The sequence below is a fragment of the Tenrec ecaudatus genome, chromosome 4, assembly GCF_050624435.1.
Source record: "Tenrec ecaudatus isolate mTenEca1 chromosome 4, mTenEca1.hap1, whole genome shotgun sequence".
NCBI classification, from domain to species: domain Eukaryota; kingdom Metazoa; phylum Chordata; class Mammalia; order Afrosoricida; family Tenrecidae; genus Tenrec; species Tenrec ecaudatus.
Genome location: NC_134533.1, coordinates 153,760,919 through 153,875,615, shown reverse-complemented (window position 1 = coordinate 153,875,615; position 114,697 = coordinate 153,760,919). Strand labels below are relative to the sequence as shown.

Genomic DNA, 114,697 nt, shown 5'->3' with positions numbered 1-114,697 from the left:
CCCATGGCTGTGACTTTACAACATTCTAAAATACTACAACCAATTCCTGGTGCTCTTTCCATCATAAGGTAACTCCAGTTTCCTACAAAAGACAGCCCATCCATACCTTTATCTTATCTTTCCCCAACTCTTCAGTGGAATGTTGACTTACAGAGAAACTCTGAAAGGCAGAAGCACTTAATTTACATGGTAAACGATGATTGTTTCTAAAAGCTCTTAAAATCTAGCATGGGGTGAAAACTCCCAAACTTCTCTTCATAGAACATCCATAGCAACGGTGGGTCTAACACAGAAAGAACAAATGAGAGAAAGGCAAAAGCAGTATCCAAATGTCTGCGCGTAGGCAATGGTGTTGTGTTTCACCTGTACAAACTCTTCAGTCTTGTTTAATGATCACCAATTTAGCTCCTAAGAATTGATTTTTGTTCCAGTAGAAAACTCACAGATGTGATGAAGCTAACTCTTTTTACAGTACTACATGTCAATACAGGGAACAGTTTCTAATCAATTTAAACTTCACACAGTACTGTAACAGAACAAGAAATTTATTATTCCCACTCAGTAGTTCCTGGGGGCTTTGATGTTAAGTCATACATAATCCGAGAAATACCAGGTATCTTCTTAATCTCAGAGACCATCTTCAACACCACCTGTTATAAAACAAAGATTATAAATAAAAGAGTCAAGAACTAGTGCATGTCAAACAGTCCTAGAGGGCACGCATTTGCAATTTAAAATGAAAATGTGATATACTTTCACTATTGTCCTCTTTTATATGGGATAGTCTCTGATTAAATATGTACAGTGAACCTGTTTTCTCTAAAAAAGCTATTAGTGATTTAAATTCTATGCTACTCAGCATGTGCTCTGCAAACAGGCGCTTTGCCTGTGAAATGTCAATGCATCAGCTTCATTTAAAAAGTGGAAAGGATAAGTGCTTAGAAACTTATAGCAATTTGCCACTGCTGTGTTATTTAAGCATAGGATTTTCTGTGTTTAAAAATCAATGCTTCTTAAATGCTTTGTGATTTAAACATACAACTCGTTATCAGTTATATACTCTCTATATCAACAGACAGTAAATGTTTACAAAATAATGATGGCAACCTATGTACAAATATGCTTGATACAATTGATGTATGGGTTGTTATAAGAGCTGTATAAGTCCCCGATAAAATGGGAAAAACGAAACAATGGATTGGTTAAGCAAATGTTAATATATTCACATGCTAGAGCCCTTCAAAATGTCTCTGAAACAGAAATGGGAGTAGTGAGACCAGAAGGGCAGCGAGAAGGTGGGGACAAAAACAGAAACGTAGGTGAAGGGAGATAGCAGTCGGTGTTAAGGTATGGAAATGATATTAATTTATGACTTATCAAGGGGTCACAAGGGTGGGAGGGAAAAAAGGAGCTGATACCAATGATTCAAATAGAATGTAAATGTTTAGAAAATGATGATGGCAACGTATCTACAAACACCCTTGATATAACTGAAGTATGGATTATTGTTAGATCTGTAAGAGCCCCCAATAAAATTATCTTAAAAACAAACAAACCACAACACACACATATAACTCTGAGGCTCTAATAATTACTGTCAAGTGTATGAAAACCTTACAAAAATTGGTAGAAAATTCCCTATCTTTCACTTTGTTTTCTACAAACTTTCTGAAGGTTGGTAAGTTTCAACAGAAGGAAAGCTGACTCTAAGCAATAATCTCCAGTCCAGCTATAATCAGAGCTTTGCAAAGTTCTAGAAAAGTCCGACTGATCCAGTCGTATTTTGATTACCACATTCCAGGAGCCCTGGTGGTACAGTAAGTTACAACCTGGGTTGTTAACCAGAAGGACAGCAGCTCAAGACAAGGTTTTCGACTCCCATGAAGAGGTAAGTCTTAGAAACCCAGAGGCAGTTCTATTTTATCCTAGTCACTATGAGTCAGAATAGACGGAATGGCAGTGAGTTTTTGTTTCTGATTGATTTCCAATTGGCATTCTATAAAAAGAATAGAAGAGGGTGGGGTAAAAAGTAAAATGGGGAAATAAATGGTGGTCAAAAATGGAGCTGTTCGTAGGTTCTCATTCAGCAGCTTCAGGGTACCTGACCACAATGCCATTGTGGCATTTCTCTACTCGTACCAGTTGCTTCTTTACATAAAGCACAGATTAAAAGGACAGACAAAATTAATAGATGGCAGTGGATTACTCTACACATAGTCATCAGACATGTGGAGGGGAACATTACATCTAAGGCCTTTCCCTGAAACAGTGTATTAAACAGTAAATACATGGGACCTCTGGTGGCATGGTGGGTATGGATTCGGCTGCAAATCAAAAGGTCTGTAATTCAAAACCACCAGCTGCTCCTCAAGAAAAAGATGGGGCTTTTTGACTCCTGTAAATAGTGACGGTCTGGGAAAATAACAGGGGTAGCTCTGCTGTCTTATAGGGTTGCTATGCATTGGCATATAGACTCCACAGCAGTGAATTATTTTTTGCATTTCTATGGAGATAAAATATAAGAACCAACCTCACTAACAGAATATCAACTCCCAAAGTAAAACACCGTCAAAGTCTGGTGCATTCACTCTATTATAAAAAACATGTTTCTTTTTGTAAATGTACATTAACAAGAATCTATGTCAGTTACCTCCACGGGGATCTCACTGCCAGGTGTCGCGGGTATGCCAGTCATGAAGTCACTAGTAATAAAGGTTCGAATAACCACAGATCTCTGGCAAGACGGCTGCTTCTGGAGCGGGTCCCGGTCAAAATGTAATGGTGTCAAAATCACTGGCATCTGGCTGATTTTCCCAGCATAGCCTAGAGAAGAAAGGTTAACATGCAGCACCAGGCAGGTAGAAGCATTTCAACCCCGTTCAGTAACATCTTCTCCCACAGGAACCACTGTTGGGAATGACATCATGCATTATTTGCAGATATTCCTATAGCAGGCTAAAGCTGACTCAATCAAAAACACAAACAGAATCAGAACACTGCAGGTATAGGCTAGTCTTGATATATATATAATCTACCACACCACAGTGATCAATGGCTGACATGGTGCAATGTAGCAACGATGAAAAATAAAACTTTCCCCTGGTTCCTAAATGTTTCCTCCTCCCCACTATCATGATCCTAATTCAACCTGACAAATCTGGCTAGACAAAAAAAAAAAAAAAGCCACTTTTTTTATACACTCTTTCACAGGTATAGGTTGGCTTGCAAGGCATTTTAGTTGGGGTGGTGGAAGAGAGGGGAGTTGAAAGTACAGACAACAAAAGAATACAGATCCAAGAATGTTTACACATATTTTAATATTGTTTTGTGTATATGTGTATACAGTATATTTAGGAGAACCATAACTATGCTTCCCAAATAAAACATTTATGACCTATCTGTGAAACAAGCATCAAGCTCTTCAGAAACATGTTTCATATAGAAGGCAACTTAAAAGAACCTTCACAGAATATGTGAAGTTAACTAAGTTTAAAGGCTGCATAGTTATAATTCCAAGCTTCCAAAACCTAGCTGCCACAAGCAGTAACAAACAAACTGAGCCACTTACCAGACTCCCGGAGAATATTATGGGCCTCAAAATCAGCTTGTCGTAAAGTACTAAGCACACCTGTCGTCAAGAAAGTAGGAGTAACATCTGTGGGAGGTTCTTTAACTGGTGGACCAAATATATAGACAACTCTAAAAGAGAGGAAAGGAAAAATCTTAAAACAGCACATGTTAGCATGAGAAACAAGGTGTACAGAGTAGCAGTTCTTTCCCACTTATTCCTAGGCATTTCTCCAATCCACGCTAACTGACCAAACGGGCAGGAAGATGTGAGGTGACGCTTCCTCAGAGTAGCCTCTGGAATGCGAGACTATCAGAAGATACCGCACACCATATGTCACAGCCTCTTTTCACTAAGCTGGTGGAAACACTGAGTTATATAAATAAGTGTGTTCCTTTATAAGACTTAAGAAATTGAAATATATCAACATGTATTGGAAATCTCCAAAAAGAAAATAAAATGAAGTCCCATGATGCCAAAGAGAGATTTTCATGTCCACTTTACTAAAACTGCCCCTTAAGTAAGATTTGGTATTCTACTGCTTCCTTACAGCGACAGAACTCTCATTTACTGATTGATATAAGCAGATGTCTGAAAGACAGAAGGCATGATGTATGAAATGAGGAGCAGACAATTAAGATAAATCTAAGTTGAGTTATAGTCAATACGGTCCTTCTCGCCATAATTCCATAAGCAATATATTATATACAGTTCTGGATATTTTACACCTGTGGCTGCAGTTTCATGTTGGAGGACACCGCCTGCTAATAGACAGGAGTGAGTTGGGATGAAGAGCGGACCTTAGTAGAGGGTGTGACCCATGGCACACCCTGTGTTTCCTTGAGAGCATCTTTAAGATCCCACCACCACAGCAGTGTATGATCTAAGCCACACCCTTTGTTTCCTTGGGAGGATTTTTACTCCACTTTAATAGATTATGGGGCCCCTGCAGTGCAGTGGTTACACTTCGGGCTGCTCACTGCAAGGTCAATAGCTCAAAACCACCAGCAGCTCTGTGGGAGAAAGATGAGGCTTTCTACTCCTGTAAAATGTTAATAATAAGCATCTTGGAAGAGGTTGAACATTTGTGACATCATCAGTCTCCAACTCCTTGGGACTAATCTGGTATTCGTTCTTCTAAAAGGAATGATCACACTGTAAATCACAGCTTATCACTGGTCTAGAGAGATGTATTCCACAATCCAGCCAGAAAACACAAGGCTGTCTAGACGGAGGTATGAGTGTGACCTAACCATCTCCTTTCCAACTCCAGTCGCAGATAACTGCCCCTTCTAAGTAGTCTGCTTGTCGCAAATAAAAAAAAAAATATCTCAAAATGTTCAGTTGAGTCACATTTTAAAGTTATAAACAAAACAAAGATTATGCATATAAAGCAAGCAACTGTGCAAACACATAATAATGGTATAATAATTTTATCTGTTTCCTAATGTGTACTTGAAAGGTAAAAACACACAAAAGACAACACTATCAGCTCAAAACCATGACTATTGCTACGAGCTAAGTTTTGCTTTCCTCTAAACATTCATTCCATAGAAAGGGAAGGTTTTAATCTCATGCACAGAATTGAAGTCTCACTTCTTAACAATGTATCTCAAACCATCCTTAAGTCACCCACCCCACAAACATGCAGTCATTTCTGACTCATGGCAATCCTATCTAGGGTTTCCAAGGCTGTAATTCGTGATCTCTGAGTGGGTAACGGATGTGAACTGCGGATCTTGTGGCCAGCAGCCCAATGGCCAGCCCACAGTGCCACCAGGGCTCCTTTAAGAAATCCTTACAGGAGAAGGTAATTAATTATTAAGTAAAAGAATGTCATGTATTTGTTCTTTTTGCCTTATTATCTCTTACAGACAAGAGTGATCACTAGTGTACCAATAGTTTCCCTCACTGTAAATATACCAAAACTGAAACAATTGTACCTTGTACAAAGATGCAAATTACAAAAAAAATTACAAACATAAAACATATTGTCAAACACCAATAATTTTCAAAGAGTTCTAGCTAAAACATCAAAAGCCTAAGACTACTTTAAGGGCTTCCTAGCCTCCTATTCTAGAAGCCCTTGTGGCACGGTGAGTTACAAGTTAGGTGGCTCAGTGTAAGATCAATAGTTTGAAACTAACAGCTGACTCTGCAGGGAAAAATGAGGCTTTCTACTCCCATAGAAATTTTCACTCTGGGAAAGTCATAAGGGTAATTCTACTCTCTCCTGTAGGGCAGCTATGAGTCAGAATCAACTCAAAGACGGTTAGTTTGGTTTGGTTTTGGAGGTTCCTATTAAAATATCTAGTTCTCTCTGTTGGCTGTCAAGCTTTTTGTTTTTATTTTCCTTTACTGGAAGAAAGAAAGGATAGATAAGGATAAATGATTATGCAATCAATAGGCAAGAAAGAAATGCAGAATGTAAAATGACAGAGATCAAGTTATACACAGATAAACACCCTTGGCAAAAGAAAGGAAACTGTCCGAATGCTGTGGGATAAAAAGCATGCATGAGCGTAGTGGAGTCAAACCCAGAGAAAGGCCATTTTCTGTATAATCTATAAACTTTATCAGGTACTGACATCCTTCAGAACATGCATTACGAACCACTGCTTTGACAAGACACTTATCTCCAGTCTGTAGAGGGATTCTGTAGTTTGTGACTGTAAGGGCACTGGAGCAAACCCTAATGCGTGTGCTCCCTGCACTGACTACAAAAGTCAACATTTAAAAACCACAGCCCTCCACTACACCTTCCCCCTGGGCCCCCTTGCAAAACACACCTGTTAATGTTGTGACACATTCGAGGTATAAGCCTCGCCAGGAAAATCAAAGACTCCCAGTCAGGCTCTTCTTTACTGGAGATTCCACACACGTAACTGTAGGAACGACAGTCACCCTGAAGTAGAAATACGAGCAATTTTTAATCACCCCTTTTTATTGAAGATAAAAATATGGGCTGGAGAATATCCTGTGCGTACCGACACCATTCAAAGCAATTTTGTCTTTCTGAACAAAAACTAGGCGTTTGAATAAAAATACACGAACTAGGTAACTCCTTATCCAATAACCCCAAATTGAAAATCCAATACCAAATACTATCAGTTCAAACATAAAATATCAAGGCAAACTCAAGAATTTTTAAGCCAGAAGCTCACTGAAGTTTCATTCAGAAGACCTGCCCAACTGTAGACACACAGTACACTGTATGTACTCGAGTATAAGCCGGCCCAAATTATCAGCCGAGGCACATAATTTTACCACAAAACTGCATTAAAAATGTACTGAAAAACTCGACTTATACACAAGTATATACGGTACTTAATTTAGTAAACAAGACCTACCCGTATTTCTTGGTGCAGAGACTGAGAAATAATTTCATACGCATTTACTTACCAAATCGCTGAAAAATTAGAGCAAATCTTAATTTAAAAATAAATAACATTCGTTACCATGTTGTTTAATTCAGCTAATCTGCTTGCATAAATTAAACTTAAAAGCTATTTTTAAAGTAGTAGTCATTACTGGGAATATGGTAATTCAGAGTATTTAATAGCTGTCCTATTTTGTGGAACCCCGGTAGCGCTGTGGGGTAGGCACTGGACTGCCAAAGGTCAGCTCCAGGAAAGTGATGAGGTTATCTGCTAGAGCAAAGATTGCCATGCACGGGGATTCTACAGAGGATCGCTAAGAATTGGAACTGACTCCCAACGGCAGTGGGTTTTGAGGAAGGGCTCATCGTCCTTTAGGTATGCTTGCTCTTTAAGAAGCCGTCTGACAGAAATGCATGCATGACTGCTCAAAGACTAAGGGTGTTTCTTGCTGAAATGCCAATGATGGCTAAAGGCTTAGGAAAGGTGAGATAATGGCATAGCCCTCAGTACTAGAGCTGTCTTGTTATAAGTTAATGTCTTCTATGCAGAAACCAAAAATTGGATTTTTTTTTAATATGAGCTTGGAAGGATCTCGGCTTCAAAACCCAATGGATACAGTAAAATTAGACATCTCACAACAAAAGACTTATTTTGGTGGGAAAATTAATAGAATCTGAATGTAACATATTCAATGAATTATGTTACCTGAAACATAACCTAAGAGCTTTGATACATAATCCTTCTTCACTCAAAAGGTGGGGAACAGCTAATTTCATTCTGTACCTAGAAGTGAGCATGCATCATAGGGTCTCAAACTACAGGCTCCCTCTGGAGACTCTGACTCGTTAGGTTACACATGGAACCCAGGGATCGGTTTCCAATGAGTAGCCAAGTTTGGAGACCTAGAACACACACAGTGGGAAGTTCTACATAATAAATCTAGTTAAGACTAAGAAAACTTTTAAAAACCAAATAAAGCATTTCCATTTTTATATGGTAGGATAATGTCTAAGAGGCTCTGATGACACAAGTTAACTCAATGAACTAAAATGTTGCCAATTTGAGCATACAGTCCCTCCCAAAGTAAAAAATGTGGCAATCTGCTCTGAAAAGGAAATTCTATGGGAGAAGTTCAACTCTGTCCCACAGGTTACTAATATGTCAGAACTGACTCAATATATGCCTATAAATATCATAGTAAATATCAACGTGAATGTAAATGATGAATGAGATTACTCAAATTCACTGAAAAACTAAATATTTCAACAATTCTAACAGTTGTTCAATAGTGATTTTTAAAGCAACTGAGCACATAAAGTTGTAGGCAACCCTTGGGGAAAAGGAGTGGGAGGTCAGTTCTAGAACCAAAATAGCTAGATTTATCATTTTACTTTAATCTCAAAGTAATAATGATTTTTTTATCTTGTAGAAAGAACTACATGAATTCAGGGAAAAGAATTTAAAGTACACAACACTCAGGTACATATATTAAGAATTGTTTTTAAGCTTCTGAAAAAGTGTTCATTTATTTCTACACATTAATTCCACCATAAGAGGACATCAGAAACACATCATTTTGAGTTGAATTATACCTTTTCTATTTTGCAAAAGTTCTAAATAGCAGAAAACAGACATTAGCCTTCTCCGCCCTTCCAAGCTTCTCCCCGACCAGAAACACACGAGAATGAAATGCAGTCAAGTTTATGAACACTATCTTGAAGGTGAGAACTACACTAGTCCCACATGCTTGTACAATTGGAAAGACGGAACCATATATAGAGAAAATGAAGTCTATCGTCACAGCTACAGGAGAGCAGAAAACACTGATGTAGGGAATCTACAAGCTGAGAACAAAACCTAAAAGTATATTCACCTGGGCCTTTCCTGAAAGCTGAAGACTTTCAGAGCCACAGTATATTTCACAGACAGAAGGATCAATGAAGATATGCTTCCTTCCAGGCAGAAGCAAGCCCACTCTACAGTAAACAGTCCTTCTAAGTTTTACTTGTGGTTACATTGGTTGACATGTTTCAAAACGGTAAAATCTCACCCCGACCAGTTATTCCCTAAAATCTCATTTACTTCATAAACATTCTAAAAAATATTTTAATTTTTGTTAGCTCAGCATACATACTTTCATTTATCAGCCACTTCCATACCAGTTATTCAGATGTCATTTTTAGGGGAAAACAAGTCAATGAGCTCAGACAACTCACCTGCACACCTACAGTTTTAATTGGCAGTAAGAAGGCATTCAGTGAATGCAGACTCGTAATTTGCATCAGCTTCTCCTGATCCTCTTCGGTTGTACAGGCTTTGACTCTCTGCAACAGTGTATGTGGCTGAGAAAATCAGAGACATTTCTTCAGGTTTTGAAGACTGGCGTATAAATTCCTTTATTATCTATTCATTACATACCGTACCTAATGTCCCTACACTTACTGGTTTATAGCAGTAGGTCTTTCTATTTAATTTGTATGTCTACACAGTATACCCCTGCAGCCCTGGTGGTGCACTGGACTGAGTTATGCTGCTCACAGATCAGAATTATGAGCATCCCCACAGGACAGAGACGTTGTACTCCTGCAGTAAGTCTTGGCAATTCATAGGCAGCAGAGCAGTTCTCCTCTGGCCTATAGGCTCGCTGTAAGTCAGAATCAACTCGGTGGTAGCAAGTTTGGAGTTTTATGCAGTATTCCAAAGTGCCTTCATGAGGGCAGGGGCTTACGACTGATAAAATCAGGTGAGAATTACAGATTAGACTGATTTACATTAAGGCTTTAATCCTATCCCTTTTTATCATCTCTAATAACACTTGTCATATAGTAAATTTTGTCTGAAATTAACACATCTCCACTAACTCCATTGTTTAGCTTGTTAGTTGCCTAATATGCTTTAGCACTCTTCTACTCTCACTCTCTATCTCTCGGTATTGTTTTCTTTTTGAACTTTGTTTGACAATGTATGTCTTAATTTTGGGGTTAATGACATAGTTGACTTACATTACTCTATTCCTTTCTATATGCCTTTTTTTGGTAATCATTTTGAGTGCTCTTAGTTCTTACTATAATCCATACATCAATTGTATAGATTTGTACATGTTGCCATCATCATTTTCAAAACATTTTCTTTCTACTTGAGTCCTTGGTATCAGCTCTTTTCCCCTCTTCCTCACCTTTCCACCCTCGTAGCCTCTTAATAAACTATAAATATTTTCTTATCTTACCCCGTCTGCTGTCTCCCTTCACCCATGATTCTGTTCTTTGTCCCCCCCCAGGAGGGTGGGGTGTTCATACATCAATCAATCCTTGTGATCAACTCCCCCTTTATCCCCCCCCAATGTCCCCCTACCCTCGTGGTATTGCTACTTCCATTATTGTTCCTGAGGGCTTTCTCTGTCCTGGATTCCGTGTGTTGAGAACACTTATCTGTACCAGTGTACGTGCTCTAGTCTAGCCTTATTTGTAAGGTACAATTTGGGTAATGATAGTGGGGGGTTGGGGTGAGAAAGCATTAAAGAACCAGAGGAGTATTGTGTTTCATCAGTGCTATACTGTACTCTGGTTCGTCCCTTCCTTGTGACCTTTCTGTGAGGGATGTCCTATTGTCTACAGATGGGCTTTGGGGCTCCATTCCAAGCACCCCCCTTACATCAATATTGATTGTCTGTTTTGGGTCCTCTGATGTCTGATCCTGTCGCTACCTCATGATCACACAGCCTGGTATGCTTCTTCCATGTGGGCTTTGTTGCTTCTCTACTAGACGGCCACTTATTTAACTTCAAGCCTTTAAGAGCCCAGACATTATATCTTTTAATAGCCAGGCGCCATCAGCTTTCTTCACCTCATTTGCTTATGCACCCATTTTGACTTCAACAATTGTGTCAGGAAGGTGGGCATCACAGAATGCCAGGTTATTAGAACACAGTGTTCTTGAGTTGAGGGAGGACCTGAATGGAGAAGACCCAGTGTCTGTCTGATTGATACTTACCATATGAATATGTGTACATAGACCTATATCCCTGTTATATATTAAGAAATTTTTTACATACATGCCTATATTTATACCTCTATAAAAGTCTTTTGCCTCCTGGTTCTTTCGTCCGTATGCCTGACTTTTAAGGCTTATTTCTTGTCTTGTTTTGAAATGCTATGTAGATTTGATAATAAATCCTTCGTTCCTATTCTTGTACTAGTTCCCCTAAGTGTTAACCTGCATACTTAACAAGGGAGAATCAGTATCTGTCCTCCCTATAAAAACTTATATGAATATTCTAATTCCAATCAACCACCTTTTTGACAAAGTATAAGGCTGGTAATCCCAAGGTAAACCCACCAGTCATTCCAGGGAGAAGGATGAGGCTGTTTCCACCAGTAAAACTTTAGTCTCAAACTCTCTATATCAGTGGTTCTCAACCTTTCTAATGCCATGACTCATGTTGTGGTGAGCCCGAACCATAAAATTATTTTCATTGCTACTTCATAACTATAATTTTGCTGTTAGGAATCGTAATGTAAATATCTGATATGCAAGATACATTTTCATTGTTACAAATGGAACATCACTAAAGCACAGGGATTAATCACAAAAACAATATGTAATTATATATTGTGAAAGATTTCTAATTACAAATCAATCAAGTTTTGTCTTGAAGCTTGGTGTACCATGAGTAACAGTCTTAATATAACAACAGTAACTACATTGCTACATTTTGCATTTTACAGTATGCATAAAAAGCCAACATCTCAGTTCCTAAGACCATTGGAAATAATGTGTTTTCAGATGGCAGCCCCCATGAAAAGGTTGTTCAACCCCCAGTTTGAGAACTGCTGCTATATAGGGTCACTCAGTCAGAATTCAATCAATGGTGGTGATTTCAGATATATATATTTAAGTAAATACCAAAATATTAAAATTAGAGGTCATTTTCATATGTCAATGTTTGTTTCAATTTTACTCATTTGCCACAAGGCTTCCTGTATCTCAAACTTATTCCTTGGACTTTTTGGCTTCTCCTTAAATCAATCTTTTACAATAGTGGTTTGCAAACCCTAGCTGCATACTCGTTTAGGATACTCAGGTCCTATTCCAGCTAAATTAAGTAAGAATTTCTAAGGAAATGGTATGTAGCTATAGTATACTTCAAAAGATATCCGTATGATTCTAATACACAAGTCGGGTTGAGAACCACTGCTTTTAGCTCCCTAAGGAATTGTTAGTATTAAATTATACTTAACTGAAATTTATTTTGCATAGTTTCTTAAAAGAAATTTTAGTCAAAAGACTAATAACAGTGGTGATTATTTTATCCTGGCACCATAAGGTCTTGTTTTTCCTGTTGCCTTCTAATTTATTGAAACCCAAACTCCAGACCAGTGTAGGACCAGTATAGATAGGTCTTCAAGAATAGCAGTCATCTTTAGCTTCCAATTCATTTCTGGTTCAATGGATTTCCCTTACTTTCTTAAAATATATACGGTAAATGTTTTTAAACATTCTTTACTGAGCATTTTTAAAGAACTCATGATAAATCCAGTCTGTTATGCGGATGGAAACGGACATCTGTATGCAACTATTTCTTTACTACTTTCTTGACAGTCGCTTCAAAACTCAAATTACTATGAATTTTCAAATTCTTAATAAAGTCACGTGAATGTTAGACTAAAATAAGAATCCATCAGTACTTTGGACTGATTAACATGTTGTCTTAACGCTCTAATACCGAATAAGTAAGTTCAATGCAAATTATAACCTTTTTAACACTTGCAGAAAAATCAGCTACGATTTTCAAAATATTGTTGGTTTCAGGATAATCCTTACAAATATAAGGTTCTTCAGCACATATTACTCTGATAGCCAGGCCAGGACCTAGAGGTAAAAATAATAATGGTATTTAATATATTTTTAATATTAAAATGCCACAATTAAAATCCATCTGTCATCATAGTTATTTTTAAAGTGCTCAATTTCAAATGTTTCCCAAAGAGCTCATTTTTTCAGAATGCCTAAATTCTACCAATACCAATGATTTCTACCTCTTGCTTTTAATGTATTAAAAGAATTCTCCAGTCAACATTTGGAACTCACAGTATGTGCCTATCTATTTCAAAGTTTTAATTAATTCCTAAATACAAAGTAAAGATAATACAATTATGTTGACCACCAAGTATGGACTAATTTTATAAAAAGAATGTTGTTTGAAAAATAATTTAAAAGATAAAAGATATGAACTATTTCTATTAAATCAAATGTACAAAAGGATAAAAATACAAAATGTACATGGATCCAAGAAAAATAGCATTCTGTTGCTACAGTAAAACAAAAGACGTGTGTACTTGTAAAATAATATCACTTGAAAAGCCCAGACTATAGGTAGTAAAACCATCGTTTTGTCCATTAATTGGTCAGATAGATCCATCTATGCATCCATCCACCCATCCGTTTGTTTATCCTTATTGTTCCTTTATTGAAGGAGCAAGTACAGTGATGTGTTTACTAAATAGAGAAACCTGTCCAGAAAAATTGCATACTACACAAGTTTTGTTACACTTTATGATGGAATAGTTCCATTTATAAAGTTTTATACAGCAAAAGCTTTTAATTTGCCCAGGCTGGCCATGGATTAACTTTTGGAAGTGGTGTTAACTATGTATTATAGCATTAAAAAGGTTTATGCATTAGGTAGTTTCTCAAAATGCTTTGTTACACGCACAATGGCTGAGTACCACTTGACCTCCCTGTGTTAAATTTTAGGCAACACACATGTTAAGGATTAGTCCTAGATATCTAGATGTGAAGTTTACTGATACAGACAGGTACCAGTATACTGGTGAACTTTAAGGTGAAATAATGAGCTTGAAACTATTTAATTTCTTTGTAAATTAGTCTCTGAGCCCAAGTGTTCTCATCTCTCCAAAAACAAGCCAAACCAAACTCACTGCCATTGAGTTGATTCTGACTTTTCTACAGAAGCAGAAAGCCTCATCTTTCTTTTATAGAGCAGACACTGATTTTGAACTGCTGACCTTGCAGTAACAGCCCAACTCAGAACCCACTATGCTACCAGGGCTCCTTTACTCATTTCAAGCACAAGGTAATAGTTGTTTTCATACTGAAGATAAAATGAGGCAATGTATATAAAATATTTAGCAAAGTACCTAGCTGGTAGAAGAAGTATTCAAGAAATATTAGCTATTTGAGTGGTTAAATTTTTTAATTAGGACATTCTTTCAACTCTCTCATCTAATCACTACAATAGAAAACTTGAAATTAAAGCACTTTACCTACAATAGCATATCTCTGGTTGTTTAAAGTTAGGACCAAGGGTTTGAATCTTGTCATTACAGTTTGAGCCCTTGCTGACAATTTCTGATACTTTGAATCAGAATCTACACCTTAACAAGCTCCCTAGTTAAGACTCACCTCAGGATTTGTTCCAACTTATCTAGGGAGAAGAAACAAATTCATCAGCAGGAAGCCAAAGCCCTTACAAGTAATCCAAGTCCTAACTTTATAAACAAGTATCTCTTCTAATCAATTTTTTCTATGTGATAGTAAATGACTGTCCTGGTTTCTTCACTTGATGGCAGTCTCTCAAGGATGGTGTAGTATTTAATTAAAAATACTAAATAGAGTAATAAACTGTATATATAGTAAGCACTAAAAAAATACATGTAGTCTCCACTAACTGCTTTGTGTTATGCTACGTATTTCCTGAGATGGTAAAAATATTTTAAAATTATGAACATTGATTTTCTTCGATAAGGTCATATGACAAACCAAAGTAATTCAATTATTTTCTCTACCTGGAAATGGATGCCTTGAAACTAATTCTTCTGGAAGTCCAAGTTCTCTGCCTAAAATTCTCACTTCATCTTTATGAAAATCTTTCAGGGGTTCTATAACTTTTCCCTACAAGGAAAAAAATGCCAAACAATACAAATTAGCAGCCAATATGACATAGAAAGCAATGGTAATTAATTACTAACTTTTCCTGTTATCTTTGTCCTTAATCTAAAAACAAGAGATATGACTGGATTGCTTATTATAAAAAATAAAGATCAATACATTGGGAAAATGTAAGTATGGTGATCGTAATCTTAGAGCAACGAAAATTCATAATTCAACAAAATGGTGTTTAGCAAGAAATATGGAAATAGTAAGAACAATTTCCATGATACAGAAAAGTGTAGTACTAAAAAGTACCTTTTAAAGTTTCTCCTATATGGTTATGAGGAATCAGACAAATATCTCAATGTCTTCTTAGTTCTCCTTAAAGCATCATTCATTCACTTACTTTAAGCATCTTTTAAATACACGAGGGGGTACCAAAAATGAAAACCAAAACCCAGATTCCCACACCCCCGCAAAGCTATGTTTAAAAAAGATTTTTAATGAAATAACCTGATCACCTTCAAGATACTCTCCATTACACCTGAAATAGTCTGACCCACTGTGGAACTAATTTCATATGTACTCTGCCCCTCACATCATAAGAAACCAAATGCTCATAGTCTTGATCTTTGATTTCACTTGATGATGGCATCTGCCACTGGCTTAACGGCTGTTTGCTTTTGGAGTCTTAATAGCACCATGTCTCTTTCCTAGTAACGACCTTAAGAAGAAAGTCTGGGTCACTTCGAAGCTGTTCTTTCAAAGCCCAGCATGTTTCCACTCGACGCTCTTTTTCCTGCTCAGTCAGAACCCGAGGCACAATTTCACAGCGACCCTTTTCATTCCCAATCTTCCACTAAAATTCACTGAACTGAGCTCCAAGATAGTCCAGATAACTTCCCCATCTCTTCAATGGTCCACTGTCAATCTTCGAGGACAAGTGCATGAATTTTGTCGACAGTTTCGTCCGCCTGGAAGTTGACGAACGTCCAGAATGAGGTTTGTCATCAATCGACATTTAAACTTTTTTGAAATGAGAATACTCATACACTAGAGTTTTTCCCATAGTGCTGTCCTTGTGTTCAACATCACAACAGTTCCTCTGCCACATTTTCCCATGCAGTAAACAAAATTTCACAGCTGCATGCTTTTCTCTTAAATCGGGTCATCACAAAAAACGTAAACTGCTTTTACGAAAAAATTCACTGTGACCAGAGAGAAACTTCCCAGGTGATGCCACTGGGCACACTAACTCAGAGTGAATTGCTTGATGCTTGCCTAGTGGGCAAAATGCATACTACGACAGCTCTGACCAGAGGAACTATTCTCTGGTTTTTTGGGTTTTTAGTACCTTCTAGTACACAGGTCAAGGGACACTTACCCACTCACTGTCAATGACTGAATTGTTGTTCCACTAAGAGTCACTGGACAGATGTGGACAGACAACAACTCCTTCCATAACTAGCAGACCTTGTTCTGTAGCCAAACCTGACTCTAGCTGCCCTCTCTTATCTACCATAAGAGCCTGCATGAGTTATTTGCAAATCAGGTGCCTTGGCCCCAGATCAGGTATAGGCTGACAGGAACTGCACCTAGGACCAGGTATCCCTTCCCAATCCCTAATCCCACTGTGAGCCCCTTGGTCAGCAGAGTGCTCACCCAGACAGATTACACCCCCATTTTCTCCTTTGTTTTTTCATTTCCCCCCATTTGTTTTTTTATCCTTTCATTTCTTCCATTTCTATTTCTTTTCTCCCTATCCTTCCTTCCTTTTACATTTTATCACTTTCTCTTTTCATTTCCTCCCTCCCGAGTTTTGGTTATTTCCCCCCCTTTCTTATACTCTTGCCTTCTTTTTTCTTTTTGTGCTGTTTGTCTACTTATCCCATCCAATGTGAGATACAGCTGGGTCCATATGGCCCAGCCACACTTGAACTTCCAGTAGCACCTGCTGGACAATGGCCACTACCCAACTCCTATACCATCTTACCATCAACAGCAGCCAAAACGAGCCAAATGGGGCCTCAATTATGATACATGAACAGCAAAGAGAAAACTACATACATAATCACATTCTTTATTACACCCACTAGGAAATAGGTGACAAAAGGCTAAAAACACAATTATCAATTAACAACACTGGCACAAAGTCTCAGAAACAAAAGACTGTATCAGTTTACTTGAAGAACAAGGCAGGGGGGTGGGAGACGGGGAGGGTGAGGCAGCATTGGGGAGCAAATAATGTATGTGGGTAGCACTAGATTGGATGGTGACTACACAACTCATTTTAAAAGCCATTTAACCATGAAAAATAAAAATATTCTAAAACGGACTGTGGTGATGACTGGCTGAAATTGACAATAAAACAGTTAAAAATAAATAAGCAAGGCAGAGTGACTCAAACAAGCAACCATTTCTAATAAAGGATTAGCACTATAACTACCCAGTAAGTAATTCAAAAGAATGATGATATTTGGGTGCTTTCAATGGACTGTGAGAAAGTAACACATAAAATCAAGGAAAAGACTTCAGGAAAATACTACAAGCAGCAATAAGATAAAAGAAAAATTAAAACCCATAAAAAAGCTGCAAATTGATATACAGAATTCTAAAGATTTCAGAACTAGATGATACCTTGAAAGGGGAAAGGAGAACAGTAAATCTCTCAATATTAATCTACTAGATGATCACACGTCGTCATGCTGTATTCTATTTGCATATTATACGCACACCCACATTCCCCTCTGCCACCCTTACCCCCGCCGGGGCCAAAGGAAGCCAAAGAATTACGTGGAACACAATCAAGAGAATTAATTTATGTGTGATCAGAATTCCAGAACAAGAAGAGACAGCAAAAACTATACAGAAAATTGTCAAGAAGTAGTGGAAGGAAAAAAATCCATCTCTGTTCATCATGAAAGATGAGAAGACAGGCATACAACAAAATTGAACAAATCCCAAAGAGGATCAACCTCAAATGAAAATCACCAAGACATATTATAATCGAACCTTCTAAAACCAAAGGAAAATAAAAAAAGACAAAATAAAAATTCTCAGATCAGCAAGCATGAGGGAGGGGGGTACTTACAAAGAACCAGTACAATTATATTCTGATTTCTCAGTAGAAAATACTGACAAAAATGCAACCTGTAATTAACATGCATGATGTTGGGTTTCCCACCTATGATGCCTGGTGGACCTGATCTGGTTTTCAAAATTTTCTGTTTTTAGTTTGTATTGTTTTGTTTGGTGATTGTACACATTAGGGGGCCTCTCAAAGGAGTTTGGTCACTGGAGTCACCCTCTTCAAGTTATGTTATGTTTTTTCATTTATCAGTATATGAAACCTAGGATTGATGAACCTATAGATACTACCATATATACTCGAGTGGAGTATAAGCTGACCCAAATATCAGCCGAAGCAGCACCTAATTTTACCACAAAAACTGCATTAAAAATGTGCTGAAAAAAACTTGGCTTATACACAAGCATATGCCATAAGTAGCATAAGGGATTCAGGGAGACGATGTCAAGAAATCCATGTATATAAGAAATATTTGGAAACTGATTGTGGTAGCAAATGTACAATTCTGGTGGATATGATTGAACTATGGAATGATATGTTTTTTAAAGGACAGTAAAAAATGGTGTAATGGGGGTACTGGAAGGTGTGTAAACATTAAAAGGCAACAGGAGTAAACACTAATATGCATACAATCCTGCAACAATAATCTACAAATAGATGAATGGGAAGATATACAGAGTGAGCAGGTATGGAAGGTAGAGTATACACACATAAATATATATAGCTTTGACAGAGGTTATCTGTGCATGGGAACCTCTGCTGCAATTGTATTCATAGATGTGGGAGAGCATACAAGTGGAAAATTGATGAAAACATCTTGGACATAACCAAGCACCTGGAGAAAAAGAGTCCCTAGGGCTGGGGGTTAAAGGTCAGACCAAGATCAATTGGCATAACTTAGTCCACAAAATCTATATTCTACTTTGAGGATACTGGGAGGAGTATAAAATACCATGAGTGGTCATCTATACAACTATTGATCTCTCCCTATCCAAAGAATGATAAAAATTAAAAATATGTGGAAACAGTTTAATGGACTAATGGACCATAAACATCAGTCCCCATAATCCTGAGACCAGAAATGGTGCCCATCTGTCACTACCAACTATTCTGAAAGAGATTCCAGTAAAAGGCCCTAAAAGAGAAAAAAATGTGGAACAAAACTCAAAATCATTAGAGAGAGTATGTGTACCTGCTGGTTAAGTAAGAGTCTAGTGGAACCCATGGTCCTAGGTCATCCCTTGGGTCTAGAACTGAACTCACTTCTGTGAGTCAATTTTTAGTCAAATGAAACAGGTCTATAAAAGGAAGCAAAAACAAAAAAGAAGCAATAGCACTATTGATATGTGCACACCTTAGAATACACCATTTGGAATCAAAGATAATTTACGTACGGACAAAAAGTTCAGACGGATGATGAAGGGGAAATGGAGACAAGAAACTACACGAGAATATAGGATGGGTGAATACAATAAGAGGTTACAATTAAGGAGATAAAGCACTGTGTGAATCATTATAAAACTGATGTGCTGTCTCACCCAATTCACAATAGGAAGTTTTTTAAAGCTGATAAGTTTTTACCTCTTCTCTCAACTTCCTGATGAGCTCTGTGTCGTTGTGATGGGTTTTGATGAGTTCAGCTTTGCCGCTTGCAACAAGGGATGCGCTTTCAATGAGGTCAGGCCGTAACGTACCTTGAGCAAGGAAAACTTCCTCGGGCTTCAAGTTCATTTCTCCAATTACTTCATTGGCAATCTATTACCAAAGAAAGTACAACAGCCTTTTAACATATTGCTCTTAAAAAGACATACAAAAAGAAGCAATTTATACTTAGCACTAAATTTCTAAGAGTCTTTTTGTAATCCAACTAAGAAATGGTAACGGGCTTTGCAGACGCCGCCGCCTGAACCTGTAGTCTTGTCTGGTCCTGCTGTGCCCAGCCATGGTCAACCCTACTGTGTTTTTCGACATAGCCGCCGACGGCGAGCCCCTCGGCCGCGTTTCTTTCGAGCTGTTTGCAGACAAAGTTCCAAAGACAGCAGAAAACTTCCGCGCTCTGAGCACTGGGGAGAAAGGTTTTGGTTACAAAGGTTCCTGCTTCCACAGAATCATTCCAGGGTTTATGTGCCAGGGTGGTGACTTCACACGCCATAATGGCACTGGTGGCAAGTCCATCTATGGAGAGAAATTTGAAGATGAGAACTTCATCCTGAAGCACACAGGTCCTGGCATCCTGTCTATGGCAAATGCTGGACCCAATACGAACGGTTCCCAGTTTTTTATCTGCACCGCTAAGACTGAATGGTTGGATGGCAAGCACGTGGTCTTTGGTAAGGTGAAAGAAGGCATGAACATTGTGGAAGCCATGGAGCGTTGTGGTTCCAAGAATGGCAAGACCAGCAAGAAGATCACCATTGCTGACTGTGGACAACTCTAATTAAATGTGATCAGAATTTTCTGTTTCATCTTAAGCACCAGACCATTCCTTGTGTAGCTTGGGAAATCACCCTTCTATTCCCAATGTGCTTGCAGTATCGTTTAATCTTGTGCTCTCACTCCAGTTCTTCGAGTTTCCTACTTTCCTTAATCTCCCTGAGTCCAGCTGGAAAGCAGAGTTAAGTTTATGATTATGAAATAAAGGATAAACAATAAAAAAAAAAAAGAAATGGTAACAAACGATGCCCCAAAATAAACTCCTTTAACAACATGTACTTCAACAAGATTGAAGGAGTATGCAAACATTCACTTTAAGTGTTTGAAATCTAGTCACTGAAATATTCAAAGAATTAAAGTCTAAAATCAATTAAAAACATCTATTCTTGAACAATGAAACCGGACTGACCTGCTCAATATTATAACAACATACAAAAGGTCAGGCAATGTTTTGTTCTGTTGCACATAGGATCACTGAGTCAAAATTAGCTAGATGGCAACTATCAACAACACATAATACCCAAAATCCAAAGGGGGGGGGGGAATCAAAATTGGTTATTTGATAAGACAAAGAAAAATGAATACTCAAATTCCCAAATAATATTAGTACTTTAAAGATATTAAAAAGATAGATACCTTAACAAATGTGTCCCCAATAATTTTTCTTTTCTCTTCAGGACTTGCAGTCATATTTAACGTTTTGCTAATCCTTTTTCGTGGGGTTCTATCTTCCTCTGATATTGGCAGAGTAGTTGTTCCATTGTAGAAAGAATGAGCAGCATTTATCACTAGGAAGCAAAACAGATGTTTCAGAATTAAAAATTACAAATAACAGGTCAAGCCATAGAGGAAAAAACCTCTAAATAAATCCTCTGATCTCCACTAAATTTGTCTACATATTCCAGAACTACTAGTACACTATAGCAAACAGATTTCAGATTTGGATATTCGTGAAACTTTGTTTGAGGATCCTTTTTAAAGATAGCATTTAATGACCAATGATATCACAAAGTAAGTCTGCTCCTCCTTTGTTCAGTGTTCTGCAAAAGATCGATAAAAAAGCCACAAGCAACAGAGGGCATCAAAGTCCTGAAAACAGCACACGGACAAGTCCTTTGACGGGTTCTGTTTATAAACATGTACTTAGCAGTCCTGGGCTGTCTTTTTATAAATACTCTGACTCAAATCTCTATTTGGTAGTTAAGACTTAAGAATTTGATGGTGAGTTTCACCATAAGATGCTAAGACCACTGGCTATTTCACTAAAGATCTCCAAAGAATTTATAGGATGTGCTCTTAAACTGGTCAATCACCCCCCAGAGATGGTACTTCCAATCGTCTGCTTTTTGTCTCAGATTTTCAACAAATCTCACTTTAGGCTCATTTATACTCAGGAACCCATGCTTCTAATTACTGGACTTTCCTAGAATTCTGGAGCACAAATCACCTTGTTTGGGGGAACCACCCCACCCCCATGCCAAGGTTTCAGCTTCCTCCATTCTGTCAGTTAGATCCAGAGGTTTTCAATGGCCAATTTTTCAAAAGCAATTTCACCTAAGCTTTCTTTCAAGGTATCTTTGGGTTGACTCAAACCTCTAACCTTAACTACTGACACCACCACTCACCAACTGCAAAGTTTAACATTTGCAGAATCCAAAATCTTCCAACTTTACACTGGGACTCCTTTAGCGCTAACAGTAATTTACATGGTAAAAAAAATTGTTTTCTTAATTTAAAAAATGTTTTCAGCCTTTAGCTTACTATGAAAACTGTAATTGGCTAAAGGCAGTATGTTCAACTAAAGAAGTCCTGATAATGGCAATTCTTTTACTTATTTTGGGGGGGGGGTGTAGGGGGGTTTCAGCAATACCTTTGACGTGAATTCCAAGCTTTTTGAGGGCTTCTTCTACAGACTGGCTTTCTCGCTTTCTCATAAAGCCATTATCAATGTGCACAGCAATAACTTGATCTTGGTTCAAAGCACGATTCAACAAAGCTGTACAAACTGTTGAGTCTACCCCACCACTGAGTAAAACCTACAGATAGGAAAAGAAAATTAAAATGATTAAACTGGTTCCTGAAAGTGTTGGCATCAAAGGTACACAGGTAACTGAAAAAGCACTATGCAACAGTTCGACTCATAAAGCGCCTTGTAGACATCCGAGGCTGTAACAAGGAACTCACCCCTGGGTTCCAATGTGGTTGACATAAATCTGCACACTTCGAGATGATAAATTGCTTACCAAAACTTTTGATGTCCCTACTTTCTCTTTGATCTCTCGAATACATTCCAGTTCTCTGTTCTGCACAGTGAAGGTCCCACTGCACCCAGCTACGTCATAGAGGAAATTCTTCAGTATTACTTTCCCATTTTCTGTAAGGCCAACTTCAGGATGGAACTGTGCGCCATATAGTTTCTTAGTTTCATTCGCTATACCTTTGTAGAGTAAATAATGAGAAATTAGTGTTTTTGAGTGACAGTCTCTTCTCTTTAAGTTCTACCCTATGCTATTAAACTCAAAATTTACAACTCCAGTCCAGCTCTCTAAAGTACACTCAGTCACACAACAGCCTCTATTCCTTGATTTTAATGTCTCCTAAGGAATCACAAACTCGTGTATCTTTCCCAGCAAGTAAAAAGAAACTTCACCCTTTATTGCTTAGCCCAAAATGTCAGTTAAAAACGTGGTTTGACATCCTACCCGAGTCAACTGCAAATCCTTTGTCTCATCCTTCTAAATATATCAGAACCCCACCGTTCCTCAGCCTGTCTACTTCTACCACCCTGGGCCAAGACACTACAGTGCTTCTTCTCATTACTGCATGGGATTCCAAGCTCGTCTGCTTGCTTCTGCCCTTAATGCTGTCTTTCCTCCTCACTACCTACTCTTTTCAAAACCCTACCTCACTACAAGTAAGCCAAAAGTTTTACAATAGCCTTCAATGGCCCTACATATTTTGCTCCCCCACCAATTCCATAGCAGTGGTTCTCCACCCTCCTAAAGCCACGACCCTTTAATTCAGTTCCTCACATTGTGGTGAACCCCCAACAATAAAATTATCTTTGTTGCTACTTCCTAACTAATTTTTCTATTGTTATGAATCGTAACATAAATATCTGATATGCAGGATGTATTTTCATTGCTACAAATTGAGCAAAATTAAACATAATTATAGCACAGTGATTAATCACAAAACAGTTTGTAATTATATATTGTGAAATATTTACGTGTTCTCTGATGGTCTTAGGTGACCCCAGTGAAAAGGGTTGCTCTACCCTCAAGGGGTTTGTGACCCGCAGGTTGAGAACTGCTGCTCTAGAAGCTTGTTTTCTACCAGATTCCCTGGGCTCTTCACTCCTGTTCCAACCACAATAGCCTCATTGCTTTTTCCCTAAATAGGGGGTTCACCCTCAGGAAATCTGGACTTGCTATTTCCTCTAAACTTCTTTCAAACAAATATGACCAGTCACTTATTTCCTTCAAGGCCAGGGTCACCCTGCATGCCTTCTATAAAATAGTAACAACAGCTCAATTCATAAACACATTTCCTAACCAGCCTCTCAACCTCTTCTACTTTTCAACACAATTAAACACCACATGACAATTCCTATTGTCCAAACTCTGTCTGTGAGCACCCAACTAGAAGGTTAAGCAAGGATTTTTACTTATTTTGGGTCATTACTACTGTACCCATGGCACCTAGAACTGTGTTTGGCATATAGCAGGTATTTAAATATTTGGTGAATATATATATATAAAACTTAATCTACCACTGTTGGGATTTTATATGAAAAACATATCAAGAATTCCTATGTAGATAGACTAATGTGTTAAGTAATTACAGGCAAATTATTTCAATTCTGTGAAACTTTTTTTTTTAATAATATTTGTCTGAAATGTCTATAACCTCACCCCAGAGAGGGTACAGAGCGAGGCCTCAAACCGTTTCACAACTGTTCTTGCAAGGCCTGGAGGAATGCACAGGGTCACTCTAGACCCAGGCATGCTGGAGGCTTGCGGGAAACCTTTTTTTAATAATTAAGGTTTGGCATCCTGAAAATACTGAGAAGCCCACTTTCTTCTCCTGACTTCTCAGTTTAATGTTTGCATATACTGTATACACTCATGTATAAACCAAGTTTTCAGCACATTTTTAATGTGGTTTTGTGGTAAAATTAGGAGCCTCGGCTGATATTTGGGTCGGTTTATACTCGAGTATATACGGTATGTATGTATGTCGATTCTTCCTCCTCAAAAATGAAGAAAGCCAAGTCGTTTGCTGTGGGATTATAGAGACTTTCCCCCAGCTTTGTCTCCCCCAAAGACATGTCAAACATTAGAGGCTATTTACTAGCATATGGTGAGGGGCCAAATGCTTAGAGACAACCTCCTTGAAGGCAGTCAGTGGCCAAACCACCACAGGTAGATCCAGCTCCCTGCTGTTAAGGACAATGGGCTACTTCTCCCTAAAGGCTTGCAGTCATATATTTGGTTCCTGTAGGTGGAGTTTACACCCTACTGATAAGTCTATAGTGACTGAGGGAACAGGTCAAAGGGCTCAGTGACATCCAAAGTTAGGCTGCCATCCTGAATCTATGATCCGCCCTTCTTGTCACATGTATACCCCAATCCCTCCTCTTCCTATTGCGTGGATACCCCTCGACTGTCCCCCTTTCATTGCTGTATAACCTATAGTGCAACCCCTTCCTGTGACGTCTGTCTTTACCTGTAATTAGTGGGCTTGCACTCCCCCCAAAGATATATAGACCTGGGTTAACAACAAAGAGCCCTTGGCCACTCCCTCGGCTCTCCTGTTCCCCTTTCCCTTCTCCTCCTTCCCCTCCCCCTCTCTCCATGTGGACCATCATGTAGGGCTGAGGAGCATGCAACCATGAAACGTATCTGAATCCATTATTTCAATCTTTTTATCTCTCATCCTCTTTATGACTTTAATATAATATTTATATATCTCAACCTAACAATTGCACCTATTGAACCTGAGATTAGTGTTGGGGGGCTAGCATTCCCCGCTCCCCAGTTTAGACTAGGGGTTGGATAACTTTTGTAGACAGTAAGGTGGTAGGTAAATTGTTTTAGGCTTTGTGGGCCACATTCCATCTCTGAAGTTTTTAAAATTAAAATAATCTTTTAGTAAATGCAAAAACAACTGGGGGCATAAAGATACAAGATATAGGCAGGATCTGATCCTGATCCACAGCAGGAGTTTGCCAACGCCAGGTTCAGAGAACTGTGCTGAGTGCCTGGTCTACAGGCACAATAGTGCAGATACCTGAGAAAGGTAGAAATCGCAAGCCACCATTAATACACCATGGTAGGAAGATGCTCAAACTTTTTCTGAGTTATAAAAATAGTTTAATGCTTTAAAAACTTGTATTAGGATGAATGTGTCCCAAAAAAAGGATTTCAAAGCCAAATCGTATCTTCTGGATAATCCTTCCACATTAAATTACCCATATTTAGATTATCTTTACATACACACACACACACACACACACACACTGAAAAACTGTGATACCTTGGCTGTCAAATTCCATTCCAAATCCGTGTTCCAACACCGTAAAGTTAAGAGAACAGAATGTACTTTTTCCATTAGAAATAATAGAAAACCAAAATAAATGGTTGGGAGGCCCCAAAATTACACTTATAAATTCATTTTTCCAGGACTTTAACATAAGGTTAACAGCTCTAGGTTGTGGAAATATCCCTTAAAACTTGAAGCACAATAAATACAGTACATTACGCTTCAAAGCACAACACAATAAATTAATTTTTACAATGTGTTTTGTAGTTTAAAAATCTGTGGGTTTTCACAATGATACACCAACATGGGCTTCACTTAAAAATTGCCACCACCAAAGGGGGAACTGATTACAAGGATCTACATGTGACTTCCTCCCTGGGGGACGGACAACAGAAAAGTGGGTGAAGGGAGACGTCGGGCAGGGCAAGATATGACAAAATAATAATTTACAAATTATCGAGGGTTCATGAGGGAGAGGGGAGCGGGGAGGGAGGGGAAAAATGAGGAGTTGATGCCAGGGGCTTAGGTGGAGAACAAATGTTTTGAGAATGATGAGGGCAATGAATGTACAAATGTGCTTTACACAAATGATGTATGTGTGGATTGTGATAAGAGTTGTATGAGCCCCTAATAAAACGATTTAAAAAAAAATTCCCACACAGCAGAGTGAACCTATCTTCCATAGGCCTGTGGCCTGGCAGTGCCTTGTCCTCATTAGTAATAAAGGTCTCATTAGGCATTTTTCTCCCAAAGGCCCCATTTTGTCAGAGCTGAGCACCTGCTAGAGAACAAAGCCTTCAGCCTCCACTCCAGCTGCGCATTTATTAGCTTTGTCTCTGTCTGCATCCCATCCTTCTCCTTGTCTCACTACACTGCGGAAACCTGTTCTCTTTTTAACATTTTCACACAAGCCATGACGACTTTGAACTAGTTGAACACCTCCGGCTGCTCAGCACTCACTTCTGCAACATTTTCATCAAATCCCTATGAAGGCTTTTAGCCTTCTGGCATAGCACTGTGTTGGATACACTTTAGCCAGTGAGCTGTTTCTGACTTATCAAATTAACCCTAACTTTTCAACCTCTTCAAGTCTAAGTTCTTTGTTTCTTGGTTAATATTTCACACCTTTCACTATATTAGCTGTTTAATTACATCCCCCTCCAAAAAAAATGTTGATAATGTCGACTTAGCCATGTTGGATTCAGCTGCCGAATCAGACAAGCATTGACTGGATTCAAATTTTGCAAGGATTTCGTTCATTAACTCTACCATGGTTTTCAGCTGTTCTCTTAGCTTTACTGCTTGGTATCACAAACTTTCTTTGGAGTCATGGTTACAATATTTTATGCAAATAAAGCATAAGTAATAAAACAACACGGACGAATGTTTTCACAAATGTTTAGTTTGTTTCCAAGCGCTCTAGGTTGCCAGAGCAAGGGTAGTGTTTAGACTTAAGCATGAGGCACCCCTTCGTGTCGGAGGCAAGACGCAACTCCCAATTCATCCTCCGCTGTCAGGTCGGAGTTTTCATCAACTATGGAGCAAAGTTATGAACCCCGAGAAGACTGTTAGCGAGAAGACTGTTTTTGAACTCTGCTGTTCAAGCAGTGGAGAGTTCAAGCATGGAGCCTTTGGACAAGCAAGGTTTCACTGTATGTACTTAAAACTTTTCATTAAAGAAAGAAATCCAAAAGACTTCTCACCTGCTACAATGTTCCCAGAACGTGCCACCACCTTGAATCCATCAGCTACTTTGTCCACACTGTCTCCGTGTGTAAGTAAAACAATTTCTTCCTTCTGAAGGCCCCTGAACACATACAATTACAAGGCAACACACAAATAGCTTAATAAAAGCCATTATTATCAATTTCTTCTGCTTTAGAAATGTCTACATCAGAAAAATAGGAAAAATTATAAACAATACAGTTGTTAAAATTTAAATCCATTCTTGTTACAAAAATATTAAATCTCAAGACACAACCTGCAAAAAAAGAAACTGAAATAATTATAAAGTTCATATAATCACGCACAAAAAAAGAAAAGTAGCAAAAAAAACCTTTAAAACAGTAATTTCAATAAGAAATAATTGCTTCCAAAAATGCAGGAAAAACACAAATAAAAAGATAATGGAATTTTTCTACATACATTTTGAACCCCCCTCCCATGTCTCTACTATAATTTAAGAACAGAAAGAATTTCAAAGATCTTACACTGTATTCAGTAGTCACGGTATCATGATAGCAGGAAAACTCACAATTATTTGGGAGCTTTAATATGTACAGTTATAGGTATTTTACTGTTTTGTGTGCCAAGTTGATTTCAACTCATCTCAACCCTGTAGAGCTGCCACATAGTTCCCTAGGTTGTAATTTTGTATACGACTGGCTAAAACAGATAGCAACCAATCAAGAGTTTAAGGACATTCAAAATCAAGAGTTCCAGTATAAATACTAATAATATTTCATTTTACTTTGAAATAGGAAAGTCTTATGATTTTGTTTTCTCTTCCTATGTACTTTCTATCCCACTGAAAAGATCTACTAGTAATGACAACTTAGAAAAGGACAAAGCTCTTAGTGCCTCACAAATAATGGCATTAAGAAAGAGCTTAGGGGACGCTATTATAAATTTTAAAGAGATGTAATATTAAACAAATGCAATGTGCTTTATTGCCAGACTGTGTGTCAAACACAACAACTCTAAGTATTTTTTACATGATGGGGAAATCTGAATGAGGCCCAGATATAAAATCATATTTAAATTTTTCTTGTTGTCACCATTGCTGTTTAGCAATTACTGTATATACTGAGTACCAGAATTTGCGCACTAGAAAAACCGAACAAAATTTCAATTTTAACCAGATTTTTATGTAAAGCTGCATACTGTTTAAAGAGAGTTTAAGGAGATTCGAAATCAAGAGTCATACGCCTTCCTTAACCATCCGCCAGATTCCTGATGACGAGTGCTGGAATTAATACAGCTCTAAGCATGTCAGGTAAGTAGCATCCCTTGTCGTGAAGTAGAACAGACATTGGATTTCAAATGTAGTTAGGTAATGAAGAGCTTAATTGGGGAAATTATTTCAAGAAACTCAGGATGATGATGATACGCCTTTTGGAACATGAGGGTTTTTAAAACAGATCTTGTACTCATTTTCCCTTCTTTATTAAAGGAAGTGGAAGCCTCAACAAGCTACATGTAAAACTGGAATTATATCTCCAACTCAGATAAAATTCAAGCCTTGGGTGTTAAAATTCTGATCTGCCAGATTCACAGTAGAAAAATTCATGAAAATTTATTTGGGTGCAACTCAAGTATGCCTTTACTTTAAGAATATGTCCGTATACACAAGAGCCTGCAATTCTGAGTAATTAACTCAGTTAAAATAACTAATAGGACTCAGTCACTACGTTTGCTCACTAATTGTCAAGAGCTTACATTTTCACAGACTTAATGGAGAGTGAAAAAGATGGTTTTAAAAGAAAGAAAATGAGTCTCTCTCTAGTAATCCACCCTAAAAGGAGAACTCAAGCAACTAAACATGAGTTTTCTGGTCTTTCTGAAAGGCTTTGTTATTTTGCAGCCAGGAAAACGAATGACTATAGAAAAGCCAGGGAATCACTTCTTCGATTTTTAAGGAGACAAGAGCTACAGCACCTTAACACCTAGCATTAAAACACTTTCACTGTATTCAAAAGAATGCACACTGAAGAACAGTCTGCCTCACTAGAGAAACCGAGGCACAGAGAACACAACACGTGGTCCAGCAAAAGACTGGCTTTCTAGCACTCTGCAAAACACCTGGTAGAGAGGAAGAGGCAAGCACATGCACAGAACAGACACAGGACAGTTTAAAACAGAGCCCAGTTGGCCTAGCTGTTATACAAATGTATAAAATCACACTCCACCAAAGAGTTTCTACAAACGCAGGCATAGATTTTGCAATCTCAAATAGGATTCTAAGACTGCACAGGTGCCTTTGAGTTACTTCCTAATGCTTCCTGTAGTCCTAACGAGCATCACTCATCCTCAGAAGGATTGACATCAACTGCAGACAAGCATGATCATTACACTTGTGGTCACTACTGTGGCCACAACTTTGTCTCAAAATTACAAAATCCCCAATTTTAAAGACTAACAGCACCAACTTTTAGTCAATACAGTAGCATTGATATTTAATTTTCAAAGTCTGTAGTACCTGAATAGTGAACATGTGTTATCCACACTGATGTTGAAGACTCCATCTTCTCTAACACTTTTTTTATGCACCGTTCCTCCAAACACTTTATTCATCATCTGTTCAAATGAAAATAAGTTAACGTTGACAGAACATATCCTAAAAACACATCCAGTCATTTTGTTAGGCTAACTAAACAGTTTATACTCTGGTTTCCGGGGTATCCATTTTTTGTGGCCCCAAATCAAAAATAGCTTGATAAACATAAATAAACTGGCATTAATATGAAAACTGGTTGAGAGGTCTGATCTGAAATTAATTTCTGTAAATCATGGATAGATTTTTCCATTGAGTATACTTTAATTAACTCCCATTAATAAGAAATTTCTTTAATGCTTTTATCTGTGTTTAAAATCATTTTAAACAATACTTACAGATATTAAACCCTTAGGAAAGGCTGGAGTGAGTATACAACCAAAAGAGCTATGGTACCAGAACTAGACAGGTATAAATTACTCCCGGCTGCCTAATCTTAGGCTACAAGGGAACTGTCTGAAAGCCTGAAGGAGGCTGTGCAGTACAAACAGGATAACGAAGGAAATCTTGATTTTCAATTAAATTCATTTATTCAAATCCCAGACTTCTATAGGCTTTTCTACTTTGAATGATCTCTTCCCAATGCCCCTCTGTGTCAATCAGCTTTCTTTTTTTTTAATTCATCATTCATTTACTTATGCCCTAAAACTCCAAAACTAAAGAAACTTAAATCCATCGTGATAAACTCCCATCTACTCCACAACACGTCATGAAGTGTCTGCTATCATAAATGTGTAATACAGGCTGACCCAGCACCCACAAAACAGGGCTAGATACATGTTTTTAAAATTAAAATTAACAGAAGCATATGCTTAAAAACCAAAGAACACTGGTGGTGTTACTAACCCAGCAGTAATAACAAGCTCAGCAATTTGAAATCAAGCACTCCTCCGAAGATGAGGTGTTTCTACTCCCACAACAATTTCCAGCCTTGCTAACACAAAGGAGCAGGAGTTCTACTCTGCACTCTGCACTACAGAGGAGCAGTGAAATGGAAATCGACTCAATGGCAGAGTTTGTGTTGCTTTGGGTTTACTTTTTGAAACCAACAACATATACATATAGTCTCTCCTCTCATATATTCACAATAAACATCTTCAAAATAAATATTTAGGGAGTTGGGGCGGGACCGAAAAAAATAAATATTTAGGTAAGTTCAGTAGTAAAAAACAACAACATTGTGATTTTTTTTCTTTTAAATCATTTTATTGAGGGTGTACAGGCCCTTAAAATGTACTTCCCAAACTAAAATTGCGACATGAAACATTTCCAGTGTTGACATACATCTGAGGAAACCCTGCTGTACTCTTCCCAGTCCCTTTGTCTCGTCTTGTTCATCTTCCAGTCAGTATTCTACAGATTTACCAATGTAAGGTACTCAAATGCAAATATGGTTGTGTTCATCCACGATTAAATTCTTTAATGGCTAGTTTCTAGTGTCTACACCAGATGCTGGCAACAGTTTTAACAAGCAAGAGAGAGTAAGTATTTTTACCTTGGCAGGTCTGTCTCTGAATCAACTATTCAACTCTGCCATGTAGCATAAATATGACCAGACACTCCTTTTAAATCTGGGTTCTGCTCCAATAAATCTTTATTTATGGACACTGGAAAGTGAATTTCATTTCCAAGTGACTTGTCATTCTTTCTAATTCTTTTCCAACCACTTATAAATATAAAAAGCCAGTCTCACTTTGTAGGCCATGCAAATACAACCAACAGGCTGGACTTCGTTGATCCCTAGTCTATATAGGATCAAGTCCAAGTCCTTCATCTCAAACACAATACTGTTCACTCCCTGGTTTTCTAATTTTGGTTCCACAGATCACATTCCTGCCCCCTCCAGCAATTCCAAACTAGTGTGACTACCAAACCAGACCATATTGTTGAATAAAACTAGACCACTTGTTGAATAAAAATTAAAGACTTCTATGACTTCAATAAACCTTATATACCTCTACCTCCCATAACGTGTAGCTCTTAATTAGAAGACAGATGAAGGATTAGCATAACCAGTTATTATTATAGCAGGGTTTTAAATCCAGTTTTGTTCCCCAGCTGAGAATTTGCATTTCTATCCTAGATATACTGAATTTCCACTTAGCTGTATTGCACCTACAGTTTAACAATATCCTCAAGTTTATATTTATGTATTGATATGCCTGGAGATCTTGTTTAAATGGAGATGATTCAGTATATCTGGAATGGAAAGGGAAATTCTTAGCAGCTCAACAAGGAACAGGTTCAAAGTCCTGGTCATTGATACTGTATAAAATAAAGAATAAAAAACATCTAACATGAAGATATTCACAAATCGAAGGGACTTGCAATAAAATTTTAAGTTATTCACTTCATCAGATTATTGGAAAAGTAAAGTTTTGGTTTTTCTATTACTCTAGGTTGAAGGTGCAGAGTTAAGCAATCATTTAAGAGCATGCTTGAGAAGAGGCTGATTTTTTAAAATTTTACTGGGGGCTCTTACAGATATTTTTAACAATCCATAAATCAATTATATCAAGTGAATTTGTACATATGTTGCCATCATCATTTTCAAAACAATATCTTTCTATTTTAGCCCTCTAATACGAGTTTTTCCCCTCTCCCACACCTTCCCCTCCTGCCTTCATGAACCCTTATTATATATTATTATTTTTCATTTCTTACACTGTCTGCTGTATCCCTTCACTCACATTTCTGTTATTCGTACCCCCCTTGGAGAGAGGGACTTATACATCCATCATTGCTACCAGAGCCCCCTGTTTTCACCCCCACCCCACCCCTGTACCCTCACAGTACCATTATTGCTGTTACTATTTTTGAGGGGTTAATCTGTTCTGGAATCCATGTGTCAAAAGCACTTATCTGTACCAATGTACATATTCCAGTCTAACAGGATTTGTGAGTTAGAACAGGGGCCATGGTAGTGGGGGAAAGGGGTGGGGGAAGCATTAAAGAACTAGAGTGATGTGTGCTTCGTCCTTGTCATACTGCGTCTTAAATTGTTCTTCCCATATGACCCTTCTGAGAGAGAGTGTACAATTCTCTGCAAATGGGCTCTGGGTTTCCACTGACGCCTTACCTTCACTTTGATAGAATTGTTTTGGATCTTCTGATACCTGATCCCATGACACCTCATGATCACACAGGCTGGTGTGCTTCTTCCATGTGGGCTTTGTTGCTTCTCAGCTAGATGGCTGCTTATTTATCTTCAAACCTTTAAGACCCCAGACACTGTATCTTTTGATAGCCAGTTACCATCAGCTTTCTTCAGCATGTTTGCTTATACAGCCATTTTTGTCTTCAGCAATCATGTTATTAGAACAAAATGTTCTTGTGTTGAGGGAAGAATCCCCCGTGCCTGAGTTTACTGGCTTCCCGCTCCCTCTCCACCTCCTCCACACACCCCCTCCAACCCCTAACCATTAGTCCCCCTAGTGTCTCCTCAGGATTGTTTATCCTGTCATATATAGATAAGGCATTTCCTTTTAAAGGGAGCCTATAAATAGTTCCAGGCCTGTGTGTTAACTTTTATGAATGTTCCCCAACCAGGTCTTTCGGGGAGCCAGTACTGAAGTCTATTTTTGGGGTTCCTCAGGGATGTCATGACTTTGGTCCCCTTGCTGCGCTATTGTGCTCTGTGATTCACCCAGCTGTGTGTGTGCTCACACGCGCATGCGCGTGCACACACCTTTGGGGTGGTGCTGGTGGTGTCGGTGTCAGAACAGACACACTTACAACTCTGTTTCTAGTGTTATCTCCCTCCTTTACTCCCACCTTCTTAGTTTGATCCCTGTTGACCGGGCAGACGAACCACTCTCCCCAGCCTGTATCTTCCGTGCTGCCTGCCCTATGTAGTACATTCTTCTAGGGAGGGGTTCACATAGCCCGGATTGGGACCAGTCTCACAGTTTAAGAGAGGCTAATTTTATTTATTTAAAAAGATAAACTCACTGCCATTGGTCAATGCTGACTCAATGCAACCTCCTGGAGTTTCTAAGACTACAAAAGTGTTTACAGGAATAGAAAGCCCAATCTTTCTCCCTTAGAGCTGCTGCTGGTGGTTTCTAACTGCCGATGACAAGGATTGCATCCCAACAGGGAACCAAAACACTACCAGGGCTCCTGCTATATACTTAAAAAATACACATTAAATTTTTCATTCAATATTTTAATTTGACTTAAGAAAGCAGTTTTCGGATGAATTCTTGATAATCTAAAGTGGCTCAAAGACACCCAGATAGTACTCTAGGTCTATAACCTCAATCAAATCACCGCTTATTTGTCTCATATGCCAACCTTTTACAATAAGACTTAAAATGAGAAATAAGAAAGGGGAGAAAACTGCTAATTCTGCTAATACAATCTGACAAAACATGGTGGGTATATAAAGAAGCCAACTGAGCTCATAGAGAGGAAAGAGACAATCTACAGGGCATCTTTAATATAAATAATTGGCAATGGAAATTAGTAAATTATGGAAATACATTCCATCCCAGAGCAAATGTAACTTAATAGGGTTAGCCAGCTTCCAACATTCAACTCAATTAGGAGACAGAGACAGCCCCTTTCTAAAACTATACATTAGAATACTAAGTTAAAAAAAATCTAAAAATGAGTTGTCACATGAAGTTAATGTCAAAGTTTAATTCATAATCACTACTTAGGCTTTAGGAGCTCCGGTAAAGTAGGTATGCAATGGACTGCCAAGCAAGAGATCAGGAGTTTGAAGAGACCAGCCACAGGAGAAAGACAGGGTTTTCTGTTAGAGTTGTTGTCTAAGGAACTCACAGGGGCAGTTCTACCCTGTCCTACAGAGTCGCTATGAGTCAGCATCAACTCGATAGCATTGAGGATTTTTATTTAGGCTTTTCTTTCTTTTTTTTTAATCACTGCTATTGAACAGACTCACAGTGCCCCTGTAAGTTTCTGAGACTAACTTTTTAGGGGAGTAAGAAGTCCGGTCTTTCGTTCTGAGAGAGGCTGCTGGTTTGAAATTGCTGACCTTGCAATCAGGAACCTGACATATAACCACTGTGCCACCAGGGCTCCTGTATAAAATATTAAAGAGGAAGGAAACTATTATAAAATGCTTGTTGCCACATGTGATCCAAATTGGTGGTGAGGAGGGTGTAGGAGACCTAGTAGGGTGTATGTGATCAAGGGTAACCAAGAGGAATTACTGAAACCCAAATGAAGGCTGAGCATGATAATGGGACAAGAGTAAAGGAAACGGAAATAAAAGTAAGAGGTAGGAGGCAAAGGGCATTTATAGAGGTCTACATAAAGGCATGTACATATGTAAATATATTTATATATGAGGATGGGGAAATAGATCTAAGTGCATATATTTACAGGTTTTGTATTAAAGTAGCTTATGGACATTGGGACTCCACTCAAGTACTCCCTCAATGCAAGGATACTTGGTTCTAAAAAACAGGCATTCCATGATGCTCACCTTCCCGACACAATTACTGAAGAAAAGGTGTGCGCACAAGCAAAAGTGGTAAAGAAAGATGATGGTGCCCAGCTACCCAAAAAAAAGAGTTTCTGGACCCCCAAGAATAATTTATTTCAAAGGACAGCGCACTGAATATGCAGCTCCAGGAGAGGGACATATCTGATCAGAGCACATGGGAGCAGATGAAGGCGGAGAAGTAGAGAGTGGAGCACATCGTGGCCCACCAGGCCTTGAGGATGATGTTCCCAATTAGAGCAGCCAGTCCACAGAGAGGACCACATGACCAACCCCACTATGAAACACAACATCCCTCACTGACCCAAAGCCCTACAGGGAACAACACCAGAGACACAGTGTGGGAACTGTGTTCGATATGATGCTGCCAACCAAGGCAAAACACTAAGGGTGTGCAACAGAACAGCAAGGGAATGGAGCGGCAAGGTCCCCAGGGAATGCTGAAGGTGGAACTTTGGGGCCAGGGCTTGGTGCCCCAACAGACTGGACTGGAAAACACTCCTAAAAGCCAACAAATGATCCTTGAACTAACTACAAATTTTCTTTCTTATCGTGTTTTGTTTGGTGTCATTGGTTTGTTGTTTTGTTGTATACTGTTGCTTGGTTTTGCTGTCTTGTTTTTGTGCATGTTATTATCTCCGCAGGTCTGTCTAAATACGATAGGCTGGATGAACAATCTGGCGGAGTAAACAACGGGACCAACAATTCCGGGGAGAAAGGGGAGAGGGGGAGATGGTGGGAAAGGTAGTGGTGTTAACAAACTCAGGGACAAGGGAACAACAAGTGGCCCAAATCAGTGATGAGGAAGGGTATAGGAGGCCTGGTAGGGCGTGATCAAGGTTAATGTAACCAAGAGGAACTACTGAAACCCAAATGAAGGCTGAGCATTATAGTGACAAGAGGAAAGAGCTAGGAGGCAAAGGGCATTTATAGAGGTCTACATAAAGGCATGCACATATGTAAATATATTTATATATGAGGAGGGAGAAATAGATCTATGTGCATATATCTATAGGTTTAGTATTAAGGTACCAGAAGGACAATGTGCTTCCACTCAAGTAATCCATCAATGTAAGAACACTTTGGTCTATTAAACTGGCATTCTATGATGCCCACCTTCCCGACAAAACCGCTGAAGACTAAGCGGGTGAATAAGCTAATGTGGTAAAGAAAGCTGATGGTGCCTGGCTATCGAAAGATATAGCTTCTGGGGTCTTAAAGGCTTGAAGGTAACAAGGAGCCACCTAGCTCAGAAGCAACAAAGCCCACATGGAAGAAGCACTCCAGCCTGTGTGATCACGAGGTGTCAAAGGGATCAGTTAACAGGCATCATCAGAACAAAAAACCTTATCATAGTGAATGGTGGGGGGGGGGGGGGGGTTGCGGAGTGGAGACCCAAAGCCCATTTGTAGGCCACTGGATATCCCCTTACAGAAGGGTCTCAGGGAGGAATCGAGCCAGTCGGGGTGAAATGTAGCAACGACAAAAAATACAACTTTTCTCTAGTTCCTAAATGCTTCTTCCCCCACCCCCACCCCACTATCATGATCCAAATTCTACCTTGCAAGTCTGGCTAGACCTGAGGATGTACACTGGTATAGATAGGAACTGGAAACACAGGGAATCCAGGGCAGATGATCCTTTCAGAACCGGTGGTGTGAGTGGCCATACTGGGAGGGTAGAGGGAGGATGGGTTGGAAAGGGGGAACCAAACCGATTACAAGGATCTACATGTGACCTCCTCCCTGAGGGATGGACAACAGAAACGTGGGTGATCAGACAGGGCAAGATATGACAAAATTATAAATTATCAAGATTTCATGAGGGAGGGAAGAAGGGAAGGAGGGAGGGAGGTGAAAAAATGAGGACCTGATACCAAGTGGAGAGTAAATATTTTGAGAATGATGAGGGCAATGAATGTACAAATGTGCTTTACACAACTGATGTATGTATGGATTGTTGTAAGAGTGGTAAGAGCCCCTAATAAAATGATTTAAAAATTTTTAAAAAGAGCTTCTGGGGGTCTTAAATGCTTGAAGGTAAACAAGCAGCCATCGAGCTCAGAAGTAACAAAGCCCACATGGAAGCACACCAGTCTGTGTGATCACCAGGTGCCGAAGCGATCAGTTATCAGGCATCAAAGAACAAAAAATCTTATCACTGTGAGTAAGAGGGAGTGTGGAGTGGGATCCAAAGCCCATCTGTAGGCAACTGGATATCACTTACAAAAGGTTCATGGGGAAGAGACAAGCCAGTCAGGGTGCAGTATAGCAAAGATGAAATACAACTTTCCTCTAGTTCCTAAATGCTTCCTGCTCCTCCTCCCCCACTCACACGATCATGATCCCAATCCTACCTACTACCCCCGACCAACCCACCCACCCACACTATCATGATCCCAATTCTACCTTACAAATCTGGCTAGACCAGAGCATGTACAGTGGTACAAAATGGAACTGGAAACACAGGGAATCTAGGACGGATAATCCCTTTAGAACCAGTGGTGAGTGGTGATACTGGGAGGGTGGGGTGAAAGGGGGGAACCGATTATAAGGATCTACATATAACCTCCTCCATTGGGGACAGACAACAAAAAAGTGGGTGAAGGGAGATGTTGGACAGTGTATAATATGACAAAATAATAATTTATCAATTATCAAAGGTTCATAAGGGAGGGGGGAGCAGCAGGGAAGGAGGGGGAAATGAGGAGCTAATACCAGGGGCTTAAGTTGTTGGGGGAGGTCAGATGCTTACATTCATCCTCTCAGAGGGTGATTAGTTGCCAGACTGCAGGGGTCCTGCTCCCTGCTCTTAAGGACTAAGGACAGGCCTGCAGTCATTGATTTGGTTCCTGTAGGTGGGGTTCACACCCTACTGATAATGGTTCCTATGGAGATCCAACTGCCATCCTGACTCTAGGATCCTCAGATCTTTTCACACATCCTGTCACATGTATATCCCCATTCCCTCCTCTTCCTATTGCAGGTATGTCCCTAGACTGTCCCCCTCATTGCTGTATAACCAATGGTGCAATCCCTCCCTGTGATGTATGTCTTTACACCTGTAATTAGTGGGCTTGCACGCCCCCAAAGGTATATAGGTCTTGCCCTCCTTCCCTTCCCCCTCTCTCCATGTGGACCATCAAGCTTGGCTGAGGTGAGCATGCTACCATGAAATGTGTCTGACTCCATTATTGCAATATGTTTTATCTCTCATGCATGACTTTAATATAATATATATCTATCTATCAACCGTACAATTGTGCTTACTGAACCTGAGATTAGTGGTGGGGGGCTGGCAACCCCCCAGCTCATACCACATTAAGTGGAGAGCAAATGTTTTGAGAATGATGAGGGCAACGAATGTACAAATGTGCTTGACACAATTGATGTATGTATGGATTGTGATAAGAGTTATATGAGCCCCCAATGAAATTTTAAAGAAAATTTCTTTAAAAAAAGAAAGAAAGAAAGAAAAATTCTTGTTGCCATCGACTCATTGCTGACTCACAAAATTTTAGACTTTTTAATGGATAATTGACTATCCATTTCATTTAATCATACTTCAGGGATACTTTCCCAGCTACTCAATTTTCAAGTGCCCTTGTTAAATATATCATTTAAAACTACATTATTTAAAATAAAGTTCTTAACTGGAAATTAATGGTAACAAATCTTAATACTTTTATTTTTAAGTTTTACCATGTGTATATTCCTTAGTAAATATTAATAATATCATTCTTTGGTGAGACTCCAGAACGCAACTGGTTGGTATTTACCTTCCTATCTTCATACTCAAGACATTCTATTTTTTAAATTCTATTTATCTTATAAATTTATACTATTTAAAAATGATATGGAAGCAGAGTAGATTTCTAAAAATTTAAGTCATAGGAGAGTATCTTCTTCACCAACCCAGTATGGGCTCTCTAAGTAGTCCTTATTTATGCTTGTTTTTGGATACAACTACACAGAACACACACCATCAATTAAGACCACAGTGGAAACACCTGGCAGACACTACCTTAGCCAAATGATCAGAGGGAAAGGCACAAATCAACATCCTGTGCCTCCTGGTGAGATGCTCTAAGAACACAGCATCATTTCTGTAGTGCTCCTGCCAAAACTACACGCTCTAAAGCTAACAGTGAGGAATCACCAGACAAAAGAAATTCCAGGGGCAGTCTCCACTTAACTGGCCAGTATGTTTCTAAGAGCTGTGAAGGTATAAAAAATATAAAGGAGTCTAAAAAACATTGACAACTAAAAGCAACCTAGGACCCTGGATTCGCTTGTGGACCTTCACTCCACTAAAAACGAACAGTCTGTGGAAGAGATGCTCAAGGAGCCCTGGTGGCGCAGTGTTGTTCAAGTGTCTCCCTGCTAACTAAAGGTCAGCAGTTAGAACCCACCAGGCACTCCTTGGGATAAGGATGTGGCAATCTGCTTCCACAAAGATTTACAGTTTTAGAAAGCCTGTGGAGCAGTTCTACTCTGTCCTATATAGTCATTAGGAATTGGAATTGGCTCATGGCGATGGGTTTGATTTCGGTATTGTAGTTTTATAGGGCAGTGTCACAGACTTAAGGAGCCCTGCTTCTTTCCAGAAGCAGACTGCTACAGCTTTCTCCTGCGGTACAGACGGTGAGTTCAAACCACCAGCCTTTGGGTTAGCAGCATGCTCTTTAACCACTGGCCACCAGGGCTCCTTTATACTAATACACTACATTATGCTAGATCAATTCCAACCAAAAACATTCACAGCCATCAAGTTGATTGGCTCACAGCAAACTTTAGGATAGAACAGAATCAACTCCTCCTGCAGGTTTCTGATACTGCAGAAAGCCTCATCTTCCTCCAGGCAAGTAGCTGGTGGTTTTGATGTGGACCTTGCAGTTCTCCTCCAACTGTGTGTAACTCACTGTGCCACCAGGATGCCAAGATCTTATCACTTAAATCCCTTAAATATGCTAAAGTCATAAATTACCAGTACAATGAGTCACAGTGAAATTAAGCCAACCCTCAGGCAAATTCTCAGAATTACCTGCATGCCATAGCAAATTCCAAGGACAGGTTTGCCGATAGTGAATATTGCTGGGTCAAACCAGGGTGCATCTTCTGCATACACGGAATTAGGTCCTCCAGAGATGATAATAGCACTGTGGATTTCAGAAAGAGGGTCAGTGAAGAATCAACAGCTTAATTTTTACAAAGCTTCCTGTCCTCAGTACCACCGAGGAAGCATATAAACACCAATCCCGTGATTTTGATATTTCAGTACATGGGAGCTGATCCAGGCTCTATGATTGCTAAATTAATATCTTCCTACACAGCTTAATTTTACTCAACTTTATTACAATATTTGAAAAAAATCTATCAATTCAACATTCACTTAACACAAACTTCCAAATACATAAAACACTAATGCTAAGATCTGTGAAGGTGAGCATGCAATTCTTTCCCTCATCAGTGAAAAACCTGAAGTACTGAAGGGAGGTAAAGAAAACTAGGTCTTTTAGGAGCCTAGGACACTTTGTTATGTAAAGCAGATCACAGAAGGATCACACATAAGGTAAGAGTTCAAGGCCCAGATGGCTCAAAGCAAAACACTGTTACCACAAAGAATGGCAGAATGTGAACTACAGATTATCCACTTTTGCCCTATTTGAATCTGTTTAACACTTGCAAGTTTTCCCCGACATCCAGGACAGGTAGCTGCTGTACAATGAAACTATTGATGGCTTGTCTGGCCATTTTTCTGTAACTTCCTTCAGATGCTGTGCAGTGCTGAGACCAGAGGCCATGAAACTCTGAGGTAGAGTGGCAGGAGGGCTTCCTAATTCATCGAAGCACAGGTCAAGAAGGATCGTGTGGCTAAAAGGCTGAGGATCAGAGAGATATGTCACTGGCTGAGAAGACAGACTGCTGGGGACCAAAGACTGTAGGCCTTAATACTTTTTGATCATGCCTTGGGGTAACTTGTTAACTTCACTAATAAACCCTTTGAATCAAACTGTCTGTGGCCAGTGCAACATATAATCAAACTCAGCAGATGGGCTATCGGAAGAATGGTTGGTGTCAGAATTAGGAGGGTGGAGAGGCTGGTGTGGAGTTGGATTCTTCTTTAAGTAGTGGCCAAAGGAGGTCAGCTGTGGCCCCTATGCCATTCCATCAGTAGCAAACATCCGTTTTGCCCCACATGCCTCAGAACCCAGAGTAGTACTACAAGTTAGCAATAATAGCACAGGGCATTCTACTGAGTCCAGCTAGTATAAAAGAAGCTACAAACTTGAGGTTTTTATTCCTCACCTGGTCACTGAAAAATCTTATTGGCACCCAGCATTTATTTTTAAAAATGTAAACATTTTTATATTAAAATTGTCACACAGAAATTCAGATTTCTGACCTTTTAGGGAAAAGGGGGAGTGTTAAATCAAGCAACCCTGGGCAGTCACTCCTACAAAACCAAACTCCCTGCCAGAGAGTCACTGTTGACTCATAATGACCCTAACTAATGACCCTCTACAGCAGGGGTCCTTAAACTTTTTTAACAGGGGGCCAGTTCACTGTTTTAAACAGAGGGCCGGACTATGTTTAAAAAAAAAAAAACCATGAACAAATTCCTATGCACACTGCACACATCTTATTTTGAAGTAAAAAAAACAAATGGGGCAAAAACACCCGGCAGGCGGATAAATGGCCTCGGCTGGCCTCATGTGGCCCTCGGGCCATAGTTTGAGGACCCCTGCTCTACAGTAACCCTACAGGGCTACAAAATACCATAACCTTTAGACTTGTGTATCATCTCCAGTTTGCCACACATCTTCACACACACCATACACACTTATGTAAGCTTTTTACTCAAAGCGAAATCCACTGCAAGTCAATTCCAATTCATAATGACATAGCAGAATTGCTCCTTAGGGTTTCCAGAACTAAATTTCTTGGAATTTCTTTTCTTTTTAAAACAGTTTTATTAGCACTTCATCTACATATCATACAACTCATAATTCAATTATATAAAGAGCTGTACAATTGTCACCATATTCATTTCTAGAACATTTTCTTCTTCCCATAGTCACTGTTATTCATGAGTTTCCCCCTAATTGTGGCAAGATTACAGACAACAGAGGAAAGACTACATCTTCATGAGCGCACAGTCTTGCCTTTACTGCAATGTCTGATGAGATGCTAACGTTGGCAGCCTGATGCTTAGCTCGCTGTCAGCAAGGCTCCTCTTACTCAGCCTTAAGGCCAAGCCAAACCCACTGCACTGACACAAGTCGGACTCACGGAGTTGCTAAAGGACAGAGTAAAACTGCTCCCTAGCATTCCTGAGGCTATAAAGCCTTATAGGGACAGACAGCCTCACTTTCTCCTGCAGAGCAGTCTGGTGGGTACAAACTGCTGGCCTTGTAGTTAGCCCAAAGCACACTCCACTACACCAAAGTATCCTCATACGCAACTTCAGTTTGAGTTGTGGGACTCTTGACGTATACTTCTAAAAGAAAACGTAATACAAGATCTAACCAAATCTGCTTACTAACATAACACATTTGGATTACAAGTCACTTTTTAATTACTGACTTCCTACTACATAAAAAGGAGTCCTAGAGGCACTGTCGGGTAAATTTGGACTGATAATCTCAAGGTGACCATGCAAACCCACCAGCCCCTCTGTGGTAAGAGAGACGATGCTTTCTGTACCCTAAAGATTTACAGTCTCAAAGGACCGATGTAAGGTCAATGAGTTGACAGTGACACAATGGCAGTTGTGTTGGTACTATATTAAAGTATAAAAAATATATCACTAAACTTACAATACATCTAGTAGCAAAACAAAGGTCGAATGCATAAAAATTACTCAGCAAATCAGGGTGTGTTTGATCATTAGTGTGTAGCATTTTACACATCCATTTGTTAAACAAGAGCTTCTTCATGACAGTAGTACTATACATACTAAAAGTAGTGTTGAGAAAACAATTTCCCTTTACATACAAAAATACGTATTTGAACAATATGAAAACAATCAGGGAAAGTGCAGTGACAAATTAGTCTTTTAGCAGAAATAAGTTGGGGAATGCACGTGTGAGACTGCTATTGGAAACAAACAGGAGCAAAGACCTGGGGCCCCCAAAACTAATTGACAGCGTCAAACCCAAAAGCCAGGCTAGGACATTTTTAATATGTATAATTTACCAAGTTTAATGAGTTCAAAAGCCCCACCCTTTGGACTCTGTATGGGTAGCATGTAATGTTTGTTAGTCTCTCTCCTACAAAAGATACTGAAGACAACCTATCAGAAGATAAATGTTGCATCCTTAAGATAAGCAATTCTAAGAGGCGTAGGCTTAAAAATATAAAAGTTAAAATTCTAAAAACAATGAGTATTCAAACAATCTATTCAGCATTTTATATTTAGCTGTATGAAGGATTACCGCTGTGAGACCGTCCACTATCCCTCATGAATCTGCTGAACAACCAAAGGCAGTAAGGCACTTAGTACGTTTTTATTAGTATGATGGGCTTAGGCAAGGATGAAACTCAAGCAATAATACTTAAACCAATTATGAAAGTTCTTATCTCTACACTACCTTGAGAAGAGCTAATCTATTATATTTCCACCCTGCCTTTTTGAAACCAACTTGCAATTATGAGGCCCAATAAACCATGAGTTATTCCCAAGAGCAAATTTGTCAATTAGGTTATTCAAAGCTCTACAAACAGGTAACTTAAGAGGTCTCTGATGTCATAAAATGAGTAATGAACTCTAAGAAAACGGGTGGTCAAAACGACAGCTCAGCAGGCGATAGCAGTCTCCAGTGAGGAGTGTCCTGCCTCCCACTTCCATACCTTTTCTGGTTAGGAACCAAGCCCTGTAAAGCCTATTAGGTTAAAAACTCAAGGTACATACAACAGTGATTCATAACAACAAACTAGTGCTACTCTGCCCTGTGTTATCAAAACAGTAGTAGTGGATGGCAGGGGGTTTGAGCTTTGCGGTTTTAGAATTATACTAAAAGGTGCTTTAGTGCAGTGGGTTCTCAACCTTCCTGATGCCACGACCCTTTCATACAGTTCCTCATGTTGTGGAGGCCTCGCAACCAAAAGATTATTTTCGTTGCTCCTTCATAACTGTAATTTTGCTACAGTTGTGATTGGACGACCCCTGTGAAAGGTTCGACCTATTTGTCTACTCCCCTCACTGCTGCACTTGACTAGTCCTAAACAAAAAAGGCTAAGTTCTTAAAACTGTACAGTTAAAATTAAGGTTATTTTCTTAACTGAAAAGCTCACATTTTCACCTTACTTTTTGTCATCTTATCAGTAAAGAGACACGGAAAACTTTTAAAACAGCTCCATCACTTACTTTAACAAAAAATATTGCATGCTGAAGAAAATATTAAAATACCACACAATTTTAACTTAGTCTGTTCAGAAAAACCTGAGTGAAAAGCCTACCGGAATCCTTGCTCCTTGATAGCAAATGCTGGTGTTTCCAAGGGGAAGATTTCAGACTGCACAAACAGCTCCCTCACTCTTCGGTCTATGACCTTCCCATACTGAGCACCAGCATCCAGAATGACCACAGCTCCTTCGTAGTGGTGGCAGCCATCCTTAAGGTCTCCTCCAGCATTTTCCAGCTGCAAATATGAATACAGAATCTTAATTATAATGATCCATTAATGATCCATTGCTGTCTTTTCCAAAAACATATGGAAACAAACTATTAACTTAGAGGACTTTCTAAAGTTAGCAATTCAAAATACTCCTTTTAGAAAGCTGATAGTGTCTGGTTATCAAAAGATATGTCTAGGGTCTTAAAGGCCTGTAATTAAACAAGCAGTCACCTAGCAGAGAAGCAACAAAGTCCACCAACCTATGTAACCAATAGGGGTTGACGGGAAGAGGTATCACAAGTTCAAAACCAACGGGCTGTGAAAGGGTTGTGGATGCAATGAAGACCCAAAACGCACCTGTACGATAATTAGACAGCCCCTCTGAAGGGCCACATGGAATGGATAAAGCCAGGGTGCAGTGTGGCACTGCTAAACCACCCACTTAACTATCCTCTATGTCTTAAACAGTTCCTTCCCTTCTAGTAAGGTTTTTGTGTTTTACCTCACTAATTACATTATATTTGCATATGTTCATTTGTATATTTAAGATAGCTCAGAACATGAAAGTCAAGACAGATGACCCTTCAGAGACAATGACAAAAGTAATGGTTCCCCCTGAGGGTACTGGAAAAGGGTGGGGTGGGGCTGACAGCATAGATTGTATAACCCCACCCAGTGGGACTGAACAGAATTGTATGTGAATGGATATATTGGAATATATAAGGTGTCAATAAAACTATTATAAAAACACAAAATACTCCTTTAAAAGATTTTAATACATATGCAATATAAACTACACACATAAACTTATTACAATGAAAGCCACAATCTACTATATTAAAGAAACAGACCAAACAGATGGTACTGAGTACTTCATGTGCATTATCTATTAACAGAGTGAACATATGCATTATCTATTAATAGAGTGAACATACAATCCAGTTTTCCCAAAATAATTAATTGGTCTACGCCTGTTAATCTAAGATTAATATTGTCCCTTCTTCCAGTCTTAAAAGCAGCATGGTTCAGACAAATTATACATCTGCCCTACCATCACAGCATTCCTGAGAGAGGGACTACTGAGCACACGGAAAGTTTTGCTGGGTAGAGGAGGGAGGGACAGAAAAAGAGGAGCTAACACCAAGGGCTCATGCAGAAGAAAATGTTTTGAAAATGATGGCAACACATGTACAAATGTGTTTGATACAATTGATGTATGGACTGTTATAAGAGCTGTAAGAGCTCCCAATAAAATGATTTGCTACTAATAAAAAAGTTTTGTTGCCTACACATGTGCATGTACAATTTAACTACATTAGAATTTTCCTATTACGTGAAGAAATTAATTTGGTTGGACTGGATTAGATGCAAATGTATGACTTCTATAACTTTCCCACATTGAGCACCAGGAACCAGGATGACAAGCGCTCCTTCATGTAACTTTTTAATTATGAGTGTTGAAACATTTATCTGGAATTGGCTCCAAAATAATTCAAGAAAGAATAGCTGTGTAGAAATGAAACAATAGTGGCTGTGTAGTGTAAATCATTGAAGTTGGATGGTACACTGTACTATATTTTCCAGTTTTTCTTTTAAATTGTACAGAATTAAAAGCTTTAGAATTTTTTTTAGGGTATAGAAATCCATGTAGAAGTAGTATGTATAACAGAAACCCATTTGACTGTTTTCTGTACTTGAAAGAGTATATGCACATGTAAGAAAAACAAAAGTATTGGTGAATAACTCAAAACCAAACTCACTGCCATCAAGTTGCTGCCAACTGACAGCAACCCTGCAGGACAAGGCAGAACTGTCTCTGTGAGTTTTCAAGATGAACTTTTACAGAAGCAGAAAATCCATCTTTCTCCCAAAGAGCAGATGGTGGTTTTCAAACTGCTGAACTTTTGGATCGCAACCCAATGTGTAGCCACTATACCAAAAGGGTTCTATTACAGAGATTGTACCTGCATGATGAGAATTACAAAGGATTTTTAAAAATTTTCTCTCTAGGTAAAAAGCAACAAAAAACTTGTCAAATGAAAATGCTGAACTCAGCCCCTTTTTTCCCCAGAGTATCCCTTTTTTCACTCCTTTCCACTTACTGCTAAAAACCAATGCTGACCTTATATACAGCACCATTACTATTTACACCACAATAAAAAAAGCAATCACAACCAACTACAAATGACAATTTGTAAAAGGGACCTAATCATACACCAGCTATAGTTAGTGTAAAAAAAGGACTAAGGAGGACACTGAAAGTTTTGCTGGGTGGGTGAGGGAGGGGAAAAAGAGGAGCTAATACCAAGGGCTCAAGCAGAAAGATAATGTTTTGAAAATTTTCCTTTTTAATCATATAGCCAATCCAACAACCTAAAAAAAAAAAAATCAAACCATACAAACCAGCAGAAATTTAGGGAATGTAATTAGTGCAAAAACACAAAGTCCTTTCAGAAGGTGCCTTCAGTCTTAAGGATGCATGTACATATTCCTTTAAGGAATCCTTTTTGTTCGTTTTTAATATACAGATTATTATTTTTTAATGTGTCCTAGGCATGAAACAGCTCTGGCCATGATTTAGGCATCAAGCTAGGAAGAACAAAGGGCTGCCAGTCTACTCTGCCCTTGACTGATATAAGAGCACCACTACCAATCAGGTGTCTCTTGCCCCTAGCCAAGGGTAAATAAATTATTTTTTAAAGACTATTACTTTTTTGTATAAATTTCTTGGATTGAAACCCATAATAAAGGTTCTTCATAATTTTTGCTAAATTCAAGCACAACCTATTTTTGTTTGGCTTTTAAAAATTACAAGTCTGTCAGTTAGCATGGTTCTAATAAACACAAATTTCAGTTATTGTAGTTCATACCATGATGTGGTTAATTCACACCAATCCCCCAACAACATGGCTCAAATTTCAGGTACCATATTTTAGCTGTAACTGCAAAAAGTACAAATGCTGCCAACTCTTCAGTTCACAAGTCACTACATGAATAACAAATGAGCACCATGATCGGAGGAGCATAGTCACATAAAACTGCAAAGCATGCAACAGTGCTGTCTCCTTGTCTACCTGTGAAATAACAAGACATGGATAGTCCAAAGGAGGAATTGGCCAAGAAAAATGAAAAGACAGCAAAGAACTGAAAAAATGAAAGTGCCGGAAATATTAAGAGGAGTGTAGAAGAAATGGCGGATAGACTAGCTGACAGTAGGAATGTTAACAGCGTCCACCATTTGAGAGACCAGACACATGCAGTCCAAGGAACTTGGTGGAGGGGAACTTTTCCAACATGAGGGAAATGAGTAAGAGGCACCCAAGAAAGTGACACCTGAAAGAAAAATAAAATAAAACAAACAAGACCAAATTTATTACAGGAATTCTTGGGAGATAATGTGCAACCCCGAGAGCACAATACACAAAATGTTGGACTCCATCAAGGCAGAAAAAAAGATGCGCAGGTAAGCATTAATCAGAGTACTCTTGATAAGGTTTTAAAGGAAATAAAAACATGTTAACTCTCAATATATGTTATAAACTGGCCTATACTAAATTACACCTAGCCCTTACTTATAGATATGGTTATGGTCCAAAGACCAAGTTGTTATGGGAAAATAGAGGATAGTACAATAGATTGCAAAACAAACCATAATTACATCATTACAGAATGGCCAAACCAATGAAAGCCACAGCTCCAGTAGGATGATAGATAAATAACCTTAACTCTCAGAGCGAGCGTTACTCTCACCTAGCACCTCCGCATTCCTGGCTGCCAGATGTAGAACATCAATACACAAAATAGTCCAGCACATTTACTATAGTCTAACGTGCAAAATGTTGGATAAAGAAATTGTGTGAAGGTCGTTTACACATTATACTGTTTCTTTTCATTTACCTATACTTTCATAACTAATGATAAGTTTTTAATGTTTTAACAACAAAAAAATTTTTGAAGGTCATAAAACCAGCATAATTTCCCCACTGATTACTGCCTGGTTTCAGCTTACAGTCATTTTATGATTTGCCATGCAAAGTAAGGACCGTCTTATTTCCGTAAATAAACTGTTTAGTCAAATGATTTATTTTAATATATACTTTTTATCATTTTATTGGGGGCTCATACAACTCTTATCACAATCCATACATGCATCGATTGTGTCAACCACATTTGTACATATGTTGCCATCATCATTCTCAAAACACCTGCTTTCTACTTGAGCCCCTGGTATCAGCTCATTTTTTCCCCTCTCTCCGGGCTCCTTCTCCCCCCTGAACCCTTGATAATTTATTAATCATTATTATTTTGTCATATCTTACAATATGTACTTTTAAAACCAAATTTCTAAAAACATTCAAACACTAAGAAAATATTGTGACTCTTCCCGTACCTCTTTCAACCTCAGCCTTGCCCGTCCAGCATAAAACCTCAGCAACTTAGGGGAGAACAAAAAGCCCCCAGCAATGAAAGCAGCTTCTTTTCCTTAAAACATTTGAATTCCCAGTTAACAAAATTTCATTAGACTCTCATTTTTCAGTAGAGTAGGTAATGTCCTTAATGGAAGAAGGGGCTAGATGATTACATCAATAGTTCTAAACTGAAAGCCAATACCACGGAGCACATATTTTTTAAAATGCAAAAGAAAACAGTCTAGAGTTTTAAAAGATAACGTCCCTCAAAAGTCCTAAGGTCATCATAATAATGTGCATGATGTTCATAAAGATATCTTTTGAAGTCTCAAAGACCATATAGAAAAGGTATATCCAGCTATCTGATCAGAACACACAGGAACAGATGAAGGGGGAGGAGAGAGTGGAGCACATTCTGGCCCATCAGGCTGAGGACGATGTTCTCAATTAGAGCAGCCAGTCCAAAGAGAAGACCACATGGCCAGCCCCACTGAGACATGACGCCCCTCACTGACCCACAGCCCTACAGGGGACAGCACCAGAGACACAGTGTGGGAATTGCACCCCATCTGATCCCCCCTCACTGAGGCAAAATACTAAGGGGGTGCACAGAAGAGCAAGGGAACAGAGCGGCGAGGTCCCCAAGGAATGCTGAAGGTGGACCAGGGCCAGGGCATTGTGCCCCAACAGACTGGACTGGAAAACATTCTTAAAGGCCAACAAATGATCCTTGAACTAACTACAAGCTTTTCTTTCTTGTTGTGTTTTGTTGTATATAGTTGCTTGGTTTTGCTCTGTCTTGTTTTTGTGCATGTTATTATCTCCTCAGGGCTGTCTAAATAAGATAGACTGGATGAACAATCGGAGGAGAAAACAACGGGACCGACAGTTCGGGAGGGACATGGGAGAGGGGGAGGTGGGGGAAAGGTAGTGGTGTTAACAAACCTAGGGACAAGGGAATAATAAGTGACCCAAATTGGTGGTGAGAAGGGTGTGGGAGGCCTGGTAGGGCATGGTCAAGGGTAATATAACAAAGAGGAATTGCTGAAACCCTGGTGGGGACTGAGCATGATATTAGAACAGGAAGAAAGTCAAAGGAAATAGAGGAAAGAGCTGGGAGGCAGAGGGCATTTATAGAGGTCTAGATAAAAACACGTATGTATATAAATATATTTATATATTAGGAAGGGGAAATAGATCTATGTGTATATATCTATAGGTTTAGTATTAAGGTGGCAGAAGGACATTGGGCTTCTACTCAAGTACTCCCTCAATGCAAGAACACTTTGTTCTATTAAACTGGCATTCTATGATGCTCACCTTCCCGACACAATGGCTGAAGAAAAAGGTGAATAAGCAAATATGGCGAAGAAAGCGGATGGTGCCTGGCTATCAAAAGAGATAGCGTCTGGGGTCATAAAGGCTTGAAGGTAAACAAGTGGCCATCTAGCTCAGAAGCAACACACATGGAAGCAGCACACCAGCTGGTGCAATCACAAGGTGTCGAAGAGATCAGGTATCAGGCATCATCAGAACAAAAAAATCTTATAGTGAATGAGGGGGGCAGGGGGAGTACGGATTGGAGACCCTAAGCCCATTTGTAGGCCACTGGACACCCCCTTACAGAAGGGTCTCTCAGGGATGAGATGAGCCAGTCAGGGTATGATGTAGCAATGAAGAAAAATACAACTTTCCACTAGTTCCTAAATGATTCCGCCACCCCCACCCTCCCCCCATTATAATGGTCTCAATTCTACCTTGCAAGTCTGGCTAGATCAGAGAATGTACACTGGTAAAGATAGGAACTGGTAACACGGGAATCCAGGACAGATGACTCCTCCAGAACCAGTGATCAGAGTGGCGATGCTTGGAGGGTCGAAAGAATGTGGGGTAGAAAGGGGGAACTGATTACAGGAATCTACATATAGCCCCTCCCTGGGGAAGGGACAGCAGAGAAGAGGGCAGGCGGAGACGTCCGACAGTGTAAAATATGATAAAATAATAATAATATATGAATGATGAAGGGTTCATGAGGTAGGGGGAGTGGGGAGGGGGAAAATGAGCAGCATATATTAAGGGTTCAAGTAGAACGCAAATGTTTTGAGAATGATGATGGCAACAAATGTACATATGTTCTTGACACAATGGATGGATGTGTGGATTGTGATAAGAATTGTACGAGCCCCCAATAAAATGATTAAAAAAAAAAAAAGATAGGAACTGCAAACACAGGGAATCCAGGGCTGATGATCCCTTCAAGACCAGCGGTGTGAGTGGAGATACTGGGAGGGTAGAGGGAGGGTGGGTTGGAAAGGGGGAACTAATTACAAGGATCTACATGTGACCTCCTCCCTGGGGGACGAACAACAGAAAAGTGGATGAAGGGAGACATGGGACAGGGCAAGATATGACAAAATAATAATTTATAAATTATCAAGGGTTCATGAGGGAGGGGAAGAGGGGGAGAGGGAAGGGGAAAAATGAGGAGCTGATGCCAGGGGCTTAAGTGGAGAGCAAATGTTTTGAGGATGAGGGCAATGAATGTACAAATGTGCTTTACACAACTGATGTACGTATGGATTGTGGTAAGAGTTGTATGAGCCCCTAATAAAACAATTTAAAAAAAGAAAAGGTATATTCACCACCCTATTTATGCATAGGGCAAGATGATATATGGCAGACTCTGGGGAAAAGATGGTATCATTTTTAGGTCCTCTTGAATCCTCATAAAATCATTTATCTAAAAAGCAATACCAAAACATCAAGTGTATTTACCATATAACTAAATAGCAAGTTATCCCTCACAACCCTCACTCCCAAACTCCAAATACGAGTACCAAGAAACAAACCCCATAGCCACAAACCTTAAAGTTAGGACAGCTGTGTAGGAGGAACCAGAGAAAAGAAACAGAATCCCTAAGGGGCTGGCGGCAAAAGAATTCCAGTGAGAGGTGAACCAGAAGACCAAACTGAGGAAGCAGAGAAAGTGAAGATGAAGATGCAGACCCTGCTCTTCACAGACTCGGTCAAGCCATCGCTTCCAGCAAAGCAAAACTGAAGACGAAAAAATATGGAAACCCAGTTCAGAGAATCCTTCAACATCAGATGACTCGAGACGCTCGAGGATCAAGAAAAGCGCATATATTTCAGTGATGAGGAGGAACTTTATGACTAAAATTAATATTTAATTTGTAAATACCATTAAAATGTAAAATCTGGGAGTATACTGTTCAGTTGCGAACTACAGGTTACTTTTAGAACTTTTAGCTTAAAAACACTGGTTACCAAATTTTTACTATAAAATAGTTCATAGGAAAGTGAAAATAATTTTAAAGTATCATGCTTCTATCTCACCCTAGCAGAGTATTATCAACATTTGTTAATAACTATTAAGTTTAGAAATATTATTTTAGTAATGTTACTGTCTCAAGAAAGAAAGTAGACATTACAATGACTTATTTCGAGGCTCGTATATTTATGAGGCTATATTCATATCAGATTGGTTTGCATGAGTGCTTTTGAAATAAGTTAAACGTTTAAAACAAAACTTTAAAGATGGAATGGTTACTAAGGGTGCAGGATACTGGTGCAAGGAATGTAACATCAGACCAGTCTGAGTTTCTGGATATGGGACCCCTAAGCACAGATTCATCTTTCAATGTCTCTTACTTTTTGATGATCGAACCAGTGTGCAGCTGCCTTAGCTGGTTCTAGTGGGACACCCAACCTGTGAATTATGTTGCTGTCGCTTGAGGTTCCTTCAATACCTGCTTCACCATGCTACTGGAATATACATCGCTTGAGCTGGGGACTATTGGACCCTGTCATCTGGCTGACTCTTGACCGACCTGCCTTACTGTTTGCTACCTGTGGCCAGATTGTCTGAATTGCTTTACAGAGGACTCAGCTTCCTTGACTTGCATCTCAAGACTTGAAGGACTGCCAGTGTATTAACTGTCTCACAGAAGTGAGTTGCTCTGAGCCATTTGTACTGCTCTATAGACTAATTAGCTGTTTCTTATGTTGTATATATCTATCTATATAAATACATATAAAATCACAAGTGTCCTGATTTTGTTTCTCTAGAGAATCCTAACACAGAAAGTTACCCATATTTGGAAAGCACAACAGTTACTTTAAGACCAGCAATTGCACTGGGAGGAGTTCTGTCCTCAAGAAGGCTGAATGAAACCAGAGGGGTGAACTCTGAAAACTGATCCACCAAGACACTTTTCAGGGAACAAAATCAAAGTTGAGCAAGTCAGGGACAAAGGAGTAAGAAAGGGAAGGCCGAGGCTCAAAAGGGGGAGGGAAATCAAGCTGATTATGTTTAACAAGCTGCCACAGTTTTAACGGAAAAGGAAACTCTACAGTTACAAAAGTTATCTGAACTATGTTTCACCAAATTTAATTTACATAAAAAGAATGAAGTATAGAAGTCAAAGCCCATTTTAAAAATTAAAGAAGAAGAGAATACAGAATAGAGCATGTCTACAGTGATGTCCTGTAAAACATCTAAACGACATTCAAGAAGATCAACCTTGGAATACACTTTTTTTACACTTTTTATTGATCCTTTAAAAAGTAAACAAGGCATGACAGAATATGAACTTAGACTAAAAACCCATAAAGACCAATACCAAGATAAATTCTAATAAAATTACTGAGCTTTAAATAAAACTCTTTTTTTTTGGGGGGGGGGAGCTTTTAACATTCTGTATAAAAGGAAAACATGACTTACTAATCACCAAACCAGCCCATGTTTTGGGTCATTTTCTATGTGTCCTTTTATTATTTCACAATTAAATTTTTAAATCAGCCAGGAAAGGGAACTGACATTTCACATCTATTTAAGGGGCTGCACATATTTTTTTTAAATCATTTTATTGGGGGCTCGTACAACTCATCACAATCTATGCATACATCTATTGTGTCGAGTACATTTGTTGCCCTCATCATTCTCAAAATATTTGCTTTCTACTGGAGCCTTTGGCATCAGATCATTTTCCCCTCCCTCCCTGCACCCCCTCCCACATGAACGCTTCATAATTTATAAATTATTATTTTGTCATGTCTTACACTATCCGACATCTCCCTTCACCCATTTTTCTGCTGTCTGTCCACCAGGGAGGACGTTCTATTTAGATCCTTGTAATCGGTTCCCCCTTTCTACCTCACCATCCCTCTACCCTCCGGGTATCGCCACTCTCACCACTGGTCCTGAAGGGATCATTTGTCCTGGATTCCCTGTACCAGTATACATACATACATATATACACACACACACACACACACACACACACACACACACACACACACATACATACTCTGGTCTAGCGGGATTTGTACGATAGAATTGGGATCATGATAGGGGGTTTGAGGTGGAGCATTTAAGAACTAGAGAAAAGTTGTATGTTTCATCGTTGCTACACTGTACCCTGACTGGCTGTCTCCTCCCCGTGACCTTTCTGTAAGGGGATGTCCAGTCGCCTACAGATGGGCTTTAACATATTTTCTTATTCTTAACAATATTTTACAAATAAAATGAGGCTCAGACCTAATGTAACATGCTGGCAAGGCAAGATGTAAATCTGTCTTCTCAAGTCCCCAATTAAAACCACAGATGAAAAATGGTTGAAACTGTGCTAAATTTTTGGAAGACTAACTTAAAGTTATCTTGTATCTTCATTTCAGGTACTTACTTAAAGGAGATAAACTAATAATCCTTTCCAATTTGCTTATGAGAGTGAATTGACGTTCCGGTGCTATCTGAATGATTTTGGAAACTTTAGGACTATAATTCCTCAGAAAGTTACTCTTTAAAAAGCTCTTCACTTCAGAAGATTTCAATGATTAAAATAGTGATGTTTTAGGGTTCAAAGAGGCTTTTAAAAGAACCTGTCAGCACACATCTAAAGTGATCTAAAGTACTCAATTATGCAAAGCAATTCTTTTCAATCAGAGTTCATTCCAAGTTTGACCACATTTACTTATCTAATCTCACTACTGCACCAACCCACTTTTTATAGTGCATTTTCTCAATATGAGTTATGTACAGTGTTTGACAAAAATGTTTTCCCCAAGAGAAAAGGATCCTCAAAATAGCTAAAGAAGTTTATCTTTTGAAAAGAAAGGTGACCCCCCCCCTATGGTTCTGGGAAGGAGAGAAAGGGAGTCATGCCTAAAACACATCTGGAAAAGCCATCCGGGAGAAGCTCCCTATCACTCACCCAACAGGCCATTTCGCTACTCATTCTTATCAACAGTTGACTAGGACCTCCAGGAATGAGAAGAGTGTGGACACACAGAATGCCTTTATGCCTCTCCAACTGCAGAGCATTTAAAACCATGGAAAGGGCTTTTCTCTCTCACGGTCACTAGTAAATTCCAACTCAGAGTGACACTGTAGAACACCACAGAATTGCCCCTGAGGATTTCCTACACTGTAACTCTATGGGAGCAGAAAGACCCATCTTTCTCCCACAGAGTGTCTGGGGGTTTCAAACTGCTGTCGACACCTTCCAATAAAATCAACGAAGTACGAGTGTCCAACTTGCAGAATAAATCAAGTTAAAAATCAAATAGGAATCTCAGGGGCAGTGGGTTTGTTACTGAAGCAGGAACAACTCAGTAGAAGAGGGTAAGAATGGTCATACAACTTGAAAATGCAATCAATGTCACTAAAAAGTACACGTAGAAAGTTTAACTCATGTATGCTTTGCTACTTATGTTCTCAACAAAATAAAGAAAATATAAAGGGAATACTTGCAGAATTAATATTCAGTTAAATCCTAGAAATAAAATACTCTCCAGAAATGCTGAGTAAGCACAAGCCTAATACTAACTCGCATTAAGTGGAAAGTAATTTAGAAGAGTCTGGCTGAACATAAAGATTTAGAAATAGCAAAAACAATTTATTTCAATAATTTTGAAATAAATTATTGAAAGTGCCTTCCTTTAATCTCTATTTAAGTGATATTTGATTCATTAAAAAAATCTAATTCTTTTAAAATGCAGGAACACATCTCATTTGTCTAATTCACAGGCACTGTATTTTTTACAAGTTGAAGAACCGTGGCAACCATGCATCAATAAGTCTATTTACACCACTTTTTCAGTAGTGTGTACTCACTTATGTTTATATGTCAAATCTTGGCAATTTTCACAATCTAACAACTTTTTCTTAGCATTAATACACATTTAATAGACTACAAGATAGGATATCTTTTATATGTACTAGTAAACTTGCTTTATTGCCCTAGTCTGAACCTACAGTATGAGGTATATGCGAAATACAAATCTTAAGTATAATTACTGAATGCAGGTCATGAGAGTCATTCATGATATGTAACAAATACCTAAAATCCCTTTAAAAATGGTGTTAGAGCTGAGAAACGGGGAAATCATGAGACATCCTCTGATGCAAAAATATACAGTATCAGATATTTGCATAAACCATGACTGTCAATTCATGTTGCCTAAACTATGATCTTGACTTTTATTCCTTTTGCCTTATAATTTCAACATAGTTATACAAATTAAATACTACAAATTCCGACCACTTAATTCGAAGATGTTCACTTTTCTATTTGTATTAATCCAAATATACTACAGGCTTCTACTGTGCTTAATCCCCAAACCAAATTCACTACCACTGAATCTATTCTGACTCACTGATTCAATAGGAGAGATGAGAAGTGTTCTTCTGAGTTTCCCTGACTGTAAATCTTTTCAGGAGCAGAAAGCCTCATCTTTCTCTCACAGAGCGCTGATGGGTTAGAATTGCTCATCATGTGGTTAGCAGCCCAACTCATCCCTTGAGGCCTCCTATAATGTTCAACAGGTTTAGTAAATACACGTTTCTAATGACACATAGTACTCCTGGCCTTTTACTGATCTTGGTTAATGTCATACACTAAAAGGATGATTCAACCAAGGGGTAGTAGTATAGCACTGACCAATCACACATCATTCCTCTAGTTCCTGAATAATTCCTCCCCATCGCCCCCTCACTGTTAGTCCAGGTTGTAGAGACAAATTTATAGATACTCCTATGTGTCAGTTTTATATAAAAGAGCAATTATATATTGAGAAACATTCCAGATCAAATCCTTAAGTCCAATATTAGCCCATATGTCCGATACCAATCTATAAATTCAATGCTGAATGCAGGAAGATCACAGGCCAGTGGGTGGAAAGTCTATAGATCCAGTGACAGTGGAAGGGATCTCAGTGCTGGTGCGCATGTGGCTCCTCCAGCTCCAAGGCTCTGGCTCCATCAGCATAACTCCATGTGGCCTGTCAAGAGGAATGTCTAGCAGTGTGTGTGTCCTGCCTCCAGAGAGCTATTTCTACCCACAGGGCATCCAAAGGGCCAAGCTCCGACCTGATTGAAAAGCTAAATAAACTCCACCCCTTCACTCTTAATAGTCTCTAATTGGCACCATATTATGTAACTACCACAACTACCATGATCCAGTTCTACCTTACAAAGCAGGCTAGACCAGAGAACACACATTGGTATAGATAAAAGCTTCTCAACACATGGAATTCAGGAAAGATAAAACCCCTCATGAACAGGAGTGGGACTAGCGATATCATGATGGCAGGGGAATTGGCCGGGGAGGAGGAAAGATGAAAAAGGTGGAACGCATCACAAAACTGGATATACAGCCCCGCCCAAAGGGGGGGACAAATAACAGAAATGTGGGTGAAGGGAGACAATACAGTATAATATACAAAATAATATGTAATTGATCAAGGAGAGGTGAAAAAAAGAGCTTATACCAAAGGCTCAAGTAGAAAATGTTTTGGAAATGATGATGGCAACATATGTACAAATATGCTTGATACAACTGATGTATGGAATGTGATAAGTACTTTAAGAGCCACCAATAAAATTACTTTAAAAAAAAAGTCTAACGAAACTTCCTAAAAGAAATTTTGGGGAAGGAGGGGAAAAAAAAAAAAAGAGGACCTGATGCAAAGGGCTTAAGTGGAGAGCGAATGCTTTGAGAATGATTGGGGCGGGGAATGTATGGATGTGCTTTATACAATTGATGTATGTATATGTATGGATTGTGATAAGAGTTGTGTGAGTCCCTAATAAAATGTAAAAATAGAAAAAAAAATAAGATTATTCAAAACATTAAAAAAAAGGAATTTTGGTGGGATGAATCCAGTAATCTTCATGCTGTTTTCAATTCAATTATTTTCTTCCTTAAATGAAACAATTTATATTTCTGATTGGAGCTTCAGCTTTTTTATCTTGTTTCTTCAAAGTCATTACAAAACCTAGTTATCCTATCTATTAGGTACCATTAGCTCATTTCAAGTTCAAATAGGCATCATTCCTGAGCACAAGGAACACAGACTAATGCCCTATCTAAATCAGTACATTAAAACGCAATTTAGCTTAGACTAAAGATTCTGCTATTTCTAGCACTGACTTCCACATGGACAAACCCACTTGTCGAGCTCCATACTTCATAGACACAGTGTTAGTGGTTGAGGAATTTCATCTTCTCAGATAAACTAAGTCTAGTTCTAATGGATTTAATCTGTCCATTAACAATAATGAGTTCAATTATAAAGTCACAGATCTATATTATCTTGCTCTTCTAACATGAAGGCAAATTAAAATTTAGCCCAGCAATCCAATTATCAATTTTTAAATGTTTTGAAATAACTTATTTACTCTTTAGGTTTCAACGAAAATATGTCACCCTAGAAAATTTAGGCAATATTATTTGACTGACAAAATACTATAATTATGTTGACAAATTCTAATTTTAAAAGTCTGCACTGCCGATTAAAATACAGTTAAATACTTTGTTCTGCATCTCATGACTTTCAATTCTCTAGTCTAAAATCTTTACTAGATATTTTTAAAAACATTTTATTAGGGGCTCATACAACTCTTATCACAATCCATACATATACATACATCAATTGTATAAAGCACATCTGTACATTCTTTGCCCTAATCATTTTTTTCCCTTTTCTTTTTTTACATTTTATTAGGGGCTTTTTTCCCTTTTCTTTTTTTACATTTTATTAGGGGCTCATACAACTCTTATCACAATCCATACATATACATAAATCAATTGTGTAAAGCACATGCACATTCCCTGCCCCAATCACTCTCAAAGCATTTGCTCTCCACTTAAGCCCTTTGCATCAGGTCCTCTTTTTTTTTTCCCCCTCCCTCCCTGCTCCCCCCCCTCCTCATGTACCCTTGGATATTTATACATTGTCATTTTGTCATATTTTGCCCTATCCGGCGTCTCCTTTTCCCCACTTCTCTGCCATCCATCTCCCAGGGAGGAGGTCACACGTGGATCCTTGTAAGCAGTTCCCCCTTTCCAACCCACTCACCCTCCACTCTCCTAGCATCGCCCCTCACACCCTTGGTCCTAAAGGTATCATCCACCCTGGATTCCCTGTGCCTCCAGCCCCCATTTGCACCAGTGTACAACCTACCTCTGCCCTATCCAGTCCTGCAAGGTAGAATTCGGATCATGGTAGTTGGGGGGAGGAAGCATCCAGGATCTGAGGGAAAGCTGTGTTCTTCATCGGTACTACATCGCACCCTGACTGACCCATCTCCTCTCCTAAACCCCTCTATGAGGGGATCTCCAGTGGCCGACACTTGGGCCTTGGGTCTCCACTCTACACTTCCCATCTTTACTATATTACAGCAGGTTTTTACATTCAATAAACATTTGCAACTGAGGAATTACACTGTCACATGCCATACCGTTTACCAAGGTTACAGATGCTGGAAAAGCTCCAATGCAATTACATGAGTAAGATATCCCCCCCAAGACTCCAAAGGGAAATTTTTATTCCCATGTAACAAATTTTTTGAAAATTAATGCCAGTATCAATCCAAATCAACCAGTTTTATGTCTCAAAGTTGGCATCTCCTACAAATTTTCTTGAAAATAAAAAAGCATTCAGTAATAATTGTTATATTATCATAATTAGAATTAAAAATTCTAAAATATGATCAATTTTATTGATTCTATTCATTAAACTCATAATTCATCTTTTTTTAATTTCTTTTTTTTATTATTAAAAAACATTTTATTAGGGGCTCATATAACTCTTATCACAATCCATACATATACATACATCAATTGTATAAAGCACATCCATACATTCTTTGCCCTAATCATTTTCAAAGCATTTGCTTTCCAATTAAGCCCTTTGCATCAGGTCCTCTTTTTTTTTCCCTCCCTCCCCGCTCCCCACTCCCTCATGAGCCCTGGATAATTAATTTATAGATTGTTATTTTGTCCATAACAGATTTATCACAGTAATACAAGGTTGGTTTAATACCAAATATAAATTAGAGCAAAATACTTGTCAACACAATGGATGTATGTATGGATTGTGATGAGTTGTATGAGCCCCCAATAAAATTTTTTAATTGCTTAAAAAAAACTTGTCAACAGAAAAAAAAGATAAAAACATACAATCATCTCATTAGATGAACAAAAGAGATATGACAAAATTCAATACCCCATCATGATTTAAAAAAATTCAGAACACTTCTCTATTAGTAGTGGGAAAGGCTACTGTGAAAAATGGTTGTTCCGCAGGGCTGGATAGGGCAGAGACTGTACACTGGTACATATGAGGGCTGGAGGCACAGGGAATCCAGGGTGGATGATACCTTCAGGACCAAGGGTGTGAGGGGCGATGCTGCGAGAGTGGAGGGTGAGTGGGTTGGAAAGGGGGAACTGATTACAAGGATCCACATGTGACCTCTTCCCTAGGAGAGGGACAGCAGAAAAGGGGGGGAAGGGAGACTCCGGATGGGGCAAGATATGACAAAATAACGATGTATAAATTACCAAGGGCACATGAGGGAGGGGGGAAAGGGGAGGGAGGGGGGAAAAAAAGAGGACCTGATGCAAGGGGCTTAAGTGGAGAGCAAATGCTTTGAGAATGATTGGGGCAGGTAATGTATGAATGTGCTTTATACAATTGATGTATGTATATGTATGGATTGTGATAAGAGTTGTATGAGTCCCTAATAAAATGTAAAAAAAAAAAAAGAGGAGAAAAAAATGATTAGGGCAAAGACTGTACAGATGTGCTTTATACAATTGATATATGTATATGTATGAACTGTGATAAGAGTTGTATGAGCCCCAATAGATTGTTTAAAAAAAAGAAAAATGGTTGTTCCTTGTGGTTTCTTCAAGTTAAACCAACAACTACACACCTTCATTCACTCACTGCCATGAAGTCAATGTTGACTCACAACTACCCCCTGTGGGTTTCTGCGACTGTTACTGTTTACAGGAAATGATAAACAGCCTAGTCTTCCTCCAGCAGAGGTGATGGTGGTTTCGAACTGCTGACAATGCTCATGCCAGCCCAACTCATAACCACCAGGGCTCCTCTACTATATGGCCTAGCAATTACATTCCTATTTAATCAAGGACTTGAAAGCAATGGCATAAACAAACACATGAATACAAATGTACACTGTAGCGCTATTATTACAATGCCCACAAGGTAGAACCAGCCTAGCCCATCAACGGATGAAGGGACAAACAAAATATGATAACTCATACATGAAACAAAGTCCTCACGAGTACATTAAGATGAACTTTGAAAGCATCCTGAAATAGTCAATCACAAAAGGGAAAATATTGTATGACTCCATTTATATGAAATATCTACAATTGGCAAGTATATAAAGATCCAAGCTGATTAGTGGTTACCAGAGGCAAAACGAAAGAAAAGAATTTCCATTTAGGAAGCACTCAGGATCTGTTTATGGTGACAAAAACTTGGCCACAGATCAGCAGTTATCAAGCTTTGGTTGTGACCCCTTTGAGGGTTGAATGACCCTTTCACAGGGGTCGCCTGATTCATAACAGTAGCAAAATTACAGTCATGAAGTAGCAACCAAATATTTTTGTGGTTTGGGGGAGGGGGGTTACCACAACATGAAGAACTGCATTAAAGGGTTGTGGCATTAGGAAGGTTGAGAACCACTGGAATAGATATAGGTGGATTGAGGCACAAGATTAACATCACCGAAGTCAATTTATTATACATGTAAAAACATTGGGTTGTCAAATGTTGTTATATACATCTACTTTTACAATTTAACAAAAAGTCTCAACAAACCAGAAATAGAAGGGAACTTCTTAAGCCTGATAATGGGCATCTACCAAAAACAACTACATCTATCATCATAATTAGAAGTCCTGGTGGTGCAGTGGTTACGAGATGGGCTGCTAACCTCAAGGTTTGCAGTTTGAAACCACCAACTACTCCTCCAGACAGATGAGGCTTTCTACTCCTGTAAAAAGTTAGCCTTGGAAAATCACAAGGACAGTTCTACTCAGACCCTGAGGGTGGCTACACGAGTCACAGGCAACTCAATGGCAATGAGTTTGGGTTTTTTTTAGCATGGTTAAGTAATACATATGATTAAATCTCAACTATTAGCCAAAGATTGGTGGTTCAAACCCACCAAGAGGTGCTTCAGAAGACACAACTAGTAATCTGCTTCCAAAAGGTCACACAGCCTTGAAAACTCTACAGAGCAGTTCTACTTTGTACACATGAGGTTGCCATGATTTAGCATCAAGTCAACAGAAACTAACAACTGATTATACGAACAGTAAAAGGCTGGTTTACATTCCTCCTAAAATCAGGGAAAAAAGATTTCTACTTTTTTTAATTGCTATTTGAACCAGCTTTACAGATCAAACTGCTATTCCATTCAACAATTCATACACATAATTTCCCAACATTGAATGTAGTCTCCAGAATGTAACACTCTCCCTACTTTCTATCATGAACTATCAATTCTTGTCATTCTGTCCAACACTGTGCTACAGTTACTCTCCAAGGCAGTAAGAAAAGGAAATAACCCTTCTGCTTCTCAAGCTGTTCCTCAGAGGTTGTAAGGATCCCCAGGACTCCACCTATGGGGGTGAAGTGCCCTGGGGTGCCTGGGTAAACCTGAAACTTCTTTTACCGTTCATAAAACTCACTTGGATCACACACACACACAAAAGCGAAATAAAAAGACATCCAGAATTAAATGGAAATAGTTTAACTAGAGGCAGTTCCCAAATTCCAAACAAATTCTATCGTCTTTAAAGCTAAATATGTGCAGTAAGTCAGAATACTTAAGGTACATATCTAACATCAGTTAATTGAATGTTTAATCTTAGTATAGTGTAAGCATTTCCAACTAAACATCTTTAATACATAATAATAATAATGTTTTAATTTGAGTCATTGAGCTGGGGAAGCAAAGTGGAAGCTATGTAGGCATTACAGGTTGGTGCAGCCCAAATCTCTGGAGAGTCAAGGCCCAGCAGTTGGTCTTGAGAGGTTGTCTAGCCCTTGGCTCACTGGCTAGCCAAGGAGCAGGTTGCAGTGAGATCAGAGGTAAAATGGGGTGAAGAGGAAAAGAAAGGGGCAGAGGCCTGGCAGAATAAATTTCCTGGGGCACAGAGGTATGGGCAGGTACAGAGGATGAGTGGCAAGGTTACAGGTGGGGAGAATGGCCTTGCCTAGGAGGGTCAGCTTGCCCTGGGGGGCACTGGAGATGGTCTCATCAAGCAGAAAAGTTCACCCACTTTAAAACGAGAGGGTGCAAAGAGCCAGAGAAGGAAGAAGTGCCTGTGAAGCACTCAACTCAATAAACATCTGCAGCTGCGACTCATCAGCAGCAACACTTCATTTCCTCCTGTGGAAGGTCCAGGGCGCTAGGAAGAGGAAAGGCTTTATAAGAGTTGGTTCATAACTACAGGCTGTATGTAAGTGGGACATCAGAACCTGGGGGTTAGCTAGCTGTAATGACAACTCTCAGATGCCATGGTCTACGGCATCCAATAAACAACTTCAGAAAGGCTACAGGATATAAGGTCAACGTAGTTCTACATACTTGCTATAAACAATCCAAAGATGAAATTAGGAAAATAATTCCACTTAAAATGCATCTAAAAGAATGATGTGTGTACTCTACAAAACTCACAGTGTTGTTTGAAGAAATTTTATGAAAGCTCAATAAATGGAACGATATCCTGGGTCATGGAAGACAGTTATTTTTAACATGGCAATACTCCCCAAATTGATCAAAAACTCAATGTAAGTCCTAAAATATCTTAACTGGCTTTTTGCAGAATTTGGTAAGCTAATACTAAAATTCACATGAAAATCAAGAGGCTCAACAGTCAAAACAATCTCAGAAAAGAACAAAATTAAAGAACTCGATTTTCCAATTTCAAATTTTCTATAAAACTTTATTATCAAGACAATATGATATTAGCATAAGGATAGCTAATGGTATAGAACTAAGAATTCTAAAAATAAAGCGCAGCACTTATGGGCAGTTTTAAACATGGGTGGAGATCATTTCGTGGGAATAGTATTCTCAGCAAATAGTGCAAGGGCAACTGAATAACCACATACAAAAGAATGAAGTAAGAGTTATAGCATGGACATATGTACTCCATATTCATGGGGACAAAGCTCACAATAGCAACAAAGTGGAAACAGACCAAATACCCATCCTTAGAAGAATAACGAAACCATATGTGGGGTCTTAATTAAGGTTCTTTACCTCTTTAGGTTCGAATATCCATTGCAATGGCTGCACAAAACTCAGACAAAATTCATTACTGAAGAATTTATTAAGGAAATTGTAATACCAGTGAAAATGGTCAGGATTGACTTGTTTATCAAGAATGTCATAAATTTCTTTCTGGTCTGCTAATAAATGCCCAAAGGAGCATGCCACTTAGCTAGAAGCCTCAACCTGATCAAGCTTTGGGTGAGAAAACCCAGCTCCCTGAATTAAGTGCCCAGAGGCACCCCACTCTATAAGCCAGTCTCCTGCACAAAACACTCAGCTGTATTTTCTCCTTGGGTTGAGAAGTCCATTACTCTGTTCCATGCTCTGGTCTGCTGCTGCTCCTCTGATGGTTCAGCTGTCTTCGAGATCCAGGAGGTTCAGTGGGGATCTCTAGTCCAGAGGACATGATCCACTCATGATTCTTGCAGATAATGAGATCCCTCTCCTCCTGCTTCTCAGGGGGCTCGTTTTATATACAGCAGATGGCACTGCGGGGAATCCTGTTCACTATTTACTCACAAGTGAATTCTATCAGTTTCTTCCCCACCACATTCTTAACAGACACATGCATGAAAAGTCATTTGGTGAGAATGAAGAGACTGGCTAGGGCAGGAATAGGGTGATACTAAGACCTGAACGAAGGTTGTTAATTAGACTTCCTCCAATCTTGACACATTCTTCTTCATAGAATCCAGCTTCTCTGATTATTTGCTTCGCACACAGATTGAATAACTACGTTGAAAGGACTCAAGCCTAATCCCAATGAACACCTTTCCTGCTTTTAAACCATGTAACAGTCCCTTATTCTATTCACAAAATTGCCCCCTAATTCCTGTGTAGGCTTCACATGAGCACAGCATGTTCTAGAATTCCCATTCTTCTCAAGGCTACTCCTCGTTTGTTATGATCCACAGTCAAATGCCTTAGTATACTCAATGAAACATAATGACCAGAACTACAATAAAAGGTCCTGGCCAGAATTTCTATAAAAATGTATAATAAAGTTCCAAAAAACAAACTAACAACCACTTTACTGGTCTGGGAGGGATTAGAGAAATTCCCAGTACTAATGCTCTAAAAGATCTTTCTAATTTGAAACTGAAGATACTTCCAGAGGCTACCTTTCAGTCAAATAAATGCAAACTCACTGCCATCAAGTTAGTTCTGACTCATAGCAACCCTACAGCAGAGAACTGCTCTGGTGGGTTTCTGAAACTGTCTTTCCGATGCTCTTAGGAACTAAGACACTGCTCCTCTCTCCGTCTACAGGCGGGTCCACCCACATGAAGATACTCCCACATACAAGTACCCGGCATGAAGACTGTTACCCAATATACACCATGCTTCAAGACAAAATTTCATTTATTTGTAATTAGAAGGTAGGGAAGGTTGAGAACCACTGCTGTAAATCATTACAGAGTAGATAGGTCTCTTCTTTCTCCAAGTGGTTTTGAACAGCTGACGTCCTAATTAGCAGCCTAATGTTTAACCCACTGTGCCACCTGGATTCCTTCAGCCAAATAAAACAGGTCTACATAATAAACAGTAACACCCATGAAGAATGTGCCTCTTTGAACAATCAGCTCTGAGAGACCAAAAAGGTAACATTTTCCCAAAACCAAAAGCCAAAAGGCAGGGAGACCAGATGAAAGGAAGCAAAGAACCCAGGAAGAAATGGGAAGAGTACTGACACACTGCAGGGATTGCAACCAGCCATAGTATAATTTGTGTATAAACGATTTACTGGAAAACTCACCTAAAGCACAAATAAATTAAGACATTGGGGCTTTAAAAGACACTGAGTGAAAGAATAATAGTACAGTAAAAGACACCCCACAGAATGGAAGAAAACATTTGAATTATTCCAAACACAGAATGTCTCTACTCCCCAGGACACAAAGAGAATATTCTAAACAACTTGGGTTTATATATTAAAGGGGCTCAAACTTCTATGAAACAGTTACTTTTTGTTGATCCACAAAGTGCTTCAGAATTCTGTAATAACACTGAAGCCTTCTTCATTTTGAACCTGCCAGAGTTTAGGTTTGAATAGTCACAAAAGCAATGCTTAAGCACAACAGAAGATACTTTTTATCATGATCAACAGCAAATTATTAATGACTTCAAATTTCATCTTTTGGAATATAATTAAGCAGCCTTAAAAATGTAACAAGTATTTAATAAAACTCTTTTCTTAATTCGAAAAGGCATTTCTTTTTCTTCAATGACAAATTAAGTCACGCTAAAGGCAGTCACTTGAGGTTCCTAGAGGAATTTTAAAAACCTTCCAAGTTAAAGAATATAACAAAAACCATTACTTTTGTTTGTAGCAGCTCTTCTTCCATTTTAGATAAGTATTTAACAACCAGTACAAAATTAAAAGGGGGAAAAAATCCAACTTTCCCCTTTGTGAAAAATGTATTAGGTTATCATAAGAGGATATAGCTATTTAATTTCAATATATCCCAGATTAAAATCTCAGGCTATATAAATTTGTCTTTGTGGCACTGTAGATTAGGTGATGGGCTGCTACCTCCAGGTTAGAGGTTCAAAGCCAGCAGTAGCTCCATGGGAGAAAGATGAAGTCATTTGCTTCTGACACGATTAGTCTCAGAAACCCTACCAAAAGAATCGCTAAGAGTTGGTCGGAATTGACTCATGGCAGTAGGCTTGCTTTTTAGGAAAACAATGTTAACATTACTAGGTGCCACAAGATTCTCTAAGTACCAATCTCTTGCTATAGCAACAAGAGTGGGCTCTCCCAGAAACTTGGCTGGGAGCAGAGCGGAGCGCCATGGATTGTTGTAAGACAAAGGCCAACAGCTAAGCTGGACAGGAAGAAAACCAACAGCTTCAAAAAGGTGAAACCAACAAGGCCAAGCTGAAGAAAACAAATGAAAAAGCAAACAAACACTGGGCCGACCCCCAAACAAACAAAAACACTGGGCTGACCCAAAAAAACCATTGAGCAGGGAGGAGAAGAAAATCTAAATTTCTTAAATTGTTGAGACCCCAGAGGCAATGTGAAGAAAATTACCAGCCAGCTGGACACCAGTGACAAATTGTACTGTAACTGGCCCCATGCCACCTCTGAAACGATTAGCTAACTGGTTTGCCCTGGAGTACTACAGAAATTCATTTGTATGATTAATGAAAACTTACCTAATGGCAAAAACAAACAAACAAAAAAACCAACAACCTCCAATTATCATACCCAATTATTAAGTACTTAAAACCACCAATCCAAGTATGAGAAATCCTAACGATAACAAATTTACCTCCTCTACTCCAGCCATCTAAGGTTCAATTCCATCCCATAGACAGTTGTTAAAAGCGCATACTGTTCATGGCAGATCTTTTTTCACTAGTTAAACTACTGCTGTTTTAAAAAGACTTTTGGAAATACTTTTGGTTTTAAGTTTACAGACTATCTCAGGGCTTCATCCACCCTCTCTTACAGTTCAAGAAGGCCTGTGGAGACCACGAGAATCTGAAATTCTGTTCTGCATCTCCCCCATTTGCTCAGGATTCTTCTGTACTCTTCTTTTTTTTTTTTTCTTTTAAAAAAGTTTTATTGGCATGTGATTCACAGCTTATACAATTCAATAGTTCAATCACATCGAGAAGAGTTGTACAATCATCACCACAATCAGTTGTAAAACATTTCCACCAACCTAGTTCCCCTGCCATACTGCACCCAAGGAACTATTCATCCAGTTACTCCCTCCTTAGGCTTACCTGTCCTGGATTGCACATACAGGAAAGCCTTTTTTTTTTTTTTAATTTTAACAATTTATTGGGGCTCATACAATTCTTTTCACAGTTCATATATATACATACATCAATTGTATAAAGCACATCTGTACAGTCTTTGCCCTAATCATTTTTTTCTCTTTTCTTCTTTTACATTTTATTAGGGACTCATACAACTCTTACCACAATCCATACATATACATACATCAATTGTATAAAGCACATCCATACATTCCCTGCCCCAATCATTCTCAAGGCATTTGCTTTCCACTTCTGTACTCTTCTATCAAAATGTTCAGTAAGGACAGTCAGGCACTATTCATGTCTAGTCTCCATGGCAAAAGAGGCAGTTAGTAGTTCGTCAACAAAATTGTCAAACCTGGCAAAGTTAACAGAGAAACACCAATCTGGATAACGCTGCCTTCACAAAACCTGAAGTAATCATCGTATGTCAAATAACCTTGACAGGGATAGTTAAGTTCTTGAAGAAAAATGGATCACTTAACTACCTAGGCTTCCCAACTAAGAGAATAGCCTCTGCTTTGGGTTGTTAACCAGAACAGTGTGGAAAAGAAAACCTGGGTTCTTGTCCCAGCTATAATTTCAGTTTAGAAAGCCAAGATTATTTCTAGTTCTAAAATGCTACAGTGTAAAACTAGGAAAATAGGCCAAACGATTTCGCAGTTTTTAGGTCCCTCCCTAATTTCCATCATGCAAAAAAAAAAAAAAAGCGTTTTAGAAAATCCAGGTAAAAACTGAAAAGCACCAGAAAAAATACTAATTTAAACTAGCTCTTTGCCCATTTGAACTTATGAACTAGGATTTACACACAATTGTCAGAGGCATAATCAGCATGCATCCTCGGCATAAGCAAGCCTTGGTACAGTGTGAAAGTTTTACTCCTGAGGGTAAAGAGCTGAGGATTTAGTGGTAAACTAAGAAAATGGATTGCTAGGTAGGGCTCTTAGGTAAATCAGTCTATTTTAATATGCGTATTTCCCTCATACTTAAACATCTTCTTACTTATGTTTCTTAGGCTTAATGGCACGTCAGTTTGTCAGAATTGTCAGAGTTCTTTGATGAAATTTGTTAATTCCTTGGATTGCTCCTCTTAAGAATCCTTCCAATTTGGTCCACGGCTAGCTGTTTTCACATTCAATGAGCATGTTTAATTCTATCAAACACATAACTCATCCAAGTTTGTAACTACAGAAACAGCAAGTCTTTTATCTTTCTTCAGCTATAAAACATAAAGGACCAAAACAGAAAATAAGTTAACCAGTAATCAACCTCAGGCTCAAATATCAACCTAGTCAAGATTTCCTTAGAAGTTCCCAAAACAAAAATTTGTTATCGATGCCAAAAATAGATTAATTTGGAAAGTGAGTCTCTAATTTTCTGTCACTTCAATTTATCAAAATACTCTTTTCAAATGCACTAAAGCTCTTTTTCAAAGTCTGTAAATTAAGTTTTTTTTTAATACCACAGTGTCTCCTCCACATCACACTTGGAAAGCACGAAGGTGAATCTTTCCAATGAGCTGAAGGCTCAAATTAAAGGAAAAAGACTTTTTGCCAGTCGAGTATGGCGCTGGAGGTGTCCATTAGCATCTGGTTTGATTGTCTTTACTCAGCTATGCAACCCTGGGAGCGAGCTCCAATCGATCAGTCTCCACAGTTCAAAACCAAACATCAAACCGTATTGTTATTTAATAAATAGTTGGAAGTGCCTTTTTTAGGTAATAAGCGCACTTTCAGAGAGGATCCATGCACTAAGACGCACACCACTTAGGGACACCTCTACGATATTAAAATCCTGCCTGAGATACACTAGTACCTAACTTGAAATACCAATTCCTATATGAAGTCTAAAATTCCACAGAGTGGTATGAATTAACTAACTTAATGAAGTGATTTCCTAAAGCCTGGTCCTAAATCATGTACAAGAGGAGAAACAACTTGCTCAATCAGGTAAACAATTCAAAACTATGCCGTTTCCCCTCCAACAAAACTGACTTTCTGCAAATCCGGAACTCCAAGCCATGGAAAATGTGAGACACCAAGGTGGTCCATTCAGAAGCGGCAGAAAGCAAAAAGTTGAGTGGAAGGCGGCGGGAAGCGCAGTAGAAGTCCAAACGTGCTCTCCCCACCTGCACGTCAATTTAGCCACTTTCCAGCACCTTGGGGCTGATCCCACCGCAAGCCCGCGCGTTACCCGGGAGCCGGCGGGCGAGGGGCGGGGCCTAGGCACACGGAGACTTTGCCACGGAAACGGGAAGGGTCCAGAGCGAGGGTGAGAGTGACCCCCGCGTCCAGCACCCCTGCAGGCAGCCACGCGGGGCTCCCCGACGGCGGGTGTGCAGCACCGACCGGGCCTCTCCAGAGCGGCAGGCGGGAAACCAGGTGGCGGGAAGACGCCAGCTCGGCCGCCCCACGAGGTCCGCGACCTGGCCCGGCGAGCGGAGGGCCCCGAGGTCCCAGAGAAAGGCTCCCGGCCTCCCGGCGAAGGCAAAGGGGACACCCCCCCCCCGCGCCCGCACGCGCGCACACACACACACACACACACACACACCCGGGTTCGCATCCCGGTCCCCACCCTCCGGCCGCCCCCGAGGGCTCCGGGCCCGACAGCGGCGCGGGGGAGGCGGGGGTCAGCGGGTCGGCCGCCGACGCCCGGAGCGCGGCGAGCGCACCCCCCCCCCCAACACACGCACACGCACACCAAAATCAACAAAGCATCCGCTCCCGAGGAAAGAAACAAGCCACAGGCCCCGACCAGGGACTCTCCGCGCGCCGCTGCCCGGGCCGCAGGGCTGCGCGGACGGGCGGCGGGTAGGGGCCGGGAAGGGCCCCGCGCCGCGGCTCCCCAGTCGCGCCGACGTCGAGAGGTGGCGGGAGAGGCGCCCCCCTCCGCCAGACTGACCTTGGAGTCTCCGTTGCACAGAGCCATCGGGGCAGGGGCCGCGGTGGCGACGGTGGTGGCGAGTGTGAGACGGGGCGGGAGGGGGTCGGCGCCGCGGGCTGGCGCTGAGAGGGAGGCCTGGTCGAGGAGCGGGAGGCCGCGGGAAGAGCCGGCCGCCGGCCAGGCGCCGAATCCAACAGTAGCCGCGGAGCGCGGGCCCCAGCGCCGCGGGAGAGGAGACCAGCGGCGCGCACACTACCCCCACCTCCTGCTTCCGCCCTTACCGGCCACTGGGAGGAGCCCGCGGCCGCTCTGCTAGGCAGCCCAGCCGCCCACGACTCCCGCCCACAGGCGCCACACAGGCCCGCCCTCGGGAGGCGGGACCCGCCGCCTCCGGACACGCCCCCTTCGCCGAGGCCCGCCCTCCAGAAAAAGCCTTGCGAGCCCTTAAAAAAAAAAAAAAACCCGCTCCCGGCAGACGCTCCCCGCGGGTCCCGCGCTCCCCACCGCGCTCCAGCCCCAGCCGAAGCTACCGACTCGCAACAGGAGGGGCACGCGGACCCCGCCCCCGCCGAGGCGGAGCCAGCTCGCTATTGGCCCGTCTGGCTGCTGCTCTCGGAGCCGAGGAGCCGTCTCCAGGTGGCAGGACGCGGGGGGACTTATTAGCTGGTGGCGCATCCTCACCTTAGCTTGCCGCGCGCGGGGGCAGCCAAAATGACTCTTCAGAATTTGATAGTCCTAACTCAAGGGAAAGACATTGTGGGATTTGCTCACTTAGATCCCTCAAAAGTTGTGCATCTTTACCGGAAGCTCGTTAGCACTCCAAAGTTCTGCAACTGTTGAGTTTTGCAGCAGTTTGGAATCCGCAGTCTACCAGGAAGTTGGCGGGGCTGGCCCTTGAAGCTCCGTTTACACTGTAATATTTATGGGGAAGGGGATGCAGTCCTTCCGGCCTTTTGGCACCCTATCTAGGCGAAGTTTCACATTGAAGGTGATCCCCTGTAGGTCTAAATCGAAGAAAAATATTAGATTTTTTATGAAAAATAAATTGAACCGACTTTCAGTTTTTAAAAGCCTTTCAAAAGAATTGTGTATTCAGGAGTAACCACTGACGGTGGGAGAAGTGAGCTCTAGAACTGAAGGTGATTACACAACTAATTTTAAAGGCGATTTAATCTTGGGGAGGAAAAGTTCTGAAATTGTAGTAATGATTGTACAATTCTTGATAAGACTAAACTATAGACTTGTGTGATATGTAGATTAAGTGCCAATAAAACTTTTAAAAATGTATTGTGTGCTAAAGCTACCATCTGTTGGGGTCATGCCTTTGAGTTCTAAACACTAAGTAACCAAAGCCAAGGTGAGACAAACCTGTCTTCAAACAATAACTTGGGGCTTAAATTCTTATTCCACAAATGAGGTATTTGTGAGATGACATGCTGCCTCCCCTGGCAGGTACCCAATCTGAAAATGATAGAGTCTGGGTGGTGCAGTGGTTAGGCGTTTGGCTAAGACAACTGGAAACCACCAACAGCTCCTAGGGTGGGGGGACTGGGCTTTCTACTTCTCTAAAAGTTAGTCTCAGAAGCTCACAGGGGGTCCCTATAAGTCAGCATTGACTCGATGGCCCTGAGGTTAGTAATAAAATAGTGGATCCAAGGCCCTAACATACCTCAAATTTAAAGTATTTCAATTACATTTTTTGAGTTGAAATATTGATACTTGAACTTGGATATGCATAACCATGGAGACTGGATTATCTCAGTCTGTGAACAATCCAGAGAACAGGGAGAGAGGTTCAGCTTGCCTCAATCTCCACATCCACCGTGAATGTTGTATCAGCAGAATGTGATGTATCAACAATAAGGATTGGCTAAATCCCATCTGTATTACATAATGCCTAGTTTATATTTAGTAATCACTGGTGTCTTTCACTGTTCACTTGCCACAAGCGCCTTGTTGTATACCATAACCAAACTCACTGCCATCAAGTGGATTCTGACAGGGACCCTACAGGAAGCCGTATAGGTTTCTGAAACTAAATATTTATGGAAAAGCCTCATCTTTCTCCCAGAGCCGCTGGTAGTTGGCAGCCCAACCCATAAACCAGAACCCCACCAGGGCTACTTTCGGATTCTTATATTGAACCCTTTCTGCAACTTTTTTCACTGTTGACCATTTGCTTTTTCTTGAAACTTGATTTCCCACACAACACACCATAAATGTGTTTCACTCTAAGAGCCCCTCTTCCTCAGTGGCCTTTGATTACAGTGCTCTCCTGAGGCTTAAGTGTTGATTTTTCTTCAAGATTTCTATTCCTAATTCGTGGGTTGTGCATTGGGCTGCTAACTGCAAGGTCAACAGTTTGAAACCACCAGATGCTCCACAGGAGAGAGAGGACTTTCTAGCCCTCACCTAAAGGGTCCCCCTGGGTCGGAATCCACCCGATGGTACTGAGTGAAATGTGAATTCTTTTCTCTTCCTAAACTTCACCTCTATTTCCTTGTGATGCTTGTTTAAAGATATTGATTTCCAGGTTCTTCTAAAGATAGTGATACAGTAAGTCTAGAATAAGGCCATTTTTAATAAGTATCCAAGATGATTCTGATGAAGTGCTTTGGTTTCAAGCACCATCTATAGGCTCCATATCTCCTGAGAGCTTTCTTTTCTGAACGTCTGACTCATATAACATTGTACTACCTACTTCCAGTTATATAGCCAATGCATGTTGGATCCTAAACTCAGCAAGTCTAAAACAAAACTATTTCTTCTAAATGTCTATGCCTTATCTCACTGGCCGAACCGTCACCTGATTGTCTCCAACAGGAACCTGGGAATCAGCTAAGGTTCTAACCTCTTTCACCTTACCTGTTTCATCAATTCTACCCTCTAACTGGCTCTTAATATGCTAATTCCCATTAATTTCCATATTAGCACACCATCTTACATCCCACACTACTGCCAGCCCCCTCCCAAGTGATCTTTTTGCTTTCTGCACTTTGAATTTTCTAACCTTTGTTGAGCCAGAGTAGGAAAAGGGCTCTGGATCTTCTCCCTCCTCTTATTCAAGTTCAGTCCAACTTTAAGGAATTTCCACAAGCCAACACATAAGGACTCAATCACCGCCCATCTCTAGTTAACAGTTTCACTTGTGGCTTATCACAACAGCGTATGTCACTGAGTTTCCTTCTTCCTCCGTGAGAACAATGTTTTCATTCCACATCCTCACTCAGCTGCTTTCACCCATTTGACCAGCTTACACTGTCATTCCGCAGCCCTGATAGGAGCCAGTTTACTCATTGGGCTGTGAACCACAAGGTCAACAATTTAAATCTATTAGTCACTCCTGGGAGGAAGACAGGCTTTCTACTCCCACAAAGAGCTACTGTTAGGTTTCTCAGGTGGGAAATACCTCCCTTCTTGGCTTCCTACAAGAAAGAATTCACTGCGGAGCCTGGTTTGTGATCCAAGTGGTTTTTTCTAAAGGACAGAAGTTTCCGGTTTTACAGTCACTGAACCCAGGCAAATCACGAGACTGCACACCCACACATGGCGGTCTGAGGCCAGAGAGACCAGGCAAGGAGGAGCAGAAGGCCAAGGAACAGCTGGGGAAAAAAGGTTGTCTCCAGGTTGCAGCTTTTAGGGCCTTCAGCTGGGAGGGATGGTCCAACGATACTGGTTGTTCCATTGGCTGAATTAAGCCCACCTGACCTAGTTTGGTCCCACCCCCCCTGGTTCCTGTTTCTAGCTACCTAAAGTTACCGTCTCAGAAACCCACAGAGGCAGGTTCTACGCTGTCCTGTGAGGTTGCTTTGAGTCGGCATCAACAGTGAGTAATAGTTGGCATATACTTACAAAGGAACAGGGAGTGAATTTTTATCTTCTGCTTAGTGGGCTATTGCTACTCGTAAGTTACCAAAGCCTTTACATTTTTCTAAAGGCCATTTTTTTGTTTTCTCGTCTTGTTATGACCATTATATGTCCTCTTCTTACAGATTATGATACAAGGAGTGTGGGCTCTGAGATTTCCCACTTTTTGCTGCTAGTAAAATCTGCCTGATTGGAACTCAGGCATGACCATACAGCCATCTATAGAGTTGCTTCTAGTCCACCTCTGCACTTTATCTAGAGCAGTGGGTCTCAACCTTCCTAATGCCGCCACCCTCTCATACAGTGCCTCATGTTGTGGTGACCCCCCAACCATAAAATTAGTTTCATTACTACTTCATAACTGTCATTTTGCTACTGTTATGAATCGGACGGGCCCTGTAAAAGGGTCGTTCATCCCCATAGGGGTCGCGACCCACAGGTTTGAGAACTGCTGGTCTGGAATAATGTAGCATCCAAGGTCACACACTATTTCTATTCAAACCTACTATTGGGGTTGAAATTTCTGGTAAAATGATGGGGCCAAAAAATATCCCATCTGAAATAATAGTTATTTTTGATAGGGGTTGGAAAGAAGTCAGGCACACATTAGACACCTATGGGACAATCCAAAGGTGGGCATGCTCAGACCAAGGTCACCTAGACACAGGTGAAGGTCAACCTGAGCGTGTGCACACCCTAGGCACCAGTAACATCACCATCAGGTGCCCCCGGAACTCAGCCACTAAAGAAGAGACGATGCCCTTAACCACGCCCCCTTAAGTGGGGGGAGGGGGAGAAAAAGCAGAGACCAGGGGCAGTAGCTCTCTTGTTCCTGTACTGCTTCCTCATGGTTTTTCCTGCTCCCCTGAAGTGGCCATCTTCAGTACCTAACTCTTTGGAGGTCCCACGAGCAGACTTGAATGCTTTCCAGAGACAGCTGGTACTAAAACTGTACTACCCAGAACTTCCCTTCGCCTCACAAAAGCTACTTGGATTACAAAAGGGCTTCTGCCACGTGAATTCTTTCAGTATTGAGAAGCAAGAAAAAAAAAAAAAAAAGAGAAGCAAGAACCCGGGAAAACCATCCCAGAAATCTAACACTTTAAATGTGCCCTTCTAGTCATAACCCTTTATGTGCTGTATCATAAATTCTAGCCTCTATGTCTGTGTTTAAAATCTGATTTTGGAAAGAGCTCTCTGTTATGCTAATGCACAGCATTAAGGTGAATTCATCCTTTGTTTCCTTGGGGACAAGATCTGCTGCAACACAAAAACCACACCTCCATCAAAGCCATTGCTCTGTGTTTAAGAGAGAAAAATGTCAGATCATCGAAGAAGAGCCACCAGTGGAGCATGTCTGAGATCTCTGTATGAAATGGTAGAGGCCCAGGTCATAACACAACTGAGGCTGCAGCATGGAAACCATGGATAGAGAAAACGAGCCAGGCCAAGACTAGAGGCCAAGGCGAGGAGAGTATGAGACTGTGAAGCAGGGCAGCAGCCTGTCTTACTGGCCCATGAGGCAGAGGCCGAGGACCAGAGAGAAAAATGTGACTGCTGACTGAGGAAAGGGCTTGCGGTGGACCAAAAAATGTTTTCTGAGCCTAGCTGGTAGCAACTGTTAACTTCTCTAATAACCCCCTGGCAGTGTGAGTGTTGTCTGTGAGGTCACTGCACTGGATTATTGAATCCAGAAGGAAAGTAGGATGTTGGAGGAGAAACAATTGGCGTCACAATAAGTAAAAAATGCAAGTTGGTGGCATGCCTAACCTCTGCCTTATGGTGATAGGGAAGCCAGAGAAGGTCAGATGTGGCCCCTGGGCAGTTTCTTCAGCTGCCAACCATCTTCCAGCCCATCCCATGGTTCAGTACAATCAGATGAGAACTTGACTTCCTGTATCAATGATGACCTTAGTGATACAAATTGTGGCCAGCAGAGTTTCCTCTTCAAATGTCTTTTAAGGCGGTTGGTTCGAAGGAAGTCCGTCACTGCTTATAGGAATGGTAACAATCTTGGTAGGCTGTCAGACTGTAAAATAGATTCCGTAGTGCCACAGATACCATCCTGATAGCATAGTTCTCAGGAACATGGACACAGCATGCTGGGCGAGACATCCCAGAATAAGTTTGGTTCATTGGTGCCAGAATTTCCTACACTGGAGTCCAGCTTGGAAAAACTACTTGGAAAAACTTGCACATCTAATTAACAGGGCCCAACCTAAACAGGCTATTTTCCTGAGAATTCCACCTACTTAACAAATAAACATCATGTCCTTGTCTCTCCTAATTCTTCTTCCTTGGAAAGACATGCGATCCTTCTTTAATAGAGTTGGCTGGGGAATAACTTCCATGCAACAGTTTCTTTGAACAATCTTAATTACATGTTTACGTGTCTTACTCCCTGCCATCATGTCAATGCCGATTCAGTGACCCTACAGGACAGGGGAGAACTGCCCTAGGAATTTCCGAGACTACATGAATAGGAAGCCCTGAGCAGCTGGTGGTTTTAAATTGTTGACTTTTGTGACTCACAGCCCAGTTCGTACCCACTACATGACTAGGGCTCCTTAGACTTACATATAGGTGGGCTATAATTGTGACAACACATGAAAGTTTAAAAAGTCAAAAGTGCTATCTATACACAAAAATCTGAAAGAATCCTATAGCCTACTCCATCAGCATTCAATCTCCAACTTAGCACTCCGTATCAGTATCAATTATGCATAATGGCTGGGAGATGTACAGGGGTCAACATGACTCCCACAGGGCTCAAACAGCACATAACAGTCCAGACTGTTGTCAGACTATTGATGAACCCTAGGAAGTGGTAGGAGCCGGTGAGAACAAATAAACAAGATTCTCTGTAAATAGAGCTGACTCTAATTTGCTCACAACTTGCATGCTTCCTCTGCCTCCCTTCAGGCAATTAACATGATGACAAGTGTTATGAATTAGTTTGCATTTTATTAACTTATGTAAATGAGATCATACAGTATGCACTTTTATTTGAACTGGCTGCTTTCGCTCTATACAATTCTGAGCTTCATTCAAGTTACTGTATCAATAACCCATTCCTTTTCATTCCTGCGGGGCATCCCATTGGAATGAGCGTGTGTATGGATCTCTTTCAGTCATTGGCTAGCAATCTTCCAAAGTTCTTGGCCTGTTTCCAGAACTGCCTTCTTTTAGTTAAATATCTCAATTGGCATTTTGTTAATTCCCAGAGACTTGCTTCCACTGATGTCTTTAGTGTCGCTTTGACTTCTTCCTTTAATACCATTGAATACCCCCCTATTTTATTGATTATTGATCATATGCTACCTTCTGAAACATTAGCCAATTACTTTTGGTACAATAAATCTTTATATTCCTTTTTTTTTTAATGTTTCCTGCATCATTCAATCAGTTCCCCTAAGACCATGCCAAACCACATTGCCTCTAGGATTCCCTTGTGGTGCAGCTCAGTAAACTAAGCTGTTTACTTCCAGGTCAGTGATTCAGGCTTACCAAGCAGTTCCTCAGGAAAAAGATGAAACTGTCTGATTGTGAAAAAATTTACAAAGTCTCAGAAACCCTCTTTTGAGCTGCTTGGGTCTATATATAGCATTGCAATGAATTATAATAAACTAGGGAAGTGGTTATTTTGCCCACAGAATTCCTCAATATTTCAGCTGAGGTTTGACTTTTTCCTTTCAGTTCTTCCAGCTAGAGAATGTTCAGCATGTCCTTTTTAAAAATTTTTTCAAATTAAAAACATGTTTTGTGTGTGTTCTTCGTTTTTGTTTTTTTTAAGTGTTTCATTGGCATATATTCATGTATTATATAATTTAATAGTTCAATCATATTAAGAAACTTGTACAATCAACACTGCAATCAATTTCACAATATGTTAATCTTTTTCTTTTTTTTAAAATCTTTTTCTTATTCATTGTTGTTAACATCTCCTATCTTCCCAAGTTCTCCAGCCAGACCCCTAGGGAATTATTCATCTGTCTCTATAGATTCACCTAGCCTGTATTTCATGTACTATAACAAATCACAAAACCTCAGCAACAATGACAGGTCAAAACACAGGAAAACCTCAATAGAAAAGAAAGCAGAACATATACAAAGTAAAACAATTTTTAAATGAGTCAAAGGGGCAATCAAATGGTCAGGTGTTACAATTTTACCCTAACTACAGCATCCGTGATTGACTTTACAATTGACTTCACATATTCCCGTGCCTGGACTGTGATCCACGTGGGGACCCTGAAAATGGACTTTGGGCTTCGACTGTCATCTTTGGGCTTCGACTGTCATCTTCTACTGCCTGAAAAGCGTTGTTTGAACTGTGGACCCAGGGCCAGGAACCAAAGGTTGGGGCACAGAGCCTCTCTCCCTGAGCCTCCAGCCCTGTGGGGCGCAGGAGCGGCCTACACCAGGCCTGTGGAGCAGGGCTGCAGAGCTCAGGCCACCTTGGCCGTTTCGGTAGGCCTGCGAATACAGCTGTCCACGGGCGAGGACACTCCCTCGGAGGTGGTACTGACAAAAGAGGCAGGCGCCATGAGCTCCTACTACAGAGCTGTGGGTCCGTAGGATGTAAGCCAGACAGTGGACATCAATCAGATTGGAGTTCAGATTGCCCTCCCCTCACCCCGCGCCTGGTGCCCCCAGCTCTGTCCGTGACTGGCTCTCTCCTCCATGTGGATGGATACCAGCCACAGGGCAAGGGACCCAGATGTCTGCCTGCAGGTGGTCCTTGAAGTGGGGGGGGGGCTGGCAGCAGAGGAGCTGAGTGGAGGGCAGAGTGAGCAAGAAAGGCATGAGAGACCCAGATCTCCTCCTTGGGGCTGTCAGTTTGGGGGTCACTTCCCACGTTCTCCATGGTGGTCAGCGTGTCCAAGCCCCCGACGACCTGCCCGAAAACTGTGTGCTTCTTGTCCAGGTAGGTGCAGGTGGAGAAGGGGAGGAAGGCCTGAGCCTGGGTGCCGTTGGGCCAGGAGTTGGACATGCTGAGGATCCCCCAGCCCGTGTGCGACAGGGTGGGCCCGACGCTCCCCCGGGTGAGGGCCGGAGGGGTCGCCCCCTTGGATCTCCGAGTTCCAGATGGATGTGCGGGAGATGGTGCTTCTTGCAGGGCCTGATGAAGTTCTCACAGGGTTGGGGCGACAGGTCGCAGTGCAGCTCCAGGTTGAGGTGGCCCCTGTTGGGGTGCAGCCGCATGGAGCCCTTCTTCACCAGGTGGTCCCGCAGGATGTCTTCGTAGTCATCTCCGGGGCCCCGGCCGTGGAGGTGACGGAGGCACTGACCTTCTCGGTAGAGCCGTGGGCGGCATTCAGTCGGTCCACTTTCTCCTCTCTGGGGGGCCTTCAAGGTGGCCGCCAGCACTTGGTCCCCTTTGAACTCCGTGTAGCGCTCCTGCCGGGCCTCGCGGGTCCCCGTGCCGTGTTCTTCGGGTTTTAAGACCGGTCTTGCTTGGCCTTCTCATCATCCTCTGCGTCTGCCCCCTTCATGCTAACCTGTATGTTCAACGTGTCCGGGTGGGCGGGATCCTGGAGGGTGACGCGGTCCTGCGGGGAGAAGGGCTCATCGGTAGGCAGATCCTGGAAGTGCTTAGGCTGCAGGATCAGCCGCTCCACTGCCTTGTAGGCGCTGACATTGCCAACATTGCCGACTGACCACCAGGTGGGTGTCGCTGGGGAACACGGTGATCAGCACAGGGCAGTGGTACTTGCCTGCGCGGTTCTTTGCCACCTTGAGGTCGATCAGGGACTTCTCTCCAGGGCTGGGCTTGCTCCCATATTTCTGGAGCCAGGGGCAGAGAAAGGCAAGCAAATTAGAGACTACGCCTTCTGGGGTGCAACTGGGCAGAGGAAGGGCTGCAGGGCGAGACTGGAGAGGTCAAAAGCAAGCGGCGGAAATTTGCTTTGGGGATGACTGACTTCCTTCCACCATAGAAGTGAGTGTGCTCAGCGCAGGTGATGTACATCTCGTCCTTCTGAAGCTGCCACTTCCCCATGGCAGCGACAGCCGACATCGGCAGGGCCATTTGACCACAGGGAGCACCGACTGGCACTAGCTGACAACAGTTCAACTTATGGCGCCCTGGCCAAGATTCTGGAACACTCCTGGGCCCTGGGCCCCACCCCAGAAGTGACCCCTTAGCAGCTACGAAGCCTGCTTATATATTTTTGTTTTGTTTTATTGGTAAGTAATCTACATCATACAATTCAAATGTTCAATCATGTCGAGAAAAATTGTATCATTGTATCAGTTTGGATCGGGTCTGAACTAGGCAGCCCCGGTCTGGACTAAGCTGAAGCAGGTCTGGTCCTGCAGGAGCTTCCCTGCACATCCCCAAGGTCAGCGGCAGCCAGCACCAGAGAAGATAACCAGTGAAACCAGATGTTCCTGGCTGAAGAAAGCAGCAAGGAGTCCACCAGCAATTCTCCTGGTTTCCACACCCCATATACTAATTACCCTACATTCTTCACCACCCCTTTATAGCCCTCGCCTCCAGCTGCTGAGCACGACTTCCCTGACCTGTTGGCCTCATCCAGGGCCTCCCCCTACCGAATAAAGCTATTTCTGTTTCTGCTCTCCCTTGTCCTGTCATGTCCCTCTTCCTCCCTGTTCCTCAGTTTCGCCTTTACAGTATCGTTGCCACAATCAATTTCAGAACATTTTCTTTTTTTCTCCCCCATGACTAGCTCACCTTTAAAGTGACCTGTGTAATCACATTCAGTTCGAGGGCTCCTCCCCATTCGGCCTTCACCGTTTGCCCTCGAAATCCCGGCACCCTCCACATCTCTTCTCCTAGCCAGCCTACCTCCCTGCAGATTCTTCCACTAGTCATTATTTCTATGCATCCAGTCCTTCTGTGCTTCATAAACTCTTTTCTTAAAAATTATTTTATTGGGGGCTCATACAACACATCACAATCCATACATGCCTCAATGAAAGCACATTTGTGCATTCCTTGCCCTCATCATTCTCAAAACATTTGCTCTCCACTTAAGCCCTTGGCATCGGCTCCTCATTTTCCCCCCTCCTTCCCTGCTCCCCTGCTTCATAAACTCTTAAACCCAACAGAAACAATAAAGAAAATGAGATGAAGTGGTAAAGATAAAACAATAGTAATATAAAGATTAAAATACCACAAAGAGCAGGAAAGAAAAGACCTCCAGCAATGTTTTAAAAGCCTGGATCAAACAAGAGATAGAACCTAGATCATTCAGGTTAGGTCTAGAGGTAGGTCAACTGGCCAAGTACCGAGTTTTACCAGCCTAATCAGGATTGCAATGATCTATGGTTGATAGTAAGGCCCTTTTAGACCGTTGCCTCTGGCTATAGGGGGATGTGCCAGCAGTTTAATCTGAGTAGATACTTTGCAGAGGGTTTTGGGCTCCCACTGTCTTTCACAGCCATCCACAAATTGGGTGTTCACAATGTAAACTCTGACACTTTTCCCTTCATTATATTTGAATTTTGTACTTGTCATCTTTGAATCACACAAACTAGTGTGCTTGTTCCATGTGGACTTAGTTGACTTCTCGCTTAAAAGGCGACTTGTTTGAATGCAAGCTTTTAAGAACCCAGACACTATTCAGACTGATAGCCGGGCACCATCTGCTCTCTTCACCACACTTTGTTGTAGCTCCCTTATCCTCAACGATCATTTCATGAAGGCAAGGAAGAAGACGGGCCATTTTATCAGAACTAATGTTAGGTTTCTGGAGTGGGTTATACCTTGGTCCTTTGCTTCAGACCCTTAAAGAATTCACTGTTGTAGCATGTTGTGTGATGCCAGTGGGTTTTTATGAAGGAAAAGACAAGTTTCAGGTGTTACCATCTCAAAAGAGTGCGTGCTATTTCAAGGACGTGTGCCAGGCTGCGTGGAAGCCATGCTGGGGTTCACAACTGGGCACCAACAGTCACGTGGAAGAGAGTGCCTACATGTGTGTGAAAGGGGGGGAATCCCGGGAAGCCAGAAGCCCAAGAACCCAGAGGCTAAGAGCATGTGGGCCCAGAGATGGTGGGCCCCAAGTAGGCCCAGAGCTGGTGCATGTGCGCCTGTGCAGGGAAGGGAGCCCCTGACCCTCCACTGCGCTGACCAGGAGCAGAGTAAGAGAGGAGGCCTTCCCACAGCCAGGGTATTTGAAACCTCTGTCTGAGGACACATGGTTGGTGGTATTGGTTGACCCCATTGGCTGAGTTAAGCCCACCTGGGTAATGTCATGAGCCTGGGCCTAGTTTAAGGGCCCAGGTGTACCTCCCACCTGGCTCGGACTAGAGTATGATCATGCTCAGTTTGGGGTCTTCATAGGTGTCTAATGGTTGCCTGATGTCTTTCCAATCTCCTTTATGGGGGTCTTTGTAGGCATGGGGGGGGGGACAACCCTCTCTGCCCCTAAGCTAGCTACCTAACACTAACTGTTCTTGTATTGGGGCTAGAGTTAAATAGGTACCTAGAATCCAACTGTTTGCCCTTGGAATGTACTACACTGAAATTTATTTTGGCGGTCGTCTTTTTTTTTTTCTAATTAAATCATTTTATTGGGTGCTTGTACAACTCTTATCACAATCCACACATACATCCATTGTGTCAAGCACTTTTGTATATTTGTTTCCCTCATCATTCTCAAAACATTTGCTTTCTACTTGAGTCCCTGGTATTCATTCCTTGTTTTTTCCCCTCCCTTCCTGCTCCTCCCTCCCCCATGAACTCTTGATAATTTAAAAATTATTATTATTTTGTCATATCTTACACCACCCGACGTCTCCCTCCACCTACTTCTCTGCTGTCTGGCCACTAGAGAGGAGGTTAGATGTAGATTCTTGTAATCAGTTCCCCCTTTCTCCTTCACCTTCCCTCCACCCACCCTGTATCGCCACTCTCACCACTGGTCCTGACGGGTTCATTTGTCCTGGATTCCCTGTGTTTCCAGCTCGGATATGTACCAGTGTGCATCCTCTGGTCTAGCCAGATTTGTAAGGTAGAACTGGGATCATGATAGTGAGGGGAGGAAGCATTCAAAAACTAGAGGAAAGTTGTATGTTTCTTCATTGCTACAATGCACCCTGACTGACTCGGCTCTTCCCCGAGACCCTTCTGCAAGGGGATGTCCAATTACGCACACATGTGCCCTGGTTCCCCACTCTGCACTCCCCTTATTCACAGTGCTATGACTTTTTTGATCTTTGATGCCTGGTACCTGATCCCTTCGACACCTTGTTGTGGGAAACAGAAAGATTTCTCCCAAGTTGTCTCCCCCCAAAATATGCCAAACTTAGCTGCTTGCTAAACTGGGGAATGACTACACACTTGGAGGGGTTATTCTCCCTAAGGGTTCTCAGCCATCCAGAGCAAGCAGACACCACTGTTTATGCCATAACTAGTAGGGCCCACTCCCTTCTGATAAGGATAATAGTTGACTGTTTCCTTGTAGGAGACCCCAGAGAGGTCAAGCCCGCCAATGGGTGGCCAAGGTTAGGCTGCCATCATGAATCTAGGGTCCGCCCTTCTTGTCACATGTATACCTCTAGTTCCTCCCCTTCCTGTCATGTGTACAACCCTAACTCAACCCCTTCCTGTTGTGTTTTATATATTTCCCCCTCCTATTGCTTGTATACCTATTGTATCGCTCTTTCCTGTGAAGTGTGGTTACCTGTAATCACAACCCCCTAAGTAGATATAACCCTTGGCTAGCAATAAACAGAGTCTGAGCCTCTTGCCAGGTCTCCAGCCTCAGGCCAGCTATCAGTCTCCACCCCATCTCACCCCGGCCCACACAGTGTGGTGTGTGCGCAGACCTGGCTGGTAAGGTGAGGATGCTGCTATGAAATGTGTCTGACTCCATTATTTCAATCTGTCTTCTATCTCTCATGCTCCCTATGACTTTATTATAATCTTTATGTATCTTAACCATACAATTGTGCCTATTGAACCCATGGTTAGTTGTGGGAGTGGGGGGCTGGGATTCCCCCCACTCCTTGTGATCTCACAGGCTGGTATGCTTCTTCCATGTGGACTTTGGTGATCGTCTTATGACAAAATTGAACCCCATATGACCCCCCACTGCACTAGCACCAGCAGCAAACTAGCCAGCAAATTATCCAACAATCAAGCAAACAAACAAACTAAAGGAAGGACAAAAAAACCCCATATAAACCAAAAAAGTACAACATTGTCAATTTTCCCCCCTGGGGTATAAGGCTATTTCCCTGATGGCATCAATTTTCCCAATGACACAGCCCTCCGGACACTGTCATCATGAGGAGTCTGTGAGTCCAGATCCGCCATGGGCAGTGGACCAGGAGCTGCTGCCCTGCACAGGTGGATCTCCCATTCTGTTGAGCTCTCTTTACCCAAGGATGAAGCTTGGTGCCTGGGAAACGTCCTTCATCCGTTTTTTCCTTGAGCAGCTCCTTGCCCACCCCCAACAGATCAAAACCTGTCTTGTCTCCACGAGGCGGAGATCGAGGTACTAAATACATGGTGGTTCTGGATCCCTTTCCATTGGACACCCCCCCAAGCTGGGGGCTCCCTCCAAGGTCCAGTGACCACCACTTCCTTAGTCCTGGGGTGACCTCTCTCTGCTTCCCCTCCCTTCAGAATGTGAGGTTGATTTAGCGATGGAAAGAAAGAAAGAAAGAGAGAAAGAAAGAAAGAAAGAAAGAGAGAGAGAAAGAAAAAGAAAGAAAAAGAAAGAAAGAAAGAAAACAAAACCTGAGCTCCTAGGTGAGGTTAACGGGGGAGGGCGGGGGCAGTTGGGGCCCCACAATGGCACACTGTCCAGGTGAGAGGTGGAGAGTTTTATAGGCCAGGTCTAGGGGACGGAGTGGCTGGGGAATTTTCCACTGCAACTTTGCAAATCCAGGGCTAAGGCCACTTAAGGGGAGGAGGAAGAGGGGGAAGGGGGTGGCTTCTCATAGCCTTGGAGTGGTTTCACTAGCTCTATTTACTAGTCCACCTGCTCTGCTAACTCCCACTTCTGCCTGACACAATACCTCAGTCCTCAGTCCTAGCGTGTAGGCAACTTCGGAGCAGGGCCTAGTTCATTCCAGGAGAGCTCTATGTTAACTCCTACCGGTGTAGCCTCTGCTTTATGCCATGGGGCCTGTGCAGTCAGCGTCCACGGTCATCATGGTGCTTCGTCGATGGCAGGGTTCATGAAGGGCTAGGTAGAAATGTATTTGTAGAGTTTACCTAAATACATACAATCTGGTTCATTGCCCCCCTAGGCGCCCCACAGTGACTGTTTAGCATCCCTTCCTGATGGGGATGTTCCCTTCTCCCTCTCTTAGCTTGGTTTACAGACAAGGATTTTCTTTCAATCCTATGGGGGTGTGCTTATATTCTAAATTGGGTTGTTTACTTTCTTATTACTGAGTTTTAAAATATATTCTGGATATACTCTGAACCTATTTATCCCCCTATTAAACCTATTTATCATCTAAGTAATCTTTTCATTTATCATCTAAGTAATCTAATCATCTAAGTAGTATCCTTTAAGGAATTTAGGTTTTTAAATATAACGGAGTCTAAATGATAACTTTGCTCTTTAATGCAGCATAATTTTGGTCTCATGTCTTAAAAAAAAAACAACAAACTTTCCCTAACTCCAGATCATAAAGATTTTTCTCCCATACATTTCATATTTTTAGGCTTAAGTAATTTTTCTACATGCTGCATGGTATTGATCAGAGTTCAATTTTTTGTGTATAGATAACAGCCTTTTCCAACACCATTTATCTTTTTCCACTAAATTGACTTCTCACTGTTGTCAAAAACCAGTTCATACACGTGTCAGTCTGTCCCTAAATTTTTATTGTATTTCATTGATCAATATGTCTATTTATGCCAATACTACTCTAGTTTGGTTGCTGCATCTTTAAAATAATTCTTAAAATCTAGTGTTAGTCTTCCAACTTGATCATTTTTGAAGTTATTGGCTATTTTAATCTTTTTCATTTCGATTTGGATTTTTAAATCATCTTGTTAATTTCTTATTTTTTACGTCTGCTGGAATTTTCATTGGGATTGTGTTGAATCCATGGATCAGTTTAGAAAGAATTGATATTTTTAACAATGTTGAGTTTTCTGACATAAGAGCATAGTATAGCTCTGTACTTATTTAGGACTTTTTAAATACTTCTCAGTACTGTTTCCAGTGTAGAGCTCTCTCACATCAACTTTCAGATTTATCTCTAAATATGTAATAATTTTTATATTATTGTAAATTTTATTTTTCAACTTCATTATTAGCATATAGAAGCCCAATTGATTTTGCGATTTTAATTCTAAAATTTTTCTAAACTTATTAGTTCTAGTAGCTTTTTTGTAGATTTCATTGGATTTCATACTTAGTTGATCATATAACAAACAGACATTGTTACTTTTCCTTTTCAAGTTTCCTTCCATCCTCCTTCTCCCATGCCTCCCCTTTTTTATCTGCCTGATGACACTGGTTAGAATCTTTAGTATAATCAATGAATAAAAGTGATGCGAACAGACATCCTTGTCATGTTGTAATAATGTTTGACCAATAAGCTGTCAGTTGTATACAAATGCCCTTGACCAAGTGGAAGACATTCTCTTCTATTTTTATTTTACTGGGAGTTGTGATGTGTTTTTTTTTCAGGAACACATATCGTTATACATTTTTCCCGTTATTGAAATAATAGTCCCCCCCACTTTAACCAACCTTATTTGGTGGTAGATATGTGGTAGTTAGATTTTCTATGAACTTGAAGAGTGGAGTCCAACTTGTCCCTCAGGTGGTGCCCTCGTGATGCTCCTGGGCCACGGCCGTTTAAGAGACACTGGGAACTTCTCTTCCTGCTCCTTCCCCTTCCTGCTTGTTAGAGCTCACTCTGCGCCTGTCTCCAAGGGGCCCCCTGAGAGCAGGAGGCACCTGACATGTTTCCATTGACCTTGGATCCATGCAACTCCGCACCTATGGTCTGTGATCTCCCTGCTTCCCATTCACTTTTGGCTCAGGCATGGGAACAATTGTGAGGATGCTGCAGGACCATGAAGTGTTTCCTTCCGTTGGGCACGGGGTGGCTAAGGGCGATTCAATGGTCCCTCAAAACAGCTGGACACATACCGATGATTTCGTAAGGAATACAATACTCACAGGACACACGTTTAATTGTGGGAGCCAATTTCTGAAAGGGGGCCTCAGGAGGTTAGTTGGTTCTACATTTTAAGATTATTTCAAGGCAATAGTCTCAGGGACTCCTTCAGTTTCAATCAGTCTAATAAATCGGACTTTTAAAAATAATTGGGATTACTTCCTTTTATTATTAGAAACTGTTGTTTTGTGTAGCTTTTCTGGCTTTGGGGGGTAGAGGTTGGAAATGGGGGTCTGTTTTGGGGGTGTGTTTCCATGCAGGAAGGTAAATTCATTCTCTGCTTCTCCATTTTTGACAGAAGCTGAAATCTGAAAACCTTTTATTGATTACTTGTAACACCTTAACACAGCAAAGTCCTCTTTCCTTTACTGCCCTAATTAAAAAAAAATTAAGTGAAGATTCTTGGAATTCAGACCAACTTAGCATGAGGTAGTGATGCTAAATGTAATTATGTGGTTTCTGGGGCAACACGTTTTTATAGATATGTTTAATAAAACCCACATGTAAAACTTTCACATGGTTTTTAAGATTTGTGATGTATCATGTCATAATCTCTGCTTTCTTGGTTTTAGTAGGCCCCCTCTCTCTGCCTACTTTTTTCTTGTTTCATCTCTTGTAAACTAAAGGGTATAACAAGTTACACCTCAGGGAAATTTCCCTTCGATGGGATCAGGGTGTGCTTGGATTAAACTCTTAACCCTCTTACAACTCAATGATTTATCACATCAGCTCACATCGTGAAGGAATGGATCATTATGTAACTCCTAAGTTACATCACGACATAAGTGCCAAACCCAGCCAAATTGACTCATATTTTAGGAGAGATCATAGTTTAATCCATGACCTTTACTAGTATAGTTTTTCATCTTATTCGCACCTGCTTATTGGGTACACTCTTGACATTGCTTGGTTATGCATCACCTTCATGAAAGGTAGAGCGTCAGCATTTTAAACGACTATTAAAAAAAACAAAAGCAAAAACAACAAAAAAGTGAGTGTAAAATGAAAAGCCAGATACTCAATGCATTGTTGTGTAGGACCAACATGTTGGCTTATTCAACACCATTGAGCTTTTTCTCTTCACCCCCAAGCCTCCCACACACGTTTGGTACCTTTTCCTCATCTTGCAGCTAATTAGACAGATCTTCCCTTTTTTGTCAGTCAATATGTCATTCTCTTTTTTTCCTTCAATAGGCCATTCTTTTAACAGGCTGTAATATAGGTTAACCTTAGTTATCTTGAACTAAATAATATATATGACAACAATTTGTAAATGATACAACACTATATGGAATTATTTATTATATTCTGAATGTAGAATGGATAGCACATTGGTGGTGTGCAAATAACTTATATTTTGTGCTTATTTTTAAAAAGCATTACATTAGAACACTTTAAAAGGTGAAAAGGGAGGTCGGAGTTAAGATATCATCCAGGTAGAATCACCCGCCTGGCGCTCCTGTTGCTAGACCAGAAAATAAGAGGCTTCGGAAGTAAGCCCATGGAGAAATGGGAGGAGAACGAGGGGGTAAAGGAGCCACGAACAAACAATGCCATAGACAGGGGAACAACTAGGGAATTAACATCAACAAGGAGGACATAGAGATCCTGGGGGTATTGGAACAACAGCAGTCTAGCTGAGAGGAATTACTAAGAGGCAAAAGAAGGGCTAGCATGATGGCAGGGCAAGAGGAAGGTAAAAGGAAACAGAGGTATGATCTAGGAAGCAAAGTTATGAATAGAGGTATAAGCATAGGTGTGCACTTATGTAAATATATTCATAAAAATAGAGGTACTGGCATAGGTACATCTATCTATATGCCAATACATTGAGGAAGTGGATAGACTTTGGGCCTCTGCCCAAGTCCTCTCTCAACGCAAGAACACTTTATTCTAATAACCTGGCATTCTGTGATGCCCATGCTTCTGGCATGCTTTCTGAAGACAAATGGGTACATAAGCAAATGTGGGGAAGAAAGCTGATGGTGCCCAGCTATCAAAAGATACAGCATCTGAGGTCTTAAAGGCTTGAAGTTAAACAGGTAGCCATCTAAAGAGCAGCAACAAACCGACATGGAAGAAGCACACCAGCCTGTTCTATCAGGAGGTGTTGAGATCAGGTAACAGGAATCAGAAGACCCAAACAAACAAACAAAAAAGTATTGTGGAGAATCAGGGAGGATCAAAGCTGAGATCCAAAACCCATCTGTAGACAATGGGACATTCCGTCACAGAAGGGGCACAAGAAAGGTGACATATAGCACCAATGAAACACAATATTCCTCTGATTCCTTGAGGCTTCTTCAGCCCCTAATATCATGACCCCAAAACTGCCTTTCACTGAGGGGTAGTCCAGAGCACTTACACAGGTACACAGGAGCTCAGACCACACGGAATCCGTGACAGATGAACCCCTCAAAAACAGAAACGGGAGCAGAATTACCAGGAGGAGGGAAGGGGAAAGGTAGTGAGAGGAAGGGGCAGGAAACCACGGGGAAGGGAGACAGCAGTCAGTGTAAGACATGAAATTAATAATAATTTTTAACCTATCAGGTCACGAGAGGGGGGAGGGAGGGTAAAAAATAGGATCTGATACCAAGGACTCAAATAGAATTTGAATATTTAGAAATTATGATGGCAATATATGTACAAATATGCTCGATACAATTGATGTATGGATTGTTATAAGGGCTGAAAGAGCCCCCAATAAAATTATCTTAGAAAAAAGAGAAAATCACCCTGTGACAGTAAAACAAAGGAAAATATATATTTTATAATTTTAAAAAGGTAAAAAAGAATTGGGGAAATGTGTGCAGCAAAAGGTCAGATATGTTAAGCTCTAAAAACAGGGAGCGTGTTCTAAAATTAACACTCTACATACACATATATTCCTAGATTCTAATAGAGGAGGGGCGAGATAAAACAATTGCCCAACATGATATGTTACTTAAAACAGTTTTATTCTGTTTCTTCAAATGTTTAAGTAAAAAGAAAAGTTAATTAATGGCAAAATTGGAAAACAGTTAAGCACTTAACCACTGCACCACCAGGGCTGCGGAGAAATAGAGGAGTTCTAAGCAGACGTGCAGGAACACGATCTGCAGTCGCACGCAGATATAGCGGGGGACCACTAGATGGTGGCATTGCTTCACGAGCCTCTACCACGTTTCACCACCGTGCCACTCGTCATTTTTCTTTTGAATAAATTTTAAATATTTTTAACTGCACAAATCTTAGCCATATGATTCCAGTTTATGTTTAGAAGACCAAAAAATAAAATAAGGAAATTATGATAGGAAACTCAATAGCGATAAATCCAGTAAAGCAAATACATCTTTACTAGGAAGGAATTCAAGGAGTTAATGAAGGGAAAAGGGGAAAAGTATAGTGATTTTAAATGAAAAATATCCTAAGTTCAAGAAAGATTTGGAACATTATTTTTTAAAATCATTTTATTGGAGGATCTTACAGCTTTTATCACAATCCATACATCCATCCATTGGATGGATGTCAAGCACATTTGTACATATGTTGCCATCATTATTTTCAAATTGGAACTTTATTTTAATAAATTGAATAAATGTTGAAAAAAGTTAATAGAAAACATCTAGGTACATACCTTGATATATCCTGGTGAAAATTCTGACAAGGAAAAAGAAAGGTCCACAAGTTTGCAAGTGGGAAAAATTCCTTACAAAGAAACAAATCCGGGCCGGTGCACACGGGGCCATGGCGCAGGGACAGCGCTAGTTCCAGGCGCAGAAGTCGGCCAAGAGCAAGGCAGCGGCGTCGGCAGCCGCCTCGGAGCAGATCCGGGGCCCGAGGAAGGGCGGCCGGGTCATCGCCCCCAAGAAGGCGCGCGTGGTGTAGCAGCGAAAGCTCAAGAAGGACCTGGAGGTTGGCATCCGGAAAAAGATCGAACATGACGTCATGATGAAGGCCAACAGCAGTCTGCCCAAGAAGCTGGCACTGCTGAAGGCCCCCAGAAAGAAGGGGGTAGCCTCTGCCAAGAAGACCTCCTAAAGGCCTCCCCCCACTGTGGAGCCCAGTGTCACACCCTGTGTCCAAGACCAGTCTCCAGGCAGTCCCCCGGGCCACTGTGAGGAGGAGGAGAGACCCGGCTCCCAGGATTGAGGGCACTTGACTTCAGTGAGGGCCCAGCCTACAAGCCAATGGCCAGCAGGTCCAGGTGCCGAGGCCCAGAACCCAGGGACACCAAGGCAAGTGCTTTTGCCACCTCTGTCCCCAGGCCCCATCTCTGCTGCTTTCACCCCGAGCAATAAAACAGGCTTTGTTGTCTAAAAAAAAAAGAAACAAATCCGACTGATATGAAGTAATACAACAGTGTTAATATAATCAGTAACTTTCTGTTTTGGTAAATCTTATATTTGAGACTCATCTGTAGCCTTAATTCACAGGAAAAATAACTGAAACTTAAATATACCTATATATATAAATACATTTATTTGTAAAAGAATAGAAATTAAAACAATAAAAAAACACAAAACATTTTTTGCCTGTCACATTAGCATACACAAACCAATGTGCTAATACAAAGGAGTCAATGAAAGCAAGTAGTTACAACTAATCACCGTAAAAATATATATACTGGCTGGTAAATTTTAGCAAGTTCTTTCAATAAACTATTCAGGAGATTATGGTGTTAGCAGAGAGGCTCAGAGGATTGTGGTTGGCTGTTTCACCAGCTTCATCCATCGATCAGGGGAAAATCAACTTCCCAAGGAAAAGTTAGAATGATATTAACCAACGGGGTAAGTAAGAAGGAGTATGCAGAAGAACAGTTGTTCACTGAAATCCTGGCTGAGGGTCCCGGTCTGTGTCTGCGGTGGTGGTGACAGTTGTTTCCGTTGGCTGAGAGACCTTGGAGGCCTGGTGGAAAAGTCTCCTAGGTTTGCGAGAGGAGATCTCGGTTTGTCTGGGAAGAAAACTACCAGGAGAGATTCTGAGGATTCAGCAATATTTTGCAGGATTCAACTGCAAAGCTTAGCAGGGAAGACTTGGGCTTGTTCCATGTGGCCTCAGCCAGGGTGGCTCGACTAGGAACTGAGGATCCACCTCCAAGGTCCAGCTGGCAAGCTATTTTGTCGACCTGGAGCTCAGCCAGCCCTGTGGGCCGTGGGTGTTAATTCCTTTTCAGGATGCGTGGGGCTTGGTTCCAAGAGTGAGGATCCCAGAGAAAAAGAATACATTTCTTACAACCCAGGAGAAGAAATCCACTTAGCGTCAACTCCGCCATGAAAACCAGGTACATGGGAAGGGCTATGAACCTCATATTTAAATGAAAGAAGTGATAACGAATTTGGAGGCCCCCTTTAAAAGTTACCACAATTTCAAAGAAAGAAAGAACATTTTTTTCCAGTTATCTGTGGATCCTATAAAAGTTCTAAAAGCTTAAGATTTGGTTCCTTGGTTTGGCAATTTCATTGGATACAACTTCATAGGACATCCTAGTTAGTTGACCTAATAATATGTTTTCAATTGTTTTTTTTTAATTGTCTTTAAACCATGCAAGCAGTCATTCCAGGCATAACAATTGGTCTCTACTTACTTGGAGTTACAGAGGAAGATTGGGAATAGGAGAAGGATATAGAATAACTGGAATTCATGGAATTACTACCATGACCAACTGCCTCCTTTGCCAGGGAACCAGAGGAACTTGATGGTGCTTGGCTACCATTACTGAACATTTTCACCGCAGGTTACACAGAATTCTAATGAAAGGGGGACAAGCAGAACAGAATTTCATATTCTCATAGACTCCAGGCCTTCTGGAGCCATAGAGGTGGATAAAGACCTGAAACTATTGCCCTGAGATAATATTTAAATGTTTTTAAATGTAAGTACCTTTATTGGAGGCCCACATTCAATAGAATTAAGTTCCATCTATTTTTTCCTTTGTGTGATTTATTTTAATGAACAGAGTATGATAGAAGTTTAACTTTTGCTTTGTTAGAAGCCAGTTTCCATGTCATAAACATCCACAGAGCTAAACAGAGAGGGTCGTGTGGCACGGAACTTAGGTTGTTGTAGGAATGGAAGGAGTCTGGGAAGCCTGCGTTGGATTAGCCAAAACCAGAGACCAGATTGATTCTATAAATTCTAAGTTTATTTATTCCTGAAAGCACACGCAGAAGGAAAACAGCCAGGATTCTCTTCTGAGCTGTTTCAGAGTTCAGGCCTGACCCCACAATATACAAAAAAACTCAGGGTTTTAAAAAAATTAATATTTTTATTGGGGCTCATACAACTCTTATCACAATCAATACATACATCAATTGAGTAAAGCACCCTTATACATTTGTTGTCCTTGTCATTCTCAAAATTCACCTTCCACTTGGGTTCCTGGAATTAGCTCATTTTCCTTTTTTTCCCTCCCCCTCAATAGTTTATAATTATTTTTATCTTATCTTACACTGCCCGGTGTCTCCCCTCACCCACCTTCCCACTGCCCATCTCCCAGAGAGGTTACACATAGATCCCCAAGATTGGTTTTCCCTTTCTACACCCCCTTCCCTCCCGGTGTTGCCACTCCCACCACTGGTCCTGAGGGGTTCATCCTTCCTACATTCCCTGTATCCAGATACCTCCTGCCCCGCTGTGCATCCTCTGGTTTAACCAGGTCCACAAGGTAGAATTGGGATCATAATTGGGAAGGAAGCGTTCAAGAACTAGAGGAAGATTTTGAGTTTCATTGTTGCTACACTGAACCCTGAGTGACTCATCTCCTCCCCACTACTCCTCTGCAAGGGATGTCCAGCTGTCTACAGATGGGCATTGGGTCCCCATCACGCACTCCCCCTCATTCACGGTGATGTGATATCCCCCCCGCCTTTCTTGTTTGAGACCTGGTCTCCTCTGCCCTTCACGATCACACAGGTTGGTGTGCTGCTTCTGTGTGGGCTTTGTTGCTTCTGGGCTAGATGGCTGCTTGTTTACTTTCAAGCCTTTAAGTCCCCGGACGCTATATCTCTCAATAGCCGGGCACCATCTGCCTTCTTCTCCACACTTGCTTATGCACACATTCATCTTCAGCGTTTATGTGAGGAAGGTGATCACACAATGATGGTTTTTGTTCCCTGGTGTCTGCTACATGGTCCATTTAACACCTTGTATTCGCTTAGGCTGTGTGCTTCTTCTCTGTGGGTTTTGTTTCTTCCGAGCTAGATGACTGCTTGTTTGCCTTCAAGCCCCCAGACGCTATATCTTTTTGGTAGCCGGGCACCATCAGCTTTCTTCACCATGTTTGCTTATACACACGTCTGTCTTCAGTGATCATGTCGGGCAGGTGGGTATCATGGAATGACCGCTTAGCTGGGCAAGGTGCTATTGTATTGAGTACGTGTGCGTGAGGAGGCCCAATGTCCACCTGCTACGCTACTACTGAACCTATAAATATATGCACATAGGTCTATTTCCCCCATAATCATAAATATATTTACATATGTACATGTCTGTATTTAGACTTCTCTATATGCCCTTTGCCTCCTACTCTTTTCCTCTATTTCCTTACGCTTTCCTCCTGTCCCACTACCATGTTCAGCCTTCATTCTGGTTTCAGTAATTCCTCTGTTACCTTGCCCTTGGCCGCCACTCCCTACCAGTCCTCCCATCTCCTCCCTCCACTGGTTTTGAACCACTCACTGTTCCCTTGTCCCTGTGTTGGCCGACACCTCCTCCCTTCCCCTACCTCCCATGCTCTCATGTCCCTCTGGGACCGTTGGTCCCGTTATTTTCTTCTCTCATTGTTTGTCCAGCCTATCTTATCGAGGTGGACCTGCTGATATAGTTAGTAATATGTGCATACAAATGCAGCTGGCTTTGACAGCACCCAAGTGGCACATAAAAACATGGCTTCGACAGCAGCAACACCGACACGCTGACAGGCAAAAAAGCCACTTACATACAAAATTTACCAGGTTAAAAAAAGAAAAGACAACACAAAAAGATAGCAAAAAAAATTGTTAGTAGTTCAAGGTCTGTTTGTTGGTCTTTAGGAGTGTTTTCCAGATGAGTCTTGTGGGATGCCACGTCCTGGCCCCAAAGTCCAACCTTTATACTCCCTCAGGATCTCTTTGCTCTGCTTCCCCCGCTGCTCCATTGCACGCCCCAGTGTTTGCCTCATTGTGGTGGGGTCAGCTCAGCTGCACATCCCCCACTGTGTCTCAAGTGCTGTCTTGTGTAGGGCCATGGGTTGGTGTAGGATGTCACATCTCACAGTGTGGCCAGCTGTATGGTCCTCTCTGTATGATGAGCACTTCAAGTCGGGCTATGGTCTTCTGAGCTTGGTGGGCCGAGGTGTACTCCACTCCATCCTTCCTCCTTCCTTTGTTTCAGCTTCCTTCTGGGTGTGGTGTAGTGGGTCAGTTCTTTTCCCACACCAGACGATCTATTTTCATTTTCTGTGGTACTCCTTTCAAATGTGGGGGTCAGGCTAATTCTGGATTGGGCCAGTGTATGGTCCAGTCTCTTTGTGTAGTCCTCCGTACTTTACGTTGCCCTCCTTGTTTGGTGTGTCATGGTGGGGTGCGTATGCATGTTCCAGTTCTGTGGGGACAAACTTAGTTTTTTACAATGATTACATGAAGAGATTAGCAGGTGTTTACAATATCTTTTTTAAAAATCATTTTATTAGGGACACATACAACTCTTATCACAATCCATACATATATCAACTGTGTAAAGCACATTTGTACATTCATTGCCCTCATCATTCTCAAAATATTTGCTCTCTTCCTGACATAATCACTGAAGAGAAAATGGGTGCATAAGCAAATATGATGAAGAAAGCTGATGGTGCTCAGCTATCAAAAGATATTGCATCTGGGGTCTTAAAGACTTGAAGGAAAACAAGCGACCATCTAGCTCAGAAGCAACAAAGCCTACATGGAGGAAGCACACCAGCCTGTGCGATCACGAGGTGTAGAAGGGATCAGGTATCAGACATCATCAGAACAAATTATCATTGTGAATGAGGAGGAGTACAGAGTAGAGATCCAAAGCTTATCTGTAGGCAATTAGACATCCCCTTATGGAAGGGTCACGGGGAGGCAAAGAGGCAGTCTTGGTGCAATGGAGCAACGATGAAAAATATAACTTTCCTCTGGTCCTAAATGCTTCTTCCCCGCCCACCCACTATCATGATGCCAATTCTACGTTACAAATCTGGCTAGACCAGAGGAGGTACACTGGTACAGATAGGAACTGGAAATACAGGGAATCCAGGACAGATGACCCCTTCAGGACCAGTGGTGAGAGTGGCGATACCGGGAGGGAGGAGCGAGGAGGTGGAAAGGGGAACAATTACAACGATCTACATATAACATCCCTGGGGGACAGACAACAGAAAAGTGGGTGAAGAGAGACGTCGGACATTGCAAGATATGACAAAATAATAATTTATATATTATCATGGGTTTGTGAGGAGGGGGGAGCGAGGGGAAAAAATGACCTGATGCCAGGGGCTTAGGTGGAGAGCAAATATTTAAGAATGATGAGGGCAATGAATGTACAAATGTGCTTTACACAATTGATGCATGTATGGATTGTGATAAGAGTTGTATGAGCCCCTAATCAAATGAGTAAAAAAAAAATGTTGAATGAAGAAAAAAAATCAAACAACAGAATATAGCCATAAATACTTTCTGGGAGGGGGGGACCCACTGTCATGTGGATGACCTCATAGGTTTTATTTAGTCTTCAAAATAACCTATCTGTGAAGTAGGTTCTATGGTCTATATTTCATATTCATGAAAATGGAAACAGTTTAGTGATTTGTCCAAGGGTACAGGCAGTGGTGGGATTCAAATAATTTAACCGGTTTGTTGCCCCAATTATAATTTTTAAATGTAAAAAAGATATCCTTAAAGGTAGTTTATTATATAGTTATTATTTAAATAAGAACAAAAGAGGTATATAAAACTAACTTTTATGGAAAAGTTTAGAAATAATGCAAATATTAAATTATGCCAGGCAAAAACACAAACTATTATTTAAAATATTTCCATATTGCTTCGGCCTCCTCACTTGCAGTAATCTTTGCTTTTCTCCTAGCCTCATCGGCTGTGTGATTTCTCCTTAATCATCTCTTCACTGTAGGAGTAGGAGCTGGGCAATTAGACAACAGTCATTGTGTTTGATTAGAACCAGGTGACTTCTTTTCTCTGAACAATTATGTCCATCTTTGAAAACCCACTCTCCACTTCTGCTGAACTTACAGAAATTGTCCGGACAATATTTTTTACCTCTTTGAGCACTTTCAGGAATTGCATAGTTCCCTCGCATTACCTCCTGGGAATTTGGGTGTAACACAAAACCCAAAGGAATCCCAGCGTGTCACTCCCTGGTTGTTCGACACTTTTAAAAAGCATTTTTCTTCTATGTTTGCTGAGTGATGTCATAAACGCAAGGGAATAAAAATGCGCGATTCCATCAAAAGTATGAGCTTTATGGCATGATCACATACATAGAACAAGCGTTCTTCATCCCTATGGATGGCAAGAGCATTACTCCGAGCGCTGAGGATACACTGTTGCGCGGATGGACTTTAAGGGTAGGGAATGAACATCTGTGATCGCCACATTGGGCGGCTGCGCCCACTACTGCCTACGGGCACGAGTGTTAGAACCAGCGTTTGAATCCAGGTCGGTCTAAGTTCCACTGGACACGCATGAAGCGGGGATGTTGTTCCAGTGGGCCGTTCTTCGCCTTCCCAAGTCTTCCCTGGGCAACTTTACCCCTGAATTTTAACACGGAAACCTTACTGGACGCGCTTCTCCCCTTAGCTGGGGCTTTGCCTGCTTCGGGTCGTGGTGGTGGAAGGGTGGCAACGTCACAAACCTCTCTCCTCCCATTGCTGCAGGCTCACAAAGGCCGCGGCAGTTGCCCGAACGCCTGGCGTTACCGAGCGCACGCGGCTGGGGGGGCGGGGCGGGCCACACGCGGTCACGTGGTCGCACGGAGCCAATAGCGGAGGCCCACGCTTCCCAGACAGCCGCGCGCTCCCCGCGCCCGCGCCGCCCCCGCCCGGCCAGGCCCCGGCGCTCGGTGCGCCGGCTTTGCGAGTCCCCGGAAGCACGAGCCGGCCATCTCGTGGGTTCCCACCCAGCGTTCCCTTCCAACTCGGCGCGCCGGGACCTCGTCCGGATTGGCTTGTTTGGGAGCCGGGAAAGGGACCCATTTGAGGCCAGGACCGTTTCCGGAAGCGCGCGGCAGGAAGTTATCTAGGGCTTCGGGAGTCCTGCTGAGAAAGTGCTCTGCGCCGCGCCGGTGGCGGGTAGAGCTGGCGGTGGGTCGAGGAACCGGTGGCTTGGTCCAGCCGCAGCTAGAGGTCCGTTTTCATTACGGCACCACGGCCCCCTCTTCCAGCCCCGAGCCGGGTGCGGCTGCCCGGCAGACCACTTCAGACTCCATAGCGCTGCTCCTAGGGGTGTCTCCCTGGACAGCGCCTGGGCCTCCAGCCAGGGGACGGGGTCCCAGCACCCCAGGCCGCAGTAAGAAGTACCTTTTTAGCCCCGCCTCCTGCCCCTCTCTCTGAATCACCGACCCCCTGCTCCAGGGAGACAGCCCGAGACCTGGGACTGCTTAGACTGATCCACAACGCTCTGCCCCGGCTCCCCTCCAGCGGGTCTCTGCATCCTCTCTGATATGTCACCCACCATCTCCCACAAGGACAGTAGCCGGCAACGGCGAACAGGCACTTTCAACCACTCTCTGGATATGAAGAGCAGTCCTCTGCCCCCAGGCGTCTGGGATGACAATCATCCGGATTCCATGGGGGCGGAAGGGGACAGGGAAGCACTTCTGCGGGCTAGCGGCATCGGTGCCGTCTCGAAAGCCCCACGGGGTTGCCGCGCCGAACTAAGCAGCATTTTGCTGCTGCTGTTCCTTTACGTGCTTCAGGGCATTCCTCTGGGCCTGGCGGGAAGCATCCCACTCATTTTGCAGAGCAAAAATGTTAGCTATACGGACCAAGCTTTCTTCAGTTTCGTCTTCTGGCCCTTCAGTCTCAAATTGCTCTGGGCCCCTTTGGTCGACGCGGTGTACTTCAGGAGCTTCGGTCGTCGCAAGTCTTGGCTTGTCCCTACGCAGTACACCTTGGGACTCTTCATGATCTATTTATCCACGCAAGTGGACAGTCTGCTCGGAAACGTCGATGGCAGACCCCCCGACGTGGTCGCTCTCACTGTGACTTTCTTTTTGTTTGAATTCCTGGCCGCCACTCAGGACATCGCAGTGGATGGTTGGGCATTAACAATGCTTTCCCGGGAAAACGTGGGCTACGCGTCCACTTGCAATTCGGTCGGCCAAACTGCGGGCTACTTTTTGGGCAACGTTTTGTTTTTGGCCCTTGAATCTCCTGACTTTTGTAACAAATATTTGCGGTTTCAGCCACAAGCCAGGGGCATCGTTACACTTTCAGGTAGTGTATGTAAACATACGATGCTGTCGGGTGTGTTTGACGTGTATGAATCCTTTGATGTAGGGTGTGTCGTTGAAAGAGCTTGTTCTTTAAATGTCTGGAGTCGTTTGGTGGGAGAAGAGCTGAGGTAAGTTTTCTGGACTGCTGAAGTGGGCTGCTTTGAATTGTAAGTGTTATCCAAGTCCAGCGATGACACGAAAGGACGCTTCACTCGCCATTTCCTTGCAGCCATCCTGCAGAGGCAGCCCATCAAATCACACTGGCCTCTGATGGAAAATAACTGAGTGTGGGATCCTTCAGCCCTTGTCTAAGACACAGGTGCATATTGAAAAGAAGTAGGCTAACACAAAAGTGTCCCATTGAAAATTCTAACTTTGCTTTCTGGTCCATTTCTATCCCGATTTCGATATCAAGAGTCCCCATCTAGTCTTCTGGAGAATGAAACAGGCACTAAACAATTCTTTCAAACAATTCTGATGATTCTGCTCAGTGGCTGGGTGGCTAAGGCTCACAAGAAATGAGGGAGCTTAGAGTTGCCAGCTGTTAACTGCCTGTGGGAGTTGGGCTGTGAATCACATTGGATGTGTTCTTGAATGATAAGATCCCTTGAAGTGGAGGTCCCCAAAATGCAAGTACGGAGGTGGAAATGCACGGAGGCCTAGAAGTATTACAAAGTACAGGACAGTTTTATGATGTTCAAAGTGCTGGAAACCGTGATTTTGAGGACTGAATTTGAGAAAGGGTGTTGAAGAAATGTGGTAGCAAAAGGATTTTAATTCCTCTAAGCCAAAATCTAGCCCCACTGCTGCTGTGTCGATTCCAACTCCCCGGCAGTGAGCCTGGAGAACAGAGCAGAACCGCCTGTGGGGTTTCCTAGGCACAGTCATTGCTACGCTTGGGCACATTGTTGGGGCGACTGTGTCAGTTATGCTTGTTGAGGCTTCTCTTCTCTCGTGCTGACATTCTCAGCCACTACAATTGCTTAAATGGTTATGCGTTTTCCTCAATTGGCTTGAGGCTGAAATTGTTTTATTGCTTGTCAGGTAGCTGGATTTGGTCCAGATGTTTTGGGATCCATTGCCGTTCTCTGCACAATTCTCTGCCTGGAAAGACCTTGTGGATATACCTAAAGCACATCTTGTTTTTTGTGTATTTGCTTTTCATTTTGTTTGGAGTTATCATATTACCAAGGATGACTAATGAGACGATTACTTGAAAAAAATCATTTTATTGCGGGCTCATACAACTCTATCACAATCCATACATTCATCCATTGTGTCAAGCACATTTGGATGATTGATGACTTAACATGAAGTTTTCCTTGAGAAATTTTAAGAGCCTATAGAAACAGTAACTAGCTAAATTAGAGTTTTCTCATAAGAATGATTAATAAAACATCATTCCAGGAAATGCTGCTGTGAATTCAGGAGCTGTTATTTCCTCTCTTCCCACACTATTCTCCAACGTGTGGATTAAAATAGTGTTGATTCTTTATTTAAACTTACTGGTTACTTGAAGTAGCAGTTTGTTTTGTGGAATTTGAACCTTTTTCCCAGGACAGTTAGGAAACAGCTTACTTTTTAACTAACTTTTTAAACAATCTGTAATGGACTGCTGTATTTCACTGAGGCATTTTAGTAAATTAAAGGATCTTACATTTTCATTCTCCATTAACCTGAGGAACCAATGCCCAGCTAACAAGGCAAGGATCCTCAACTCCAGGAGATTGTTGACTCCCAGGATTGCTAGACATGAGCATCCAAAAGAAACTGGAGATTTTTCTTTTATTTGCTCATTTTTGAAAACATGTAGTAAACAAAAATCAAACTCAATGTCTTAGAGTTGATTTCTATTTATAGTGACCCTATAGGAACCAACAGAACTACTCCTTAGGTTATCCGAGATAGTAACTCTTTACAGGAGCGGAGAACCTCATCTTTGCCTCTCAGAGCAGCTGGTGGGTTTGAATCGATGACCTTGTGGCGAGCAGTCTAACACAGCCCCCAGTGCCATGAAGGCTCCTTAAAAACACTTAATAGGCTTATGTGAAAGATGCTTTTAGGCTAGATTCAGCTTGTCAACTACTAGTTGAGAGCCTCTGCTTTGGAAGTATTATTGGTAACAATCAATTAGGAGAAGCTATTGGATGAGGAACAGGATGTAGTATTTGGATTTAGAGGTGGAGACCTGGGTAGTCTGACACTGGAGAAGAGCACTAAAGATAGAGGGATAAAGTCGTTTACAGATACAAATGTACTTATAAGCGTGAATTAGAGAAAAAGGAAGTTTTGCGTAAGGAAAGCTGATGCCATAAATGAGGATTTAGTTAAACTTGTAGTGATGATAGTAAACAGGATTTGTGAAGTCACTTATGATTTGAAGTGAGACGAGAACAGGACCGTTCATTCATACTTACTTAGTCATTGTTGTGTCCTGCTGTCCGTGCTCCCCGAACTGGAAGTCCTGGTGGTGCTGTGTGGTAAGCCTTGGGCTGCTGACTTTCCAAGATTGGCCCTTCAAGCCCACCAACTTCTCTGCAAGAGGAAGTTGAGGCTGGCTGCTCCTGTAGAGAGTACAGCTGCGGAAGCCCTGGATAGGGTCCCTGTGGGTTAGAGTAGACTCTGTGGCAGGGTGTTTGTTTTTAAGACAATACCAGAAGCTGCTTCCTTGGCTTTGTGCCCCTATACCATGTGTGAATTAAAGTTACCGTTTAACTTAGGGCTTCGTCACCACTGTCTGCTTTAAAGAGGATTGTCACCTTATCCTCAAGTTACAAGGAAACTAGAAATACTCTGATGTGGAGACAGTGATTAGAAGCTGAAGCCGTTTTAGCTTGTTCTTAGTCTTTCATACCAGCGGTAGCAAGAGATGACGATTTTGTCCATTGTAGCTGGAAGAATATATGAAGCAAATTATTGTTTTGCTTAGAGAAATCAAACACTAGTTTATTACTTGAAGAATTTTAATTTTCAGTTTATGGAGATGCCATTAATTAGAAGTTCTGGTGACACTAAAAGTAATTTAGTTTCTTTCAGGCCTTCCTAAACAGCTGATTTAAACAAAATAAAGAACAAAAAGTCAAGAGAGTAGAAGCATTTTACAGATGAAATGAATGGAAAATCGATTGATATTAACATTACTTATAAGAATAGTCAAATTCATTTCTTTTGAACTATGTACTCTATTAACATAAATAGAAATTGTTATTTTAATGATTAATCATAAGACTATTTCAGTATCTTAAGATACACTAGTGCATTTTTTTAATGGATACCTTTGCACTTAATAACGTTCATGGTGTCCTTTCTATTTTCTAAAATTAATTCTAGGTTTCTCATTGTGGAGAAAAGGGTCTACCCTAGAACACAGGTCTCCATGTACACGTGTCCCTGGTGTTACCAGGCTCCTTCCCAGCTAGATACATGCAGCTTCTCAGCACCATGCTGCCACAGCACAGCCTTGAATTGTGCTTGGGAACACTGTGTGATGGTGTCATGTAGGCTCTATGGTGTGATTTGGTTATGTTTCAGGTCTGGGAATATTCCCGATTTTTCCCATATAGAGTAATGGTAAGTGCTTCCCTGTATACCATTTCAATGTATGAAAGATTTCATAGGAATGCTCTAGTTTCAGGTAGCAGAGGAGATCTGTATGTGTAAAGCAGTTTAGGTTCTTTAATTTGCATAGTTTGAACAGCGAGCTTTGCTTTGAGGGAAAGTATTCTTAACAGATAGTAAGTAATTACACTAATTCAAAAAAATTCTTATTAAAAATTATTCAGCTAGTTTTATGGTTTAATCTTTATGTCAAAAAAACAAAACCCCACTTCCCTTGAGTGTTTTTCCAACACTTGAAAAGTGTGAGACTCAAATTCAGGAGATCTTGGTTCAGTATCTGCCTCTACTTCTTAGTAATTTCACCTTGGCACGAATTTACGTATGCTAAATGTCTTCTTCATCTTCTACATCTCTACACGGTGTTCCTCTCTCGTGGGTTTCGAGAGTCTAATGAGAACATAGGAGGAGTGAGCGTATACATGCTAAGGAGAATTTACTGTACACCTGTTGTAAACAAAGAATGCTTGCTGTCTGCCTCCTTCATAAAGGAAGTTCAGGAAGCTATAGCGATCGTGTTCAAGGGCACAACAGCAGGAGCAAAACCAAATCCTGCAGGGAAACCCTGATTCAAGAAGGCTCTGTTGTATTTGAGAAGAGGTTACTCCTTATCCAGGAGCAATAAAATAAGACTTGGTAAGCAGAGTACGATTTTAGAATGTTACACCCAGAAAGCATCGTGTTTCTTCTCTCAAGTCCTCTTTTACGGATGAAGAAATTGAGACAGAGTTATCCAAAAACCTTGTTGTGGCAAACTGACAGGCAATTCTAGAGAGAACAAGTTTGGATGTTAGTCATGAAGGAGTCACACCACAATTTTTAAATGATTTAGATTGTAACTGCAGAAAGCATAAATGTATTAAGCCTCAGTGTATTCATTGACAATTGGATCTAGCAATAACTAGCACATTGGGTTGATGTAGTAAAGGAGATATTTGAAAAATGCCTAGCATATGCCAAAGAAGGGAAGCATTCTAGCACATGCCTTCAGAGGATGTGAAGCTTCTTGATTTTGAGTTGTAACTTATTCTTTAATAAACCACTTACCTGTTTTAAAAAAGAAATCTGTCTAGCATATTTGTGGCACATGGTATGCATTACTGCCTATTACCATTCTTCTTAGTGGTTATGCAGAATCTTAGAGTCAGTTGTTCGCCTCCCTGTCATTTACGGAAACAACCAAACAGTATTTGTCTGTGTCTCATTCTGAGCTGAACAGTACGAGGAAATTGCTTGTCTATCACAATGTTGAAAACTGTGATACAGAGCATTAAGAACGTGTTGCTCCTAATCTGTTCTGACTCATGATGACTCCATGTGTGTCAGAGTAGAACACAGTGCTCCTCAAGGTTTTCGATGGCAAGTTTTTCTGAAATAGATTGCCAGGCCTTACGTCTGAGGTGCTTATAGGTGGATTCAAACCTCCAACCTTTCAGTTAGCAGGACATCTTCAAACCAGTTATTCCTAGTTCAGACACAGCTGACGATGTGACAGATCTGAAATTGTAAAACATGGGGGAGCTGGAATGGGGAAGATGATGATTTGAGGTTCTGTTAGAGACTTTCATCTCCTTAGAAAACAGGGGCAGCATGTGCAGTGCATAACAACCAAACATCTCTTGACTGGCAGAGTTGGAAATGGCCCTAGTCAATGGTACTTCTTTTGAGTGAGTCACACTACAGTCTAGCAGTGACCCAGTCTCTTACATCAGGCTGCTCAAAGGGTTCACTACGATTCTTCAAGTCTCCCATTCCAGTTACTGCTCTGCTTCATCTAAACTTTAAAAGTTAGGATCTACTCTGATTCTACTTCATGGGCAATGACTAAACCAGTTCTTACTGGTTCAAAGCCCTGGTTAGCAGCAAGCACATTAACTGTACCTACCACTGACTGTATAGTAGTGTTTATTCTCTGTGCTGAGACGGTACCTTGAACATGGTGGGTACATAAGTGTTGATAGTTTTTTGGTAAGCGATGTTAGTGGAGGAAAAGTTGAACATAGAATTATTTAGTGTTAGATGCGTCATTACAAAAGTTAATTAAAATTTAAAACATTCTTGATTTCAGATTTCCTTTTTTTCTGGGGAGCTATATTTTTAATAACAACAACTTTAGTTGCCCTTCTGAAAAAAGAAAATAAAGAAGTATCAGTAGTAAAAGAAGAAACACAAGGAATTACAGATACCTACAAGTTGCTTTTTGCAATTATAAAAATGCCAGCTGTTTTGACATTTTGCCTGCTCATTCTAACTGCAAAGGTAAGAGATTTATAAAGCAAAATCACCATCGAGCTTTCATGGTCTCCTCATAACGTAAGTCCTTTTCTGTCACCATTAGAATTTAAAAATGAAAAGGCAGTATTTTTATTTGTTAACTATAATACAGTGTGATGATGAAAAATATAGTTTCAAAGATTGTCTTGGTATTGTGATAAGAATTAGATCACTATGAAATACTTCTTATAAGGGAAGTCTTATTTATTTAACAACATTGATACTTCAAATAGAAATAAAAACCTTGAGAAAATAAAGTTGATTCCAACTCATAGCAGCCCTGTAAAGGGTCTCTGAAGCAAATTCTTTACAGAATCGGCGGCCTCGTCTTTCTCCCTTTGAGTCATTGTTAGGTTTGAACCACCAACCCTGAGATGAGCAACCCTCAAATCATGAAGCCCCCAGAGGCCCAGGCAGTGTTTGTTCTGCTCTACATAAGGACATCCCGAGTTGCAGCCAAGGTGCAATTAGGGGAGGGGACCTGTATCAAATATGAAAGACTCAGGGAAGATCGTATATTGTCTAATTATGTCACTGAGAAATAAACAGTAGTGTTTTTGTGTAATTCCTCTACCATTTTTCTATGTATACATGTATATATACTATGCATGCGTATTTTTTAATATGTATGTGTTTATGCAAATACACACTTGAAGCACAGATTATATTATATCTTGTTTTTGTCATCTTCCAAGTATATCTTGTACCATTAAATCATATTTGAAAGCATTCTTTTTAATAACCAAAACTAACAACCAAAACCTCTTTGTCATCAAGTGGAATTCCAACACATAGCAGCCGTCGAGGCAAGAGTGGAGCCAAGGCTGTCTGTCGTTACCTTTATCTCCTGGGGAGTCGTTTGTGGGTCTGGGCCATTGGCCTTCCTTCGGTAGCATAGTACTTACTGCGCACGTTAGACAGCCGTCTACGCCACTGGGTAAATTTTCCTTCAGTCACTTGTCATTTTGATGTTCTAGTTTAATTTTCTCATGGATTTTACTTTTAAAATATACTAATGAACATAGTTGAACTCAGTCTTTCTTTGATACTTCCTTCCTCAGATTCTTAAGTAGGTAGTTAGTCAATAAATAAACATGATGGTCAAATTGCTTTTTAAAAAGTTATCTAATTTATATTGTTCCCAATAGTGGATAAGAAAAGTGTTTCAGTTGCATAGTTACGAGTCCAATGTTCTTGGCAGTAAACCTCCCTAAGGAACTTCTAACATGATAGATTCATTTTCCTGTTTTTATACCTTATATAAATGAAATAGACAGTGTGCCCTCTTGTGTCTAGTTCTTTTGCACAGCATTGTTTTTGGTGTCCATATTTATAGAAGTATAGTTTATAAACTGTACACTATAGTTTGTTCATTTTTGTGGCTTGTATTTTGGATATGAGTATTATACAGGTGTATTATGAACACAGTAAACACAGTCAATATTGAAATCATTTTGCAGATGTTTTTGTGTATCATTTAATATGTAAAAATCAAAAGATGTTTAAACTATTTTTGCATATCTTATTACAAAAAAGATATGAAATGTGAAATGTAAGCAAAATTATTTGCTGTGTTTAGGTGAAATATCTCTGACCTTTAGTTTTTTTGTTGGTATAATATACTCTTTAGTTTCACCCAAGAAGTTAAAGTGTATAGTATCTATCATTCATTTTATTAAAAAGTTATTATTTGATATCATTTAACACTTACCGAAAAGCTTTCAGAAGAGAAACACCTCCCAAATAAGCTTAATTTTTCCTAGTCAGGGATCCAACTCAAGATCACACGAGTTTTGTTTTTTTTTTGTCCCTCATGAAACTGATGTTTTTGAAGAGTACAAGCCAAGTTATACTATAGAATGTCTTCAGTTTGGGCTTATCTGCTGTTTTTCTTAACTCGCTGCCATCTAGTCAATGCTGACTCCTAGGGACCTCCTGCAGATTTCTGAGAGTGTACCTATTTACAGGAGTAGAAAGCCCAGTCTTTCTCCCACGGAGCTGATGGTGGTTTTGTACTGCCGACCATGCAGATCAAAGCCCAACATGTAACCACTATGCCACCAGGGCTCCCTCTAGGTCCAGGTTATTCATGTGTGGCAAAAACATCACATGAGTAATATTGTAGCCTTTTCAGGGAATTCTTTCAGCAGCCACTTGATGACCATTTTATTCTATTCTGTGTTAATGCTTGCTTAATCCATTTTAAAGTTACTGTTTTTCATTTTATAATTAAAAACTAATTTATGGGACCAGACACATAGATATTATACTTTATTTGAGCCTTTATTTACTACTTTGCCATTGTTTTTAAGAATTGATCTTGTTATAATTATACTTTTTCTTCCCTTTCGTTTTACTCGTGCCTGCAGATGTAATGCGTTCTCAGAATCACTTGACACTTAGACGACCTTTGGGATTTGTGTTATGGAACCAGGACCATTAAAATGTGTATGTGTGTTAGTGAGGCTTTATTTTAATCAGATCGAGTGGGGATCCACTGAAGGCTTTTTTCTTCAAATTAAGACATTTAAACCAGTTTGTTCACATTTGACTACTATTTATTATAACATCTGTTTTGAAAGAAAATTTAGTTGTCATGAGAACCATCTAGAGCACCTAAGAGTACTAAATTTGCCTTTGGTTTTACTCAACGTTGTTAGTCACCACACAGGACAAATACCTTTTGTAACTTGATTATCGTACCAGATCAAACCTTAGGCTGCCAATGTCTACTTGTATTGGCACGGGCCAGTGTCTCAGTTACCTGGAAATACCACAAGTTGGTGGCTTCATTTTCTCCCAGACCAGGAGACTAGAAGTCAAATCTCAAGCACTGGCTTGAGGATAACCCTTTCTCTCTCTGTTGGCTCTGGAGGAAGGCTTTGTCTCCTCAGCTTCTGCTTCCTGCTTTCTAGGAGATCTCTACATGTCTCGACAGCTCTCATCTCTGCTCTCTGGCTTGCTTTTATACCTCAAGGTATTCCTTATACCAATGTGTCTTGTTAACATAGCAAAATCTACCGCTTGACAAAATGGGATTATAACCATAAGCATAAAGGTTAGGATTTATAAAATTTGGGGGGGGGGGCGATGGGATGGGAAAATGAGCTTCTGGAAGAGCTTCTATATGCTTAGAGGAAAATATTTTCTAAATCATAAATTACAATGTTTTGTTTTTGTTTTGTATTATAGATTGGATTTTCAGCAGCAGATGCAGTCACAGGACTGAAATTGGTAGAAGAAGGAGTTCCCAAAGAACATTTAGCCTTATTGGCAGTTCCAATGGTCCCTTTGCAGATAATATTGCCTCTGATAATCAGCAAGTACACTGCAGGCCCCCAGCCACTAAACATATTTTATAAAGCCATGCCCTACAGGTAAGGGTGAAATAAAATCTTTCCTAATTTTTAAAATGTTAGCATGAGAAACATACCTCAGTATTCCTGATAATCTGATTATAGAGTGAGTAAATATGGGAAAAGACAAGAAATACATGAGAAAAGACATGAAAAACATTTGAACATTCTGCGCCATTTGGACGCATCTTTTTCTCCTTTTAACCTCGTAGCAGGTTGACAGAGCCCTGCAGGCACAGTGGGTGAGGCATTAGGCTGCTCACCGCCAGACTGGCCATTGAAACCTACCAGCCGCTCTTCAGAGGAAGACGAGGCTGTGCCCTCCTCCGTAGAGGGACACTTTCAGAAACCCTGTCTCGGGTTGCTGTGAATTGGAATTGACTTGATGGCGGTGGTTTGGTTTGGAACACATTTTTGATATGTGCTGCTTTCTAGCATATGGTAGGTCCAGGGACTTTTGATTGTTGTGAAAATGGAGCCCAGTGTTCTCTGTTTCCTACAGGTTATTGCTTGGATTAGAGTATGCCCTTCTGGTGTGGTGGACCCCTAAAGTGGAACATCAGGGAGGATTCCCTGTGTATTTCTACATCGCAGTGCTGCTGAGCTACGCGCTGCATCAGGTAAGCCGGTTGTGCTTTCCCAGGAAATAAACTCGTCTAGTAAAACAGGGAAGACCTTTTTCTAGAGTAACCTTGAAGTAATGATAATGTTAAGATTTAACTGTGAACTTGAAACACAAATTAATTTTTCTCTGGGTTTTGATTTAGTGAGTTCACTTCACGCAAAAAGAGCTCCATGATCTCTCATTTCTGTTTCATTTAAAGAGTATTTCATTTCTAAAGCCCATTAGTTCTTGTTAAGTAAGTAGCCCCACGCATGGCCCATCCCTAGATGTGGGTCCTTTTTAAAATGTAATTCCTAGCACTGTTTCTAAAGTATTGAAAAATAATGATTTCTACTGAGTTACAGATCCTAGGTCTCTGGCTTAGATTCGATATTTAAATTTATGACGTACCTTTAGTCATTGTGGAAGCCGTCTGTTAAAAAGTATTTATTCTCTTTTGTTAAATCTGCTTTTTACCCATAAAAGAAAAGATCCCCGCTTTGCGCTCGCCTCACTTAAACTGCTTTGTAGAATGAGGTTTTGTTTGGGGAGCTCACCGGGACTGAAGTAAATAGCAGAAGCCCAGTAGTAACCTTTGGGACTCATGCAATTTCAGACATACCTTGTCGTAGTGTGTGCCACTTTATTGCACTTTGGAGCCATGGTTGCACAGTGGGTTATGCATGGGGTTGCCAACTGTGAGGTTAGCAGTTCAAAAGCACCAAGCACCCCACAAGAAAAAGGTGAGACCTTCTACTCCGTAAACAGCTCTGGTTTCAGAAACCTCCAGAGTAGTTGTACTGTGTCCTGTCGGGCCTCAGAGTCAGAGTGACTCGATGGCAGTGAGTTTGGTTTTTATAGTTACTGCACTTGACAGATAACTGTTTTGTTGTTGATTTTTTTTTAGAAAATTGAAGGGTTGTGGCATCCCTGAGTTGAGCACATCTTAGCACCAGTTTTCCAACAGCATGTGCTAACTTCATGTCTGTATATCATATTTTACAATTCTCACAATATTTCAAACTTTTTCATACTTCTGTTATATGTAATATACTGCAGTACAATGTGAAAAATAACTTATGTGCACTAGGAAACCAAAAGTTTGTATGCTTTATTTTGATACTCATTTTATTGTGGGGGTTTGGAACAGTTTGAAATATCTCTTACGTATGCCAATGTATATTTCAAAGTCACTTTGGATTATCCTGGGGGATGTAGGATAAATAATTTAAAAGCTATATTTACCAACTTCTCACTTAGTTTTTAATTAAAACCTGACAAAATAACTACCTTATTTAGGATAATTTTTTGTTGCATATCTGATTTAGGAGAATTCCATAGTGGATCATGGTCTAATGAATTAAGTTTATAAACTTATGGAAACCAGGTTGTCAAACACATTTTTTCTGTTTTGAATATGAAAAGAAATTATTGAGTATTAAAAGAAATGCTACCCCAGTCACGACTCTGTTCTCTGTGTAAGTAATGGAAAAGTGAGGATGTTATCTAAAAATCATTTGTTTGACTTTAGCCTTTATTAGAGAATTCCTCAAAATGTCGTCAGTGAAGCTCAAACTATTGGGTGTTATATGGGTAGGTCAAATAAAATGGACAAAAGATGTCTGGCATAATCCAGCTTCTCTTTCAGCAGCATCTTTTTCATTACTTCAGCAAACACTAAGTGAACTCTTCTGTGTCAGAAGCTATGCTAAAAACTAAAATATAACAATGATTAAATCACATAAGGAGCCTACACTTTTTGGGGGGGCCTACATTGTAAAGGGGCTCAGAGGCCTGTAGTAAAAGGAACCTGCCTACCTTTGTGTCCCTTAGCTTCTGTCCGTCTTACTTGATCTTAGACCTCCTCTCTCCTGACCCTGTGGGGGCAGTGCTCTGAGGAGCGCTGTTCTGGGACATAGCCTGTATCTCTCCATCTCCTGAATGAAGTGTTCATCTGCTCGGCTCTCCCTGTGCCCTGAAAGGAGGCTAACTCTCCAGTTTGTTACCAAAAAATTTGAAATCGTATTTTTCATATATATATGACAGAAAATAGAAGTATGCATTTGTTAATGTTTCTTTGAAAATTTTAGTGATTTATAAAGGGTACTTCAAAAAGTCAATGGGAAAAAATTCCCTTATTCTTTCATTCCATTTCCCCATGAACCTCTTAGAGAACCCTCGTATATCATAGCTACATTTAACATATAATTGCATATACATACATATATGTAATATATAATTAGGTGCAAATAATGCTTTTTTCTCATTTCTACATGCATCTTTCAGTGCCATCTTTCTCTGCTGAGCTTTCCTTGACTACCTTTGATAAAATCAATTTCTCATTTCTGCCCTAGTGGCATGAGTAAGTAGCATAGTACTTACCACATTTCGTCATCATTAATCTGTTTTCCCAACCTAAAATACATTTCTTCAAGGACACAGACAGAGACTTTATGTTCTGTCTGTATTGTCATGAACTGATGTATAGTCTGGCTTATAATAAGTGCTCAGGAAAGGTTTGTTGAATTAAATAAGGATCATGAAAAATGATTTTCAAGTTTTAAAATCTTAACCCTTAACTCTGTAGAGAAAACCATGCTACTGTATTCTGAAGATGTTTTCTATTTTTACCATAGGTTACATTGTACAGCATGTATGTGTCTATAATGGCTTTCAATGCCAAGGTCAGTGATCCACTTATTGGAGGCACATACATGACACTCTTGAATACCGTTTCCAATCTGGGAGGAAACTGGCCTTCGACAGTAGCTCTTTGGCTTGTGGACCCCCTCACAGTGAAAGAGTGTGTAGGAGCATCAAACCAGAATTGTCGAACACCTGATGCTGTTGAGGTATGTTTTCATTTAATCGAATATTGAGCTTCTGAGATTCATTTTGCTTCTAGCAGTAACATGTACCTTTTACTTATTTTAAGTCATATTTCCCCTTATTTCTATATGGTATTTCTACATAGTTCCTGTTATACAAATGTAAATTTTGGAGGGATACGCTTCCTATCAAAACTGAGAAGTATTACACACTCACATCACTTGAAGGTGCTTCTCAGCAGTCTCTCCCAACTCAAGAAGTCACTGTTTTACCCAATAGGCCCTGAATATATATATATATGATTAATAGCTCAATTGTACAATGAAAGAAACGGGCTGTTCATGTAGCAATTTCAGTGAGAACAGTTGTGAGTGCTTTGTTGACAAATTATTTCAGAATAATAGTAGTTTACTTCAGGAGCCCATTGAAAGGGAATTTCTTCACATTTCCAAATACAGAAGCTGGGTCTTAAAAATAGTATTGTTTTTTTAAAAAAGTATTATTTACAGTAATAACTGAAAGTAGTGGTCAAGTACATTAGTAGTAGCATCAGAAAAGGAGCCCTTATGGCGCAGTGGTTACACTTTGGGCTGTGATTTGCAAGGTCAGCAGTTCGAAGCCCCTCGATTTTCCTGAGAA

The 114,697-nt window shown here is 40.8% G+C and overlaps 3 protein-coding genes, 2 non-coding genes and 2 pseudogenes across 6 annotated transcripts in view; 3 read left to right on the top strand and 4 right to left on the bottom strand.

The window, feature by feature from the left end:
• Window positions 1-527: 527 nt before the first annotated feature.
• Window positions 528-72,256, bottom strand: GMPS (guanine monophosphate synthase). 2 transcript variants are annotated; one of them, XM_075546955.1, is made up of 16 exons: window positions 71,972-72,256; window positions 45,111-45,292; window positions 40,693-40,807; window positions 30,102-30,199; window positions 27,607-27,710; window positions 22,603-22,796; window positions 22,230-22,395; window positions 20,996-21,147; window positions 19,508-19,681; window positions 14,754-14,859; window positions 12,701-12,816; window positions 9,165-9,290; window positions 6,358-6,473; window positions 3,569-3,699; window positions 2,651-2,823; window positions 528-650 (listed from the first exon to the last, which is right to left on the bottom strand). In XM_075546955.1, exons 1-16 carry the CDS (start codon window positions 71,996-71,998, stop codon window positions 549-551), a joined length of 2,082 nt encoding a protein of 693 aa, XP_075403070.1. In that variant the 5' UTR covers window positions 71,999-72,256; the 3' UTR covers window positions 528-548. The 2 variants fall into 2 exon arrangements, with proteins under 2 accessions (XP_075403070.1, XP_075403069.1); XM_075546954.1 differs by lacking the exon at window positions 71,972-72,256 and adding an exon at window positions 71,065-71,136.
• Window positions 19,816-20,592, top strand: LOC142445278 (peptidyl-prolyl cis-trans isomerase A). The gene has a single exon (XM_075546956.1). It carries the CDS (start codon window positions 19,869-19,871, stop codon window positions 20,361-20,363), a length of 495 nt encoding a protein of 164 aa, XP_075403071.1. The 5' UTR covers window positions 19,816-19,868; the 3' UTR covers window positions 20,364-20,592.
• Window positions 24,247-24,381, bottom strand: LOC142447691 (small nucleolar RNA SNORA9). Its single transcript, XR_012784352.1, has one exon. It is a non-coding gene; the product is annotated as a small nucleolar RNA SNORA9 (small nucleolar RNA).
• On the bottom strand, window positions 47,809-47,951 carry LOC142447744 (small nucleolar RNA SNORA48). The gene has a single exon (XR_012784401.1). It is a non-coding gene; the product is annotated as a small nucleolar RNA SNORA48 (small nucleolar RNA).
• A 4,782-nt stretch (window positions 72,257-77,038) lies between the features above and the next one.
• Window positions 77,039-81,821, bottom strand: LOC142446086 (RING-type E3 ubiquitin-protein ligase PPIL2 pseudogene; annotated as a pseudogene).
• Window positions 81,822-92,671: 10,850 nt separating this feature from the next.
• Window positions 92,672-93,226, top strand: LOC142447175 (leydig cell tumor 10 kDa protein homolog pseudogene; annotated as a pseudogene).
• A 6,928-nt stretch (window positions 93,227-100,154) lies between these two features.
• SLC33A1 (solute carrier family 33 member 1) overlaps window positions 100,155-114,697 on the top strand; it is a 17,574-nt gene continuing 3,031 nt past the window's right edge. The window contains exons 1-5 of the mRNA XM_075546952.1: window positions 100,155-101,381; window positions 107,064-107,254; window positions 110,462-110,646; window positions 111,128-111,245; window positions 113,866-114,081. Coding sequence (XP_075403067.1) covers window positions 100,607-101,381; window positions 107,064-107,254; window positions 110,462-110,646; window positions 111,128-111,245; window positions 113,866-114,081 — 1,485 coding nt within the window. The 5' untranslated portion in view covers window positions 100,155-100,606. The remainder of the gene's footprint in view (window positions 101,382-107,063; window positions 107,255-110,461; window positions 110,647-111,127; window positions 111,246-113,865; window positions 114,082-114,697) is intronic.

Excerpts from the sequence above, each read along its gene's own strand:
- LOC142445278 (XM_075546956.1), top strand. The coding sequence starts at position 19,869 with ATGGTCAACCCTACTGTGTTTTTCGACATAGCCGCCGACGGCGAGCCC.
- GMPS (XM_075546954.1), bottom strand. The coding sequence starts at position 71,121 with ATGGACCACCTTGGTGTCTCACATTTTCCATGGCTTGGAGTTCCGGAT. Across the intron at positions 2,824-3,568 it reads TAATATTCTCCGGGAGTCTG|GCTATGCTGGGAAAATCAGC; the intron begins GTAAGTGGCTCA and ends TTTCTTCTCTAG. Across the intron at positions 651-2,650 it reads GCAGTGAGATCCCCGTGGAG|GTGGTGTTGAAGATGGTCTC; the intron begins GTAACTGACATA and ends GTTTTATAACAG.